This window comes from Spea bombifrons, chromosome 2 (assembly GCF_027358695.1).
Source record: "Spea bombifrons isolate aSpeBom1 chromosome 2, aSpeBom1.2.pri, whole genome shotgun sequence".
NCBI classification, from domain to species: Eukaryota; Metazoa; Chordata; class Amphibia; order Anura; family Pelobatidae; genus Spea; species Spea bombifrons.
Window position 1 is genome coordinate 63,281,587 of NC_071088.1, and position 144,179 is coordinate 63,425,765.

Genomic DNA, 144,179 nt, shown 5'->3' on the forward strand with positions numbered 1-144,179 from the left:
GCCCCCATGTCCCATATTTGGGACATCTTTGAACCCAGCCAATTAAATTACCCCATCCACTCATGCATTTTTTAATACGAGACACTGTATGGGCATTTGTAATGCCAATATTTTAACTCTTTCCATGCTGGAATTTTTGTAAAGATAGAGAATTTTAGGACTTGCTTATTAAAAACTTTTTTTTTTTGGTGACAGTGGGGCTTTTTACATGTTACCATATTTTTTTATTTTTTTTTTAAACATTTTTGAACAATATTTGTTTTTCTCTCTCATTAGTGAGCTGGGCTCCATTGACCTTGCATGGTTGGATGCAGTACCTGCATTCAACCTGAGACCTTGAGAGTTCTCAAGAGGGTCTGGATAGACCCTCTGTGAACTCATTTTCTATTGTTAATGCCATCCTGTGAATGACGGCAACGTCATTTACAGGATGGCACTTATGGTTGCTCAACAGAGCAATCACAAGGCGATCGGGGTAGTGTTACTGACGTGGCTCGATATCGAGGTATGTGAGCAACACAGTTTATGCTTAGGAAGCGATTCCGATCGCTTCCTAAGCTGTTTTAGCCGGGCGTCGGCGCGATCTTGGATGATCGGTGCGGCGGCGGCCATTTTCCCCCAGATCCACGGTCAGCCTCACTTGTGAGGCTTCCGTGGATGCTGCAAAGCCGCCGATCGCGGCGAAAACGTACATGTATGGGCATTGTCATTATCTCGTTGCACGGCAACCCCGTACATGTACGTGGATTGTCGTTAAGGGGTTAAAGAAAACATGAGTGAGCTGGCAAAACACATTTATTTTATTTCTTATGGAATTCATATTTAACTGTAGGTTATAACATAATGGCACAATCATAAAACAAAACATGGCAACAAAAAATGAAATGACCTCTGAAAGTCTGCATACCCTTAGTTCTCAATACTGTGTCTTGCCCTCTTTATCATCAGTGACAGCGTGCAGTCTTTTGTAATAGTTGTCTATGAGGTGCCTAATTCTTGCAGGTTGTATAGCTGCCCATTCGTCATGGCAAACTTCCTCCAGGTCATGCAAAGTCTTTGGTCGTCTTGCATGAACCAAATGTTCCCCAGAGTGGCTCGATGATATTAAATTCAGGAGATTGTGATGGCCACTCCAGAACCTTCACCTTTTTCTGCTGTAACCACTGGAGGGTCACCTTGGCCTTGCCATCAATTTTCACAAGATTCAATGTGCCATTAGAGCTCAATCCCAAAGCATCAGTGAGTCACCACCATGGTTCACAGTGGGGATGGTATTCTTTCCACTATAGGCCTTGTTGACACGTGTCCAAACATAGCGCTTATGGTTGTGACAAAAAATTACAGTGTGGCAGAAGCTGCGAGTAAAGGCTTCTTCCTGGCAACTCGACCATGCAGCTCATTTTTGTTCAAGTATTGTCATATTGTGCTCCTTGAAACAACCACACTGTCTTTTTTTCAGAGCAGCCTTTATTTCTCCTGAGGTTACTTGTGGGTTTTTCTTTGAATCCCAAATAATTCTTCTGGGAGTTGTGGCTAAAATCTTTCTTGGTCTACCTGACCTTGGCTTGGTATCAAGAGATCCCCAAATTATTCACTCCTTAATAAGTAATTGAACAGTACACACATTGGAAATGTTTTAAGACATTTTCAAGACATTGGATATGTTTTAAATCCTTTTTAATCTTTTTAAAGTTCCACTACCTTGTTACGCAGGTCTTTTGACAGTTCTTTTCTGCTGCCCATGTGCATTCACGTGAGAGCTAACAAACGTATTGACTATTATACACAGAGACTAATTGCAATTTAAAAATCCACAGGTGTGGGAATTAACATTTAATTGCCATTTTAACCTGTGTGTGTCACCTTGTGTGTCTGTAACAAGGCCAAACATTCTAGGGTATGTAAGATTTTGAGGTTTACTCAATTTGAGTGATATCTGTGTTCATTATGATTTAAAAAGGAGCCAAACAACTATGATCATATGATCACTAGGCTTAAATAAAAGATCTGTCATATTTTCAAAATCCATACCAACATTTCACAATTTCTGCCAGGGTATGCACACTTTTGAGCACAACTGTATAAATATAAGTCAGAAATATTATACTTCTTCATACGTATATTACATCGAATATAAGGAATTGATGTGAAAACTCTCCAACATAACTTGGAGGATCTTCTTTCAACAGTGGTCTCCAAAGTATAGCTTGTAAGCAACCTAAGGCTACCACTAGGTAGCTCTCCCATGACCAACACAATTAATGTCTATTAATGTACCATCAGAGAAAAAATACAATAAAAAAGACAACAAAATAAATCACTACAGCACGGAACATATATCCTAAATTGTTGTTTGATCAACATATTTTCATGGATTAATCATTGGAAGCTCTCACTAAAGCTAGCAACTCCTTCCTGCATATGGCTGCCATTAACAAACATTTTGGTCACTGGTTAACTGGACCCTAAGTGCGTAAAAGAGAATAATAGGAAGAGGTTTCCTTCATTAGAAGGAAAATCTCCCTTAATATCTTGGAACAATTTTCACTCTTGCAATTTAATTGAGTAAACTAAGTGGAGTTCTGTTACATTATACAAGTAAAATAAATCATTTGAAAGTGATTTCTCAATGCTTATCACAAATTCAAATGCCAATAGGACAGAAAGTTTTTTTTTCCCTTTTAATTTGGTATGCAAATTTGTGAAGAAGGATAAAGCACTTGAGCAAACATGCTTTTGTAAGGTTAGCTTGTCTCCCTAAGGTAAATGCAGATTACTTTTCGTGAATGCATATAAAGCAGGTACTAAACGTGCGCTATGAATTTCAATTTCTCCCGCTGTATTGTAAATGCTTTGTAGGCATAGTTATGGCCACCTGTAGGCAGATTAATATATATGTATGTATTTATATCTCAGTAGAAGCAAAATGTATTTTGTCTCTCTTAGGAAATAATATTTTGTTGGGTTTTTTTTTTTTGCCGCATGGAATTTGAATGTATATTGCATGCGTTATACGGATATAAGAGTTCTTTAATATCTTGTTATGCATATTAAGGTGGCAGTGGTTTGATCAAAAATCGTTTAGCGGGTTATGAATAGTTTATGATGTGTTTCTCCTATCAAATTTAATGAGAAGAGGAATATACTCACGAATGAATATGTTATGTTTAAAAGAGTACCAAACGTATCTAAAGTGAATTCAAATTCACAGCACACAAAAAAACGCTCTGTGTCGGACTAATGAGGTTATTGAGGTGATATCACTCGCTGAGAAACCCTCAGAGCGGTATTTTTTTCTGAAGGGTCTAATTTTTCATTCGTGGAGCTATCCATTAGAGTAGCATACCTGGGAAGTTTCCAGGACTGCTCCCCAGGGCTTTCTGTCCCCTACCCCTTATAGGAGGCAAAAATGTAGCCATGATGAGTGGATATGCATACGGGCACTGCTAGCCCCAAAGTTGAAATGGATAGTGAGTGAGAGTTCCCAGGCATTGGGCATAGGCACTTGAGAAGGACAGCTATTAATCCTCACCTCAAACACCCATATCTATTTTTTCTTTTTTAATGCTGCAGTGATAGCCACGTGAGGGACTTGTCTTTTTTGACCTGCCAACATTAGATGTGTGCCTTTGAGAACCTTCTACACATAAATCTGCATTCAAAACACTATTTTTTTTTCTTTCCCATAAAAAAAAATCTACCATACTAAATTCAGCCTCAAACACCATTTTTGGTCACAGTCCATTTATCCCTAATATAAGTTACAAGGAAATGATAATAAGGTTATATGCATACAAAGCCAATGTAAAATGAATTGTAGTTAATTAAGCTATCTATTAGGATAATGCAATGACAATAACTTCATTTTAAAAGTTCCATCACTTTTTCTAGTCTCCACAATTACATTAACCAAAAAAAATAATAATAAAAGAAATATAATTTACTTTTAATGTTAAGTTTAATAACCCAAAACACTCTATCATTTGACTTTTGCTGGCAGTGTAAAAGGTGCTGTTAAATATAATTAAACCCTAAATTAGATTTTCTTGCTAGAAAATCAGTTTCAATAAAACTGTTAAGGACAGGCTTCAATTACAATATTTTTGCTCTTCAAAAAGGTCTGTTCAGGAAGTTTAAATTTGCCCAGAATCGAAACTTGCAACAGAGTTTACATGAAATTGGAATTTCTGTGCGTGGTATATAAATTAAATCCCTTAAATTGATTCATCAACCCTTTTTTTCCTGAATAATTAATGTTTCATTATATGTTATCATAATGCATATCCAGAAAGTTGTCATATATAGGAACCCATGCATAATATTTGAGCCTTTGCAAGAGCGTGTTACAGCCTCTTTTAGCGATTTGTTTTAAAATCTACTATTCTATTACTACCTGCTTGAAGCTAATGATTCTTGGTCATCAGTTGTGGGGGGGCACTATAAGTATTGAACAGAAAAACAGCATTTTAATAGATGTGTAATGTCCATAACATATGTGTAAGAGATTTCTGTTAATTGTAATTTATAAAATACGGTATATTGATAGAACATTCACAGGTTTGTGTGAACATACGTAATATAATTTAATTTATAAAAAGTCAAAAAGTGGAGTGCACTCAGGTGTATTTTGCACTGATGGCAGGGACTTTTTTGGTGTTTTGAGTCTAACGAGCCAGGACTGCACACTGACTGGATTCTTTATATGAGATTTCTTCGCAGTCCCTTTCAGTGAACACCAAATGTGTTTAGAGTTGTTTTCTCATTTGGTAACTTAGTTGGATTTCCCATCCATGGGATGTTTTCCTGCAGGCATATAACGGAGTCCTCCTTTTCACTACATCCCTGGGGGGAATATAAACTCATTCCTACCTCTAAGAAATGTATCGTACAACCCTCGGTTGTCGGTTCTACTCTGATCCTAAAGTCTGGAAGCTAGGACATGACATTTACATGAGAACAAAAAGGTCAGACAAGCAATTTGTGATGTATATGTAGCATAACATGATCTGATGTAGTTGGTTTAAACATGTATTATAATGCATCACTCTGGAATAAGTTACTCCAGCACTGTTTATACCTGCAAACTTCCCACTGATCACTAGTTTCGCATACATAACTAATTATCTTTCACAACCACCAATGCAGGTATAAATAAAGGTTGTACAAGAGTTATTTGTTTTATTCTGCTTGTTTTTTCTTCCTTTCATCTACCAGCTACTAGAAAACTGTCAGATAAACCTTTGCAAAGTAAACGATTGCTCACATTGAACTTCAACTCCAAGACAAATTGTACCACTTCTGCTTCAGCACATTTGCCCCACGAGAGAAAGATGCCATCATTTAATGCCGCAGAGAAAAAAGTGCTTAGTAAGGTAAACGGAGAATAAAAGAAAAGGCCAGCACTTTCTGCACCAAACGTCACTTGAACACTTAATCTAGTATAAAAAGTCCCTTTTTTCTTTCTTTTTTTTTAAATTTACATTTTGAAAAAATAAAAGCTATTTATATGAGTCAGTACAACACATCTCCAGTTAGAAAAATATTTAAATACTTAAATAAGTAATAGAGTAGTTGGCACCAAAACATTACAATATGTACCCCATGTAAAAACAAGTGCACACTTTTTAGCTCACCCTGTATGCCTATGTACCATACAGACCCTTGGGCTTAATGAGAGACCACTAAAACTAGCCCTGTTTTCAAGTCTGCAGTTGTACGACATTGTGAATGCACCTATTTAATTTCCTCCTGATGAAAGGGTTAAATTAAATTCTTCTTTGTATTTTAGGCATTGTCCACCATTGACTATGGAGCTTAAACACCTGCATTTGGCAATATTGCAGTTGCTTACAGGAAGTCAAAAGAGACATGATCCTTGTTTTCTTAATCAACTCCTTTGTGGTGTTGCCTTTTCATGCCCAGATTCGGGGCACATACATAGCTCTCCCTTTTGATTTTCACAGAGTCACAGGGCCCTTATGTCCTTTCATATCACACCTGTACACCACGGCCATGCATCTGTATAACTTGTGCCCGTAACGTCTGGATACCACTAAGAATGGTCTTCTGGTGCTCCACGGAGGTGATCCCTAGGCTCATGACATCCCTATGAGACAAAAAATTGAGTTAAGCAAATACACAGGTTATCTAATTGTCCCTCAGTTATAGGGCATCTTGAGTGTATGTTGCTAGACGTAAAGTGATGCTTATACTCAGCTCTAGAGCAAGCATAAAATATATGCATATGAGTTTTATACAAAGGGACTAACCACATGCCAAAATAAGATATTTTACAGATGTCCTGACAAAAAATGGGGCCTTGCCATAGGACACAACTCATACTCTTCTGGATATTCTCTGTGTCATTTCACACAAGCATGGGGCCTTAACCTAGGTTAACTAAGTTGCCCCTTAAGATAATAAAATCATCCTCACTCAAGCAGCCCCTTCTCATTCCCTCTCAACCTCCTAATATTCAGCGTTGTGATTTCAATGTCCTCACTGCACTATTTATTATGAAGGTCCAAAACTCAAGATTTTTTCTAGGAAGAAGGACAGAGCTTCCCCTGCACAAGTATGAATAGCTAAAGATTTTGAAGGAATCTCATTGATTTAATTATGCATTATACAGGACCAGATCACTGTGGTTGATTCCTCACAATGGATAGTGAGGGTGAGGACCATAACTCTCAACTGATCAATGGCTGATGGTGAGGCATTGTTATCATATTGGATAATCTGAGAATTTGGGGCAAATCTGGGAAGGTAAATAGAAGCAAAAATAATCTGCTTTATTGAATCACTTTTTATTGGAACATATTAATCCTCCAAAATATCCTGGGGTGTGTAAACTTTTCTTAACTGTCTGTAATGCTTTGTCTGTATTGCTTCCACAGGAAGCCTCTTTCAAGTATCTCCCAGCCTTTCTGTAAAGTAGAATTATGCCCCATTAGCCCCCTCAAATTTGTCCACACTGCCTTCTGGTTCAGCCATCACAACTATTTCCCTCTTTGACTTTATTTAAATTCTCAACATACTTATTATGTCTCTCCTCACTTTTCTTCCTTTCAGAATGTATAAATATTACATAGAAATTTATAGTAACAGTGGCATAACGCACCTTATTGCATTACACAACAAGAACAGATACCCGCGGAATTCTTCAATAGAACTTCCCCCTACGTGTTAATTTGGAAAACCACATTCTTTCCTCTTTTCCTAGCCAAAGATAAAAATATTACCAAAGAGGCTGAGGTAACTTACTGCACTGTCATTCTGGCCACGGACTCTAAGTAACAGTATCCTGCTGCTGTGAAGTTATCTTTGTACCTTTCCATCTCAATTGCTTCTAGCCATTCTCCTACCGAGCTGAATGAGGGAAATGATGTAAACGTCCTTTCAATTAGTGGGATCGAGGTGGTCTGAGATCTAGGAAACCAAAAGAAACATGTATAATTGGCTGGTTATAGTACCGAAATATGAGGTTTTTGTGTGAAATGCAGAACATCTGAAATTTACCAACTGTATTATACTGTCATCTAATTTATCTTAATATTACTATACACATTTTTAAATCTATAATTGGACCAAAAAGGTCCATGGATATTTTACACTTACAAACTCTAAAGACCTGAGGTTTTCTAGCACCTTTGCATGTGTTTATTCAAGATAGATAGATAGATAGATTTCTTTTGAAGCAATACTTTTTCTATAACCCACAATTTAATATCAATTAAATATAACTACAGATGAAAAACACATAAGCACATTTCATATTCTGTATGCAAATGGAGCAGGCCCAAAATATATTCACTCACTCGCCTCGATTTAGAAAACATCCCAGCTGGATTGGATTTCCATCTGTTTTGGTGACTGCAGGGCAAAATGATAGTGTATGTCTAACATTTTTCAAGCTGTAAATTTATTAAACTAGGTATTCTTAGGATTTAGCTTTAATAGTGGTCACAGATTCTAAAATAATTTTCCAAAACTATATATTTCTAAAATGCAAACATCCTAGCCTACTCCTTTACAGGCGGTTTGACCATCTTATTGTAGCCATGGCCAGTCTGTTCTAAATATGCAGAACAAATGTGTTCTCACATTACAATTTTGATGTGATTTTTGTGCCCCCCCCAAATTAATTTGTGTTTAGCTATGTCACCTGAACACAATAATGGGATGTTACAGTGGAAAAAGCTACAACTTGTTTATATTTAAACTTGGAATTTTACACTAATTGTTTTCTTGGGTGCATTAACATAAGCGTATACCCACAAAATGTATTTTTATGTGAACTAATCGACTGTTTTATAACACAATTTGCTTTTTACAGAAACCAAATAAAAAACTTCACATGAGGTAAAAATATTTTCTGTAAAGCATTCAGAAATAATTCACTACCCCTTCCTTGGCATTTTTTCCTATTTTGCATTACAACCTGGAATTATCTGGATTTCATCTAATGGACATAGACAAAATAGTCCAAATTGGTGACGTGAAATGAAGATGGAAAAGTGGTGTGCCCATATGTATTCATCCCTATTTGCTATGAAGCCCCTAAATAAGATCTGGTGCAACCAATTACTTTCAGAAAGCACATAATTAGTTAAATGAAGTCCACCGGTGTGCAATCAAAATGTCACATGATCACAGTATATATATATATATATATATATATATATATATATATATATATATATATATATATATATATATATATATATATATATCACACTTATTTCGAAAGGCCACAGAGACTGCAACACCACTGAGCAAGCAGCACCATGAAGACCAAAGAACTCTCCAAACAGGTCATCGCTTTATTTTTCTTGTTCTCTTTATCTACCTACCATTTTCTTTATTTCCCCTCCTCTTCTTTGTTTTCTCTCTCTCTCTCTTCTATTGTCTCTCTATATATCTCTCCTTCTATTTTCTCTATCTCTGCCCTTCCTGATTATCTCTGATCTTCATTCCCTTTATCTATTTCTCCATACTTCTCCCTTTCTCTTTTTATCTCTCCTTTTCTCCACATATCCCCCTTTACTCATATATTCCCGCTCTCCTTTCCTTCTTGTTATCTCTCCACCTTTTCCCAATCTCTCATCTTTCCCCATTATCTCTTTAACTTTTCCTTTTCTCTCAACCCACCCGTTTCTTCATCTCATCTCTCCATCTTTTCTTTGATCCTCTCTTCTCATTATCTCTATTCTGTTTTTTTTTCTCTTTTTCTCCTCACCCTTTCTTTTTTGTCTCTCCTTCCCCTCCCTCTCTCTCGTTCTCTCTTCCTTTCCTCCCCTTTCTCTTGATCTTTTCTTCTATTCATCTTCAACCTGTCCCCCCTTTCTCATTACCCCCACCACTTTATCTCTACCTTTCTTCCTTTTCTTTATCACTCCCCTTTGTCCCCATATGTCCTTATTTATTAACTCCTTTTCTTATTATCTCTCCCCCTTTTTGGCTTTTTTCTACCTCTCTTCTTTCACATTAACTCCCACTTTTCACTATCTCTCCCCTTATCTACCTCTTTCCCCCTTCTCTCTCTCCTTTTCATTATCCTTGCTATATATCTTTCTCTTTATCTATTCTATACTTTGAGAGGGAGTCTTCTTCACAGGTCTTTACAGGCCTCTGTTCAGGGCTCTATTAAGGTGTGCGCGACTTTACTGCTAAGCGACAGGATATGATGTCATATTCCAGCACTCAGCATCAATCAGCAGCAGCATCACGAGGGAGTAGTTAAAACGTGAGGTCTGTTTATACATAGTTCGGTCTGGTTAGTGGTAGATCCATGATCTCACTAACCGGCCCTGCTCCTCCAGCGATGGGCAGTCCAGTCCTCCTCTTAGGAGGCTCACCCAGTCTGCACTCTAGATTGGTGCCTACCTTGCCTATAGGTCGGTATCTTTTGTACACTATCACCTTTAGTAAGGAGAGAAGGAGAAGGAGAGAAGATACAAAACCTGGTATATGAACTCCCAATGCATGTTTGGGAGACTCCTTCTTTAAGACCCTAATAGTTTCATTAACTAATATTCATAAGAACTCAGAATTGCCTTTTAGCTATTCATCTGCCTCACCCCTAAAACAAAATATCCCATCTTTGGACATATCGAATTTGCTTTACATTTGGTATTGACTGGTAACTTTTAAAGGGGAACTGTGCCTGTCAGTTTAAGCATAACAAAATTAATTTGCTAAAACAAGTAGTTTGCTTTTCTGGTTTTATCATTCAGTGAAAATACTCAGAAGATTATTTTAAAACAGCTAGCATTATGCAATGATTTTCATGTCTTATAGACATCTCCTTTTTGCTGCTTGAACCAATCAGCAACTTAGCAAAAGGAAAAAAATAACATAATACGGTGAATAATCATGCAAATCTTTAGAACAGTGTGTTAAGAAGGCTGTTCCCATGGTATACACATATGGTGGGTTTTTAATACATATTTGTTGCTTATTTTAACACAGAAATGTGTTTAGTGTATAAAAATGTAAATTGTAGAAATTTGGAAACCTAAAAGATCTGACTTTACAGGTCTGTGTATACAAAATTGTCTTCTACAATGGTAACTCATATCTGTCAAGTTACACATTCCAGTAAACTTCAGAATTTTATTTTGAAGGTATTACAACAGTAAAACAAATATCAATGAGAAGAAACTTGGCTTTCATTCATAAGATCTTCATACAGTAAAAAGGATACTATTAATCTACTAATCTAAAGAGTTTTATCTCAAGACTCCAATAAATATGCCATGCAAACCTAGCCTCAGAGTTATGGCCCGGGAAGCAGCTGCCTCTCCTTCAAGTTTATGTGCTTATATGTCTCAGAAAGTTCTAATATTTAAATTGCACCTGGAGGGGTCATACTAGGGATTTAAAGACACTAAGCAGCAAAGAATGTTGTAATGCAGTCCAATAGTTGCTAATGCTGTCATTTGATCTTGATCATTAACAATTTCTTACTCAATGCACAGAAGGTAAGAAAATGGTCTAATGCTGGGGAATCTGAAAAAAATAATTTAATGAAACATTTTAGCTCACATGCAAACCTGTGTATCTGTTTTATTGAAGGTGTTAACGCTGCACTGTCGCTGGCATGGAGCGATCAGGCAGCAAGGGAATGTTGTGGCAGGTCCCCACACAATCAACACACAACCCCAGCTGAAAATGTAATACCGCAGATACCAAAGATTGTATTCTACCCAAATGTGTCAGATCTTTAAACACTTCATTTATCCCTATTGTTCCCAAATCCCTTAATGTTAATTTTAGATATATTTAAATACACTATATTCATCTCCTTCTACACATACCTAGGAACTTCCAAGGTCAGGCTACCAGTAGCCCATTTTCTTTGGTGGTTTAGCAAGGGATGGGGCCAGCCACGTAAGGTGCCATCGTCAGAAAGCTTAGAACTGTACGGGAGTGGGGTTTCATCTAAATACCCACACCTGCCCTGGAGAAAAAACATGGTAACACAGAGACCTGGGGAAACCAGAGAGCTTCCAGGTATGCTCACATATCTACTAGATAGATCTGCTTCAGGTGAGGAAAAACATGCAAAGGCATATGGGCCCAAATAGGATATGTCCCTCCTAAAGAGGAACACTTGCGAAGGTATCAAGTGCTCAAACTCTAGAAACATTGAACCAGGAAAAGAAATTGGCTTGTATTCCTGCCATTAAAAGACTCTGTATCTGTATTTATATAAATCGATAACTTTGGTTTGGAAACAAAAAAACATGCAGCTTACATTTATGTAAAAAATGCAACATACACTTATTTTATTATGTTTTTGTTTAAACTAGTTTGCTATATTATATGTTGTTATATATAGACATATAGGAAGAGTTAGTCAAATCAACATAGACTTCTGCCTATGTATGCACTTACAGTATATATTGTGATATGATATGCAATGACAAGGTCTGTCAATATTTTATTACTATATTTCTCTTCAGTCTTTTGGGAAATGATTATGTATGTAATCTGCAAAAGGTGCATGAGACAAATATGCAGCCGGCACAGAATATTTTATGATTGTATATGAGATGCTCAATGTTAATAGTTTCACATCTTGCTATCACATGACATTTGAAACAAACAATGCAGTAGCGTTACTTGCATCTAAGTTGTCGTGGTGATAAATAAAAGAAGGAAAGTAGAAAAAGACATTGTACCGTTTTCTTTCTCTTCCATGAACAGGGAAGACATTTTATCTGCCACCTAGTTAGTGAGAACTGCTAGGGAAAAAAAAGTGTTCTCAACCTTTTGGGAATTATATCCAACTATGATCTGTAAATAAATGGAGAATTCAGTTTCCCCTTAATTATGCTGATTTGAAAGTGGTTTTTTTGTAACCATGTTAATGAATTGTCGACTGCGGAAAAAGTCCGTGTTCTGTTCTTCCCTTTTGCTTTGTGGATAAAAGGCCTTTTCCAATAGCCAATTGCGATGGCAATTATAAAGCTGTAATTATATTAAAAAGTGCCATTTTATTCCTCCATATAGGGAACACTTAAAGATAATTATATAGCAGCTTAAAGCACACAGACGCATTGTGCTGCAACCTATACAAGCCTCACCAATTGCACAGCAAGAAAAGGAGCATTGTGGGAGATGGTTGACAGTCAATTGAGGTATTGTAAAAATCATTGGCAATCAAAGTGAACAACACTTTGTGACTGGGAAATGACATGGAAAATTACCTGTTTTACTGTTAAAAGGTGTTGTCCCTAACAAAATAAATGCCTGAAAGAGATTTATTACAGAGGGAGCTATGAACTAATGTGTCAAAAGATGAAAAAAAGAAATCAGTTTGCCTTGAAGTTAAGTGCACCAAAATACAAGATATTTTAAAGAAATATGATTTTGTCAGTTTCTTATAGATCAGCAGGATAACCAGGCACATTTAGGGACCTTGGCTGCAGACAACCATACCATTCAATGTAAAGTTCCCTGGTGGTCTAGAAGGAGCAGGAACAGAAAAGGAGCTGTGTCCCCTTGATTTTACATACAAGACCACTAGGAGTTACAGAAGGTGAAGAGCTACAAGGAACTGTAGTGACACCCACTACAACTGTACCCGCTGGGATCCATGCGTATCTGCCCCTGTCACAGTTAATATGTCATCATACCTAGATATACTGACACTGACATGACTGAGGTCAACTACTGGTGACCTCTGCTCTCTTACAGGTGAAGAGCTTTATCACTGCCAATAACAAATAGATTTTTTTTATAGATTCTTAATGATGATAATAGTGAGAATGCTTGCAAGTAACCCACCTAGCCAGTAGCATGCATGGTTTACAAAATGGTTTGTAAACTATTTTGAGCCCTGTAATATAGATATAATAGATCATATTCCCAAGTATTATAAATAAAGTAAACCACTGTGGCTGTACAATAGGTAAACAGGTCATAACAAGTTATACATCACATAACAATTTGGAATAACATGATTAACCCTGCTTAAATGGGCTCACAATCGAACTGGATTACAGGTAAACAGAAAACCTATAAAGATCATGGAAATAAAACCTAAATCCTCACAACAGGAGCACATAAAACTTGGGGACTTCTGGCACAGTGTTTAACCAACTAGTCTTCAATGCATATATATATATTGATCTGTATATGCTAATTGGACAATTTGGCACACCTCCCAAAATAAGAAAGGGGATGCATTTAGGGTGTGATTAGAGGTTTGGCCAGGGTGGACAGCTTTAAACAACACATTTTATGTGAATTTGTGACCTATTGGTAACTTTTTAGATAAATGAGTAAGGTATGAAAAAGGAGAATGTATTACAGCTACAAAATTTTACTCGCAAGCACATTCTACTGTTCCTCTATTGTGACTTTTATGGCTGTAGAATGATATGATATACTCTCTGAGCTACTAAATAAGATGGAAGACAGGGGAAAAAAGAAAGAGAGGAAGGTTTGGGTCACAAAGATATAAAGAGGGTAGTACAGTGTGCCTAAATATTATCATTCATGAGGAACAGTGCTTGAAAATGCTTCTCTATACAATAACTCTGCATAACATCTTTAAAAGCAGAAATTTAATAATTTTTCCTCTTTCCTTGTTGATGGATCAATACAAGTTCTTGAAGGCAGAGATGTGTTCCTACTGACTCATCAGTGTACTATCAGCAAAGCTTTGGGAATAATCACTTCATTTCTTGCTTGTTCTGAACATCTTGGAGTTTCAACTTAACTTAATAATACTCCTGCTGGGAATAGGATTTGTGCATGGTAGAGACCTCTGGGCCTCTGCAGATGTACCGACATTGACGTTAAATAATAAAAAAAAAACAGGCTGGGTCTAAGTTACCAAAGAAACATAAAAAAAGAAAGAGAGCAGCTGAAGACATTGTGGCCATTAAATCAGTAGCTGTGCAGTAACGCAGATCTTTGTGTAATACAAACAGTATAATAATGTTAACACAGAAATCAGAATACTAGGCTGTACTAATGCATTTAACAAAAGTGTTACTAACAGGTTAGACTTCATATGGAAGAAGTCTGGGAGCTACTGGACTTTTTTGCTCATTTCAGTACTTTGTTTTCAAGTGAAAAACAAGCAGGTCTTTCCAAAGTTGGTAAGGGAAAGCTGCCCACTGGTAGAAGAGTTTGAAAGTAATTTCAACTCTTTGACTTCACTATACATTATAAAGAGCAAACCTCAGTGAGCGGGAAGTGAGGGGCTGGCCCTGTATAATAGATTGTTAAATCAGTGAGGTTTCTCCCAATAAATTATGCATTATACAGGGCTAGCTTAACCATCTTTGCTGGAAGAACCTTCCAGCATTGTCCTCAAAAAATAGTGAAGTTAGAGAGTTTAAATCACAACTTTCCTGCATACCTCTATTGAATAAACCCCCAAAACAGCTTCCCTTAGGTTGCTGAAAGGACCTTTGATAAGGTGGCAGGTCCCCTCCCATGTGTAGAAGGCAGACAAACAGGCAAGGAACACCGATAGAAATACCCACCTAGTCATTGTAGAAGGTGTGGATTTGGTTTTGTCTGGACTCTGCAGCTGTTTGTTCAGTATGTTTTGAATGTGAGTGAATTTTGGTCTCTCATTTCGGTCTTTCTGCCAGCAATCAAGCATTAACTGGTGCAAGGAAGGTGGGCAGTTCATTGGTGCTGGGAGACGAAAGCCATCTTCTATGGCTTTAATGACCTAGGGATGAACAACAATACTTATCTGGTTTGGAAATTCTGGGACCCCTTTAAAATTAATTAGATTTCAGGTGAATTTTGAGACAGAGAGAAGACAGGTTTGTAATACAAGGTTTGGGTCAGGCATTGCACACAAAATCAAGCTGTCTACTGCTTTCTCAACTCACTGGCCATCATGGTGGTGAATAGTATCATGGTCTACAGGTAAAGTACAGGTAAAAAATTCCAAAGTACCTTACAGCACTACAGCCTAGAAGGTTAACCCAGCAACTCTAATACACCATGCAGAGCTGCGCCTAGGTGGGTGGACGGGGTGCACCAAACCCGGGCGCCCAGGTCAGCAGGGGTGCATCATGCCATTTGCATAGCATGGGGGGTAAAGTATATTCTGGCTGAGTCTCCCAACCTTCTCAGCCAACTGCTTCTGGGTTCATGTCTCATTTCCCACAGCTCTGCTTCTTCTTTTGCCTCTACTTGTTTTTCTGTCTTCTTTTTTTTTTAGTTCGCTTCTCCAGGCCTCCCACACCCATCCCTTGTGGAGGGAACCTGAGTTGTGGGTGGAGGCTCCACCCTTATATGGAGGGTCTGTTCAATGGGAGAAGCAGATGAAGAAAGAAAAAGAAAAGGCAAGAGAAGAAGCAGAGATGTGGGAAAGGAGACAAGGAGACATTGATGTGGAAAGCGGTAGGTGGAGGAGGTAGATATTGAGAGAGTAAGAGCATGTCAGAGAGTAAAAGAGTTAGAGTGTAAGAAACATAAGTGAGAGTGTAAAAGAGCGTGAGTAAGAGTGGGAGAGAGTGGGAGTAAATGTGAGTGTGAAAAAGCAACCAAATGCAAACGAAAATAATGATGACAGGAGTTATGCTATACCACCGTCAATGTCTGGCTCCATATATATATTGATTGGAGTTATGATGTACCAATATCAGTGCCTGGCTCAGTATATAGTGATGGGAATTATGCTATACCACTGCCAAGTCTTACTCAATACATAGTGATGAGAGTTATGCGTTACCTCCCCTTGTATCTGGTTTGATGTATAATTATAGGAGTGATGTTGTACCACCGTCTGTGTCTGGATCACTATATAATGATGGGAGTTATAGTGTATCACTGTCAAATTCAGTATATATTGATGGGAGTTATACTGTACCACCCTCAGTGTATGGCTTAGTATTTAATGATAGAAGTTAGTATGTATCATTGTCAGTGTCCGGCTTGTTATATAATCATGGGAGCTATGCGGTACCGCTGTCATTGCCTGGCTCAATATATAAACATATGAGTAATACAGTATAGCCATCAATGTCAGTCTCAATATATAGTAATGGGATTTATGCTGTACCACATGTCAGGCTCACTATGTTCTTATACTCACTATGAGCTGCACTGTGTCTTATCTGATAAGGGATATGCTATAACATCTGCAAATGCATAATGGGGACACAACTTCCAGCGACAAAGGTTAATTTACTGTCCCATTGTTGTCCCTTATGTCTCATTAAGCTCATGCAAAGCACTCGCTCAGTGCCTAATGTATTTATCTACTTTCCTCAAAATACCCTCTGTAAAAATAGAGTGGGAGGTGCAAACTTTTCTGTTCATGCCTCAAGCACAAAAGCAGCTACCTTTGGCTCTGCCCCTTCTTTAAAGTCCAGATGTCACTGATACATTCAGTTTTTTTGTGGGGGCTAAAATGTCACTGACAACCTGCTTGGGCACTAAAATGGCACTAAGAATCTGTTTGTGCACAGAGAAGGCACTAACAAGCTACTTGGGGTAAAGATGACACAAGCTGAGCGGGCACACAATATGTCACTGGGAAGCTGTCCGGGAACAAAGATGGCACTGATAGGTTGTTTTGGGACAAAGATGGCACTGGTAAGTTGTCTGAAGCACAAAGATGGCACTGGTAAGTTGAGAAAAAGATGGCAGTGACAAGCTGGTTGGGGGCAAAGCTGTTACTGCAGGACATGGGTGACATGTTACTTAGTGATATCAGGGGACCCAAAGAGGTGAAGTGGTTTCCATAGAAAATGGGTATGGTTAGAAGAGTTATATATGTTATGGGGAGAAGTTATAGCCAAAAAAATTATTGTACCCCCACATCAATGGCCCATGCTACTCTGAGCATGAGAAGCCTAATGATTATTTACTCACATCCTGGTTGGACATATCCCAGTAAGGTCTTTCTCCATATGACATCACCTCCCACATAACTATTCCAAAGCTCCATACATCGCTCGCAGTGCTGTAACGATGGTACTGGATTGCCTCTGGTGCTGTCCACAACACTGTGCTCTTCCCACTCTGAAATAATAGGTAAACATAGGACAACATTACATAACTGGGAATTCACCTGGCAATGAGGATATGTGGTGCACATTCCCAATTAACAATAATCTTAACATTGTTAAGCCTGAGAACAACTTTACTGACCACTAATAAATTGATTTCATTTTTTATGTGTGTATATATATATATATATATATATATATATATATATATATATATATATATATATATATATATATATCATGCTAGTAGTTTGTTCTGCAGGTTACTGTGTCAGTTTTATGGATAGATACTGGCAGAGTTCAATCCTCAACCCAGATGCTAGAAAAGAAAGTCTTCCTTCTCTTTCAAATATTTTGCAGTACATACAGTATCAAGCATACAATAAATACTAGAAGCTCTATAGTGTAGCTATATACACCGGTGCAATAATGCATGAGTTTGCCATTCGGTTCTTACATTTGAACTCCGTACCATGGTGGTAAAGACTGTGTCAAGTTTATCTTCCTGGATATGTCGAAATCCAGATATTTTGCAGACCAAGTTAGAGTTAACCAGGACTCCGTGTGCAGCAAGGCATTTGTGAATATAGCTCATCTCGGTCAGATACTTCATTCCTGATGCAATACCACTTAACATTCCTATCAGTTGGGGGACTGTGAACTGACCCTCATGCTTCTGTTAAAATAGAAATAAAAGAAAGTGTGAAGACAATCAAGACTTATTAAGTGAAAATGAAAATGCTATATATTAGCTGGCACCAATCTAGATCATGCCCCTACTTGTGCTGCATGGATTAGACCTGAGATCCTCTTGGCGGGCACAGGTCATGATGATAGGGACACTCTGCCAATCTTTACAGTCCACATCCCCAGTCATAGTAAATGTAGAAACATATATTTTGTGTACCATTCTAGCTCTCAAAGGGCAAAATAGATACCCAAAAAGAAATTCAATTTCGTTATAATTAGTCATTTATGTAGTCATGAAAATGGCTTTTTATGAAACATTATTATTCAGTCTACAGGGCATATAGCAAGTATTAAAACAAACAGACAGTTTTCAAATACCCGAGATTTTGCCATAATCACATTGTTTTAATCGGTAGGCAAGCTTAGTAAGGCAATTTTACAGTAGTGCTTACTAAGTTGTACACATTTGCTCAGAACCGGCAGTTGTGTATTTAATGTATTTATCTTAACACAGTATTCAGTAGTTCAGCAATGCAGTTCTTATGCTCTCTTTCCATATATGCCTTTCTTGAGGTCAGCATGTTTTTTGACTAAATATTTGCGTGAACAGCCTTACGCAGGCTATAACAAACATATTGTTTGAGGTTTCACAACAAGGGAAGAATAAGCTGGCTAGACGTGTCTTTTTGATGGCAAATTTCCTCCTTCCTCTGCTCCTTTGGTACTCACCAGCTGGAGTATACCCAGAAGCAAACAAAGTAAGGCTTGTGACAGCATCTCTGATTCCAGCCAACAGATATATTGGTATATCTGAAGCAGAAAGAAGGAAATCGAAGATTCTTTATGGGGTTGTTAGTCTTCACATCAACTGGTTTCATCAGGGAGTGATGGACAGAGGAGTCATGTGGAACCTTTCATACAGCCAGACTGCAACAATCGCTACCTTGAATATTTTACTTGCAGAATATAAAGCTTTGGACAAAGTGTGACTAGAGTTGAAAGACACATAAATGTGTCCTTGAAGTTAATATATAAGAACTAAATTCTGTATATCATTAAGAGTCAAATATAGACACCAAACAAAACTAATAACATTTTGTAAGAAGACTCTGTGTCCATACAGTATGTATTAACTTAAGTCGTTCCTACACGATCATGCATAATTATACTTTATGCTAAGGTACTGTGTCTTGCAAGAACCCTTTGTCTTCTGGAATAATCAGCTGTCTGATGTTAAAATTTTATTTGCCTTTCTCTACGCCTTTTATGTTATCAGATACACAATTACACTATTGTGCTGTGTAATTTTCATGCTTTGTGAAACTCATGAAAAAGAGGGAATTTTAAATTTGTCAACACAAAAGCAATGCTATAATGACTTGAAATTATACACAGATACCAAGTTTGGAAGCAGTTAGGTTTTCAGTACACCAAGCAAGTGGCAACAGATGAAAGTAAAGACATCAGTTCTTAGTCCTTAATTATGCAAGATTAGAAAGGACTAATACCTGAAAGAACTATATGGAAAGGACATGATTGTCCATGCCGGAATACATAAAACGAAATAAGCTGTCACAAAACAAAAGTTGCCAGCCAAAGACAGTTAGTTTAGAAAAAAAATGAATTCGGTTTAATCTTCCTCATAAGAATCCAATTTTACAGGTTACCAATGTAACTTCAGAATGGAAGACAATTAACGTTTTGACTATAGTTCACTAGATATAATCCACACAATAAAATAATTTTATCATGTTATGAAGCAATCCACTGTGGCTACTGTTAGAAAAGGTGCAAATAATTAGCTTGAAAGCAATCTGTTGCCTATTTGTCATTTGCTGATTTCGGTGCAGTTTGTGAGCTGACACCAAACTGTCATGAGGTCAGGGTCCGCGTACCAGACCCCCAACGAAGGCACTCACCTGAATACCCGCTATCCACGTGTACTGGATCCAGCGTCGCACCTCCAGCTTCCTCCTCTGCATCCAGTTGCAACCAACTTTATGCGTCCCCGAATGGAGACGGCAGGGAACACGCTCAGATGGCATGGGGCGGGGGGTCCACCAAGCGGTAAGTTTAAAACCCAGGACTGAGATTTGCTCAGTGCCCAGTTATTGTGCCGAGTACTGCTGCTTCGTTTGCTATTTCTATCTTACTGGATTCCCCAGTCGAACCTGGCTATTACCTTGGACTCTGCTGACCTCCTGAAACCTGACCTAAGCAGCTCTCTTTGATCCCTGTGTACCGACCTCAGCTATTGACCCCGGACTCCCCTAAACGCCAGGAACCTGACCTTGGCTACTAAGTAGCTCTCTCTGTTTCCTGTGCACTGACTCCTGTGTCCTGCATCCCGGACTCTACGGTAACTTGCCTACATCACCCCTGACATATGAACACCATATTTTCTACAAAATGTTAACTTTTGCATATTGCTCTAGTCGAATATTCAGGAGATTACTGCTTCTGTTATTTTGAATATAGAAAGAAGTCTATTCCTCAAACTGCAATTGCATGCAAACTGGTAAAAAAGAAGTCCAATTGACAAAGTCAATAAAAACGACTCACATTCGTAAACTAGATAGAAACATAAATGCATAAATATGAAAATAAAAAAACAGGGATCCCCGGGAACCCCTACTAACCCCATCCCACGCTGCAAGATTAGAGGGAGGGATAGAAGCAAAGATTCTGTGCCAACTTTTTTTCTGAATCCCAGTTATTACATCTTATTGTAGCTTTATCTCTGATATGTACACAACTAGTAGGTAAACTTACCCTTAAGAAGGAATCCAGTACTCCATTTCCCATGTACTCCATTACAGTCATCATTGTATTACCTAGGAGCAAAGATGCCATTATTATTTGTTAGATGTGGAGATGACACAGAACAGAGAGGTAAGAAATATCAGACAATGCAACAATAAACAGAAGGAAAGTACATTTATCAGCGATAAAAGAATGAGCTGTTTAAGGCATTAAAATGACTTTTATAAAGTCTATGATACCAAGGGACATTTTAAAGAAAAACATTTTAAAGTTGCTCTGTAGGTTGACAGCTCTTAATTAACATTCTGGTAGGCTGAGCCCTGTATTTTTTGTAATAGAAATTTCAATATCTCTATTGACTGTTGTCATCAAAAATGGAATTCATTAGAAACAGTTTTGTTACGTGAAGCTAATCTATTATAATATTTTGGTATTATGTTACTATGGTATCCAGAATAATGGACCATACCTCTTGTGATGACACCTTCAAGGCGGATAATGTTGGGATGGTCAAACTGACCCATGATACTTGCTTCTGCCAAAAATGCTCTCTTCTGCTTGTCCGAGCAGCCTACCCTGAGGGTCTGGATTGCAACAGGAAGCTCTCGCTTGCTGGGAAGCTTTAAGCAACCTCGGCATATTTCACCATATTCACCTGAATGAGAACAATAATGCTTTCATCAAGCAGGATAGATATGTACTTATACATTAAAAGTGATCACTAAACATTAAATAACATATTAATTTTATGGCTTTGATAGATGGCTGTTACCTAAGGAAGGACAATGTTCTATTCTGCTTGGAAATGTTGACTTCATGACATATTAAAATGCAACATACATTATGCACAAAATTACCTTTATTTATAATATTGTAACATTTACTGTATTTTTTCTGTTTTCTTTTGTCAGAAAACGTTATATTGCTGAACATTCGTATATATGTTGATACACAGGATCAAATTAGTTACTTAAGTCTGAACCCTAAAAATACTGATGAAAAAAGAATACCTCCATGGCTCTAACTCTATTAAGTCAATAAACTAACTAAGAAACTAGGTCAAGAACGCATAGTACTAAATGTGCAACTGGGACTGTGAATGTATACATGTAATTGTATTAGTAAAAGCTATAATCCCAAATGCTCTAATATGATGTAGCGATGACATCTTTGCCTTCCATGGCCTAGATCTCCAGTACCTACTCCGTAGTATGTATGCTCAGTGATTTGAAGGTTCTCTTAATCACTGCTGTTGAGACTGTGAGTAGAGACAGAGCAATATGTGAAATACAAGTCACAGATTTTATTGCTCCCTTTGGGAAACCAAGTGTTAAACCAGAAACCTGGACAACAATTAGGCACTTGGGTCACCCTCAGCTGCTACTATTATGCCACCGATGTGGTAATACTGAGATGCCAAAACTGCTTTATGCTGCTGTAAACTGTACAGTCAGAACTTTATAAGGCTAACTGATCTGTGCAGCCCAACATAGTAATGATCTCATAAGCACCCATAGATCTTATGACTATTATATATACATATACATATTATGAGAACACCGTTGAAGATAAATTATCATCACAAACATGATTATACATAGCTAAGAACCATTGTGTCTATTGGACTCCTTACATACGCTCAGAATTGGCTAATGCCAGTTTAATTAATATAATAGAGGTATGATTAAAGTTACATAATGTGGAGAAGCGATAATAACAACTGATGATTAAAATTAAGACGGTGCATTTATTTGCTCAGATAATGAGTAAAGAGGAGCGTTATGAATGCAAATAAGAATCACAATTGATAATAGAGCACAGACAGAAATAAGAACATCTTAAAGGGCAACTACCAACAATTTTTATTTTTTGGTTATGGTCCTTGTCTATGTCATACAAGATCTTTTTATAGAAACATCGAAATTTGTATTATGTCTTAAAGTTAACTCTATCTCCAATATATTAATATATTTGAATAGGTTGGCCATGCTAATATGAAGGATCTCAGGCACTGTCATTGATTGTATCCCACTAAAGTATTTCTTCTTACAGCTCTACATAAGCTGTAAGAGAGCACTCGCACTGTAAAAGTTAAATTCTTCATATCTCTCTATATGTCATTATAAAATCCATAACCTCCCAATGAACTTATCATTGAAAAAAAAAAAAAAAAGAACGAAAAAATAAGCCCTGAAGAACTGAGCTTGAAGTTGAGGCGTGCACAAGTGATTAAAGCTTCAGGGTTGTAAGAATGGAATTAATTTGCTTTAACGTTTTCAGCGGCAAAGCGGATGAAAATCAATAAATCATTTAGTAACTTAGCATATTTCTAGACCGTGCTCTGCAAAGCCCTCTCCGAACAGATGTTAGCTTGTGATGCCTTACAGAGAGATCAGGAGCATCATTTACTGGCTGCAGGTAAATGAGAAAATAAACTAGGGAGAAAAAAATCGCAAATTGTGTAAACTATCAAAGATCAGGCATCTGTAGACCTGATTCCCCTACTTCAGGAGGGGTTATGCCCTCAGCCTGCAGGAGTAAATCTGGTGAATTGGCCAACTTACCATTAGAATGGTTTTTGCTACAGTTTTTGTGTCCAACTTTTGAGGCAAATGAAAATATCGTTTCCGTGTTACATTATCAAATAGATGTCTTATGACCGGCTGGCTTCCATTTGGATTCCTTTGGCCATTTTTTCATGGGACATGTCCTTTTTTATGATTATAATTCATAAGCATCATATTCATTCTCATATTCATACCTGGAAATACTCGGGGTTTGACCGAGAATCTCCAGGTGAAGCCATGCTTCACCACAGGCCACTTTCTCCTTTCTCTGGACAGGGGAGTGTTGTGTGGCCATGCTTATTGTCTGCCCATGTCACACTTACCCCCATTCACTTTCCAACTTCTCTCTGGCCACTAAAGGCTGTCAGGAGCTGATGGTGTCCATACATGTATCTAGCCCTGGCTCTACATGAAGCCACCGCCCAAAAAAGAGGGAAAGCTCCAGTAGTCTACTCTGGGAAATTCTCAGATATGTCCATCGTAAACTACTTATCATATACTGAATTGTCATGCAAACAGTCCACCAAGTTGGGAAAGAGGACATTTTTGTCTATGTACAGAAATAGTATGAACGCTACCAGTCATAACTTGAATAAGGGCTATTGAAATACATTTCCTCATTTAATGTCCCTATTTTCTTGTATCTTAGAATGCTTACTATGTAGCAATAACACAATAATCAATATAATAACCACAGAAAATGTGCTAATAAATTAAAAGATCAACAACCTACATTTTTTATTTCCTAAATGTTCATTAACATGAATAGCTATTCATAGGTGCCATGTTTAACAATGTACATGTAAATATTTCAATATCATTAGCTATTCACTTTTTAGTAAAAATCTAAAAAAAAAATAGAATAAACTTACGTTCATAAGTAAACTTGTTGTCTATAACATGATTCTGTAAACAGCACTACAGGTCTGTAATCTTTTTCACCCTTGCATTAACACTGTAGCTTAGACAATATGTTATCTCTATGTGAAAGCCACTTAAAGCAGCAAGAAGCTATGTTTCTCAGAGGAAAGGACCACTTCGTCACTAAAGATGGAGAGCTAGAGAGGAGATGAATATTTTGATATGCTTACTGGAGTGATAAGTTAATTTCTTATTATATCTTTAAAAGTTTCTTATGACGGATGGTTTCCAGGTTGTTGGAAGGCAGGGGGAAGTTCATACTTTCAGATTTTGTATGTAGGTTTATACCATAGAACATGCTAAATAACTACCTTCAAGTCCAGTTTGTTAGGAGCCCTCAGGGATTTGAGATTGATATTGCTGGCTAAGAATTACTGAACCTTAAAATAACACATCACTGTTATCAGAATTAAGTCTAAGATAAACCAATTAGAATCAGAACGCATTATTAGAAATATGGAGAAATTGAAACTAAATACTATCCAATAAAGTTTTTTATCTCAAAAGGATATAGGGGGTGAATTTATTTGGATTTATATAGTTTAAATTTTTTGTTTAAAAAATTTAAGAAGGAATTGGTGGACTATCTGCTACTTTAATGATATAGCTGTCCAATGTAGATGTAGCGAAGAGCTGTTGCAGGCTAACATCTCACCAATTTTGAAACAAAATCCCTACGGACTTTACTGGTTATTGCCATATATCATTGATAAACGTCAATATAAAATTTATATTCTGCAATTTTGGCAGAACGATTGAAAAAAACGTCCCATTTATATCATAAATCAGGACCAGATTGGTTTTGTTCCAGGGAGGGACTCCAGTAACAACTTGAGGAGAATAATCAATATTTTGGACTACTCTGCAAGGTGCAGGACCCTGTCCTTAGATGCTGAAAAGGTGTTTTACATGCAGCTTTTGGAGTTCTGCGCCATTATGGTTTTATATGCGAATCCTATGGCAAGAGTAGTATGAGAAGATTTATGCTATGACTGTTTGTTACTTGTAGTACATTTTGGGACAAAGGCTCTTTTTCATTGTTCAACATTTTTCAGTGTTTCTGTTTAGCTGTCGTTTTCTTCTTTCTCATTTTGTGCTCCCACACAAATTATATATAGTTTTTTCAGGACAAGCGGGGCTTTCTTTAGATAGCATTATTTTTTTTTATATCATCTAATTTACTAAAAAATTATAAAATATGGTGATCTTTTGTTAAAAAAATGTCTCTCACTTTTTTTTTTTTTTTTTTTAGAAATCTCATCTGCAAAAACTAATGAAAAAACCTGCTAAATAGATTCTACTATTTGCTGGTCATTCTGCCCCATGTGCCATTTTGGGTATCTTTGAAGCCGGCCAATGCAATTTACCCCATCAAATCATATATTTTTGAAAACTAGACACCCCAAGGTATTTCAAATGCTGGTATTTTTACCCTTTCAATGCACTAGTTCTACCATCAGCCTTTGTCAAACTTTATGGTAGTAAATCTTTTTTGTATTTTTTTCACACAAGTGAAAAAAATAATTATGCTTAGGAAGCGATTGTCGATTGCTTCGTAAACTGTTGTAGCCGGCTGCAGCGATCTTTGGTGATCAGTGCGGCGGCGGCCATTTTTTTGTGGGGAGGGCTTTGTCATTAAGGGATTAATGAATGTCACTCGACAGGGCCCCCTGTCACCCATACTATAGATTATTTCTAGCTAGCTTATATTAGATCTAATCAAGAATATTAAGGGCCTTACAATCAATACTTATAGCTTTAAAATTTCAATGTATGCAGATGACACCCTTATCACTATCACAGAACTATATCATTCAATAAAATATCTTCTAAAAGAGATAAACGAATATAGTAAAATTTCATATAAATTAAATCTTCATAAAACTATAGTTTAATATAACAATTTACTTAAGAATATGATAGATCAACTCCAGGAGAAATACCATTTAAACTTTCGAACCAAGAGTTAAATTATTTAGGAATACTCATTCCGGGGAAGATATCATGACATTTATGGAAATCAACTTTTTGAAAATGCTAAAATAAACTTTATTCCTATAAAACTAATTCCTGTAAACCAATGAATTTTAACCAATTTATGTAGAAAATAATACGTTTTCAGAATGTAGACAATTTATTGTCCCATAATATGATACAGATTTGGTTCAAAATTAAAAAAAGATTGAGCTTGGAGAATATGTTCTTAGATTCGCTAAAATTGATATATCTGACGTTGATTATGAAAGACATTTGTTTAAAATCTTGGATAGACAAGGGATTATTATGTGTTAACTTCTTGCTGATAATGAAATGAAATCTTTTGAGAATCTTAAAATCAAATGCAACCTCCATAGTTCTCAAAAACGTAATTATTTGAGAATAATAAACTGTACTGCTAACCATCTGTTTAGTAAAGATCTCAATCTTAGGGTCAAGTTGAATAAAGTTTTTGCTCCTGGTAGAATCAAAAAAGTAGTGGCAGCCTGTACTGATTGTATCAAGGGAAACAGCTTTATCAGTAATGAAGCTGTAATATTTAAATGAAAGAAAGAAAATAAATTACAAATAGACAGAGTAAACTGGCCAAAAGTCTAAAAAGCTTCAATTAAATGGGTTCATGACTTGTCTCTATTAGAGACACATTTTGAAGTTATTAACAGATGGTACTTCATACCCACTAGATGTTATTGTACTTCTGTCTTTTATTCTTGTCTAAATTAACAAAATAAAAAAATAAATCTAAAAAAAAGAATTTAGTATTTAAACATTTGGGACATCTAAACCTATACGGTAAATGTTCCACACATGTTCTCTGTTGGACCTACCTGTCCCAAGTATTCTTTCAATCTTAATGCTTGAATTGTCCAGTTCCTTTGCAAATAAGTGAACCGCTTGCATTGGATCTTCACAGGTGTCTGGGTCTATATAAGTTCTTCTTGTTGGTATTTTGACTGTAATCAAGAACAGGTTAACAATTAGCTGATTTATGCACCAGGATTAGAGTCATTTCAAAAGCATTATATTTAATAGAAGAAAACAGAAAAGTACCACCTAAACAGAAAAGGTTTACACATACACTTCCTGACCCTTCTGCTGAGAATATTATGCATTCTAACACGTAAATTGACACATCTATGGTCACCTAAAATCCTTTTAATTTGTTTAACAGATCTACACTATTCCTCCATGTATTTATTAAATGTAATTGAACAAACAACTGACAGGACTGATAAAATGTTCAAGCCTGCAATTAAATAGTTAAAACAAGTAGAATGGTGAGAGAATGTTAACAGGAGATCAATACCTGCCACTGATAACCATTATAAGGTATAATATTCTAACTTGTACTATATACTCATTATCATAATAAAGCATACAAGGTTAATTTCCAGATTATTAATGCTGAGCACCAATATCGGCTGGAACCAATTTGGTATCATTACATGAAGACATGTCATCATTACAAGGCTGGACATGTCTGTAATACTAATGTAAGGTTGCTTGGTATTATTATACATTCCTGTGCTTTCAACAGATGATAATAAAAATTGCTGAAACACAAAACATGTACATTCAATTGTTTTCTACAGTGATAACACCACTTTTAAGACTTTGCACCAGAATATTTATATACAGATCAGCCATACCATTATCACCACTGAGGGTGAAGTGACTAACACTGATAATCTTGTTATCATGACACCTGTCAGTGGGTGGGATATATTAAGCAGCAAGTGAACATTTCATCCTCAAAGTTGATGTGTTAGAAGCAGGAAAAATGTATCTGAGCGTCTTTGACAAGGGCAAAACTGTGATGGCTAGACCACTGGGTCAAAGCATCTCCAAAACTCCAGTTCTTGTGGGATGTTCCCGGTTTGCAGTGGTCCAAGTAAGTATAAGCTGTGAACCGGCGACAGATTCATGAGTGGCCAAGGCTCATTGATGCACATTGGGGGCGAAGGCTGGCCCGTGTGGTCAAATCCAACAGAGTAGCTACTGTAGCTCAAACTGCTGAAAAAGTTAATGCTGGTTCTGATAGAACGGTGTCAGAACACACAGTGCATTGCAGCTACTTGCACATGGGGCTGCGTAGCCGCAGACCAGTCAGGGTGCCCATGTTGACCCTTGTCCACTGCAGAATGGGCCTACAATGGCCATGAGCATAAGAATTGGACTACCGAGCAATGGAAGAAAGTGGACTGGTCTGATGAATCACGTTTTCTTTTACATCACATGGATGGCTGGGTGCATGTGCATTGCTGACTTGGAAAACACATAGCACCATGATGACCTATGGGAAAAAAGTAGGCCGGTGGAGGCAGAGTGATGCTTTGAGCAACCTTCTTCTGGGAAACCTTGGGTCCTGCCATGTGGATGTTACGTTAACGGGTATCACCTACCTAAGCATTGTTGAAGACCTTGTAAACCTTTCATGGTCACGGTATTCCCTGATGGCATTGGCTTCTTTCAGCAGGATAATGCTCCCTGCCACAAAGCAAAAATGGCTCAGAAATCGTTTGAGGAACACAACAAGTTGTTGATTCGGCCTCCAAGTTCGCCATATCGCTATCCAATCGAGCATCTGTGGGGTGTGCTGGAAAAACATGTCGGATAGACAGCGGCCCCACCTCAAAATTTACAAGACTTAAAGGATCTGCTGCTTAGGTCTTTGTGCCAGATCCCACAACACATCTTCAGAGGTCTAGTGGAGTCCATGCCTCAGTGTGTCAGGGCTGTATTGGTGACAAAACGGGGGCCTAGACAATATTAGGCAGGTGTTCTTTATGTTATGGTTGATTGGTGTATATGTTAAAGGTAAAACAATTGAATTCCCCCAACCTTTCACAATGTGTTGACGCATGTGGCAACAGGTGGGGATGCAGTGGGACTGAAGTCAGAAGCCAAACCTACAAGGGGGCATGGTCATTCCTGCAGCAGCTGCAGCAGCTGCACCTCCTGAATTGGTGAGCTTTCCACCAAGGCTATATGTGAGGGGTCTATTCACTAAAGGTCAGGACAGTCTGCAAGAGAGTTGTGTTTTAGTTCCTATATATCATGCAGGGCCACCCCAATAATAATGTATAGATGACTTCTTCAAAGTTTTCTCACACATTAAATTAAACATTATACATGGCTAGCTCAGCAAATCCAGCTGCGAGTGAGCAAGTTAAAACTACAACTCTCCTGCAAACTTTCCTGGCAACTCCTTTTAGTGAACAGATCCCAAAGTGATGCCTGAGTCACAAAGATCAAATTACCCTTGGTAAAGATTTTGCAACACACTCCTGCTAACACAATGGATGTGTGCTTACCTATCGAAAACTGCTCATTGCTAACAAAAATGTCTTGTGATAGCGAGGAGGCGAAGCATGATTTTCTCTGCTGTGAGAGGTGTCTAGTTCCTGTACATAATCTATCCTGTGTGATAGCAGAAATATCACCCTGATTATAGTTTGCTGTGCATGGCCAACTCCACACATTCAGGTGAAACTCATTTTCGAGCAGTTCATTCATCCGAAACCCACAATTAAGTGAAACAAATGCAAGTCCCTTGTCTGTCACCAAGCTATAGACATACACTAACAGCTAGTGATTAACAGAGCTGTGTAAGGTAGTGAATGTTAATTTTGTGTACTGTAATATTTCATATCTGATAGCATGGAGAAGACTGCAGTTAAAGATTTTCTCATTTCTACAATTGTTTATTTTTTTTTTCTACTTTGTGAACATGCCGTAAGGCCATCTTCAGCTGCTTGGAAAGAAAAATGACCACTTACAAGGAAGCAGCATTAAAAGATACACCTATGCTCCAGCATGTAAGAGCCACATTTCAAATTAAGGTCTCAGCTGTTTTCACCATCAGCGCTCTTCTTATTCTTTATCCCTAACCCTTGCCATGCACTGTAATAACCTACAAACTTTTTACAAAATATGTGATCATTTAGCCTGGTTAGTGTGTGTATATATATATATATATATATATATATATTAAAAATAGCCATTTTATAATTGTGGTTATTATTAAGAATGCACCCACAATTCAATGAGAAAACAATAGAATAAGCAAAATAATTTGATTTTGGCAAATTGGATTTACTGAACCACGTTAAAAGCAGCTATCTTCAGCTATCAAAATAATAGCAACCAATATTGATAGTTGTGCAACAAGAGCCACTTTTGTAGTCTTGAAGAGCACCTGCTGCATTAAAATGCTCAACGTCATACAGCTAAACTCAGAAGGGTAACTTAAGATTTTGGATTCAATTCAATTTGGTGCCAGTTTTCCCATCAAGTTTATTTTCAAATCTGGGTTCCATTAAGCACAATATCTCTCCAACTCTTCTTTTAGAATTTCCCAAGTTGAAGCTGTCATGCTCTGTCAGATAAAACTTACAAAAGTAGGGGCCTAGCTTGGTAGATATTTTGCTAGTTAGTGAACAGGCACTCAAATCCACTAATGTTTCCATTAATGGTTCCATTTGCTTTGCAATATCATACACAGATCCTGAAGCATATTGATGGTACTTCATTAACCAATGTTTGTGTTGAATTGCATGATCCTATGTAGTATCATCAACATACTTAGGAGCCTTCTAGAGCTAATCCTGAGACTCCTGAAACATATGGTCCATCGTGTTGTGCAGTAACTCAAACGTATTAACCAAATCACTCTAATACTTGCCCTCGATGGAAACATTGACTATGTAAAGATGCACTTAACTGAGGGTCTGACCCGGAGATTGCCGGTGGGCAGTCCTGGCCGTGTCCCGCAAGGGAAGGCTCCGGGTAGCCGGAGCCCAGAAGTTCCCAGGTATGCCCATGAAGCAGCAATCTGATCGGGTCTTGCAATGTGTAGCAATAACCCTCCCTTACTGGCACTACGTGCTGTTAGAAGTGATATCATTTCAGCAGGGACGTGGTTAATGTGTGGTAAGTGGTAAGTACTGTGTGTATGTGTGTGTACGTATATGTATTTATATATATATATATGTGTCTATGTATAGGTGTGTGTTTATGCATGTGTGCGTATATGTATGTGCATGTGTTTGTATATGTTTCTTTTGGGGGAGCAGAATAAAAGTTATAAAGTGGATGGGAATGTAAAAGGCAGGCGATCAAGAAAAAAGAAAAAAGGCAAAGAAGAGAAAAAAGTGAAGAAAATATGCCAGAAAGTGAAAGATAAGGTAAAAAAAAAGAAAAGAAGTAGAGAGGAGGAAATAATATAACAGAAGGAAAAAGATCGCAATAGACCGACATAGTAGAGAAAAAAGTGGAAAAGAGAGCTTGCTTAAAGGCAGGAAATCCAAATAAGAGTCCTTCATGTATAATTGCTGAAGGGCCAAAAGTTTGTCAATCCGGTTTTGTGTGTAGTTTGCCCCTTCACCATGGAATTAAAGCAAAACGCAGGTATGGCCATCAAGCCATTGGATCTATAAAAGGAAGGATACAATGTGTTCAGCCCTTAAACCAGATTTAAAGATGTTTATATACCATATATATATATATATATATATATATATATATATATATATATATATATATTTAAGTATCCTCCCAAAACCTGTATTCATCTAACCATACTGTATTTAAGTGAGGCATGTGAATTAACCTGTTACTTACCAGAGAGGGAAAGGAAAACATACCTCTAGCCTTGCAGTGGTTGCAAAGATTAAAAGTAGTAATCATTATTCACTCCCTGTCAGATTTGCAGTACTCAAAGTTAACCTCTTACCAGCCATCAATTCTTAACATCAAGTTGATACTTAAAGTCACATTACGCTGAATTAAAAAGGTGTTAAGCCACCTACATTTTAAGAATGTAAATATCCTGCTTTCTCCACGTGTGACAGCAAAGTCACACTCCATTGATCCCAGGGAAGGGTCTTCCCTGCTCTTAATTTATACACTTACTGCGTGAATGGTATCAACGGAGACCCATTTATCAAGGGTAATTTACAGTTCTTGCCACTAACACAGGAGCACTGGAGCATGAATTCACAAATTTAATTTATCAACTATTCATCTTTCAAAGAGTAGTGTTAATTGATACTTTAAGAAAATGTTATCACTGAAAAGAAAGTGCACTACTATGTTTTACTGTTTAAGGTGTTTACATAAGGCAAGGAATTCAGGCTCAAAGTGGGATAAGTGGGCAATCTAAATAGCAGAGTGTTCCTCTCATTTGTATTATGTACCATGTTGGGGCAGAACTGCTATCTACACGTAATCTCTATGTGTCTAACAATTTATTTTAGGTCAAACGGTTTTAATTCTATAAAACCTATTAATCTACATCCATCCATCAGGCTATAGGTCAGTCCAATTGAGATTTAGCAAACAGGTAAAGTCCCCAAAATTATTCAGATTCAATAACAGTAAAATATTGCTGGTTCTCCTTCAAGCCCTATTTTTCTCTACCTATTATAGACCCACCACAGACATGAGCCCCACAGAGGTAGAAGTTTCTGTTGCACAGAAACCCTCATGATACTGTACTCTGTGCTAACAGAGTGACAAAGGACATGGGGGCTTCTGATAGTCTAGCTTAATGATTTACTCCAGTTTAGAGACATTGCGAGTCACAATAGAGCCATGTAATAAAGTTTTGGACCATTGTGCCTACAAAGGGGCACGTAAAAAAGGTCATTACTGTGCATGTAAAATGGTATAAATAGGTAACTTCATGAGAACTTGTCACCTTGCCTAATTAAAATCACTATATTGGAACCATAATAACACCAAATCCTGTATACTTTTATATAGTTCAGTACCACAGTTCACTTCTGTACATTTTCACAGTCATGGGGATTTAGAAACATAGGCATTGCTATGAATGGCAGACTGGTTTCTATCATGAACCACTCAAGGACTACTTGCTGGTGAAATGCTTCAGGGAGCAGAGGATAGCAAACTGACATGACATATGCCAGAAATCAAATCAAGTTATCCCTTCTCACATCTGGACCATCCCTGACAAGTCCTGTCTGTGAAATCATTGTGTCTTGATAACCGAGAATGCCCAACAAAGACAAAGCCTCGTGTAGAGCGGAGAGAAATTCTGACAGTGTCTGTTCACCCTGACGAATGCTAAGAAACTCATGCTTTTCTAGGCATGCTGACTGACTGAGGTTACGTCATAGACAAGGGATGATGTCCAGATAGCTGTCGGTGAAGCTTATACTTCTGGCTTTAAACTATTGCTAAAATCCATGCCAGTTCCAGGCATGGAAAGATGGGTTTTTGGACCTGCAATACTCTAAGTGCTGTTTCTACCCAGCTATAAAATAAAACGTACATTAAACAGCATGGTCAAAAACACATTCCCTGAAATTCTGTTTTTGTTTGTAGTTTTTCTATGTTTTAGACAGATTCACGGTACTACAGTGGAAGTCACCACCGGATCTCTATATTCCTTAAGCAGTTCTAGTCATGCAGAACAGACATGGTATTTTATAAGTTGGCCCCTTTGGCACATATCTGATGCTGCGCGCATTGCATGCGGCAGTAGAAACAGCTTGTGTGCTATGTCTGGAAAGATATTGGCACACACGCAAATGAATCCACAGTCTGCTGCTGCTGCTGCAGCCAATGTGAAACAGTCTTATAGTAACTGATCTCAGCCCAAGATCAATGTAGTTTTAATGACATTTGTATGCTAAGTAAATGAGTTAAATCAGACTGACACTGAACACTGAAAGGAAAAAAATAGGATTTACAATAAATGGAAAACCATCTCCAGTACAGCAACATTATAAGGTAAAAAGGCATATTTTTTTAATATTCAAGACTATATATATATATATACTGTATATCCTTCACTGTTACTAAGGGCCATAGCCCAAGGCCTGAAAAACAGAACCAGACTGTTATTCCTTCTCCAGTTCTCTGCTATTCTGGTAGGTAGCGTTCTCCTTGCATCCTCCAAACCCAGATTTGTCTAACAGACTTCACTCCAGAAAACACATTTCCACTGCTCCAGAGTCAGCTTGCGTTATCTCACTCCAGCTGATGCTTACCATTGTACATAGTGATCTTTGGCTTGTGTGCAGCTGCTCGGCCATGGAAACCCAATTAATGAAACTCCTGAGGAACAGTGTTTGTGCTGATGTTGCTTCCAGAGCCAGTTTGGTGCTCTGTAGCGATTTTCACGTGCTACACGCGTCAGCACTCAAGAGCCCTTCTCAGTGAGTTCACGTACTCCACTGCTTCATGGCACTTACAGTGGTCAGGGGCCGATTTAGCAGGGCAGAAATTTCACAAACTGACTTGTGGCAAAGGTGACATCCTATGATCGAGCCACATTATAGGTTACTGAGCTCTTTAGTACATCCCATTCTATTGCCAACGTATATCTATAGAGATAGCTGCCCATGTGCTTCATTTTATACACCTGTTAGCAAAGGGTTTGGCTGAAACTCAATAATTAGGAGGGGTGTCCACATACTTTTGGTCATATAGTACATATGTGTGTGTATATTTAGTGAGGGAATTGAAACATGCATAGGATAGGTATAAAAGTAGTGATTAAAGTCTCAGTCTTTACACAAGGAAAGGTGCGGCAGACTAGATGAGCTACTGTGAAATTTTACGTTTTCAAATAATAATAAAAAAATCAAAAGAAGACTTGAATTTACTCACAATGGAAATACAGTTCTTCATCTCCATCTTGACTTGCCTTACTGTAACCACATTGCCTGCAAAAATAAGAAACAAATAATAACCCGAATATCGTAAACAGGAGGCTAATTAAAGGGACAGTCTAATGTCCCTGACATCCCTACAATAGAACTTCAAATTAAAGTTTCCGATCCCTTTAAAGTACATCACAGGCAAGATACAAATTAGTCGACAATCTGTGATATGACATAGATATAGATAGATATAGATAGATATAGATAGACATAGATATGACCCAGTTCACCAGCGCTTATGAAACACTGGTGTTCTGGCAGCTGATCTGAAACCAGTGCAGTAGGAGGGCTGCAGTAGAAACCCTCAGACATAGATTTTTTTCTTAAAGCATAATTTATCTATATGTATCATATAACTGTTTTTTTAAAAAAATAGATTGTGTATTTGTGATTTATTCCACAACACGTTTAAATGATTTCAGGGAAAAGCATCTTGGGTTATTTCTCAGAATTACTTTTAAGTATAAATCCAGACACCATGACCTTTATTTGTCAGCATGAGCAAATCTAATGGTACTCACAGTGTGCCAAAACATGTCTGTTATTAATTCAGTGCTTCTTTTTTGTCTCTAGTTACCATAATTCCGAGCGATTATACCTTGGAACATTCTTGTAGACATGGAGCCGTAAAATCTAGTTATGGTTCTTTATGGGTTGTTGTGGAGCCCAGTCCTGCCTTGAAAACCCCATTGGTAGTAGTGTATTGCAACATCATTGGTTGCCCTGCTCCGTTCTAACAGTCTGCGGTTTGCTTTTCTCAATGTGAAAAGGCTAGATAAATGCTGAATTAGATTTCTACCTACTACTGATATTTATGTTTCCAGCATTTTTAAGGTCCTTCAAAGTATTGGTGTTTTTATTGGATTTTTAGTATCTATTTACTGGGTATGCATTCATTCATTGCTTGTTTAAACATAGCCAGCAATTACAGGTTAAGTACTTTGATCCCTATGTGCTTTGTATTGCTGTGATCACAAATGACATCTATGACATATGGATTACACTTCAAATTACATCATTGATCAGAAATATGATGTCTGGCTGTTTTAAGTTATTTTTCAAATTTCCATAGTTGTTTCAAAATCTAGAAACTAAAAAAAAAGAAATCAGAAAAAAATACTACATACAATTGGAGGAGAAAAAGCATCACTGATTTAACCTGATAACCCTATACTAGGGATATTTTAAAGAAAGGAAATATTTAATCCTATAATTATCTCTACTAACTAGTGGTTTATATATATTATATATATTTATTAAGTATTCTAGTTACTACAATTTTCAATGCGACCTTCAGTTTTGTACATTACTAGCAGTACTAGAAACCAATTTTTTTGCAAAATACAGCAACAGGGGCACAAAAGTAACCCAAGTAATGCAAAATGCAAATTTACTTCTCATATACTCTTTAGCAATATAGCATAAGCACTTCCACAGGGCCAACATGCTTAGTTTAGGCACTGGGATATGACATCATTTTCCAGCGCTCAGATATAGACAACGTGTGAGGACCTTGAGGGAGCAGAAGTGCTGGAACCAGCATATGTCAGTGCACAGGGTTAAAATGTGTGTGTGTCAGTATACAGGGTCACAATAAGTGTGTTGGGGTGGCAGTGTACAAATGAAGCAGTGTCCAGTGTTAGACTGTATGTGTCAGTATATAGTGTGTGTAAGGGGAGTGTCAATGCACTGTGTTGCAATGGGTGTATTTGTGTTAGCGTACAATACTAGAGCATGTGGGGTGTTAGAATGAGTGTGTAGGGGGTGCCAGTGTACAATGTTAAACTGTGTGTGTGTCAGTGTACAGTTTTCAGGTGTGTCTTTTTAGGGAGTGTCAGTGTTAAACTGTGCTGGGTTTAGTGTATGGTGCTGGAGTGAGTGTGTGTTAGCGTACAGTGCAATGTGCAGTGTATGCTGTAAGAGTGAGTGTGTATAGGGGTGTCAGTGTATAGTGTTAGAATGAGCGTGTGGTGGAGTGTCACCAACCCAACCCAGGGCACCAGTGAAATGAAGGCCATTAAAACAAAGTTGAATCCAGGTGGAAACATTTGGGATTGACCAGATCATATAATGTTGAGTGCCCACACAATTGTAGCACTACTACACTGAAGAATAGGCTGAAGCAGGGTAAGTGAGTGGCATTAATCTGTTTGAATGTATGTCTGGGTATGATAGTGTGTGTCTCTGTATGTTATTGTGGACATGTGTTTTTCTGAATATGTTAGTGTGTATCTGGGTATGTGATTGTGTGTACATGTGTGCGTGTGTGGGTATATTAATGTTTGTGTGACTAATGTTAGTGTTTGTGTGATGATACGTTAGTGTAGACATGTGTTTGGATATAGTACATCAATTTCAACCCTTCTACCTAACCTTCCTACTCTTGATCCAAAAGAAGGCATTATTTTACATTGATTAATTACGGACTTCTTGTGGGTAATTTTAATTACCCTTCAGCATACCAAGACATTTAGAACAAGGCTATGTTTCCAACGTTGTGGCAACAATTTGGAGAAGGCCCTTTTCTACTACTTACTGTATGTGTATGTAAGTATGTTAGTGTGTGGAACTATTTTACCTCATGTGTGTAAGTATGTTACTGTGTGTAAATACATATGTTAGTGTGTGGGTAGGCATTAAGCCTGTACTGAACCCCAATAGTTTTTATGGCGGCCCTGACAGCAGCCTTCAGAAACTTGAATTACATAGATACCTATAGCTTGATGGAATAAATCTAATTTCTTTATTGCAGTGTATGTGAGAATCGCTATTTAACTATTTTTTATAGATTTATCCGTAGTATTGAATCCAGTCCCCAGTGTCATTTGATAATTCCCAAATATTATATATGTTCACTGTGCATTTTGATGGGTGGATTTCTAGCGGTTCTTTGGAAATTCACCCCATGTTTTACTGCTTTTTTATACTACACAAATGCCCTTGTTGTGTATGTATATATATATATATATATATATATATATGTGCTTTGATATCCTAATTTATACATAATATCTCGGATTAACCTCTAATTTTCCTTTTTTTTATTGTAACACCGCCCAGTGGCTCTTACCTCCTCCATATCATAAGCCCAATCACCATGGACAGCAGCACGATAAATCCAGCCACAGATACAACCACTATAATAATGAGAGGATTCTGCTCACTGGATGCCAGGGCCACTGCAAAAAAGGGTAAAAGTAAGAAGAATGGGAATAAAGCTTAAAGGATTAATTAGAAAAGTTCACACAGTATACATCTGGTAAGGAGGTACTCATACAGATAAATAATCTTTTATAAGGAAACCTGCATCCCAAAGGTAGATATTAATGTGTCCTTGCAATATATGGCCCCAAGCTATTATTTAACCACATCTCTTATGATCCTCCGAGGATCAGGAGAATTGTAGTTCAGTAGGAGCCAATGGTCTATATCTCATCAGACATACAATAACAAGTATTTAACCACATATATGATATACATCCATACTTCTAAAGTGTCAGTGCTAGTAGGGCATACACTAATACTAATTTATTTCTTCTTCCACACAGCCCATTTTCTGCATGTTGCAATCACATCATATTCCTGACCCCAATTTACTTGGTGAAAGTATATCTCAAACATGATGCCGCTGAAATATTAAAATGAAACCTTTTGGCTTTCTAGATTGCATATTCTCTGTATTCTATAAAATGACATTACGGAAATATTCCTGTTTATCACTGGGGCATATTAAAATGATGACATATGAATGGTGTTCCTACTCATTAATTTTCTCCCACCCAATGTTTGCATGCACACACTCCAGGCAGCTACACTTTTTTTTTTTCCATAACATTTTTATTGGATTCAATTCATTCTGAAAATGTCTCTTATGCAGTAAACGGATGCAATTTAAGGCCCCGTTAAGCACAATCTGTAAAAATTCATACTGAGCAAGCTATCATTCCAGGCTTTCATTTATAACAGTGGTGTCTGTTTAAATGGAAATCATCCACTTTTCAGAACACAGTATTTTTGTCATGCGTGCCACTGTCATGCTCCAGATTCTTGACAAACTGTGTGAGCTCTGTATCATGTCTTTATAGGCTTTGCAACCTTTAAATGAATTGAAATGAGAGGTCTCCAAAGGCATAGGATTTCACAGCAGATAAAACTATGCAGCCTATCCATTCTGTCCCACCAGAAAAAAAAAAAACTCTGACTTTTTGATAATTTAGCATTGATCGTTGATATTCAACAAAACATGCTTTGAAAAGCCCACCACATTCTTCATTTTGACCCTGGCTTTTGTGGCAGAATGTGGCAGGAACACAATACCACATTGCGTTAAGGTATAGAGATATCAGTTCACTAATTCCGTGGTGATGCTCACACTGTGCAATTGCAAAATCTGTTTCCCGCTGAAATCAGGACACTAAATGGATATTTAACCCCTTAAAAAGTTATCTACAAAACCAAAAGAAAATCTAATAATAAAAGACCTAAACCTGAGCACACTACCTTATGTTACACTTGCTCTCGCAAAGGCAATATTTTTCTATGAACGCCTGTTTTAAATATATGGCCAAGTGATCCCCTACGTGTTTAAAAAATATGTAAATTGGCAGTTTTGCTAATAAAACATACACTTACACTCTCCCAGCGTTTCCACCTCAATACTGGGGCTGTAGCTTCCAAAATCTTGAGAGGAAGATGTGCGGATTTGGAACACATACACCGTGCCAGGTTTTAGGTTATTCACAGTCACTGCTGTCAGTGGTGTTTTTAAAGTGGAGTAACTCTGATCCCTTTGATCCTGTGGGGGAACAAATGTGACAGGTTCAAAACTACTGAAATGATGTGAATTGACCTTAAATTCCATGTTGGCATCATCTGCTGTTCTGGTTGGTTGCATTGGTTCATGTATACTATACTAGTCAGCAAATATGCTGCGACTGGATACATAAACCAATGAACCAATGCCAAGATATATTGGCAACTATAAATACAATTATATATTGTATATATATATATATATGTATACATATATCAAACTAAAAATACAAACACATTCACTGAATAAATACATTTAAAGAGTGAACAAATTATTTATTCAATTTATATACACACATTTGTCCATTGACAAAATTATATACTCATACCTGCAAAACATTCAATAGAGTTCATTCTAGGAACTGAGGAGGTTGATCTTCAGACCAGTTACTTACCAATGTTTTTAATCTGTCTGTGAAATACATTTCACCAATTCCTTCTACCTACTCATCACAAGCTCCCTATATGTTCCTGAAACCCAGTTCTGTACCCTGTGCACCTACTTTTTCACCTCACATTTTGCAAATTATGTTTTTAAGATATAGCATCTGCCAAATCTATTTCCGTTAACAGTGAATCCTATGTCTCCATTGCCGTTACTATTCCTTCAGACTGGCATAAAGTTGTGCTGACCTTGTCTTTGACCTTGACCCATAGCGCTGTTCAAGAATAAGAAAACTCGTAGTTAAACTACCTTGCTTTTGTAAATAAAAATAATTTTAACATTTCGTGCTAACAGGAAAATGGTATTTTGATGGATTTTAATTTCCATTTGTCGGAGATAAGCAAAATAAAACATATAGATCTTTCATTATTCTTGTAGGTAAATTTAATCTTCCAGCTATTCCAGAACTGTCCTCTTTGTTCCGTTTCTGCAGGCACTGATACATGCGATATATTATGGAATGTACAATCCAGAATTGTGCACTGCCCAAGACTTCAGTTAGTCGGCCAGAGTGGCACTTCAGTTTTAGGAGGTGAGTTGTGACTAAGGGGACAAGCTATACTTTAATATAATATAATAATATATTATTTTAATAAGAGAAGGAAAGAAGGATTTAGGTGTCAAAAAGGGACTGCTTCTCCTAAAATGAAATACTTGGTAGATATGGAATTGTGGAAAAGTATGTTTACATCGTTCACAGTTCTGAGTATAGCAGGTATGTAACCTATATTTTTCAATAATTTTGCAGTGTGTCAGATGATAGCCTGTTAAGCACTGTAAATGGAGTCTTGGGAGTCATTTACTTTTTTTAATTCTGCATTTAAACTCCCTCCCTTCTCTTTTCCATTTCCTTGCTGATCTTTTGCCAGAGTCAGAGATTGCATAATTTTAATTAAATTATCTTGTGGTTAAAGAAATCGAATAATTAATATCACTTTTTTTTTTTTTGCGGCCTATGCTGGTTAAGATTACATTTAAACATTACATCTTATTTAAAAACACTTTATGATAGTCATCTTTGTTAAACACATGAAATATTTTTTCTAAACAATGAAAGCTACAGGTCCTTGTCTCCTGTCGTTTTTGTTAATGTAAAAATCCATGACATTTCACCCCAAGCTTAACACTGAGGATAGTCAAATCATTATTGATTCTTTCAACTACCATAGCAGCCTCTTGCAATTAATCACTACTGACAATACTAATATGTATTGGTAAAAGAAATGCACACTATATCAAGGAAAAGTACAGAATGATATATACATTTCATAGCTTTTTTTATTAGCGTACATTTTCCTAAATAACTTTAGATCTAGACTTTTGTGCAATATATGATATTTCTTTTTGTTGACTGCGTAGGAATGTTTCCTGAACACATTTGACAAATGGTGGCACTTTGGTCCTTCTAAGGATATAGTTCACTAAAATGTTAGTGTGTAGGCTAGTAGAAACATCCCAACTTACCTACCTAATGATCCAACCACAGTTTCTACTGCAAGAAAAGCTGAGGTAGACCTGCATAATGCATGGTTAGATCAATTAAACTCCACTGCTCTAACTATGTAACATGCAGGGGCCACTCATCTTTTATTGCAAGAAAAAAACACCCTTCAAAATGTATGAGAATTTTTAGCGTTTGACCCATGGAATAGTCAATACTGAGAGACATTTACAGCTGGTATGGTTGGCCACAAGTCTCAGGACTGCTTTTTTACAACTTTGCATATACTAATCTGCCAATTCATGGTTCTTTCCACAACACAGATTTCTGGTAGAAGGCAAGTGTTTTGAAGTACAGAAGAGGATCTTCTGTCCGGACCATGTCTTAAACTGGACCTCCATGCAAGTTGCGTCACATACTTCTAGTTGGGAAACCACCTTCGTAATAATGTTTCCTCTGTAGCATGTTAATACCATAATTTAAGTACAAATAGATATTAATGGTAAAAGTATTTACAAGAGATAGGATGATAATTAGGGGGAGGGGAAAAAAAAGCGGACCGGACAATCTTTATTCACCACCACCCCCAGCTACTATATGAATTTTATTTTATCTTTCTATAGCAAAGTATAGGGTATTGTTGTTTTACAAGTACAAGATGAGGGAGATGAGAAAATGAAATAATTACCATATCATTTTCTTTTTAATATAGCCAAGTATTTCCAGTCTTATGTCTAAGAGACTTACACAATACAAAAAAACAATGCCTGGGTATATGATATATGGTACATCAAGGACAGCAGCATTTCGTCCTGAATAATTTAAGAACACTGTAAGGTGAATTGTATAGTACAAATTTATTGTAACAAGCTACAGGAAGATGGGATATTTATAAAGATACAAAGCAAAAGAGATCTGTGGTTCTATTATACATTTATTTCCAACAAAGACTTTTCAGCTTTGCTTATCTCGACTGATTTGTAATCTGCTCAAAGCACCATCCATAATTAATAGCATCTCACGGCCAACAAGATGTGACATCTCTGTAGCTCCATTTGTAATTTATTTGGTGACCCTGGCAGAAGCGGGATGGGACCTCTCTCAAGTGAAAACTGATAAAACCAAAAGAGGTATAAGATTGCCTGTAATCTCGGCAACCATACTCCGCTTGTCTCATGCCCTATATCAAACCGGTGCAAATTACTCTGATTACTTCACCCAGTAAATCCGTCTACTCAGCAACTTTCAGTTGGAACCTTCAGACTGGATGAGTTCTTAGACACTTTTGCAAGTTATACATCCATAATGCATAATACAGGGCTGTGCTTTAACTACCATGGCTGAGCAAAGTGCATATTCCATAAATGTCAATGACAATCTGTCACCTAAAAAAGAAGAGGATTCTCTGAACATAAAGATAACTATGTTGTGTTAACATATCACACCTTTTTGTATACAAAGAGCTTTCAACCTACTTGTTGTAAGAGTTTTGGAACTTTAAGCACCCATCTAATTTCCCACTATTTCCTTTTTTTTCTCTATGAGCGAATCAAACTTTGATTAGATGCATTCTCAAACACATTGTTGTATTGCAATTCTTTCTATTTGCAATTACGTAAAATTGTTATATGGTTTACAAAAATGTAAACGTGACATAAAGGCAGTCTGATCATAATGTCACTGATTTTTTTACATTACATTTATTTATAAAGCGCCGGTAGATTCCGCAGCGCTTTAGTTGTCAGTGTCACGATAAAATCCATTAAAAAGACATATAGGTATTGTATAGTATATTGTCTTGTAGGAGCATAACCTTTAGGCATGTAGGAAAATCATGTATGTCTACACAGTAATGTCATGTACTCTGAGCTACTAGCTACTAAATGACTGATTGGTGAGCCTATGTGACAACAAAAACAGATGGACTAGATTGTGAGGTTGCCTTGAGTTATTAAACCATCTTAGAAGCTACTCTGACTGTAGACTTGTAATATTACATACAGTGGATATAAAAAATCTACACACCACTGTTAAAATGCCAGGTTCTTGTGATGTTAAAGAATGAGACAAAGATAAATCATGTCAGAACTTTTTCCACCTTTAATGTGACCTATAACGTGAACAATTCAATTGCTAAAAAACCTGAAATCTTTGAGGGGGGAAAACAAACTCACAATAACCTGGTTGTATAAGTGTGCACACCCTCTTATAACCAGGGCTGTGGCTGTGTTCAGAATTAACCAATCACATTTAAACTCATGTTAAATAGAAGTCATTAATCTGATTAATCACACATAAAGTTGAGCTGTTCTAAGCTTCCAAAGCATCAGAGGGATCTCATTGTTGAAAGATATCAGTCAGGAGGAGGGTACAAAAGAATTTCCAAAGCATTAGATATACCATGGAACACAGTGAAGACAGTCATCATCAAGTGGAAAATATGGCACAACAGAGACATTACCGAGAACTAGAAGTCCCTCCAAAACTGATGAAAAGACGAGAAGAGAACTGGTCAGGGAGGATTACAAGAGGCCTACTCCGACATTAAAGGAACTGCAGGAATTTCTGGCAAGTACTGGCTGTTTGCTACATGTGACAACAATCTCCCGTATTCTTCATATGAATGGGCTATGGGGTAGGGCGTCAGGAAGGAAGCCTTTTCTTACAAAGAAAAACATCCAAGCCCGGCTGAAGTTTGCAAAAACAAACATCAAGTCCCCCAAAAGCACATGGGAAAATGTGTTATGGTCTGATGAAACCAAGGTTGAACTTTTTGGTCATAATTCCAAAAGGTATGTTTGGCGCAAAAACAACACTGCACATCACACAAAGAACACCATACCCACAGTGAAGCATGGTGGTGGCAGCATCATGCTTTGGGGCTGTTTTTCTTCAGCTGGAACCGGGGCCTCAGTCAGGGTGGAGGGAATTATGAACAGCTCCAAATACCAGGCAATTTTGGCAAAAAAACTTCAGGCATCTGTTAGGAAGCTGAAGATGAAGTTGACCTTTCAGCACTACAACTACCCAAAGCACACATACAAATCCACAAAAGCATGGCTTCACCAGAAGAAGATTAACGTTTTGGAATTGCCCAGCCAGAGCCCAGACCTGAATCCAATTGAACATCCGTGGGGTGATCTGAAGAGGGCTGAGCACAGGAGATATCCTCGCAATCTGACAGACTTGGAGCGCTTTTGCAAATCAGCTTGTTTTGCAATTGAATTGATCACGTTATAGGTCACATTAAAGGTGGAAAAAGTTCTGACATGATTTATCTTTGTCTCATTTTTTAACATCACAAGAACCTGGCATTTTAACAGGGGTGTGTAGACTTTTATATCCACTTTATATACAGTATACTGTGTTTATACATAGTGACAAAGAATGTTATATACATCTAGCTATTAGTTCAAGGAATGTATCACTCGTTTGTTGAGTGATAGATCAATAGCAGTATTGCTTTAAAACGTGTAATATTGGTAGATATACATATCTAAACCCTAAGCTTGGCTTTGTGGTATGAATTATCTTGCTAACTTTCAGTACTGCAGTACTCCAGGTAAAACAAAAGGCACTACCCAGTTTTTGGGCATCACTTAGCGTCGCACAGGCTTAGATTACCTTTTGCGCACTACTGCACATTAAGGGCTGATGCATGCTGAGAAGTGCCATTGAACCTCTAGCTGGGCAGGCAGGTAAATAAACTGTTGTCTTTGAACTATAACTATTATCAGGTTTTTATTCCTCCCAAGACAAACCAAGGGGGATCAATCAACATCTGACGTTTCTTACTCCTAATACTTAAAGAGCCAGCACACTAAATAAATATGGATTAGAGGGGAAAAAAATAACAAAGACAACCTCTCCCTTTCCGTCTATCCCTATAGGTTCATGGTTATTAGAGAAAGGGGAGGCTTTAGAGGTGAAAATAAGAAAACAGTATAATGCATGATGGATGATAATAAGCTTTAAAGCATGTGTATAACATGTATGTGAATGTGCATATTTTATGTTAATCTAATGAAGAAACTCAGTGATTTAGACAGTGAGAAGTGAAACAATATTGTGAAAATGTGTATGCTATGATTTATTGAAATATGATTAATGGCTAGCATTTCACAGCAGGATGCATCATTTAGTGCTTATGCAGAAGATACGTAGAGTACGACAAAGCTAATTTACAAATGCGGGTTCTACTAGCAATGTTGTAATAAAGAGGACACCGGCATAAACAAGGAAGGATGGCATAGCTGCTGGCATGGATTTTCCTAGTAAAATGTCAAGAGTGAGATGACTGGTTAGGAATGTTTGCAAACAAGGTTCCTTACTTGTTTCCTTCATCCCCTTAACTATGGGATGGGGGACTATTAACAATTAAATTAACTTATCTCTACCCCCAACATCCCATAGCAAAATGAGTTATAAAGTAAATACCGTATTGGCTCGAATATAGGCCGCACTTTTTTCCCCCACTTTAAGACTTTAAAGTGGGGGTGCGGCCTATATTCGGGGTCTAGCGCCCGACGCCCGGGACATGCAGTCCCGGGCGCCGGGCAGGCAGCGGGGTTAGGATACAGATCCCCCGCAGCGGTGCAGGGGACCTGTATCCTACTCCCCGATACGCTCAGACAGCCTCCCCTGCCAGCACTTCCCACGGGGGGGGTGCCGGCACGGGAGGTTGTCTAAGCGCATCGTGCGGATGCGTTTTACCTCTGCACCCCCCACGGACTTACCGGAGCAGACTCCCGGGTGTCTTGCGGGGTCGGCGGGGGACGTCTACGCAATACAACTTCCGGTGCCGGATGTGCCGGCACCGGAAGTTGTATTGCATAGATGTCCCCCGCCGGCCCCGCAAGACACCCGGGAGTCTGCTCCGGTAAGTTGGGGAGGGGGGGCAGAGGAGGACAGTGGTAGCATATCTCGGGGAGGGAGGACAGTGGTAGCATATCTCGGGGAGGGAGGACAGTGGCAGCGTATCTCGGGGAGGGAGGACAGTGGCAGCGTATTTTCGGGAGGGAGGACAGTGGCAGCGTATCTCGGGGAGGGAGGACAGTGGTAGCATATCTCGGGGGGCGGGGGGGCGGGGTCCTCCGATCCTGCTCCCTTGCGATGCGCGCGGCAACTGATGCTGTGCGTCGGGATTTGCTGTCATATCCTGTCATATTATTTAAATATATGCCCAAGTGCTGATATAATGATTTGCATCAGTAGACTTTAAATTACCCCAGTTGATATCCAAGCGACCACTTATCAATTTCTTGGATACAACCACTGTCACAAGTCAAGGTACAGGTGGTTATTACTTACAGAATACTGTGGGATGGCTACTGCGTAGAAAATGGGAAGGCAATATTCTAGGGGATGTTTCAAGCCTGTAAGCGTCACTTAATCACAGGCAGAAAGTATCTGCACAGTAGGGATAATCACAGGTGTGTGAAAACTAGCCCCTTGACTACATATAGATAGCAACACACATACATTAGTCATTACTGTTTACCAACGTTATTTAGTGCTAGAGATTTGTTAGATAATAACCCATAAAACGTATAATTTTTAGTAGCGATTTTACAGCAGCCATTACAAAAGAGGAAAACGAACTGTCAGCGTTAAATAACCATTTATCAGATATAAACAAAATCCTGGCCACTCCGAGTCCTGCAGTGATAGTTTTCATCCAGCATGCAGCATAAAAGCTGGTTTTAGCAGGCCCATTCTCTGTGTATTTTACGGTTTGTCAAAGGCTTTGCTCTGGCTATCATATAATCCTATATTCAACTTGAACTCTGCCACCCTGCTAAGACTGAGTCTTGTGAGGTTACTGCGATATCATAAACTGCATTTAATTTCAAGTTTCAATCTGTCTTCCACACATTTCTGAACCATACAACCAGAGACGCTGAGCAGATGTGGTTCCCATAGAGCAGTAGAGTGTACATATAAGAAGCAGATCTCTGAAAACATAGGATCTGTTTTAACAGAATAAAAGACTTTCTTGAAAAGCATTTACAGTAGAAATAGCTGCTTTAAACACTGAATATTATTGCTGCCAGTAACAGCAAATCCAGCATAAAGATTTTAACTTTTAGAATCAGATCCTTAAAGAGAAGCTGTCAACAATACCTACTTTAGACTAAGTCAAATATTAATGTTATTTAAACATCCATTAATGTATTATTATTATATGGTTATCACCTTTAAAATGATGTGTATCGTAGGCAAGCAGTAAGGATGCAGACATGAAGACTACATCATAACCTAAATGAGCTCATTTGTAGAATTTCTTCAAATCAGGATGACTTTGATTACAAATGGGAGCTTCCCAGGGTAGCCTCCCTGGAGCCTTCCTTTTTCTGGGGACTGGTTTTGTGAAAGGGTGAGAGGGAGTTAAAGGGGAAGTGGGTTTTAACTCAGTGATGATTAACGCAGTGATGATTTTAACTCATATGCAATATCCTTTAAAGGTCATGATTGGCTTTAATTTGGGCGACCAGAAATTTGAATCGACAATAGTACTAAAACACAGACAAGGAAACCAATGGAATTTTCAATTCTTCATTAACTATGTTAATAAGTTGCTAAGATAAGACCAGATTTTACAATTGTGCATCACTTTTTATACACAATCACTGTTGTGTCTCATCTCCTCAAAACTCCTGTTTTACACAAAGACCTTACTTAACACTCAATATGGAATTCAATATATTAATTGATATAGCCTACATTTTGTGGATGAAACCACACATCATGATCCCTTGTGTCTCCATCCTTTCAATGAACCATCTATAAGCTCTTTCCAAGAGCAACTGGACTTTTTTTTTTCCAACGGATTTTAAATTGTGCATGTCACTAACAATATTTGTCATCTACATGCATGGTTCTCTGAAATGTTGGCAGCGCAATTTCTTCTTGCAAATTAAGGCCATCTCATTTTCTAAATGATCCACCATGATTAGACCTTTAGCTATGATATTTGATTTGTTCAACTCAAATTGGATATGCAGTTATGCCTTGGAAATACAATTATACATAATGTGAAAAGGTTCAGTATTGATTTAGCTACAGCTTGTCACAGCTAATTAGTTTATTGTTCTGCATAACTAAAGGACGTATTCATTTTGAGAGGGCCATGTTTCTGTCATAATGTAATCATGTTGTGTTGATATGACTCCAAATACTGCTGATGTACATGATATGACGGTTTACATCCCAGGAACTTCATGGATTATATTAGCCTATTCACAAAAACTAGGAGCAATGGCCCACTAGGATGTTGGTTGTGCATAATCCATTGAGAGATAAATGCTCTGATATTTGTCTACTATCCATGTGTAAACATGGCATTCATTTCTTGATATGGTCCTATCATTCTATATTCTTTATAGTTAGTCTTTTCCTAACGAGTAAATGACTCATCAAATTAAAATATGTGATGTTGGTAAGCTTGGTGGCTACAACTATACTGGTAAATCTGGACTTATTGTTTTTTCTGAGAAGTTGTGAAAAGAAGATCTCTCCTAAAAGCAAGGTTTAGACAAAACCTCAATGAGGTGGTGGATGTCTGTTAAATTTAAATTAAAGGAACAATCCTGAAAACCAAAACAGTGACAGGACTGTCCAGGACTGTAAAGAGTGTAAAGATTGAACAAGAACTAATAAAATAAATGCTGATTACTGTTATATATCAAAAGCTGAAAAAAGTTTCATAGCAAGAAATTATATATATGGATATCTATTTTTAAAACCACACTCAAGAGACAGAGCTTAGATGAATACAAAAATAAATATCTTAATAAATATATAAAAAGAAAAACATACACAACACAATAATAATACAAAGAAAAATAATAATTACAAGCAGATTTAAATCATATGTACAAATGCATGACAAGATACATATTCAATAAATAACCATGAGACACATATAATAATGACAATACTGCCTGGCCAGGCTAGCACCAAATACAGATTTGGTGCTGTATTTGGTGCTAGCCTGGCCAGGCAGTATTCTCTCAGTGGTGAGCACTTCATTTATTTATTAGGAGCCACTTTGAATAGAGATTTTTATTTGGATTACTTTGATTGTCATTATTATAAGTGTCTCATGGTTATTTATTGAATATGTATCTCGTTGTCAGGTCCATTCCTGGATTTCCTTGTGCTCTGCTGTTTACTTCTGATACTTTGTTTCAGTCCTGCTCTTAGCTTCAGCTTCTGTTTCCTTTATAATGTGTGCCCCACCCATGTGTTATGTTTGTCTCAGTCTGCAGTCTAAATATATGTCCTTCTCTGATCTGTGTATAGATTTAATGTTTAGTTTCAGCTTATTAGTAATTTAGTAGGCAGGGTTTAGCGCTAGGACCCATCGAATATTGGAGTACTTTGGCGTAGTGGTGGGCTAAGTATACTGTGGCCATAAGATGTGACTAAATCTCCAATTATCATATAGTCCTAGGCTAGTCCTGTATTCATGTGTGTCTGTCTTTTATGTACCTTTCCCCTCTTTTCCCTGAGTCATCTGAGGATTTCGGTTCCTCTCTCCTCTCCCCATGTCCCAGTTAAGATATCCTATCCTTGCTTAAAGGAGAAGCGTCTGAGGGTCTCGGCTCCTCACTCCATCCCCTGTGTTCCTTGCTCTGTCTCCCTGTTCCTCACTCTGTCCCCCTTGTTCACCCTTGCTTGCTATGTTTCTGGTGTTACTCTGCTTAGCTTCCCTACTCCCAGCCTGCACATTTCTCTGTTGAGCTATGTCTCATGCCTGCTCCAGGGTGCCTGCAGGATATCATTTTGTTTTGTTCTGGACAGTATGTGGCCGCACAACCCTAGGTGCAGTCGCCCTGAACCAGGCCCTGTCCAACTCCACTACTGTGCAATAACTCCTGAATTCCATCATTGGGCGCTCTGGGTCATTACAGTCATCTGTATAGACCCCGTTCGTGACACTTGTGACACATTTGTACATATGCTTTCAATCTATTTGTAATCATTATTTTTTCTTTGTATTATTGTGTTGTGTACGTGTTTTTTTTTATATATATATTTATTAAAATATTTATATTTATATTCTTCTAAGCGCTGTCTCTTCAGTGTGGTTTTGCTTTTATAGGTTCTCCTTATTTTCTAGGGTGTTTCTGATTTTCAGGACTAGCTGCTTTGTTTCATACTGGTTGTTGCCCATCCTTAAAGGTCTCTATTCCTGCTTTGTATATGGTTGGTAACTATGATTGAAAATATTTTTTTTCACATATACTAATAAACTTTTGGTGGGGTTTTTTTGTTCACAAATTAAGTGCTGTATTCTTATCACAAGAATTATATTTGTGATGACCTTTTGCTTTGGTGTAGGACTGTACCACACCATATAAATGATGTCACATGTAAATCTATTGTGCATATATTGCAATGTCTGGAATTTATTCATTCTGTTTACTTTTGCACAGCTTTTCGAGTGTGACCTTTTGTTCTTGCAGTAATTCAATGACTATAAAGTCTATTGAGAGCCATATTTTCTACAGTACAGATTCCTTTCACCTTTGCTACCCTTTTTCATTTCTGAATGTGTTCCACCATGACATTAGATCCAACGCCTTGAGACTCCAAATGTGAACTGCTACACCTGATTAAAAAGCATAGCTTTCATATGAATCAAACCTTGACAACAGCTGTAATTATATGTGTAGGAGGAAGTTGTGTTATTAATTGCATGACTGTATAATATCCAATTTCAATAACTATGGCTTATCCAGCAAAATAAAAGAATATTTATGGTCTCCATGACAACATCTTGGAAAGTAAACCTGATTTAGGAATACTGGGTGACTGCAATCCCTGCAATTACAGTACTTATTAAATTTTGCAGTCTGTAATGCAGTATCACAACATGAAAATGTATATATGCTTTCCATTAAGTTGTTTCCGCTAAAGCCTTTTCTACAAAATACCTCTACAACCCTCTGTGCCAGAGGTTTCTAAGCTAACAAGGCTTAAAATACCTTTTCATAGTACTTGATCTCGTATTCAGTGTTGTTGATGAATGGGTAAGATGGCTCCTGCCAGGACAATGTAATACTTTTCTGATCCACTTTATCCGCACGGACGTCAGTGATCAAAGAGAGCGCTGGAAAAAAGAGAAGAATATTAATAACATTTTACACTGTATGTGTATGTCAAATAAGCCAAAAAGGAGTACATGGTTAAGCATTTGGAAAAAGTTTGGGGAAGAATACTTTTCTTGCACTCTGTCTTACAACTATTTCCCAAGCATTTATTGAACAGTACCCAACAGGAAAAGGGCATTGCAAAAGGCAAATTGTTTCCCCCAGCCTTCTAAAAATAGTTAGAAGTCTAGTACACAGACTTAGCGTCCTCTAAAAATGTTCTGTGTTTTTCCAGCAATTAGACTATACCCCATAAAGAAATGTCTGATTTATGGAATATATAGTCAGGAAAAATATTTTACCTAGACAAAAAAAATGCTTTGTTCATCCTTTGGTCAACAATATGTGTTGGCTTACCATTAGGCTAATGGGCATTTGAAACTTAGGCTAGGTGCTGATAAGTTTGGTAACCACTGACCGCATTGATCAGAGAAGGACTGACTAATGGTTCAGTCCTTCTCAATCCATAGAGTATTATGAATCTATTATGAATTTTTGTCTGGAGACATCACACACTACAGAGCCATTCCAGTTTTTTCCTATACATAGGGTCACACACACCGAGAAGCACAAATCAGCTCGATGAACTCTTTTAGAAAAGCCAAAGAAAAACAAATAACACCATCATTTTAAAGCCAATGACTGTTTTAAAATGCTATCTTATGAGGATTAATGTCTGCATCTATTGTATTTTTTTCTAGTTTGGGCAAATCCAGTGTATACCCCAAAACACATTTATAGAAAAAAGCTATTTATGTTTCCATCATCCATCTTCCATGTAATTTGTCAGTGGGGTGTAGAAATTGACTTATATACCGGCAATTTTATTTCATAACATAGCTAAGGCACTGTGGTGTACATTTTAGCAAGTTTGAAGAAAATTGTCTTCCCCTAATAAATTTCTCACTAGTGCTCACGTCTCATGGTTTCATTAACATAAACCTACTTTACTTTCTGAATGGGATGTGTGGAAGCTCCATTTGTCAACAGATAGAAGGAAATAAGCTGTTGGTTCTACCACGGCATACAAGATTTCATATTAGAAAACCTTCATTTTATGTAATAAGATAATGGGATTTACTGAGCAAACATGTCAGCACATGACAGACTGCAAAAGGGATATTAAATATCCTCTATAATGGCATGATTTTCCTTTTGCATTTATGGAGGCTCAGCAAAAGATATTTATTTCACAGCAGCTATTGTTTTTCCTCTGCATTCGGTAATCATAACATTTAAAGAGGTATTGGCACCTTCACAGCATTAAGTATTACTAAATTCACCCATTGAGTCAATGTAATTGGGACTTTTCTAACGTAAAGTGACAGTCTAATGTCCCTGACACCCCTCTAAAGAATAATGCATATTAAAGTACTCTGTGTGTACTCCTTCACTGCAGCTTGCACTCTGCAGCTAGGCTTCTGCCCTACAATCAAAGGGCCACATAACATGTGGTATATAACGGATGCCTTGATGCCCAATCAAGCCCTTCCTCCAGGGGGTTGGCAAGCTGAAACTGAAAATCTCCTTTACATTGCTTGATTAGTAAACCATCTGTTATTCACATTGTGGCAGTATAGGTTCTTCCACACCACTCACCCATGTCTTCATGGACCTTGCTTTGTGCACTTTATTGTACCAAGACATTTTGGACAATTTTGGGAACAGTTTGGGCAAGGCCTTTTTCTATTCCAGCATAACTGTGCCCCAGCGCAAAAAACAGGACCATAAAGACATGGGTGGATGAAAGTTTGATATAAAAGAACCTGACTGGCCTCCACAGAGCCCTGACCTCAACCACATCGAACACCTTTGGGATGAATTGGAATGGAGATTGTGAGGCAGGCCTTCATATCCAACATTAGTGGCTGACCTCACAAATGCTCTACCAGACAAAAGGGCAAAAAATCCCACAGAAACACTCCAAAATTGTGTGGAAAGTCTTTCCACAAGAGTAAAATCTGTTATAGCTATAGGGGGCACCAACTGCATATTAATGTCTACGTGTTTAGAATGAAACGACATAAAAGTCCCTGTTTGTGTAATAGTCAGATGTACCAGCACTTTTGTCCATATAGCATACCTTATACTAGAAAGATTACATAAAAAATGTAATACCGTATTTGCTCGATTATAAGACGAGGTTTTTTCCAGAGCAAATGCTCTGAAAAATACCCCTCGTCTTATAATCGGGGTCGTCTTCTAATCAGACCCCAAAAAAATGGCTGGGGCCATGCTGCTTACCGGTCGCGAGCAGCGTCTCTTCCGTTAGAAGCAGGAGGACAGGAAGCTTGTAGCTTCCTCACAGAACTCTATCTCCCCCTCCCTCCTCTGGGGGCGGGGCCAGAGAAGTTGCTGGTACAGCCGGTCCCCTGCAGAAGTCTTCGAGTGAGAGATCTGCAGTTCAGGTAAGGGGGTGGGGGAGGGTTTTTGGGTAAGTATGTGTGATTAATGTGTGAAGTATGTGTGATTAATGGAATGAATGAGTATTTAAATGTTTGTGAATGTGTGTTTGTGTGTGATAGCATGGATGTGTAAGGGGGGTGGGGGTTGTAGCATGGCATAGGGAGGCTGTAATCCCACTACTATCATCCCCAGGTTCCAGCATGTACTGGCTGCCTTGGCTTGATAGGAGTGTGATTGCTGTTAGCAGCAATCACACTCCTATCAAGCCAAGGCAGCCAGTACATGCTGGGTTAAAAGGCATATCATGGGGCTGAGTGGCATATAGGGGGTTAAAATGCATTTCTGGACCTCCAGAAATGCATTTTAACCCCATATATGCCACTCAGCCCCATGATATGCATATATACCTCCAGAAATGCATTTTAACCCCCTATATGCCACTCAGCCCCATGATATGCCTTTTAACCCCCTATATGCCAGAGTGGCATATAGGGGTATAAGGCATATCATGGGGCAGAGTGGCAAATAGGGGGGGTATAAAGCATTTCAGGGGGCAGAGTGGCATAACTGGGGGGGGCAGGTTGGCAAATAAAAGGAAATTTAAAAAATATATTTACATGAATTAATATTTACTGGTAAAACTTTTTTTCCTATAGGGTCGTCTTATATTCAGGCTTTTTGTTTTTTTCCTAAATTAATATTTTGATTTTGGGGGGTCGTCTTATAATCGGGGTCGTCTTATAATCGAGCAAATACGGTAATTGTCCAAAATGTGCATCCTTATGTGCCAACTCATTTGATTGTGTATGGCAATGTCAGTTAGTCCAGACCTTCTGTTAACAAATACACAACATTACTTCCAACAATATAGCCTCCTTACCACAGAAGCAGCTCTATTTAAAATCCAACAAAAAATATATCACAGAAGGTGTCACATACAATCACAGAGGTGTCCCGCAAAAGTGTTGTACAATGCTGGATGTGCACTGATGCACCAACATTGTCCATTTTCAAGTCTAAACGGTGCCAACTGTTCAAGAAGAATTGAGCGGAAACTACATCCACGATAGAAAAAGCAAAAAATACTTTTTTAGTATATGGGGGAATTATTTAAAAAGACATTTCTTTACGGAACCTGAGAAAGATTGCTTTCCGAAGCACCTCATGGTAAAGTTTGCACCTTCTACAGGAAAAAAACACCTATTGTAACAACATAGGATCAGTGGAAAGGGGAATAAATAGGACAGAGGGGAAGCAGATTTTTATCATGAACCACTTAGTATTCGAGATCTGACCAGGGTGATAGGGGACTGACTTGACCAGTATAACATCATCACTTAAAGGAAAATTCTACCTTTAGCACTCATGTACCTAAAGGCAACTACACAATATGGGAGCACTTGCTGACCCAATTGTTAACTGGTTTATTTAGTTGGTTTGATTGTTGTCACCCAAGAATACTGCATGACCTATAGGAAACCTTGTCTTTATTCACACAATGGATGGATGGATGGATAATGACAATTTCTGAAATAATCCAATAGTGATGTGACCCATTCCTCCACTCATACTTCTCTTCAAGACAAGACGGTAACAATAACTGTCTCAGAATGATTGACGCCATAGGAATTAGATGTCAGAATGCAAGGCAGAAATGATGGACATCTGAATGTATATCCTGACACAAGATCAAGACATGTACATACACATAAGAATACTCTTCATTCACAATAACACTGACTCCAGATACATCATACCTATGCTATTTTATTGTTTTATAAAAAAAGAAAAAGGGGAAAAAGATTTCTACTTGTATTGTTTATGATGTCATACATGATAACTGTAATGTGAAAATAAAATAAAAATATTTTAAATTCAAAAGGATTCACCCACAGTTAATCTTGTGAATGGTTAGAAACTAGCTCAAGGCAAACACGTTTTATACTTCTCCTTCTAACATGACCCATATATTTCTCTGTGCTCATTCTGGACAGCTGCCAAGTTGCCAATTCTAGTTTCTGTGGCTAACGTATCAGTACCTGCTTTTGTGTGACGTGACAATTAGGTGTTCCCAGCAAAGATATTGAGTAAGACAAATTATAAATTATTAAATTGTAAATTATTACTGGGACAAGCTTGGGCAATTAATAGTAACAGGAATCATGTTTATATTGCTTCATTCAAGTTCAGCAGAGTAGGTGCAGTAGCATTTGTGCCTACTGCAGTGCGTGTATATAATATGAAGAGGCCTGAATATTATGTGAACCTGTGAAAAAAATAGACAAGAATTGTTTTTGTTGCTAAAGACTGCATAATAATTTAATTGATCATGTTAAATTTAGCTTTTAAATTTCAACACTTTAAGGTCTGAAACTGCCTTCAATATAAGGCACACGTTTTTTTTTTTTGGCATTTACGAAAGACTTCAACATTTTCGAAGGGCCATGTAATTCATATAAGAGCGCTGCACTTATTCCAGCAAAGAGTTAATTATATTTCAGCTGGCTGTATCAGCATCTGTGCCCGTCATTTTTTCCCTGTTAAAATGGCTTTTTATTTCTTGGGTGATTTAAACCTTACTGGCTAACGATCCACGTCAAATTTGAGACTTGATTAACAGGCAGGCAAGCAGAAAATGAAGCCGTGCACTTATTATAATGGGATATATCAAGTTCCATGTCTCAGTTTATCATTCCGCTGGCATTTTTCTCTGCGCCAGAAATTCTTCTGGATCACAGGTTGACAATTCACCTATGGCTAAGATGCCACTAGAACACGGAATGGAATCACTAACAGGCTTTTTACTATACACAAGGCCTCGGGTACATACCCACAAACACCAATCTCATTCTTGCATTTACAAATTGATCTGTATGGCTTGTAGCTTTTTGTGTATTTTATGAACTAGATTGCATTAGCTATAAATTCTCCAGCTATCAGGGTTTGCCCTGAAACACCAGCATCTGTACCAAAGTCAAGTAAAACCAGCCAACTAGAGTTCCGATAAATTAGCTTTGACAGGTAAAGGGGATGTTGGAGGGACTATGTAAAAGTCAACTGTCACTTGTGTAGAACAACCATCTATTTAAAAAAGTGCAGTAAAAGGCTGAATTGTATTTATTGTGTACATCAACTTTTAAATGCTGTTGTGGATAGGTCTCCCTCTCTGTGACTGAAATTAGACTGAAATCACAGCAAGTGTATAGTGTTACTTACTTAGGTGGAACATTACATCCAGAGAAAATGGATAGAGCGCATAGAATGGTACAGCACATTTAGAAGTCATTTTTTCTCATTCTGTTTTGCTAGGATTTCCAGAAATAGAACATATTTCCCTGCTTTGTGCAAAAACAGCATATTGATGAACCAGAGGAAAGCTCTGTGATAAAATACCATCAAAGCTAGTATTAGTGCCATTGAGTCAGGCGACTACCTGGGGTAGCTGAATCACGGGGGGTGCTAGCAGTTACCCCAAAAAACTTGATGAGTATAAGTCAGTCTTGTGCTGGGCAAGGACAGCTTGACATCTGCTGCTACTAAATATTTTAATTATCTATTAGCAGACAAAACTCATTTGGTACGTTGTTTACATTTTGCCATCACGGTATTGTACCTCAACACTGAAGACGTTAACTAGACACATGGAAGTTCTACACTACAGCACTGATAAGGTTAACTACAAACATATGCAGGTTTTGCACCCCAACTTTAAAGAGGTTAACGCCATGCACAGGACTGTACTGGCAAAGATGAGGTGGCCCTGGCACTTGAAGGACAGCAGACAGATGATGATGTAAGCGGAGATGGTGGCATTATATGCATGGTCAGATGACCAGCCCAAGCCTGTACACGCACCTTCAGCAACAGAAGTTAACTACACACAGGGGGCAACTCCAAAAGCATTATTTAGTAGTAGTACCTGTGCTGGGAGGGTTTTTTACAATGTACAGGGTACATTGTATACTGTCTGCTGGGAACGGGGCTCTTACATTGTGTCTGCTATAGACACTCTCGTCCTGCACAAACTGTCTTTCTACATCTCTGGTATCATACCAACAACCGGTTACACTGAACATGTGCAAGGTATTTGTTACCATATGCCTTACTTATATGCACAACTACAAAACTGGGTTTATTGGCTGTATAACATAACTAAACATAATTGAGTTCTGATTTCATACATTATGATAGATGTATGTTTATCAAACATACTGAACTCCTAAAGAATAGGGAGATTGTGTTAGAAAATAGGGACACGGTGGTTGGGATCAAAAGAAGCATTGTCCCACTTAGTAAGGAAAAGCTGGGAGGGATTGAGGCGACCTTCACATATTTTAGCATAACTAAATTTGTTAATAACAATTACCTGTAACTTGTATTTGTGTATGCCAATCAAAAACCACACTAGAGCTGAGATCCGAGCCAGTATGTGACAGAACTAGCATATCAATAATTTTTCTGTACTAATGTTACCTCGTCTGTTTTCCTTGTGTACTTAAAGATGGTGCCAGAACCAACTGCCAGTGAACAAGGACAGTTGACTAACAACCTAGTGGAACAAACTACCAAAGGAATGATCATGTAGATTCTTAAACACAAAGTTAAGATGACTGCTCCCACTGCAAACACATATTATCTAGGACACAGGTGTGAAAAATAAATTTGGGCAAAATTAAACTCACTTTAAATCAAAAATGTATGTATAATACCTTGAATTGCTCCATTAGATGGACGCTTGGAATAGCATCCAATTATTGGCAAAAATGAAAATAGTGCTTTGTGGGTTTCAATGCCTTAATAAATATGTGTATTGGCGTTCACATAAAAGACTGGAAGGCCATCACTTCTAATTTAAGGTATGTTCTTTAACCTCTATTATATGAAATGTCAAAGTATCTTCTCAATATCAAATGTTTCTTTGTAAACTGCTTCTATCTAAAGTTATTAACTTTTGGAAAAAAAAAAACTATTTTGAAGTACCCAATGATCCATCAGATGTATTTCAAGACTTTAAGAAACAGTGTCTTATATTTTGTTTAATAGCGTTTTTATATTAGTTTCACTTTTTCTCTACAGAAATAATTAATAGGAATTATGACTCACATTGTTTCTCGGTAATATTTAGTAATATTTCTCTTATCCAGTTTAGCTACCAAATGTTCTCCTTTATTTAACGTCTCAAACCGACCAACTCTCAATGCATTTAGAGCATTTTGGTGTGTAAATATTAAAAAAGTGAGAGCTTCCACTTTTTTCATATGAGAAACATACCAAGGCAAGTAAAGAAGCCCTGCCAGCCATTGAGAACAGGCTCTGGATACACAAATGAATCAATCTCTCTCCAGAGACAGGACAAGGCCCACATGTCACTTGATGCGTTTTACAAATTGAAAACCCCACATTATCCAATTAGTATTCAGAACAAGCAAAGCAATGGAAGGGTAAAATACATTCTGAACTGTGAGACTATGTACCGCTGTCCAATCAACAATGCATTGTCATTACCTTGCCTCCCATCTCTCTAACAGGATTTCACGTCTCTGCTTAATTGAAAGACCAGGAGGATGCGCTTTTTCATTACTGTGATGAGAATGCTTTACATTTGCTAGACAGATGCTTAGGACACCAGGTCATACTATGTTAAGTAGGCACATATCTGTATGACAAAGGCAAATGAATACCCAAAACATTTATTTGAATCTGTCAAAACTTGTGGTCTCATTTTCTGTTAGTATAAATACAGGTTTGTCTGTTTTTTTGTGCTACTACCATCATTTGCATAATGAATAAATAAAAAGTAATAAACTCAGAATAAAAAATAGATAGCATGTATCTGATTAAGGATTCTGCATTTGTAAGGGGGACAGCACAAATTTTGAATGGACCACACAGCTATCATATGCATTAAAGTGCATATTATGGCTGAAGTGTCCCTTTAATTATGCAGAAACCTACCTATTCCAAACATTGATTCATAAGGCAGCCTTTGCTGAACTCATGGGCGTAAGAACCCCTAAAAATCTGGGGGGGACAGCAGATCACCATCAGATCCCCACTTTCTCTCCATCTCTCACACCTCTCCCCCTTCTTACACTATCTACCCCCTCCCTACCCTCCCTTCTCACACTATCTACCCTCTCCCTATCGCCCCCTTCTCATTAGCTACCCTCTCCCTACCCTCCCTTCTCACTAGCTACCCTCTCCCTATCGCCCCCTTCTCACTAGTTACCCTCTCCCTACCGCCCCTTCACACTAGCTACACTCTCCCTACCCCCCTTCTCACCAGCTACCCTCTCCCTACCCCCCTTCTCACTAGCTACCCTCTCCCTACTCCCCTTCTCACTGTCTACCCCAGGGGTGTCCAAGTTTTTTCTGCAGTGGGCCACTTCATCAGAATTGTATACGTGTGCGGGCCGCACTCATTTTTCACTGTGAGAAAATATGGCCTTTAATAAAATATGCAGATTAAAATAAAGTAAATGACACAAAACGTTTACTTTTCCTCTCACTGATTTCTGGACCTAGAAAGTGTTGTGACTACAAATTCAGGACTCAGGATCATTAAAAATGAAATAGCTTTATTTATTCTAGGGATGCACCAAAATGAAAATTCTGGACCAAAACATTCACGGTTCACTGAGCCAAAACCAAAAATGACCCCCCACCTTTAAAAATAATAATAAAAACTCACATTTTTAATAAAAGTAGGTAACACACCACAATTGGACAAAAAACAATTAGCAATATGACTTGGCATGATATCATACCCAGGCATCTAGTACATGCTGGTACAGGGTGGCTGTAAGTGATGTGCAGACCCCATACTGCTGGCAGCATCAATACACAAGGGGGGCAGCTAGCTAGGTTTCAGCATGTACTGGCTGATTTGGCACGATAGGAGTGTGATTGCTAATCACAGTCCCATCATGCCTAGGTTCCAGCACTTACACATCCATGCTATCACACACACACTCATTCATTCATTCATATACTCATTCATTCACAGATTCATTCCCTCAATCACGCATCAAACACCCTCCCCACCAAAATGACAAAAGGTGAGAGTTGGTAACGTGTTAGCTGTAGAAAAACAAGAGACAAGTAGAGTCAAGTTGGTACCTTTATTGGCTGAGTAGATTTAGAATGCAAGCTTTCAAGACCTCTCAGGTCTATTCCTCAGGTATAATATGGCGAGCCAGCAGAATGGAACACTTCTTAACCAAGTATAATGACTAACATCAACGCTAAATAAATCTGTCCAAGATTTCAGTGTGTTAATGTTTTGTGTGCCTTTCTTGAGACCTCTAATTTAAAGATCTTGCAGAACATGCCCTAATTTGAAGCATGAAACTCTCACTACTCAAGGTGCTCATCGGGTTACTAAACGGCTAGAACCACATGTTCACATATTTCATGCATGCCACATTTGGGGTGATTAGTTAACACTGCTGCATCACTGGATAAACAGGTAAACTGCCTTTTTAAGGAGAATCTGATTACAGGAACGTTGTTCCCAGCCTCTTCCGAAATCGCTGTAATATATTCTTTGAGTGCATGCAATTAGTAGAAAGGTTATGTTTGGTGCTCTTTGAAACCGCTCTGTTTGATCTTGCTGACACACAGCTGGCTTCATTTCAGCTTCTTCTTTAAAAAAGAGAGAAGAGATGTTTGCTTAGAGACATTCATAATCAAGATTAATCCGGAGAGCAAACAAATGTAACCTCTCACATATCGAAAAATCTATATGCGCGGCCATTGTCAAGCAACAATAAGCGTGAATACAGGTGCACATCTGGTCAACGTTATTTAACCTCTTCAAGGCTAGAGCTATTCAGCTGTGTGGTCTAGTTTTTATCTGATTCTGGCTATTAATGGGTCATTTGCACATGTGGGAAAATAGTGCTTGCATTAAGCCTTGGCGACAGTTCCAGGAAATGTTACTGCCATTTGTCAAAACCAATTTTCTAATGGTAATCTTGTCATATTTTAAATGCAATTATGGGTTGTTATTTTTCAAAGTCTGACAACTACAAAACTGTGACATTTTTACAGAAAACAAGCAGGTTTAAAAAAAAAAGGGGGAAAAATGCAATCTCCTTTTAAGTATTAAAACAGTGGCTTCGTATTTCAGAGTTTATCTTAAAATTCAAGTTTAAGTTTATAAAAATTATTGTTCTGCCATTTTCTTGTACCTGGAGTAAGTAGTTAAACTACTAAAGAGGTTAAAGTAGTAAAGAAGTTAAGTAATTAACTCTTTGAGACACTGCAAAGACAAAAATGATTATTATTTTCATGTGTAATATTTTCCTGTTCTGATTTAAAAAATAAATAAAGGTACTTACTATGACATTTGATCTTTTAAACTAAAATTTTACTTTAAAGACTAGATAGTTTTGTAGAGTAAGATATTTCAACATGCATGCATGGACATTTAAATCAGGGACTAAAACGAACTAATATAGGACTAATCTAGTTAGAAAACAATCAGTTGTGGAAAACATTAATCCTTTGTATTTCTTCATGGTTTGTTAAAGCAACCATATGCTCTAAAAGCTTTCAGAATGACTTTCCCAAATCCGCTAAAAAAAATAAAAATAAAAAAATGAATCTGAAATGGAACAATGTTTCCTTGAAGAGCAATCAAATTGCAAAAGATATTACATAGATATACTATGGACAAAGGATGCATGGATGCATTGTGATTGAGCATAGCAGGTCTTGAAGGCCAAAGGCCTGGGCAAGCCTCTACTGGTGATCATGGCAAAAACAGTACCATCAAATGTGTATCAAAATGTGTATTTTATTTGTAAATTTCTTACAGGCATTTAAAAAAATATATTTTCAGAGATATTGGAGTTATTGTGTATTCATTTTTATACACAGAGCTATTTTATTGCCATAGACTGCTGGAGAAGTGATAATAAGACTACCTTCCATGAGGAACATATTTTATTTAGAACCCCCAACATGTCTGACCAGACATGCCGAAGTTAAAAATCTATTTAACAAAAAGAAAGAAAACATACAAATGGATTTTATACTAGTAAGTAAAATGAGGTTACTAAAAAAAAAAAATAAGAAAGTATTATAGTTGTTAGCATAGTTTAGTACAGAATGTACATTACAGAGGTCATTAATCTCGTCGACCCTCTTTTTATTTCCCTAGTATGGTTAGGGGATGATGAATATAGTGGCACAATCTAATTGCAAAGCTCAAGCAAAGTGATACTTGGAAGGATGGCTGCTTTAAGGGATTAACAGCAAAACAATGAAATGTTGAATAAAGTACATGCTTTAGCTTTCCCTGTGGTTCACATTCCATATCTAAATGTGAGAGCAATTAATTATAGCAACCTGAAAGTACTGCTATTATAGCAAGTCACATTCACTCTAATAGAGGAGAGATTTGCACGCTCTCTGGGAGGGAAACATTGAATAAATATGTTAAGTGAATGTAATTGTTCAGAACTCATAAATCCCTTTCTTAATTCCTTTAAGGTCTGCATAGTCATACAGAGTCTTTCATCTCTTTGATGAAATCAAAATCTTTTCAAAATTCAAACACTACGTTCTAAAATGGAACTCTTCAAACTGCCACAAGAGGTAATTAAATCATACTCCTATTAATATAGACATGCAATATATACTATATATATATATATATATATATATATATATATATATATATATATATATATATACCCCGTATTTGCTCAGTTATAAGACGACCCTGATTATAAGACGACCCAAATCTGAATATTAATTTAGGAAAAAAAGAAAAAGCCTGAATATAAGACGACCCTATAGGAAAAAAGTTTTACCAGTAAATGTTAATTCATGTAAACTATTTCTTTTTTAAATAAAAGCTATGATTGAGAAAAATATTTTGGTTTTATTGCCTTCTATTTTCCAACCTGCCTCCCCAGTTATAAAATTCAAAACAGTCCAACTGATTCAGCTACTAGGTAAGCAATACAGCCATGAAAAAATGTTATAGGACTCACCAAACTTGGGGTACTTTGACGTAGTGGCAGGCTATATAGTATTACATAATCCCCAATATTTATGCTTTTTGAATGGTATTCACTGGGTATGCACTGAATTCTTGCTTTGTTTTATGTGCTGTATAACTGTTTCTAAAATAGTCTTACTTGGTTGTGCAGTATGATGATGGTAGTAAAGGTATTTATTATACAGGTATCTCTTATGGTGGCCAAAGAGGGATGTTAGCGGTGTGGCCAGGGTGCAGGGCTTTACTGAGACTTTTATGTTAATTGTTATATGTTGATGCTTATTTATGCAACTTAATTTCCTATATGAACATTGTGCTACACAAATACCTAGCAAGCATTCTGATCACCTAGAATATAGGCACATCAGGGGAGGAAATAGAGAAAGAGGGGTTTGGGTCCCAAAGAAGGAGTCATGCACAAATGCCCTAAAAGCAAAAAAACCCCAAAAAAACAAAAGGGGAACGGGCACAGGTAGGAAAATGTGACCTAAATAAACAGATTACTGTTACAACTTAGTTAAGCTACAATAACTGGAAGGTTAAAGAGAAATGTGATCATATTGTAAAAAAACTCATTGTAATCTCATATAAATTGCACGATGTTATGTTTGTAATTAAATCCCACTTACAGTATATGACAATTGTTCATAATTAAACTGAGAGACGGTGGTTATAAAGAGAAATATTTACCAGTGTATGCTTAGTTATATTCCCAAATGATCACTTTTTTCCTTGATATTTTCTCAAGAGTCCCAAAAAAACAAAGCGTAATTCTTATCTGCTTTTTAACTCTCCGTTCCCACTTTGCTTATATTACTTTATCGTACCTCTGAAGATATAAAAATCCAACAAATATATTCCGTAGTTCATTAAATAATCTGCATTCTGCTTGCTTTTAGCATGTTTAGCTTATTGCTGGAATTGCAATAAATGAATCTGTCAAATTTCTAGCTCAGAATGCATCCATCGTTACTTTCCAAATTTAAACCTTATTAGAGCAGTGAACAAAGTCTTGGTTTAAACAGATACATCGCGATGTGACCTGGACACAGTGTCTATTTCAGGGACGTCCAACCTGCGGCCCTCCAGCTGCTGCAGGACTACATCTCCCATAATGCTCTTTCAGCTAAGGGGCTGGCTGAGGAGGGTGGGAGATGTAGTCCTGCAGCAGCTGGAGGGCCGCAGGTTGGACGCCTCTGGTCTATTTCATTTCTTTTTGATGATCATTTATTATTTAAGTCTTGTTATAGTCTGCAGTGTGATACAACAGGGATATAGGCAAGTCACTGAGAATTAAATTCGGAGGTAATGAGGTTGATGACGCAGACTTTGCCTTAACCTAAAATAAATCTTATCCTTTTTTAACCAATCTAAAAAAACAAACAGTGCTACAAACACCATACTGGATAGTCACATGGTGAATTACAAATGTGGAAGAAGAGGTCTTTCCAATCTGCTTGTTATTGAGTAAGAATACTCAAACTGACTTGGACCTAAGTTAAAATGAAGTCCCATAAATGAGCCAGGCCACTGGCCCACACACTATCATCACTGACCTATTTAGAGTCACAGCCTGCGCATGTATGCATGTGTAGCCACCAGAGCAGACCTAATGCCTAATTGGTGGTCACCTGCACATGGCTGTGGACACACTAGCAGTCAATAGAACATGTTTGTGGCCGTACTAGTGGTCATCCAGACAAGGCAATGGCCACATTAGAGGTCAGAGAAAAAGCATCCTTGTTCTATACTATTCTACTATGTTTAGAAACCACAACGTGACTAAGTGATCCAGAAAGCTTCTAACGTATAACATACAGATGATTAGATTTTGCAAGCACTCATCATTTTAACATTGTAATAAAATATTTTAGCAACATGTATTATTTAAAAGCACAATATTTTTTTTTACCTACAGATAAAAACATTTAAATGGTTGGTGAATGACAGCTCCCGAAAGAATACTGTAGCATGCGCTTTGATTATTTAATCCATCTGAAAGGTAAATATTTGCGATGTATCACAGTATATGTGAGACTCTGAACTGTATTTAATTTATTATTAACAAATTGACTGGGAAGATCGGGAGATCAAAGTTCAGATGTTGATAAATGCTGCCCCACACTGCCAAGGTGACCTACGGACAAACACGTTGTATGAAGACATAAATCAATGTATGCAAACCCCTATGGGGGGAAAAAGGAACCTTTATCACACAGCAATTTTTAAAAAGGTGCTATTAATGCATTGAAACACTGGTGAATAAAATGTACTGAAAAATCCACATAAATATTGCCTGCTTACATTAAACATCACAGTGTGTATTCATATGTGTATATATATATATATATATATATATATATATATATATAATACAACCCCGGAGATTTATTTTGAAATCCCTTATCTTTAGCTAAATGAATTCTCAATTGTATCTCTGCATTAAAGACCTCTGGGGTTATATACATAGTATTTCCCTAAAGAGCTAAACAGTGTGTATATCTCTCTCATCTCCTAAATAAACTGTATTTTACGAAACAAAAACTGGAACACGAAGCATATTAGCTTTTATAATGGCCTACTTCTGCTATCTATATTCACAAAGATAGCCGTTCCTAACGTGAGAACACAGCTTTTCAAAGTTACAATAAGTCCCCAGGAAGTCAATTTAAGGGGCTGTGAAATTCCGTGTTTATTACTACTATACTCATTAATCTCCAGTAGGAAAAAATAAAAACTCATGAATAATTCAAGACTCAATCTCTTTTTTACAAACAATCCCTGTGGCCTATATTCAAACAGTTGGGGAAGCTATGGGTAGTATCCAAAATAGGTATATGGTTGCGAATGTATGTCGGGTTCAATGTTTTGATGCTTTGGGCCTCTGCTGCATAAAGAAGCGTCGTGACTATAGTACAGTTTTCAGCATATAATGAATTCACAGCTTTGGTGACAGAAAAGCTTATAGATTGTTGCAGGAGGATAGTTCGAAGTCAATACATTAGAAGTGCTAACTACACGATAGGCTTTTGTTCTTCGATTGATCCAAGTATAATGCAGTATACAAGTGAATGCCAAATACAGATATCGGTTCCATTAATAGTTTTATTACCACAGAGGCATATTACCTGACCTCATGTTAATCACATCAGTCCCTAGAGGCTTCTGATTTAATTGGCTGAGGTAATCGACTACAAGAAATTGTGGAAGGGCAATGTACTGTCAAGGGTTTTTATTAAAGAGGTAGATTGGTGTCAAAATGTCACAAATGCCCATTTTCACATGGATAGGAGTGTTCTTATAATTATCCAGATAATTTGGCATATATGACAGAATTTGAAATAATTACATTTCCACCTTCCAAACAAAATCTGGCCAGGCATCACATTAAGTTCCAGAAAGGGTAATTTCACCTTCAGGGCACCATCAGGAATGACTAAGGCATCTCAATATGTATAGCTTGGTTTGAAGAAGAGAGATATGTCATAGAAACAAGGGTTTTAACAAAGTACATCTCAAAGGAGAACAGGCGGTCATAATCTAAAACGAGAGAGTCACATGCTTAGATGTAATGTAACTTTTACTTTACTGAGGGCATAGTAGTAATGTGTCTCCAGCAGAAGTGGAAACGGTTTGTACGGTGAGGGAATTTGAAGATGCATCATGGAAAATGGGCAGACTAGATAGGCAAAATGGCTCTTATCTGCCATTAAATGTTATATTTCTATTTACCCATATGTCTTTACATGATAAGACCTGGGACACCATGGTTCTTCGCCTAGGGACATCTCACACATAATCCACATTATAATTAATATAACATATTGTAAACACTATTGAAACACAAAAGATAAGTGGAATATCTTCAAACTAACATTAATGAAATGCACCTAAAACATGTCCCCTGGATAACAAATACAGAAGATGCACATTTAAACCAATGTGGCTTAATAGAGCAGTCAGTCAGGAAATAAGAAAATGAGAATGCTATTCAAAGCATACACACCAAATGGATCACTTAAATTACAAAAGGTTAATTAGAATGACTGATGTAGATAAGAAGAAAGAGAAGTCAGTGATAGCAAGACAAACCGTATTTAAGAAAAAAATATATATTAATGACAAAAAACTCAAGAAGACCTGTTGGCCCATTGAAGCCTGGAATTGGTAATTTGGTTAGTAAATATCAGGAGAAGGCAGAAGTTTGAACTCAGTTTTTGCCGTTGTGTATACCAATAAAAAAACCGATGCCTGCAGGTTTGCAAAGTACTGCTAAAAAAATCTTGCCGCAATTGTGTGATTGGCTGACACAGGACAAAATGATAAAAGTGATAACGTTAAAAAGGTAAAGCCCCAGGGCCAGATGGTATTCATCCCTAAGAATTAGGGAAATAGCCAAGAAATAGCCATACCATTGTTTTTGATCTTCAAGGAGTCCCTCGTCTGGTATGGTGCCAGAAGACTGGCGTAAAGCAGAAGTGGTGCCAATGTTCAAAAAGGGCTTAAATGGTCTGATATTTTTGGTGGGGAATTCTTTTTGAAAGCTTCATAATTGACAATATTCAGGAACATATTTTGTCAAATAACATTATAACATCAAGCGTCAACATGGTTTTATGAAGGGCAGATCATGTCAGACTTAATTGGATTATATGTATACATGTATAAAAAGCTGCATTGATTCAATGTCAATAGTAAGACCCCACCTGGAATATGCAGTGTAAGTTTGGGCACTTGCTCTTAAAAAGGACATTACTGAGCTTGAACAGAGTGCAGAGGGGTATACGAAGTTAATAAGAGGAATAGAATTGGTTACATTAGAAATAATGGGCCCTAGCTGGGATATGATATTATTAAAAACATACTGAGACAGTACCAGCCGCTCTCTCATCACCTGTCCGTTAGTAGGTAATGCGTTCAGGCTTAAAAAAAGGGATTTTCACTTAAAGCAGCGAAAAGGGTTCTTTACAGAACAATAAAGACGTTGAATTCAGTACCTACAGACACTGTGCGATCAATGTCTCTAAGTATGTGCTTGATGACTTATTAGCAAAAAAGAATTTACAGAGATTTAATTGGCTATAAGGACAGGATTAGCAATAGTTTGTTGATCCAGTGAGATATCAGATTGCCACTTGGAGTCAAGAGGGAATTTTTCCGCTTTTTGAGTAGCAATTAAAAATTGTGTCATTGAGGGATTTTTTTTTCCTCTTCCGGATCAACGGCAAGTTTTTTTTCCAACCTAAATTACTATGTTAAGAAATGACTATGTCTAAAAGTGTGTATATGAAACATAGGAATAATACATAAAGATTATGTGTGTGTATATATTTATATATATATATATATATAATTAGACTTATGCATTTGGATTAGTACGAATTGCAAATTTAATCAATTTGGCAATTCGTTCGAAGTTAAGAAAACTAGGCTAGACCCCCACTAATCGTAAGAAAACTATTCACTCACTCACAACCCTGGGAGAGCACGTCACCAGAAGCACTGTGATTTTGGCAGAAGTTATGAACAGATAGGAGATGAAGAAGATATAGACGAGGAAGTGGTCGGCAGAAACGGAAGTGGTCGGCAGAGAAGGTAAGGAAACCTGAGAGAGCGTGAAGGAGTGTACAAGAATGAGTAAGAGTGAATGTGGGCACCAAATTTAGTTCCCAAATTAAAAAAGGCCCTTAAACTATGCTTTAAAGTAGTAAACAACCTGGCAATTGTTCTTTCTTATTAAATTGAAATCTATTATTCATTGTTGTTTCTTTGTTTCATTTATTTACACAGACTAAGAAGCCACAGGCTAAATTCTTTGATGACAAGCATTACCATTTCATTTGTCTGTGAAAGAACATCATTGTAATGCTAGGTTTTAAAAGTATACTTTCTGAACAAAAACTGCATTGAAGTTTCAATACTATACCATATTAAAACTTGATCCAACATTTTCATTGTAAATCACATTTCGGCTTTGAGCATGCTCAGTTGGTAGCATTCACGAAAAATGAATGAAATGACAGATAGCATTGGATTCTAAAATGGCCATTGGTTGCTAGTTTAGGAATAAGGCAATATATAGTCATTTTTTATCATTTCAGTAAAAAAATAATAATTTCTGTACATCTTCTTTTCTGTATGACCATGTAAAGGGTACATCTTCTTAAAACCAATGTGGAAAATGTCAAGAAAAACATTGGTGTCTTTACCCTGCCACCCAGCTAGAGACTTGTGTGTGCCCTCATCATGTACCAACCCTTAGCACACATGAGACATGTGAGCAGGTAGGAACCTAATATTAAGGAACACTAAGTGATAAAAATTGGTTATCACTGAGTGGAAGTATGACACACCACGTGTCAAGCCATTTTTGATCTTTTGAGGTCATAACTTTTTCTCCAGACACAAGAACTGAAACATCACAGAGCATGTGCTTTTTAAGGCTGCCGGGAACAGAAGATTAAACCTTTGTAAATGCAATAAATCTGGCATAAAATGAGTAACTGGGTTTCCGATTTTACATAGTAAATGAATTCTGCAGTGTAGCAGAACAAACAGTACTCTTATTATTGTGTTAATGTAAGTGTCTAGGGCAGATCTTCCACAGACACAGCCACAATCTGTCTTAAGCAAACAGTTCTATTTAACCCCATGCTGTTTAGCCATAACGGAGGTGGAAAAAACCTACCAAATTAATTTATACCACCTGCTGTCTTGATGGTGAGTTCTTTTTTTTGCGAAACACTGCCATGGAAAAACTAATTAAATCTCCTGTGTATACTCAAGATGCAGTGAGGATAAAACCAACAGCCGTTTCTAAGGAATGTTTGGCAAAGCTTTTTTTTTTATTTTAAATTCCATGTAAAAATAAAGCAATTATCTTTTTATTCAGCTATAGATAATGCCAATGTCAAGGTTTGAAAGATATTTTTAGTTTTTCATTTGCTGGGCTGTGATTACTTTTTGTCATTTATGTGCCTTCCAGATGAGGCAGAACTGAGGCAAATGAACAAGAAAGTAGGCCTTGAATTCGTCCTTACACGTGTTTGCTTTGTGGAGACTTTGCTTTTAGAAATCAATGTATTTTGTGCCTACATTTCTTTCTAAAATGCCATTACTACACTGCAAACTTGTCTGTGACATCACACGCAATGTTTCATCATAGTCAGGGAACTGAGGACTATCCCATGCTAAGGGATGGCCAGGGGCGTAACTAGAAACCTCAGGGCCCCAGTGCGAGAATCTGTTAAGGGCCCCCCCACCCCCAACCCATCTATCCCTTTCTCACTATCTCCCCTCTCCCTCCCTACCCCCCTTCTCACGATCTCCCCTCTCCCTCCCTACCCCCCTTCTCACAATCTACCCTCTTGTTTGCTTTTTTTACCTTTAAAATGATCTGTTTTCCACTTGTTTGTTTCTCAACAATTGGATTTGTAAATTAAAATTGGTGGGGTGTGGGCAAATATAAGCAGAACACCAGCAAGGGTAAGAGCTTATGTCAATCTATTTTTACAATGGGCAAAATTGAACACTGACCAAATTAGCAATGTCAGAGTTCAGTGGCTGTAAAAGTGGACATAATACATAATAATATCTTGCCACGCTAAAAAAAAAAATGTTTATGTCACTATTAAATCTGCTGCAGGCTTTGACCTTTTTAGGTGCCAGCGTGTAGGTACGCACTTTGCCACCATCCAAGGTACACAGCCCAAAGTACATCACGGAAAAAACAAAACAACAAATAATAAAAAAAAATGTCATGAATGTTGGCATGTTTCTCAGTGGGATAATGAAGCTCCCCTGTGTGCTGCTCTTCAATAGGCTGGTTGGGGAGGTAGATCTCGCTTGTAACTGACCCGTTCACACATAAGTGGCACAGTGTCTGGAGCATCTCTGCCCCTGTCCTTTTGAGGTGAAACAGTGGAATATGCCATCATGTCCCTGCGCTCAGAACAGAGGACCCACAGCATCATCAAAAGGAGGTTCTGGGGAGGCTAGACCTAAGGCAAAGACCCCCATAAATACATAGAAAGACAGTTAGTTATTTATATATATATATATATATATATATATATATATACAGCCATACAGGTATGCAACCACATGCATACACACATACATACATTCACCTACTGATCTGTACTAGAGTGGGGCAGTTACAGTGTCATTTAAATGTTACTTGCATCCCAAGAGCGTGTCTGTTGATAAAAAGCTATAATTGTAGCACGCCTTGTGCCTGCTGCCTCCATCTCTGGAAATCTAACAGCTGTGAACGGAAACAGACTACAGTCATGTAAAAAGAGTTACGAACAGATCCACCGATAAATAGACAGACAGAAAGACAGATATGCATACAGACAGACTGATATAGAGACGTGTACGTTGTTCCAGGGTATATGCATCTACACACCAGTGACATTTAATTTACAACAGGCGGGGCTCTTTAGTACAGTCATAGGCACATCATTTAATCCGGGTCAGCGCACCGTGTTCGCTGCTAGGGATTTACACTCTCAGGAAATAATTGAAAGTGACAGTTCATTAAGTATGCTTCACTCCAAGTGCATTATGGTTTGAACTCACCATTATTAAACCGCAGGCTGCAAATGGCCTGGCTTGTACATGAGGCATACAGCAAATAAGGCAACAACAGGTAGATATTAAAATAGATAAAATGCTGCTTTCTGATACCGTCTTTTTTCTTTTCTTTATGATATGGTCTAACCAAGGCCAGATTAAGGAGCTTGGGGCCCTCGATCAATTATACAAAAAAAATCTATTTTTCCACATCAACACAAACAAAACATACTTACCATAAAACAAAAACGAAACAAAAAAAACAGTTTACTGCAGATTCCTCTGCATTCATTCATAGTGTCACACGGTTCATATTAAGTGTTGGCATCACATTATGTTCGACTGCACACATACAAACCATATAGACACTATGCACGTGCAGTCAATTAAGCACCAATCTGTTGTGACATTGGCAAGTGGTACATAACTCTAGATCCAGTCTGTCCCACTCATAGAAGAACAGTTGGTAAAAATCTATTATATATTGGAGCACAACATATATCACATAACACAGGGTGGAAAAACGAGGCACTTAAGTTACTCGGCCATTGAACTTCGTTGTTTTTTTGCGGAGCTGAAGTCCTCTCATCATTTCCAGCCCAGCATGAGACTGAGTACACTAGTATAATATGGATGGAAAGGAAAAGGAGGGCATTGAAGAAAGGGAAGAAAAATGAGGTGGAGCAGCCATATTCCTGGCTGCAGATGGACTGGGAGAGGGGAACTGGCTCTGCATTGGAATAATCAGGTAATACACATACCTGTTGTAGAGCCCACTTCTCTCTGCTAGTGTCCCTCACAGAGGTTAGAGGCAGCACAGTTTATGACAGCAATGGAGGAGCTCAGGCTACTCCAAGTCTTCTACAGGATGGGGATGCAAGAGTTCCATGTGTCTCTTGGTTAATCTAGCCCTTGATCTAATGGTTCAATGGGTGAACATCTCCAGTCCTTGAGGACTGTAAACAGGTCACAATTTTTGGATACCTTAGCTTCAGCACAGGTATTTTAATTAAACCTTCCTTAAGTGATTTATCTTTAAGGTAGGATCCATAGAATGTTTGGTACATTTTCAGCCCTCAATGGCTAAATTGTGCAGCCCTGATCTAACCAAAGCAGACACAAGTCTTATTAATGCATTTAGTGAGCAGTCATTAATCACATTATTTTACAGTAAATATACAGCAATTACAGCAATAAAAGCATCTATTTGCTAGATTAAAAGAATGATGATTTTGTGCTCAAGAGACTTTGGAACAGTGCTCTATTGATCAGGGGACTCTGGTAATGCTCACGTACTAGACATTTCAAGGCAAATATATTAACTAGAGCTCCAATGCTAGAAATAAAAAAAAATATTTTTGTGGATGGGGCACAGGGAGGATAGAGAGTGGCCAAACATGGGTGGTAAAGGTTGAACAGTGGCCAGAAAAGGTGGCTCTATGCAAAGTAACATTTAAATCAAATTCACTTGCCCCCATCGTCCCTAACATTGCTAAAAACCAGCCTTTTCAAAAGCTACCTGCTCTTGCATTGTACAAACTTGCGAAACAAACTTTTGTATATTCACTAATACACAAATTGTTTGCAAGTTAGTGCAACTCATGCATCTTCAATAGAGTCTGATCAATCAAGTTAATACTTACCTTGAATGATCACTCATTAGCTCCGCTTGGTTAAGATAAGGTCCAGGAGAACCCTGTTTTCTATTATTTTCTAAACATTTAATTTAATTGTATGCAACTGTTTGGTAGGTTTAACATGGAGGAACTCCCATTTACCAGGCAGCCCAGAGATTAATTAAATTAATTCATTTCTGAGTCGCTGTTTCATTCTACTGCCGCCAAGTTGATGCGAGTTTAAATACTAGTTGACAGTAGAAAACAGGCAATTTAGACATATGCTGTGAACTCACATTTTAGTGAATAGACCCACATATGTGAATAGGGCAAACAGACTCACGTACCACTCAATAGTCTTGTAAAATGTGACCAGGGTTCCCTGAGGACAAAGAGGAAATCCATTGAAATGCCTTGTTGTTGCTTTGTATATAATCTGCCAAAGACAAGATTGTGGAAAGAAGACCAAGCAGCCGGGCTGGTTGTGATTGATTATAACCATTTATATGTCATATTCAGCGGGATGTATTTCATTCCTTCTGGGAAATATATTTGTTAAGAACTTTGTGGTGCCACACTGATTGATTAATAGCACACCATTGCTTCTGCCTTTACTTAAAATATGATTTTGAATAATGCCTTGTCACAATTCAACTATGGCAATTGACAGTTTTGTTCAGTCACTTTAGTTTGTTTTTTTGGGGGTATTTTAAACCTTTCTTCCAAACCTCTTTAGTTTACAGATGTTTGGGATCATCTAGCCAGGTTTTCCTAGGAGTTAGGCAGCCATGGCTGCTACGTTTTTGCTCTTGGCCCCTACATTTTTATGGCATTTTAAATTGAAATGGTTGTAATTGGAAATATGTAACAAAAATAACGTACGGGTTTGTAAACATGGAACAAACCGAAGCCTGCCAATTAGTGGCAAAAGAGTAATTGGAATCATAATTAACCAAAACAATGGTGTTGCATATTGGTTAGCATTAGGGTAAAAAGCATGTGGCTTCTAGCTCAAGTCGGATGTCTGGCTCAGCTCAATTCTAGGGGGAGAAGTGAGTGCTAAACTCAAATCAAACCAGAAACTCATGGTCTAACAAACAGTTTTAGCACATTTCTCTGTCTGCCAAGGCATACTCAGCTCTGCACGTTCAGGCTGACCACCTATAATTGCCCATCTCTGTTTAGGAGTCCTGCCTGTTAGGAAATTCATCCCGGTCTGTGTCTACATATTGAGAAATCTGGCACAAAAGGTGCTTTTTAGTCTCACTTGAGAACTGCAACTGTTGCAAGTTTATGTTAAGAGTTGCATTAAGGGGATTGTGGATCTTTTGCTCTGTGACTAGTATAGATACTGCATTAAACTCCCTTTCCCAAAGTCGCTGCCTTATATTACAGAACGATAAAATACAGCTCAGGGGGTTAATACATCTGTGTTGTATTACAATGGCCCTACAGAAAGACATCGTTTCTCTGTCTATTGAGTATTTATCTTCTTCAAAGATTGCATTGAGGTGTTTGAGTATGGAGGGCTTCTGTGATGAATGTGTTTGCAGCAGGAGATCTGAAAGAAGAGATTGAGGAGATAGCGTTATATCCTAACTAATTGCTTTATAACGGACGAAAAAGCCAAGTGACCTGTGGTATTTGATCAAACGGCGGAAAAATGATTTTGAACAGGATCAAAGTTTAATCTCCTAAAATTAAATTGCTCGCGAATTCCTTTAGAAGAGTGCATGGAAATCGTTTGTCTCCATTAACCTAGACTACTTGAATGGACTTTTTATGCAAATTAATGAAAACATAATATTGTATTGAGAGATAAGAATTGCAGTAAGAAAAAGCTACAAGTCTGTTTTCAAATAACTGAACACAAATACTGTCCATTGATACAAACCTTTTGCCGGTTTCTTTCAAAAATCCAATTACTACGGTCAGAAAATACACAGTTATTAGAGTATCAATTCAACTATTTCTTGTATCCTGTCTTTTTTTTTATTTTTAGCTTTGCTGGTTAATTAAAGTGCCATCTGTAACTGAGGTCATGATTCTCATGGATCTAAGAGACCTCAGTGTTCTCTAATTTTTAGTCTGAACTTTCTATACACACATGGGAAAAAAAAATCTAAGATACCCTCTTGCGTATCTCACTGGCAGCTGCCATGTTGCGTTCTGATGACATGGCGACTTTCTTTCCCACTGCATAAATGTGATTAATGAAGAGTCATTTTATAATCTTATAACCATAGAGAAAATGCATATAAAAATGCAAATACCAAGAGACTGATAGAGTGGAACTTTTATGATATATTTTAATTGAGGTAATGGGGGTTACTTTCTATAGTAGGCTATACTGTATGTAGGACATTTATACCATAGAGTATTCCTTTGTTTTATTTAAATCCCTTAAGTATGATGAAAAACAAAAGTAAAGACATATTTATATATATCTTAAGAGGAACAGTAGGTCGTAAGTGCTAAATTTGATGCAATCAGCAAAACATTTAGTTGCTCTGCACAGTGATAAGTCTTTATTTATCACTTTGCCCCAGAAATGTTCTACGACCAGTACATATGGAACTACAACCAGTACTCCTTGTTTAAAAATAAATAAATAACTAACTAAATAATGAATCTCACATCTTCCATAAGTGGAGCACAACTTGTCACATTAACACAAAGATTTGTTAGCTGCTTTTGTTTTAAATGGATGAAACATAATTTTATGACAGAAACATTTGCCCATCTAGTATGCCCATTCCTTCTGTAAAACTCAAATTTTAATCGTCCCTTGTCTTGTCTAAGCTTCAGGGGGCCATATGCCATGTTACGTGCATCTTTAAATCCCCTCACTATATGAACCTTCTGCTGGGAAGTACTTATTGTATTCTACAGCTTTTTACTCAATCTGGTCCAATCTGTCTTCAACATGACAGGGGGATAGTCTGGAGCTAATGTTTAATGGTGCTGCTAAATTTGCTTGGAGATAACTGTGTTATATAATAGCTTGACAAAGGTCATCCATAACTGATCATAAAAATGGTCAGAGAAAGTACATTTTCAAACTCTTTTAAATGCGAGTAAATGCCCGTCGTGATGACCCATCATAAATGTTAAATGCATGTATAGCTCAAACTATCTATGGCAAAACATACTACCTTACATAGCATCACCACTAGTGATCTGGATCTCAAAAGAATGCTTCCTAATATGCTTTAATGTCCACTTTACCCAGTATTGACATTGATTTGGGTTATCTCAAAGTTAAATTATATGCATAGTTCATAGAAGAATATGTAAAATATTTTAATGGAAATCTCACTCACATAGTATACAAAGTGGTTGTGCTTTTTAGCCACATGGCCCACTCATTCATTAGGGAGAGTAAACCGTACTAGATGTCCATTCCTCGAAAAATACATCATATTGGGTAAGCAGTACACCAGCATAGAAAAGAGGCAGCTACAGGAGACAGGAATCCAAAAGGTGTAGACAATTAAAGATCTATCAGTTTATAATTAAGCACTACTAGGTGTGAAATGTGTTAGTTGTACTTGTTTTTGTTCCCAGTGGCTGCTCATTTTCTATGCCACTGTTCATAGTAAAACTATAAATGAAACAACATAATCCTTCAAATGCAAAAAAAGGACAAAACATATTTTGTTCACTATTATTTACCAGTATACGCCACACCAGACAATCAAAGATATGCAAAACTAAATGAAGGGTAATATTTTTAAAAAGTCTTATTGTAGCATTGCTGGTCTCACAACAGGACAGAACCATCAGAACAGGCAAGTGCTCAAGGTAGCTGGCAAAGGTCAATCAAAGTAGGATCAAACAGTGCAGATCAAGAGGTACACAAAGAAAGCCTCTACAAACACCCAGGACTAGATCCATTCACAGACATGTGCTAGGCCCAGAAAACAGCTTTAAATAGGGGAGGGGGTTCCAAGCAGAGACTCCATCTCTGCCTGGGTTCCATGACGGAGGCAGAAACATTCAGCTTCAGCAGTTATTTTGAATGAGGCAACAAATTATGAACAGTATGACTGCTTGCCTAAGTGGGAACAGCATGGGTTTTTATTTATAAGAGGTTTTGACATGTACGGGGCACTCCACAGATAAATCTCTTCTATTCAGAGAATTAAGTATTAGCTCTTTCCAATATCTGCGGTGGGAGCGGGAGGCGTCCGTCTTCACAGCAATCACATTCCTATCATGCCCAGGCATATCCAGATTCCAGGATGTACTCGCAGACTTGGCATGATAGGAGTATGATTGCCCTATCTACCCCTTCTCACTCCCTTCTGCCCTATCTACCCCTTCTCCCTCCCTTCTCCCCTATCTACCCCTTCTCACTCCCTTCTCCCTATCTACCCCCTTTCCCCTGTCTCACCCCCTTCTCCCTATCTACCCCCTCCTAACTATCTACCCTCTCCCTCTTTGAAGTTCACTTACCTTTCAGGAGTCCTGCGGTGGGGGTGCAAGGCCTCTGCCTCCCAGATCTGCCACTGTATGGAACAGTATAGAGTGATGGGAGTTATGATGTACTTTTAGAGCATAATTAGATCATGAAAAAGACATTGGAAATGGTACAGCATAACACCCATCACTCTCACAAACTTACCAATCCACACATATACCAATCCACACACATACTCATCCACACACATACACCAAACCACACATATATACTAATCCACACACATACACCAAACCACACATATATACTAATCCACACATATACACCAATCCACACATATATACTAATCCACACATATATACCAATCCACACATATATACCAATCCACACATATAGACCAAACCACACATATATACCAAACCACACATATATACCAATCCACACATATATACTAATCCACACATATACACCAATCCACACATATACACCAATCCACACATATATACTAATCCACACATATACACCAATCCACACATATACACCAATCCACACATATACACCAATCCACACATATACACCAATCCACACATATATACTAATCCACACATATACACCAATCCACACATATACACCAATCCACACACATACCAATCCACACATATATACTAATCCACACATATACACCAAACCACACATATACACCATACCACACATATACACCAATCCACACATATACACCAATCCACACATATACACCAATCCACACATATATACTAATCCACACATATACCAATCCACGCATATATACTAATCCACACATATACCCATCCACACATATATACTAATCCACACACATACCAATCCACTCTCACTTAATGCTTTCCTACCTTTCCTTTCTTCTTTCAGCTTCTTTTCCTCCTCTTCGCTCTTCTTCTTTAGTTCTTCTGTCTTCTCTGTCTTCTTCCGGGTCAGAGGGCGGGGCTTCAGTGCTGTGCGCCGGGATCTGACAACAAACTCCGGTGCACAGCAGCTGTTGCCGCGCGGATCACAAGGGAGCGGTATCGGAGGTCTTCAACAGACCTCCGGCTCCCTTGAGTGATTTTAAGCCGGCTTAAAATCACTCAAGGGAGCCGGAGATCTGTTAAAGACCTTCGATACCGCTCCCTTGCGAGCCTGCTCCTCCAGCGGCGGACATTACTGTCTGTCTCTGGAGGGGTGCTGGTGCCGCAAGTTGGCACCCCCCTGATGAGCGGCGGCGTCGGACCCCGCGGCGGCGCCCCCTGGAGTGTGGTGCCCTGTGCACACCCCAAAGGCCGGCCCTGCGCGGGAGCCGAAGCCGTGTCTACAGTGTATGACTGTAGTCACGGCGTGCCCACAGAGACGGGTCGGCGTGCCAACAGCGGCACGCGAACCACGCGTTCGCCATCACTGCTCTAGCCTGTCCCAGCATCCATAGTCCCAACTGAGCCATTGAATGCATAGTCTACAATGCAATTAGATGGGGGGGCGGGGAAACAACATTCTGATAAATCTCTTTATGCATGTGGAGGATATCAGAATGCATTGAATTAAAAAAATATAATCAATCTCAAAAAAATGTAAAATATACCATTTTTAATGCTTACCTCATCTCCTACTTTTTGCTCTGAGTAATAAGTCCTGGTCTGTTTAAAAGAATACAGCAACCTCCACAGGCGTATTCTATCAGCAGGGAACGTCTCTGAAATCAGTCATTATCTCAAATCATTACAGCATTTTATTTGATTTAAACACATTGCACTACATATTTGTTTTTGCTCTTTTTTACATGTGTATGGATCCTGCGTTCTGAGAATGAAGGTGCCATGTTTTAATCTTGTTTGCACATTGGTTTAATAAGCGCACAATCTCCTTGTTTATGTTTATTACAAATATAGTAAGACCTTGTGCAAATGTGATTCAGTCGGAGGGCTGTTTGGGGCCTAAAGATGGTACTGACAAGCTATTTGGGGCTCATGCTATTGGTTCTAATGCTATTTAAACACTGATATTTTGCTATAGTACATGTGAACGGCTGGTGCTTCATTGACTTCAGTGGGGGTGCTACTGAGTATGTGTACTAAGAAAGTACCACAGAGTGGTAGACACCTCGAATTGTGTTCTACTTGAAACATATTATCTTTATTGTCACTGGTGGGAATAAACAAAGGAGTGATACCTTCTATAAAAAGTCTGCTTTCTTTCTAACCCATTTCTGTCTGTCTGCTAGTTAAAATTCTTGGTTGATATTAGCAATAATAAATGGTGTAATATGATTTAATTTTCAGTAACGTCATAGTTACATTTGCTCTGTTCTGTAAAAAAAAGCAAGTGTTTTTATTTATCCCCATAGGACACTACATTAGAAGGTGCCTCTGCGCAAGAATCGACAAGCCTAATAAACCAGTCTATTCTTCAAATTAGCTGATCTGAACTTTTCAAAATTGTCTTGAAAAGATTCTTCTGCATCTGCACCATCAGATGTTATTCTGTTTTCCAAGTGACTTCCATCTGTTGCAATCAAATACAGAACAAACGAGCCATTCTCCTCTCTGATTGCTTTGCAGTGCATTTTACTACATCAGGGACTGTTTTCCAAGGAACGTGTCAGAAAGCGGTGTTCACATGCTCTTAGATTTAACATGCACAGCTGATATCCATCTTGTTAACTGTGTTTAAATGACACTTAATTAAGTTTTTAATTTATTCATATTTCCGTTATTTTAACACTATGTGTCATCAGAATTACAAATTCATGGTGCAGCATGCCCAGCTGGCACTGACCTTCGACGTTGCTGTTCCTACTGAGCACTGGGATGGACTTGCAAAGGGACTTTCTGTGGTTGCTAAGTCCAGCTTTGCACTGTGAGTACCCACTATTATTTAACAGTGCACAGCTTAGCAGAATGCGTGTTGGTAAAACAGTGTTTTTTTGTTTACTCGTGGACTCTGTAAGTAAGAGGAATGGTTAGTTTGCCTGGGGCAACCTAGATCGAATGTTGAACAAAGTTGGCAAAGTTGTAGTTGGCACTATGGTAAGAGCCATACTTGAATAGTGTGTACGGCCAGTGGTATTCTGCGTGACATTGATATAGGTGGTTTTGAACAGGGACCTGGGCTCTTATAGTTTGGAACGTGAGCAATTTTCTAATTAATGATTACGGTAAATGAAGTTTAAAAGAATAGTTGAAAAGTGTTGCATTCTCTCTTTAAGATTAAGCATGTTGCATTGTTTAATAAAATACTGCAGCCTTTTGAACACAGTTGGAGTCAGTCTATTTACGTCTGGTCTATTCCCAGTAAGCAATGCAGGGGTCATGTATGGAATGCATCTGGACAAAAAAAAGTTATAGTGACCCAACCTATTAATGATTATTAAAAAAGAAACAAGGATTGGAATAGATCGATTTGAATATTTAATTACATCTTTACCACTGGGCAAAAAGAGTAGCTGCTTGCAGGCATATCTTAGGGCCAATGCATACCAGGGAAATCTCTGGTAGATGAACTGCTGGTTCTCTGGCTCATACTATGCAATATCTGGGTTACTGGAGCAGTGTTTATGCAAACCCACTGCCTGTTATATTCTCTCCTACCCCTATACAAATGTAAGGTGTTTCAGGGGAGCCCGACCTTCATATGTGGCTAGCCCCCATTAAAAAATGCATTGAATTTGTTTTCACAAACTAATATTAACTACTTAATTACCATATTGTGGTAATATATGCCCTACTGATTTTTTTCCCATGTAAAAAAATTGGGCAATTCAACAGGGGCATACCTAGAGTATTTGGCACCTGGGGCGGATCCTGTATGTGGCACCCCCCAAACACACACACACTTTAAAACTGCATAGCTTCTATCGCTATACAAACATTGACAGCATAACTGTTATCATTATATACTGAGGCAGACATTGACAATAATGCAGCATGACCCCTATCACTATATACTAAGCCAAACATTGATTTGGTGTAGGCCTACCACTTCAGTGTCTGGCTGGATGCACCAAAATGAAAATTCACTTGGCCGAAAATGAGCCCCCTACCTTAAATAAACGAACAAAATACTTTTAATAAAAGTAAGTAACACACCAAAATTAGACAAACAAATCAATATACATATATATATATATATATATCTATATATATACATATATATATATATATATATGTATATATATAGATATATATATATATATATATATATATATAATTGTTAACAGCAATCACAGTCCTATCATGCCCAGGTATATCCAGATTCCAGCATGTAGTGGCTGACTTAGTATGATAGGGGCAATCACACTCCTATCATGCCCAGGTTCTAGCATGTACTGGTTGCCTGGGCATGATAGGAGTGTGGTTGCTGTAAGCAATCATATATATATATATATATATATATATAAAAATATATATATATATATATAAATATTGTTATTGAATGTTTCTGTTCAGTTTTGGTGTGTTACTTACTTTTAATAAATATATATAATTGCCAACAGCAATCACACTCCCATCATGTCCAGGTTCCAGCATGTACTGGCTGCCTAGATTTAATTACAGCCTCCCTATGCCATGCTACCCCCCTACACTTACACATCTATGCTATCACCTTATTTCTGTCACCTTTCCTCCTCCCCTTCGTTCTTCCTCTTGGCTCTTCTTCTGTGTCTCGTCCTTCCGGTACCGTGAGCGCGGAAGGAGGTGGGCGTGGCTTCAGTGTTGTGCACTGAGATCTGACATCAAGGCAGCAGTTGCCGCGCGCATCACAAGGGAGCAGGATCAGAGGTCTGCATTAACAGACCTCCCGCTTCCTCGATTGACTTTAAGCCGGTCTCCCCAAACGAGCATGTACCTCTAGCGGTGGACATTACTGCCCGTCTCTAGAGGGGTGCCGGCGTGGTGGCACCCCCTGAGGAGCGGGACCAGGGGCGGACCCCCCCGCCCCCTGCTAGGTAAGGTACTGAAAGTCAATAAGAACCTCAAAAAAGTAAAATCATTCAAATATTTTGTTATGTAGTTTAAAAGGAATAAATCTGAATTATTTCTGTACATTGGTTAATAAATGAATACAGGCTTTGTTACTTAAAGAGCTGCCAGAGCAGAGGAGTGGAGTCTTTTTTGTTTTTAGGACAGTTGCAACCAAACCATAATTCATAGAGAGTCTCTTTAGCATAATGTGCAGAACACTCTAATAGTGGCTATTCCAAGGACTTAATTACATTAAATGTTATGACAATAATAATAGTAATCAAGAAAGATTAAGCAGATGGAGACTATTGACCAAGGTAATGAAGAAGGCATTAATCTACTACTTTTAATGGGCTTATCTAAACCGATTGTGACTATAAACATTAATTAGAAAATCAATCAAGGAAAGGCATTCAATCAAAGCTCTTCTTCAGACAAGTGCTCAGCTCACTCTGCTATGTTTTCGCAGAATGCTCTGATGCTTATGGTTTCTAAAACAGTGCCATAATGTTATTGCAACACTTAGACCACCAGGAGTATATTATTATTATTATTATTATTAAAACTCAATTTCACTCTTGGGCCTATCCTATACAGCCTACCTATACTCAACCATTAATCCCATGATTTAGGGGGTGGGGAAGGCACAGAAAATAAGTAACTCCATCCTGTGCCTCCCATTCCATGCCTTCAGGGTTAAAATTTAATTTAAAAAAACCCTTGGTAAGTAGAGCTTACCAATGCCCCTCACCCACTTTCCCAGTAGTTAACCCTTTCAGTGCCAAACAGTTTGGCATTCATAGTTGGTAACATGGATCCAGTATACCAACTATGTATTTCGTGTGTGGTGTCATATCAGGACCCATCCTTCTGAGCTGATCAATAACCATTATCCCGTCCGAAGCAAAAGTCTTCTGCATCTAACTGTATGCCCAACATTTCCATTACAGGAAAAAGTGTCACATTTAAAGTCAAAAGATGAGGCATCCTCTGAAAGAGAAGTGAATGTTCAAGGTGGGTCACAGACGTTTCAGCAGTTTATCCAAAATTGTTATGGCACATATAGTGGAGCATTTTTTTGTATTTTTGGTTTATGTTATTTGATTGGATGCATGGTCTATCTTGAACTAGACCATGTTTAACATTATTTCCTGTAAAAGTATTGTCTTATGAGTCACATTACATACTCATGCTTTGTGGAAAATTCAATGCAAGTTACCATACATCCATCTGAAAATCTAAGCATAACATTATCTGGACGTAGCCCATGAGAAGTGCAGGTATAAGACCCAACTTCTAATAAATAGAACAAAAATCCTACTGTATCTAAATATGTCAAGGATTATGAGCATACCTGGAAACTTCCCAGGGTAGGCTACCCGGAGCTCATCTTCTTTCAGGAAAGGGCAATGCCTGCAGAGGTGTGTGTAGGGTAACTCTATGGACAGGGCTAGTCTCATGTGAGGTAGAGCTAGCCTAGGATAGGGGCAGGCTATCATTCAACAACCTAAAGTAGGTGGGCAGTAGGAGGCCAGTGAGTGTAATGGAAAAGGAGCAAAGTGGAGACCCAAGAAAGCAGTGCTTTACCAAGAGACTCTACATCAAACCCGTTCCCAGTTATGATGATGACACACAGATTGCAGCTAATGCATCCTGAAACTGGCCATCACCAGTAATATGATCAATGACAAACCAAAGCTCCATCTCTTGTCCTTCCTGCTTAGTCATTCCTGTTTATTTTTACTTCCACAATTAATTATAGCTGCTGGTTACCACACTCAAAACCAGCATATGCCATATGTCAGCTAAAGGGGAAGATCTAAAATGTAATTGATTGCCTTAGGCCTTCATCACAATTCATTTTCTCTTTGTTATTATCTTAAGTATGTTTTATTTATGTAGGAACAACACATTCAACAGCAGTGTACAATGAAGAGTTAAACATAATACACAAAAGGTGTGAAGAGTTCTGATTATTGGAGCTTTTTTTCTTTTGCTTACAATTTAAAGCATTACAACAACATGCAACCTTAACACACGCAGCCCTTGTGGCACAGGGGAGCCTTAATGTTCCCAAGAGGGTCCGTGCTGTTGTCACTTCCACTCTACAAACACAGAAACATAAATCTGACAGCAGTACCATGTTGTATACTCTTTTTTTTCTTTTCACTAGGCAACAAATGAGGGTAACGTTTCAAATCAATATCATTTGACACCTCAGCATTTTTGTTTACACTTATCTTTTGAAAAATTCCTTGTTGCTACAGATTAACAATTAAGCTGTACAACTAAGTATAATTTAAGTATTTTAAATTGTGTTTTCAAAGTTCAGACAATATGAAAACTCAGCTGATTTTTTTTTTTGAAACAAAATATTTTTTTTTATCTGTATAATATATTTTGTGGAATGAAAAAAATGAAAGTCTCTATAATAAAGGAAACCCCATTGTAAAGAAATGTTCCATTTTAAAATAAATAAATTGCATGGTGGGGATTTTTACAATGCTGTTGACTACGGTAAATACCTTTAATGACATTTGACAATGCAACAAAAAGTTGCTTTTGAAATATAATTTGCCCTTCACCTTAAAAGTGTAAAAGTCCAGAGATGAATAAAACTAGGCACAGCAAACATATTCAAACACTTACATCAACACATTTGTAGACATTGGTTAAAATAAAAGGTGCATTTAAACCTAGTGCTTTAAAAGCCATTTCAACAAGATCCTGTATTTTCAGGTTTCACAAAACCATCTTTAGTCTTCAGCGAGAAAATGAATGCAGTTGGGTAATTTGTGAAGAGTGACATTATACACTCTGGTACAAATCAAACTGTAAAGGATCAAAAAGGTAGTGCAAGTGTTGAGATGCTGTGAAATAGACTGTAGATTGTGAATTACGCACTATTACCTTGTCTGGCGTCCTATGCTGTATGGACACAGAATGCCTTAAATGAACCTATTTTGATTTAACAGTTTCTACCCTAGATATTCATGACCTGTAACTGTAAGATTTGTATTATAATTAATTTTACACCCCTTCTTATGAATATAAATTAAAAAGATCAGAGAAACTACTACATCTTCAGTTCTGGCTTGTATGTTTATAGTTATTTTGTATGCTTGCATTGAATAGTATGTTGTTTTAATTCATGATGTTCAGAGTTTTCTGCTACTTTACCGGTATCTATAGTTTGCCTTTTTTTGTTAAACAGTGATCTTTCTCATCATTTAGCTACAATTCTAGTTTTCACATAATGTTTTTAGACAGCTGTATTTCAATCTACAAGCCAGATGCATTGGGCTTGATTCAATATTTGATTAAAATTACAGTACCTGCATTGCTGGTTGAGATGTTAATTTCTGCAAACTGCTTAGAAAATAGGCTGAAATCAGACACTCCGTTCACAGACTCCACTCGGATGGAATAATTAATGTGGGGCAACAAATTCACCAAGGTAACAGTTCGATCGGCCAATCCATTCTGCTGCGGTACAAAGCCAACACTGCTGCCACAAGCCTCACACTGCTGGAACGCCACAGAGCATCTGTCGCAGAAGACATTGTAAGTGAGGTCCCCCCTACCACCAGTGTCCAGTGGTTCGTTCCATTCCAAAATCACTGTTGTCTGCTTAATGCTGTAAACCAGGTCTCTTGGAGCAGATGGCGGACCTAGAGTAGGGAACAGAATTAAAAAAAATATTTAGGCTGTTCTTGATAAGGCATAAAGGTAGTTTTGTCACCTAAGTACTGTTATTTATATAGAGATAAACTTGAAAGTCCCATTGTTTCATTAATTGTTGCCCCATGGAAATAAGATCCCACTGTCTGGTTATGCAAGGTCATATAAGGTCATGTAATTAAGACTGTAGAAATAATTGAGAAGGGTGGTGGCCAACGAGGCCTATAAAAAACAAATAAATATCAGGATTGGGTTTGGAGCGTAAGAGCAGAGGATAGTCAGGAACAGTTCAATAGGTCAGGGGCCGGCAGCAATCAGAGAAAACGGTAGACCAAGCTAGGGTCAGGAAACAGATAAGCGGGGTAGTCCAATAGGGGAGCCAAAGGTCAACTACCAGAGAATCCAAAAAAAGAGTCCAAGGACATACAGGAACCAAAGTTCTGGAATACTGGAGTAAAGTGGTCACAGTCTGAGGGTTTTTTTATAGTGCTGCAGGTATCTACTCCCCCCCTGTGTTGAACAAGCTCCTCACTGGATAAGTTGTCAGAGAGGATTGATTCCACAGCACCTGGTTCACTGTTTATGTGTGTGAACATTATTAGTGGATATTTGATGGTAGAGGCAGGCTTCACCTCCCATTCACAGGTGTGCAACATTATTCTGATGTCTGGGCAACACCTGGAAGTCCTCCCTGGGGTTTGCTGGAACTTTAGGCTGCGGTTTTTGCCTACCGCACTACCTTGATCGCGGGTAGACGCTGGTACTACAGACCGTGGCTTTAGCCTACTCCGCGGAGCTTTTGGACGGCCTGCAGTGACAGCTGGGGAGAGCAGGTAAGGGTGAGAGTGGCATGACAACCACATTAGCCACTGATTTAGTTTATTTGACCCTATCTAAACATTAACTGACGTTAACAGTGGTGGAAAATGCCTAAACATGCTAGTTTGCGGCTACTAAAAAAGCTAAAAATAGAAATAAAAAAAAATCTAAGGGATCCAATAGCGTATTAGTGAATCTAAAATGGATACATGCTAAAGTAAATTCTAGACCATAAAATACATGTAACCTCAACAGTAAACTGTACCCACATGTATGAAATGCATTATTATTAAAATAGTTAAAGTATACAGTATAATAAAATATGGACAATCTATTTTTTACAGTGGTTTGCAGATAACTATATAGCGGGTGCAGGTGGTTTACTGAGTTATTGCCTTTTGGGGTTTCTGAGGTGCCTTCCCGGAATCATAAGATTAGATGCTTTATTACAACTAGGTTAAGGAAGGGAAGCGTTAAGGTTTATAGTGATAGGTCCAATACACTGCTGTATTTTGACCGGGTATTCCAATTACACATAACTAATTTCTTCTATGGTTGTAGTGATTGATTGTACATATTTTTTAAACTTGCAAATCATTTTAATTGTCTTATTTAAAGTTAAGTTTTGTTTTTCCATATATAATGAACACAGTTTACTGTTGACGTTTGCCCAGTGGTGTCTCCTATTAACTACTGTGACCTGTCGTTTGGTGTACCATTAAATACATGGTTAAGAAATCTCACGTCTAAACAAATTAAAATCAAAGAAATTCGAAACATTGACACAGAACATACGCAAAGAGGTTGAAACATGGCATGAAAATCACATTTTAGTTTTTTTAAAAAGTAGCACACTACTCCTGTACTACCCAAACATTACCATTACTGTAATTTTACTGAGGACCTAAATATGACTAATTTAACGTTACGTAATAACTCAATGGTAGAATGGAAATGGTACACTTTGGGCAACTTGTCTTCTTGTATACCATAGTGGTACTATGAGCAAGTACCATATTTGCTTGATTATAAGACGACCCCCAAATAGGGAGGTATAAGGCATTTCAGGAGGCAGAGTGGCATATAGAGGGTTAAAATGCATTTCTAGAGGCAGAGTGGTATTAAGGAGGTTAAAAGGCATTTCATAGAGCCCCCCATTTAACACCCCCCCCAAAAAAAACTACTTACCGGTGATTCTGACTCCCAGTGTAGCATGTAGACGTCTACGTGATTCACGTAGACAACGTGAGGGGAACTCTGATCTCTGACAGCCGGGGAAGGTCTGCGCAATGGACGCAGACAACCCCCGCCGCTAACTGCACCTCCTTCCGGCTGCAGCGTAAGATGTCTACGTCTACACACTGCCCCGGCTACACACCGGGGACTCAGAAGCACCGGTAAGTTGGGGGGGCAGTTTCATAGTCAGACCTATTTGAGGTCTGATTATAAGACGACCCCCGATTATAAGACGAGGGGTATTTTTCAGAGCATTTCTACGGTAATAGAAATGAAGGAGCATTCTGCATATGTTTGTAGTATATTTAAAATGCTGTTCTACCTAACAATTTTGAAACTAAATGCAGTGTTAGAAAAATTATTTATAGTACTGGTGAATGTCCAGAACCTTCTCAGAGATAATCAGGTAATGTTTTGCACGGAACATTATCATGCGACACTGATATGTTGCCTTAGAAAATGAAAATAGAGGCCTCTTTAAAGGTTCTGTGTATTTTGTATATATTTTAACTTGTGGAAAGAATAAAGTGACAGATATACTAAGATTTACATAGCAATTAATCATCCTACCATACCTGTGTACATCCACGCTGATTAAAAACTTCTTATAGTTGACCTTTATTATTTACTAGACCTGTGCTTTTGTATTCGGGCAAACATGAAAACGAACACGAAGGGTTCGTTTTCGTTGTTCAGCCCAAATACCGAACATACAAACATGGCGGCGTCAAAACGTATACGAAGACAAAGACACAAAACACGAAGAATCTTCGTCTTCGTTTACTAATCTCCCTGGTCCCTTCCCCATCTAGCCTACCTTATCTACGCAGCATCACAGGGGTTATTGAGAGCGGGAATCCGTAGGTTCGCCGTCAGGGTCGCGGGAGTGAGGTCTTTACACGTGTCGCTCCCCGCCCATTTTTCCTTTAAATCGGGGGGTTTCCCGCTACCGTCAGTGGGAACGCTTTTGGAGTCAGTGGGAACTCCCACTGTCGTCAACGGAAACTCCCACCGACGTCACAGGACCGCCCACTGACTTCAGTGGGCAGCCCTGGCCGCATCCCGCAAGAGAAGGTTCCCAGGTATGCTGATAAGTCTGATTGGTAACAATCTGTGAAGGTCAGTAGGTAAAGGTGTTGACAGATTCCCATTAGGTTGAAAACAGAAGAAAGTAAATGGTTGTAAGCAGTACGCCCTTGTACCTCTTTTTTGTGTGTTAGCATGAAGACATTTTTAGCAACTTACGAGTGCATGCTGTGGCCGGAGAATCCAGTGGAGATCGATAGAAGTTCTTCTCGCAGGTGCACACGGTGGATGACTCTTGATTAGTGTAGCTGAACTGTGGACAAGGAACACAGTGCTGGAGTCGGCTGGACATTTTAAAAAACCCAGGGGGGCAAGCTGTGGCAAGAGATCAGTAAAGCAAATTTAGTGTATGGTGCATCATATTAAGTTGACATATACAAAACATAAATGCATACACCATGGTTCTACAACAGGTAGCTTGCTGGGTACTGGCATCTCTCTAGCTCTCGAGCCAGTGGAGCATTAACTGTGTGGAGGAAGAGGTGGCTTCTGAATCTATTCTAGCAAAACTAACCTTCAGAAAGAAATAGAATAAAAACTATAAAATACAAGAATACAGATCTTCCAAACATATCCTTACCCCAAAAATTGCATTATTAATTAAAAGAAAGAATATATGGAAACATTGCAGACCCAACGTATATACCTCCAGGCAAACACACATAGGCAAGCAATAACTGTTTACAAGGTATAGCCTATAAAACACTCAACCTTAAAAGCTGTCCTCAATGTTAATAACCAGTCATTTTATCAATATGCACCCTCAGTAATGATGTGTGACTCAAATCTAGCTAACTGCACAATGGTTTTTGTCAGCACATTATTACAATGTCCTTTTTATGGGTAAACATACAGGGATGCAGCATATTTGTTTTCACTCGTATCAACCAATATAAAATATTAACAAAAGCATAATGTGCAGATGGCCAATTATTATTTGCCAAGACAGACCTTACGGGCTTTAAGATACATTTAGACACAAACTCGTATTTCCATTTATTTTTTGTCATGATAACACCAAATGTGGAGATGAATAAAAGGTTTTTGAGTTTGTGTTCCATACTGATCTATATTAATAGTATGCAAGCTCTTATGTCTAGAAGTGCCTTCCCAGCCACAATGTCTACAAAGCTCATGACTTCATTTGTACTGACTTCATCGTATGTTAAAATGTATCTACCTTGTTTTAGGCAAGTGTGAAAAAATGCTGACATGTTAATAGTTTACTTTTATCATTTAACAAAACACAAAGTTGGTGTACAGAAGAAAATTCTACTTCAAGTCAATCCTTGCTGTGACCAACTTTTGCCTTCAAAACAGCATTAGGTCTACTAAGTAGAAAATATTGAGGATTCCAACACAATATATGGCCATATATTGCTTAGTCTAAATTCGCTAACTTGGGATACATTATTATATGTAGTGGCGGGCTAAGTAATATGTGACCATATAGTGTGACAGAATCCCCAATATTTATGGCTTATTTTTCATAAAAATTTGCTCGGTATGTGGTGAATTCTTGCTTTGTTTTGTATACAGTACATATAATCACTACATGTGAACTATACAGGGCCTATAAGAGCACTCTCTGGATCCATTACACATCTCCCACTAAACAATATACACCAATAAACAATAAAATGCCTCATTCCACAGCAACAAGCAAAAAGTCATTTATCATATGGACAGCACTTGGTCACCCTATGGTTCATTGGCAGTTTACATGGAGGGAGTGACTGTATAATGGCAACAATAGTTTAAAGGGAAATGTCTTACATACTGGAGTTTACTCACTAGAATAGTTTTGTTACATTTTTATTGGCTGTTGAGTCAATATTCTTGATTTCTATATATGATATCAGTAATCAAACCCACAAATGAAAAAGTGGAAAATATTACCAATAATAAATGCACCTCTGTTCATTATCAGACATACAGAAATGTTTTAGTGTTAAATATGGGTCAGACTGGATTGGATTTGACTGGTACTGATGTTTTTGCCTATATAATAATATAATAATATTCTTATAGATTTTGTATGCTGTTTTTGTAAATCAAATTGTTATGTTTTGTACCCATGACATAGAATATAATTTTAATTTTTTGTATTTCATATTGACTAAATACTCTTGGTGAAACAGCTCCGATCTTGCTCTGATAAACTTAAAATGCAGTAGACACAAAATATGTCACGGATTGGTCGTCAACACTCAGCTTGATCCAGTAATTATTCATTCTAGCTTAATTGGGAAGAAAAAAAGAGGTGTTGCAATTTTGATAAATAGAAATATTAAGTTTGAACAGATATATTTAGAAACGGACCATGAAGCTAGATATAGTATCCTCCTTTGTAAATTAAATGATGTGACATATACGCTAGCTAATATATATGCACCAAATGTCTCTACAGTAAAATTTTTGGATAAAACTTTTGAAAAAGTTCTTGCCATCTCAAAAGGCTTCTTAGTAATTGGAGGGGATATGAACTGCATACCAGATGCTGATCTGGATAAGAGCTTTACACATGGTACATACCCAAATCCAAAGCTGAAATCTTTAGCTAAATCATTTTCTCTGTGTCTTGCTCGCAATAACTTGTTCGATATCTGGAGAGTACATAATCCATCTGTGAAGGAGTTTACATACTATTCTGCTACTCACCATTCTTATTCCAGAATTGATATGTTTGTCGCGGATAACAAATCTTTAGAAACTTATGAGTCTCCTACCATAGGAAATTTGACCTGGTCCGATCACGCACCAATTTTTATAAAAATCAAAAACAATGCAGAATTTAAAATAAAATCTAATTGGAGGCTAAACGAATCTCTTTTGCTTTCACATGATTTTAAGGAACAATTTCGGAATCTGGCCAAAAACTTTATTGAGACTAACGACAATGGTATGGTCTCGGATGCCACCCTTTGGTGCGCCTTTAAATGTACTATGCGCGGTTACCTTATAAAACAAGGCGCCTATATAAAGAAAATGAAAGGCGCGACTCTTACAGAGTTACACATTAAGCTGGCACAATTAGAGGCTAGTAATAAATTAAATCCTTCAAATTTGTTACTTACAGACATAAAAGAAACTCAACGTAAGATTAAGGAAAGATTAATCGAGAATATCAATAAAAATCTCTTATTTCTGAAACAGGAATGGTACTACAGCAGTAACAGAGCTAGCAAGAACCTAACTAAGAAAATTAAAGATAGATCAGCTAAAAATAGAATCAACAAAATTGTATTTAATGGTAAAATTTATTTAACTCCAAAATTAATTGGAGAAGCCTTTAGAGAATACTACAGCACTCTATATAATTTACCCAGAATCAATAAAGATAAAATACAGATAAGCTCTTTTCTTAAGAACTTAAACTTACCCAAATTATCCAGTGCAAAGCTGGAAAGTTTAAATTCGCCCATTCAACTTTCTGAGATAAATACCATTATAAGGAACTTACCAAAGTCTAAAGCTCCTGGCCCAGACGGATTCTCAGCTCCTTTTTATCAAATATTGGACCCCGTAGTATCTCCACTACTATTGAAAGTATTTAGCGGAATTCCTTCGGGGAAAGAATTCCCATCAGAAATGTTACAGACTACAATAACTCCTATTTTAAAGAGTGGGAAAGATCCGAGTAAAGTTTCAAATTACCGTCCTATTTCTCTTATAAACCTGGACATTAAAATATTTTCAAAAATTCTGGCCAATAGATTGGGCTCTGTTATGCAGGACCTAATTCACTCAGACCAAACAGGTTTTATATTGGGTAGGAGCGGCGAAGACAATATCCGTAGGATATTAAACCTTATTTATGAAATACACTCTAATAATATACCGGCGGTCTTCTTAGCTTTAGACGCTGAGAAGGCTTTCGACCGGGTAAGCTGGCCCTTCCTAGGAGAAACTTTAAAAATGTTTGGCCTACATGGACAAATTTTGGACAACATTATGTCACTTTACAAAAATCTGCAAGCAAAGATCTCAGGCTCAAACTTAAATTCCACTATTTTTCCTATTAATAACGGGACGAGGCAAGGGTGCCCTCTAGCTCCACTACTGTACGCCCTTTCCATCGAACCTCTTGCGACGTTAATACGCCATTCGGAAAAAATTTCTGGAATAATAACAGGCCCTTACGAACACAAAATTTCGTTATATGCAGACGATATTCTACTCACCTTATCCCTACCTGAAACATCACTCTTAGAGATCTTGGGAAGTATTAAGGAATACGCAATTTATTCTAATTATAAATTGAACTTAGATAAGTCTCAGATTATCGATTTCAATATAGATTGCCCTCGATTTGAAGAAATTAAAAATAAATTTACATTTTTATGGGGGCAAAACTATATCGATTATTTGGGTATTAAGCTATACCAGAAACTTAGAGACATCGTAACTAATAACTACACAATTCTTTTAGACACTTTCAAAAATCAATTTATACAATGGAAAGGCTTAGAAATATCATGGCTAGGCAGACTAAATACACTAAAGTCGTATGTTCTTCCAAAATTAATTTACTTATTTAGAGCTATTCCCTTATCAGTTCCACTAAGAATTTTAAACCAATTTGAAAAGTTATTTTACACATTTGTATGGTTGGATAAAAAACCGAGGATCTCACGATTAATACTAACTAAAAGTCTCTCACAGACTGGACTTAATTTTCCAAATTTACGTTCTCTCCATCAAATTTGTCTTGTTGTCCACTTTCTAGCTTGGAACGTAAAACGAGAACTGGATCTTCCATGGTACAAATACGAGAGGTGGAAGTGCCATAATTTAGATCCATTTCATTTGTATTGGTTTAATACACAGGCAATAACTGAGTTAGAGATTGTAAATCCTATTATTTTGGATATCCTGACTAATATGCTTAGCTTTAAGAAAAAATTTGGTATAACTGAGTCTATTTCGGAACTTACTCCTTTAACAGTTTTGCAAAACTTGTTAAAAGATATTGATTTAAGACCTTGGCTTTCTCAAGGAGTTGCTACAATAGCGGACATCCGGTCTACTACGGATTTAGTTTCATTTGAAGAACTACAATTTAAATATCCCCACTTGAGTAGGGATTTTTTCTCATATCTAAGGATCAGAAATTTTATTAAATGTAACCCGGTGAGACCCTTAACAAATTTGGACAGATTTAGGAATACACATCATAAAAGAAACTTAATTACGCGAATAGCCAAATTGTTAGAACACGAATCCACTCCAGTTAAACCCCATACAATCCGTAAATGGGAATTGGACTTAGGAATTTCATACGCACCGGATATTTGGGCTGAAGCCTGGTCTAATACAAGAAAGGCGATCCACTGTATAAATCTGCACGAACAATTTTTTAAACTCCTTCACAGATGGTATTATGTACCAACCTCTATGTATCAAATGTATGGTTCCATTTCTAACAAATGTTGGAGATGTAAATTAGACCTAGGATCCATGTTACATATCTGGTGGGAATGTGACAAACTTTCTAGTACGAAATATAAACTTATTAATTTACTTAAGAGTCTATTTGGCCTCGACTTTATATTGCACCCTCAAGTTTTTCTATTTCATATCGATATACCCTTACAAAATAAATCAAATCGATATTTGATTATTAACATTCTAGCTGCTTTCAAGATTTGCATCGCAAGAAATTGGAAAATGGAGCAAGCTCCGTCATGGTCTCAAGTACTTACACAAATAGATTATCAATATAAAATGGAAAAACAATTCTACAGGACACATAATAACATTCATAACTATGAGGCAATTTGGCTCCCATGGCAAAAAACGATTTTAGAGACCGACTTAGCATAATAGAGAACTCCTCTATTCCTTTTTCTCTGATTTATAACCTTGGCAATTATTATTATTTATATTATTATTAGTTACTTCATTATTTTTCCTCTTCCTCCCCCTCGTAGTACCGGTTACATCATCAGATTACGTCTACTTCTGCTTTACCGTCATCGCTATGTATGTATGCTAAATATTTTACTTGGCAAATTTTACCATTGAGATATAAGAATGGAAGATTTTGTTCTGTTACATGTTTGTAATTTTTATACGTAATAAAATCTAAAAAAAAAAAAAAAACAAACAAACAAAAAAAAAAAAACACTCAGCTTGATGTTAATTTTGTTTCTGCATGTCCATGAAGCACAATATAATTTACTTCAGTGTTATTTATTGACTAAGACTTAACATGCATGGACTAATTACAAAATCGCTTTTAAACCAAGTGGCTGTCAGGAATCCAGATGCTTCAACCTGTTACTATGTACTGTGCGATCTACCTAGATTACAAAATTTGGATTTCACCTCCCTTAAGAACTGCCAAGAACAACATGTAATAATGTAATAACACACGCTCTCTAATTTACCAATATCTCACATATCCCGTTATGCTGGATTCCTAAAGCTCACAAATTAGTCTTTTTGCTGTCTGAGAGTAGATTCATCCTGTAGAATTATCAGTGCTGTAAATATACAAAATTTTTATTCTCGCCCTTCAATCCAAAAAAAAGTTCCCAAATTTATAGTGCTATCATGTAAAACCAACAAACATTCAGCAAATCTTTTCACTGAACATTTATTCAGTGATAGCAAAACAAACGGTTATGCTTTACAGCAGAGGAAGTAAAAACAAATCATGAATTACTAAGCACTGCAACAGGTGTTCAGTATGTATCCATATTTTTCAGGTTGAAAGCAATCTTCATTCTATTGCTTGTAAAAAGCACTTTCTTTTGGCACTTTTTAAAGGTCTAGACAACAACACCAATAACCACATTTACTATCCACTGGAAACAGACTTGCCAGCTAAGCAAAACCTCTACTGTACATAAGAAAGTGATATTTGTACAATACCAATGTTTGCTTTCATGGACAAAAAAAATACATCATAAAGCTTTGAATCAGAGAGTTTAACCATTGTCTGAGTAAACTGAATCCAAAGGTTCTGGGTAATACAATGACAAAAATAATGCATAGAATATTTGTCCTTTCGGTTTCTTTGAAGGTGGGAATATACTTATTATTCAGTCATACAATCACAGAACCACTGACCAAGCTACAAAGACTTCATATGGTCCCTGAGCAGTGATTCTCATTTTACATTTTTCAAACAACTCATTCATCATTGAAAAAGCTGAACCAGACAGACATTTTCAGTTTACTGCCGAGAACATGGAATACAAACTGAGAAATCAATGACAATATGTTAAAAAAAATCCTTCAAAAAACTATTTATCTTAGAAACATGTGGAACATTTCATTTTTGAAATTATACTGCCCTGCTTTTACAATATCTTAACATATTTGTATACCATGGTCTTGTATACTCAATAAACGTAATAAGATATATTTTTTCAATAAAACTAAACTGTGTAGTCTGTGGATGAAAGAGCAGGGGATGGGAACAAATAAATGATACTACTTTAGTCCTCACGTGGCTTTGACTTTATAAGCATATTGGGGCTGGTCTTCCGGATTGCATAAAATAAATTTGTCTGTGTGAGTATATAATCAAAGATACAGTCATGTGAAAAAGAAAGTGCACCCTATTTGAATTCTATGGTTTTTACTTATCAGGACATAATAACAACCCTCTGTTCCTTAGCAGGTCTCAATATTAGGTAAATACAACCTCAGATAAACAACAACACATGACATATTACACTGTGTCATGATTTATTCAACAAACATAAAGCCAAAATGGAGAAGCCATGTGTGAAACACTAACTACACCTTATAATTCAATAGATCGTGGAATCACATTTAGCACCAATAACTCGACATAATTGTTTTCTGTATGACGTTATCAGTCTCCCACATCATTGTAGAGGAATTTGGCCCACTCTTCTTTACGTTGCCTAAGTTCATTGAGGTTTGCAGGGATTTTAATTCATATGGAAGCAGTAAGGATGCACTTAGGTTTTCACACATGGCTTCTCCATTCTGGCTTTATTGTTTTTGTAATATGTCATGTGTTGCTGTTAATCTGAGGTTAGATTTACTTAATTTTTAAACCTGCTAATAAACGGTTGTTATTATGTCCTCATATGTAAAACCATAAAATTAAAAGAGGGTGTACTTTTTCTGTACTGTTTCATTTTACATGACTGTACATTAGGTTCATGTACAGTATTTCACTATTATAAAATTATATCTAAAACTAAAATTAGAGGGTCAGATGCTTAGATGTTAATACTCTTTAAAGCAGGAAAACAATGGACTGTCTAGATGGGCTGTATGGTTCTTATCTGCCATCAAATTCTATTTTTCTAACATTTTATTTATAGTGTGCCAAATAAGGTAGGGCTATCACATTGGGGGAATACAAGAGTAATAATAACATTAAAATAGACAATATGAAAATTAATAATGAATACAATTAGAGAAGAAAAGGGGGCCTAGTGGGCCTGTGGATAATAGGGCCGGATCCGTAATCATACTCAACTACTTAGTCATCCCCAGTCAGGCCCTGTACATATAATATATATATATATATAGATAGATAGATAGATAGATAGATAGATAGATAGATAGATAGATAGATAAAGCAAACAACTGCATTACAATTAATACATTTGGATAAACGCATGGCAATAGAATACATAATCCATTGTTTATCAGTGCAATACAATCTGAAATGCAATAATACAATTTTGTGTCCTGCATACAATTTTGTGTCTGACATTGTTCAGCTACATTAATGTAAAAGAGAAGTAAATACCCACCGGGAACAAGTATATAAGAGAGAGCTATATCTCAGTAAACCATTGTGTACATGCTTGACCAGCTACTCTTGAAATGAAAATGAATTGTTGAAATGTTCTGTAATGTCACATTTACAGTAAAGAAACAAAAATGTTTTATAGCGTGCTTTAAAGCCACAGGCATTAAAATACAAGATTGGCACAACTCCTAATCTGCTCTGCTTCTTGTAGCATTTGCAGAAGAATTGTGTCTCATAGTCTCTTAGGGCTACCTCCTCCATATAAGTGACCTAGGAAGGCGGTGAGCTGATGGGGTGCCAGGTGACCACATGTCCCGGATTGCCTGGGACAGTCCCGCAATGGGACTTTAAGTCCCAGGCAGCCTCAATCCGGGACAATGCATTGTCCTGGAATTGAAACGCTGTCTTTTTTTTCAGCAACCCGTTCGGCGCCCCTCAGCCTCCCCCGCAGGACTTCTGGAAGGTAAGTAAACTACAAAGGGGGGGGGAGAAGGTAAATAATGAGAAGGGAGGGTGAGGGGGTAGATAGTGAGAAGGGAGGGAGAGGGGGTAGATAGTGAGAAGGGAAGGAGAGGGGGTAGATAGTGAGAAGGGAAGGAGAGGGAGTAGATAGTGAGAAGAGAGAGGGGGTAAACAGTGAGAAAAGGGGGAGAGGGGTAGATAGTGAGAAAGAGGGTAGTAAGAATAATAAATAATTTTAAAGAGTAAGAATGAGTGAGAGAATGAATTAATTAAACTCTGATCTCTGACAGTCGGGGAAGGTCTGCGCGATGGACGCAGACAACCCCCGCTGCTAGCCACGCCTCCTTCCGGCTGCAGCGTAAGTGCGTGGGATCTACACGCTGCCCCGGCTACATGACAGGGAAGTCAGAAGCACCGGTAAGTTTGGGGGGGGGGCAGGGAGTGTTAAATGGGGGGCATAAGGCATTTCTGGAGGCAGAGTGCTCTGTGAAATGCCTTTTAACCCCCTTAATGCCACTCTGCCTCCAGAAATGCCTTTTTAACCCTCTATATGCCACTCTGCCTCCTTAATGCCTTAAACCTCCCTATATGCCACTCTTCCCCATAATATGCCTTTTAACCCTCTAAATGCCAGAGTGGCATATAGGGGTATAAGGCATTTCTGGAGGCAGAGTGGCACATAGGGGGTCAAAAGGCATATCATGGGGCACAGTGGCATATAGGGTTAAAAGGCATATCATGGGGCATAGTGGCATATAGGGGGTATAAGGCATTTCTGGGGCAGATGTGCATAACTGGGGGTCAGGTTGGAAAATAGAAGGAAATAAAACCAAAATATTTTTCTCAATCATAGCTTTTATTAAAAAAATAGTTTAGATGAATTAACATTTACTGGTAAAACTTTTTTCCTATAGGGTCATCTTATATTCAGGCTTTTTCTTTTTTTCCTAAATTAATATTCAGATTTGGGGGGGTCGTCTTATAATCAGGGTTGTCTTTTAATCGAGCAAATACGGTATATAAGCAGAGAAGAAAAGTCATTTCTTAATGAATTATATACACTCCCATTGAGTTTGAACATACCACGATTTTAGATTCCCAAAGTTTGTCACCTTTGTTGGTGGCATGGTTTTAGGCAGTGTGGGAGCATGGATAGAGGAGGGTCTAGGAGCAGAACCATCACCCTTCATTACATGTCCAGCCACATAATGATGTACTGCAGCAGAACACTAGTATATGATATCATATTACATCACAAGATACATGCGGAAGCACCTTATCTGGTGAGTGTGTGGCTCTGTTGGCCAGCGGTCCACGGGGCAAAAAAAAAGGCTTGGTAAAGTCTTAGCCTGTAGTCACACCTCTAACCATACCCTTAAAACAAGCCTGTACCTCTTTAACCATTTGAATGTTGGTAGGTATGGTGTATTTACTATCTCTCTTTATATGGGAAACTATAGAGCCCATGGATGCATAGCACAAAACTATATAAAACATTTGAATTTCTACACACTACAGCCACTGAGTCTTTATCAACTGCTTATTGCTATGGTGATAAGTCTACAGCTAATAGCTGCTTCAGCAGAAATAGTCCTAAAACAAAGATCATTTACACCTTTGATAATCACTCATCAGTCAATGGTCCATGTCTGTCAGAATCCATGACAATGCATCTGTATGAAGACATGCGGGATATGATGGTGAATATTATGTGGCACATATAACCTAAAAGGGGTTACCCCGCTATCCAAAAGTGCTCCTATTAAGCTAAAATGTCCATACCTAGGAACTCTCCAGGTTTGACCTGGAGATCTCCGGGTGAAAAAACGTTTTTCTGGTTCTCTGGGTCACCACCTGAAGCCTCCGGGTCGCGGGAGCGGGGTCTTGAGATGCTCCGCTCCCCCGCCCAGTTTCCATTTAAATGGGGGTGTTTCCCGCCGACGTCAGTGAGAACGCCTGCTGATGTCAGTGGGCAGTCCTGGCCACGTCCCGCAAGGGAAGGCTCCGGGTTGCCGGATTGAAGAAGTTCCCAGGTATGAAAATGGCATAAAACAAATATGCAATGAAAGCTATTTTCGCTTCACAAGTTTTTTCGTAAAAGGGGATATACTTTTTGTATTTCTTTGGGTTACCGAAAACAGGTGCTATTGTAGGTCTTTTGTAAAAGTAAAGTGGCGTAAAGCGAACTTTTGAAAAGCGGGGGACACCAAGATAAAAAAAAATATATATATATCTTGTTGCCTTTGTTCTAAAAAGGACCTTTACACTTATTCAGTAATAGGCAGATGATAGGTGGTCCATATTAATCAAACAGGATTAGCTTAAAATAAATGGATGTAGTTATTTCTCAATTAGAAATGCAAAGCTTTGTTCACAAAACATTGCTAATTAATTACATTGTAATTGGAGTATTCACTGTAAAATATTTTGAGGCATAAAATCCCCATTTATGACTTCCGTGGAGATGTATAAAACGCCATGTAAATTCAAAGCATGTATAAATGATATGGTGAACTGAAAAAACTTCACCTGGTTTAAACAATACAAAAGTACACTGTTTTTTTTAATATACCTGTAAATAGGATAAGAATGACGTGCTTACATGGGAAACCTGAGTCTTAAAAAAAAAAAATGGCTTGTGGGGCACTACAGTTGTTATGACATTCTATTGTACTCGTGTGTGTTATATGTACTTCTAGGTTTCAAATAAAAAGTGTTTATACATCCCCTGAAATATTGTTTTCTACCTTGTTGAATTATTTGTAATTTATTAGTATTTGCTTCTAGTTTCTATTATTCTCTGCAAGCCCTTCTCTTAATTTTTATCTTATTATAAAATGGTGGTAGATGGGCATTATTTTTGGTTGAGTAGGCTTCATTAAGATGGTAATGTGTAGAAAAGGGGCAGAAAAGGGCCATTTTAGCTTAAGAATGTTCTCAAAAGTAGCATGTATCTTCTTTGGTGGATATAAGATGTCCATGATTCTCAAGAAGAATTAGCTTTGGCTAAGAATCATCTAATGTAATTTATTCAATAAACTGATACTACTTACGTAAACATCATGACATATTTCAGCTCTAAGCAGCAACTACCATAATACACATCGACTGTATCAAAGGTTATTTGTACGGCATGATCATATAAGTGTAACATTTGCCTTTAGGACTAACCGCCCCCCTCCCCCCCACACACTAACGCTTGCTTGGTATAACACATTCTGCTGGCAACAGATGTTTACATTTTACGCTGTTTGGTCAAAAACATTTGCATGTATTCATTTTTGTAGAATGATACGCTCTGACAAGGAAAATAAATCTCTTGTCCAAAACATAATATTATTTATTGTTCTCCACTGTCTGCAAACTCTAAAATATGTTAGAGCACATTGATGCTTTGCAGCACACTAGGGTAACCCATTTTATAGCACAAGGATTTGAAAAAGCAAGAAAAGAAAAAATATATACATTTCAAAAAAAATCAGCATGAAATAACACCATATTTAATCATCACATTAAATATATTAAACATTTCTCACTTATATAAGTTGTGGATGTTACAAAACCAAGTTTATTTAGTGTCACGTTTCAGTTTACCTTTCAAAATAGGTATTGATCATCTAAAATCTGAAACTAAATCTGTCACAACAAATGTTACCATAGCCACTCCCTGCCTACTTCCCCTCCATATTCACTATAGACTGTCTGGAGCTAGCCTTAACTCGATGTCTGGCTAGCCCCACTCCTTCACAAAGCCAGTAACCCAAAAAAGAGGGAGAGCTCCGGGTAACCCAGGTATGATTACGTGCCCTGAAAAATATGCCATCACAATAGGTCAGCAATCGTTCATAAGCCTTCTCTATGGCCAGCACAGGCTGGAACACCACCACCATTCCGACACTACAAAATCAGTCCCCACTCTTTCACGATAATCTACTTCAAATAGAGTGCAGAAACATGCCTCAGCTCAAGTTATATATACAGAAAGAAAACCAATGCACTGTATTTCACTTGTGGCTTTTTTTAATTAGACAACATTATGACCAGATTCATCTTTATTTAACCTTGATTTCTGAAACATAGCTTTTTAAAGTCCCCAAAAGCTGGTTTGTTATGATAGAATAAAAAAAGTAATGCTAGTTCTATAAGCTATAGAGTATACTGAGGATTTATCTTTTAACAAGAGATCTAAAGCACATATTGCTGTACTATAGTGTTCTAGATACTCAGATACTGAATCTGGACAGGCTTAACCAAGGAGGTTTTGGAAAAATTCCCCGAGATTGCTCAGTAATTCATCGCTACTACAAATAGACAGCACTATATCATAATACTTGAACTTAAGATGCTTATTAGACAAGTGAAACAATGTTACAAGCAGCATAATGATTATTAAATTAGTTATAATGGGCACCATTGGTCTGCTGGGATGTCCATGGCGGTCATTTGCATCTTTCTCAGGCTCTAAGCTGGCTACAGATGGATTCCCACTATGGTCCTTAGAGTGCTACTCCAAATGAATCACCAAAGAGACGACACAACAGCATCAGATACAAAAACGACTTATGTTTATTGGGGGAAAACACAGGGTTTTTAAGGCCAAAAGACAAAGAGATCATGGGTAAATAGACAGACACAAATCGGTTCAGTATCTACAATCAATGGGACATCAAAAGTGACAAGCGTTTGTCCCATTAAAATGGCCAATAGATTTAAACCAGTACACGTGGAACATGAGGGACCAATCTGGAAGGTTTTGTATGAGGAGACGTTAAGTTCGGCACCAAGGTGCTCATGATGTCCAACTGTCTTCGGGTGTGAGGCATAACTACTTAACTACAATCAACTATAAGAATACACGGTAATTATACCCAAAAATATATCAATAAATATAACAGCAATAATCACATATTAACATGACCCTGGTGACATAAACTTTCATGCTTTCTGGACTACATAGCCCACTCTGCACACAATATATACAAATAACTTTAAAAGTTTATAATATATGCAGTTAGCCATATTTATAAAATTACCTTAAGGTTTCATTTTGAAAAACTGTGACTGGTTAACCCCGTTTTGACAGGTGGCATTGATTTCACAACCATTCACAATAAACTATAACTACCCCTGACAGAATGATGACACATGGGACATCTTTCATTATCTCTTCAATATGGCAGATCTCAGGCAGACCTGAGTTCCAAACCAGCGTGCAAATATGACTGCGCTTGAAATAAATTACTGTGGAAAAGAAATAATTGATTCCTGCACTCCTAGCCATCCAAAATTCAAAAAGCATCATCTTCCCACCTGTGACTGCTTAAGAACACAGCAATTGTAAATTATTAAACCCTTGTAAAAAGCTTTGGCATACTAATGTTCATCTCTTTTTTACCTCCAATCTTTATTTAGAGTACAGGGCCTGAATCAGAAATTTCAGTAAATGCATTAATTAAACTCAAGTAAAAAAAACCACTGACTAGTTCATACAGCTGCTGCAGTAAAGGGCAGACTTTGCGGGGGGCTGATTGAAATATTTCTCTTACTGTTTGCTCGGTGAATTTTCTAGACCAATTTTCCTGCAGTGATATAAATCTAAATCCTACTTTCACTGGCTTTTTATTTTTAGAAATACCCAACATAAGTAAATCAGCTGGTCCAGAACATGTGGCTAGCTAAGAATCGTGAGGGTTGTGGTCCTGTAGTGCCAGAAGTTGCATTCTCCATAAAGGAGTATTGTATTGGTACGTCCCTCATGAGGATAGACAGGCCCACTTTAAGAGACAAATGCATTTGTCATAACAGTCTCAACAATAGGGTCTATTCTAATGTCTAAGAAGAAAAAATCACACACAGCTTGCATACAGTTTGTTGGATGGAAAAAGCAACAACTTGCTGATTAATTAACCCAAGAGTCGCTTGTGTAAAAGCAAATGTGAATGCAAACCTGGATATTTCACCTCACATCCCCGAGTGCATGGATCCCACAGGCCAGGGATGGAGAGAGGAGAAGACAAACACAATAGGGCCCTTGCCTCTTCAAAGGGTATTTATTGCATTTTAACTCCCATTAAAAACACCATTTCAAATGAAAATGCAAAATGTTACCTTATTCATAATTTTTACCTGTCACGTGAGGAAAAAGCAAACCCTTAACTGGCTGTTGCTGCAGGGAGTGAAAGTCTCCTAAAAGTGTGTTGATTTTATGTGAGTAAACATTAAGAGGAATGAATGAAACGGGAGATCTTCTAAGGTTTATTAGTGGAACGTGCCAGAGGGTGCAATTAGTTTTTTTTGTCCGAGCAGAACAACAACCTTTATGACAGGCAGTCGCCCATGTCATCTACCTATGGGAATACTATACTTTAAAACTCTGTGTAACCCTTTTAGGAGAAGTCGTCACAAATGAAACTGAGCCTCTTGTTAGTGTGCCTACTGGTTCTGTTTTCTGCATCATATGCGACACCATGTATAAAAGCCATTCACTGGAGAGAATACCTTATAAACCCTTTGACAATCTGAGCTGTGTTGGCTTTATTTAATGAAGGATTAAATAGCCTGTCATTCCTTCCCCTGGCACACTTGTCATCCTATAGCCAGCTTTGTGAGTTGGCATTCATCTACAATTGCATGCAGTTCATCAACCCTTAATGATATTTCTATTACTGGAATCTCACTGCAGAGTTGGCCGCTGCGAGACCTATTTTTTTTAGGCAACGATATGAGTTGTCAAATATACATTAACTTTTCCATCCTAGCATTGCAGTACATCACAAGAAATATAACATTAAGGAAATGCATCTTGTATATAGTGTTGTCAAGAGCACTTGGCATGTAAAAATAATGTGCAAGAAGCTTAAATCCACAGCAGTAAAACAGACACTGGGTTGTAAAGTAACTGAATTTGCAGCAAAGACAGGCCATTACCTGTTATCACACTTTCGCTCTAGAATGGCTCTTTCGTCCTCCCAGTATTCCGTATATCCTAGGAATACTGAAGTCATAACAATATACAAACGATTTTGTCTTAATATATTAAAAATGCAGCTATGCTGAATTCAGCATTTACAAAGTAGATGTTGTAGAAAACATGGTCACAACAAGAACGTTCATTTTACCTAATTTATAGCGAAACCCAGTGGAAATCCTAAACATAGAGATTGACAGCAGATAAGAATTATTTTGCCCACCTAGTTCTAAGCACATTTTCTGTAGTAGTTGATCCTTTCTAGCAGAATGGGCAACTAAGCCACTTACCACCTCGTGTATAAAGTATACCTATTCACATAAAGCCATAACAATGATTAAGTAGCAAAACGGAAAAAAAGATACCAGAAACTGAAGACAAGGGAACTGTTCCAAGTAAATATTTTTTTGTAGTAAATTTGAAGATCTGAAAATGACTTTTGAAGTTAATTTTTAGACTAGATAAAGCCATGCTTAATTATAATATGTATACTACCAATGTATTTATATCAATATTGTGATCATTAGCTCTCAACATTTTTTTATATCTGTTTGTTTGTCCATTTTACAAGCTGTTTTAATTGTTCATGTTTTCATTAGCTTAATTATTTCAAAGGTATTGTTTCCCTGAGACAAGACATAAATTGAACTCTGTAGTATGTTAAGCAAATAACCTTTAGCAGAGCTTCAATTTCATTCTTTCCTCTAACGATTTAATCACATAGAAACACAAACACATCTAAGAAGCATTTACAATTTTTTTGTTATATGTCAACTAAGTTTACCAGCCAAAATACTAAAAGAGATCTAATATTACATGATTACATTATTATTTCTAGGGAGCTTTTGTGCAAATAGTACTTTATGTATGATGCTTGTAATGCTATGATTGGTTAAAAAGGTTACATTCGCCAGAGTAGGTGGGATAGCACCTTGAATACAAAATTATTTTAATGTTAATGGCTATAAAGAGCATTCAATTGGCTTGAGTTTATGGAGAACCTTTTGTTGGACAAGTTATTTTGAAGTTATTAAGGTATATTATTTAGATTCAGTTGGTATTTTCTATGAAAATAAAAACTACCAGACCATCTGAATATAAGCCTGTGTTGATGTGTGTTATTCAACAGGGTATACATACCTCGAACATAAGAGGTTTAGACAATGCATTCATGAAAAAGTAGCTGAATCCTTTAAATGCTAATTTAGCTTCCTATGCTAATCTATGTCTAGATGGGTTTGGGGCATTAATTCGGCATGAGCCGTCTAGAAATCATCTCTCTCTTTAGACTATCATAACAATATTGTTAGGGTATGGAAGCAAAGAGTACAAGGGTATCCGTCAGTATCAGTATCCATCAGCAGTTGACCTTCCTCACTGCAGTATGACTGCTGAAAGAAAACTACAAGCTCATCTCTTACTAGGAGTCAAGTTTTTGTTATATACAATCTACACGGCAGTTCAGAGAAAAGATGGCAGGATCAAAGAAACAACACTTGCCTTCAGTAAGTCATCCTAAGTTTGTTTTGAGGGCTACAATCTCAGCGGGCAAGTCATTTTCTCTGTGGTTTGCACAGGTAACTACCAAACGCTGAACGGTACATCATTTATACGAATTGCTGAGCTTTGAAGGAGGGCTTATTAGTGCGGCAGACCTTTTTGTCACTGTTTAATGACATATTGATTGTTCACTGTCGGCAGGTGCTCGATACTGAACTTCACCTGTTTACAAATGTGCTTGGTTAAAAGGAAATTGAAGAAATTCTTTAAAATTAAAAAAACGTTGGTGTAGGATGGCTTAAAGTGGAGTTTCATAGTCTGGAAACTGTCAATAAAAAGCTTTAAATGTGCCATTGCCACAGCTGTAGTTACAACACAAGATCACAAGAAATTAGCTTTATCGCTATTCTAATTCAACATGAAGTTACATACTTTTATAGGAGTACATAAAGTGTGTTTAAGATTTTGTCGCAAGTGTGGTGTTTAAACCAAATAGAAAAATATATCTCTCACAAAGGTTCGTCTACTTTAACAGACAAAAACACAGTAACAGACAATAAATGAGTGACAGCCCAACATACAATGCAACACTTTCCAAGACTAACCTGCAACCTAAAGGTCCAACATAACCCAGCACACCACCGATTACCCCAACCATGCAGGATGGTGGGCAGAGAGAAACTGAATTTAAGATTTTGCATTCAACAGGCATATTGAATAACTGTAGGTGTGCCCTCGTTAACATATCAAAAGACACGTGATCAGGGCCGGCCGAAGACTTAACGCCGCCTGGGGCGAAGTTTAAAACGCCGCCCCCCCGGTACTTACCTTTAAACAGTCCTGCGGCGAGTCTTCCTGCTCTGCCACGGTGCCGGCTTGTAATGCTGAGCGCCGGAAATTGACGTCACTTCCGGCGCTCGGCATTACAAGCCGGCACCGGGACCGAACAGGGAGACTCGCCGCAGAGGAGAGAGAGAGAGGGGCGCCGAGCGGGTAAGTGAAAACCACTCGGTGCCCCTCTCTCCTCCGCTTCAAAAAAACCCCCAAAAAAGCGCTTGGGGCGGCAAAGTGCCGCCCCTTCTAAAGTGCCGCCTGGGGCAATTGCCCCAGTCTGCCCCATTATAGGGCCGGCCCTGCACGTGATACAGGAAGAGTTCAACTGGCAAAAACATTGACAACAATACTTATGTCACCACAGCAAGTAGCCACCTGTGAACCTGAGAACATGTTGAGCCCTACTGAAATGTAATAAGTTATTTTGTGCAACATCATGGTTTTAATCCTTCAATATTTTTCTTTGTATGTTGCATATTTATACTGTCAAGTTACCTAGCAATGTGTGCTAAGTAGATTTTTGATAACTGAAGCAGAAGAGCATGTACATGGTGTTTTGTATGGCTGTCCCTTGGTCAATGATTTTGCTAGTGTGATTAACATGCAGTTCGCTACCGCTGAGCGACCTGTTTGCTACCACTGAGTGTCGCCTTTTTCAGCTTGACTTCTGAAACTAAGATTCAGTAACAAGCCTGAGCCAATGCCAAAGACGTGAAGCATGAGTATTGCCGCCAATTTCCTAGACAATATGTGGCTTTAGCCAAGGATGTTTGTCACCATCTGGGGTATCCATATACATAATTATGTTGCAAGCTGCATCATATGAACGGAATTGGTGCTGTGTTATGATCTTCAAGTGGCTTTGAAAGAACTAGCTTCTCTTATCTTAAAAGCATAGTACAGATTCATGACAAGTTGTATAAAATTGAGTGGATAAAATTCTCTACGATGTACAGTACCAGAGGTTAAGCTAAGTGAAAAGGAGGAATAAAAGAACGAGTGGACATAACAAAACAGTTAGAGATGTGTTTTACATATATGACAGCCATACATTTTTGAGAATTATGCTTTAAATGCATTTAATAGTTGATTAAATTAAGGTGGTGTCCCATGTGCATTTGGCCCTTCCCGTGCCCACCAGCTATTTTCCATGCTGAAGATAGTTTCAGTCAGTTCCAGTTTCCTGTACATTATTGGTACAGGAATAGAACCTGTCATTATGAATCCTTTGTTTTTCTGTTGTTTTCTGTTCATGCAGTTATTGACTGCACAAGCCTCTGACAACAAGACACTTTAAGCATCATCATTTCTTTTATATATATGCCCCAATGTACATGGACTTGCTTTTCTCTGTAAAGTACTTGTGTGGATGTGTTAAACAAGGCTGGAGGTCTTAAACTCCTATTTGGACACAATCTGTAGAAACATCAAACACACAGAGGGCTTGTTGGGGGTCAGAGTACAATCATCAGTTACTGATTTTCAAGACTCACAGCAGAAGTGAAGTCTTCAAACCAAGCTGGATATTGCCTTCACATCTTAGTTTTTGGCAGGGTCTTTCCACTATTTGAAGTATTGTTAAATTTATAGTGAGGTTGAGCTTTGTGGCAGTTAACAGATTCCGACAAGATTGAAAACATCTTTTTTTTCAGTTGCTTGGTTTGTCGGGCTGAAGGTACGGTGGCAACTGAACAAATATACATGGTTGTTCTGCATGGACAAGGTTCCCTAAGCAGTGCTCCTTTTTTTTAAAAAAAATAATAATAATTATGCTCTATGCCCAACAAATTTCATAGGTTTTATCATATAGTTAAGTGTGTAAACAGAGATAGAATAATTCATATAATCATGCAGAAAATAGAATACTAAAAGAACATTATTAGTTTAGATTATTTTACATCTTTTTTTTTAATTTACATTATTTTGTAGTGACACTTGAATAATCATAAAAGCCAAAGAGGTAAGGCTTTTCTGAATTAAGTTACATTGATTTTAGTAGGGATTTAAGCTTTAATAAACCAATGTGAAAATCACCACTTGGGAAGCTCAGATAAACATACATTACAGTAGATTATGAAAGAGTCAACACTAGAGACTAGACTGAGTGACCCTGAGAGTTTACGAGTTCACTCTGATCCAAGGGAGTGGAAAAAACCAAGACAAAAGGTATAGCGGTGGAGGAGAAACAAGATTTATTTCTTAGTGCAGATTTCTGCCCAGTAATGTCATTCTATGCCAAGAGGATATATCTACACCAGCAGTCTGAGACTCATTTAAACTCTTACATATTAATAAGATTTTCGGCATGTGCGGATTCTAAATACTGCGATTTAATGAAGTTAACTGGTCATAGGAGACAACACTTATATCCCTAGTCTTGGTAAGCCTGTAAGGACCATCTGGATAAAATGTATACTGTGATGTACTGTTTCTGCCCTGGTACTAAAGGGGAGAAATCAGAAACAAGTATTTCTAGTTGGAAATGGAGATGGAGTAGTGTCATATCACAACTTTTGTTGTTCTGCCAACTTTGAGTGAATTTTGTGTTTGCAAAGATTATTCTTTCTAAAGGTGCTGTCCTAAAGCCAGATTTAGACAGCCCAAGAAATTAGGGCAGATGCCACATACATTAGATTAATTAAATCAACTGTGAACTGTCCAGGCCTACCTGTTCGGGCAACTTTGGGGTTTAACCTGGAGTGTGTAAGTAAAGCCCAAGTCAGTTTCTTACTTCCCTCTCCTTACTCACTTTAGGCTAGCTCTGCCCTTACACGTGTCAAGCCCTGCCCCTTCACAAAGCCACTACGCTGCAAAGATCCCAGGTATGTGTTCAGGTTTCCTTTTGTCAAAAAAGGTTTAGAAGAAAGGATTATTAACAGCACTCTTATAATAGCAAATAAAGGCTAAGTAGCAATGTGCTGCATTAAAGACCCCATATGCACCATGGACTGCCTGATGACAGCTGCTTAATTGGTGGTAAGGGACTAAAAAAAAGGATTCCACAAGTTGTACATAAAAGAGCTCATACCTTTAACAATCAGGCATAGAGGGGTGTTAAAAAAGTCGAATAGTCTTCAAGTAGAAGTGGTAGAGGTTATTACAGCGAGGGAAAGTAAACATGCATTGAATAGGAATAAGACCAAGGACCAATAAGGTTTAAGTCTTTACAGGAAATATAGGCAGCCTAGGCAATCTGAATTGTTCGTATCTGGTGTCAAATATTACATTTATATCTCTAGCCTAGTCAGGAGATCAAGGTTATTTCCCATTCGTCTGGTCCTGGGCTGGATCTGTGCAAGACATTTTGTATTTATGTACATCTATGTTTAAACAAATATAACATAATGTGTGTAATGAATTTCAAAGCACATATTTCTTTTGTAATGTCTATATTTCTAAAGGACTGATATATATCAACGGCAATGAAAGCCGCTCCAATTACGTAGTAATACGTAATAGCAATAATACAAATAAACTCCAAGGGATCTTTATTACCAAGGTAGAAACAATATAATACTCCTTTAAACTATACATATTATTGGCACTGCTGTGGTGATAAAGACTATTTGTAATATCCTGTAGATGATATATATGTTTTTCTAACATTGATTTAGCAAGAGACATCACTTTTCATATTCAATAAATCAGATACCACTTGCGGACATCTATTTAGTGCCAAATATCCATCAAATGCCACATTTAATAAACAAATAGGAGATTTTACTTAATGATATAAAATGATAAAGAAATGTATTAACATGGATAGAATCCTAACATCTAAATAATTACTAACGTACCTTTCGAATGGCATAATGTAAAAGGTAAAAAGCCAGCCAAGTAGCTCGAAAATATAGTTGACAGAAATGCAAAATTGCTAGCCAACTTGCTTAATATGAACGATGCAATCCTGACATGTGTTTCCAAAAAAGGGAAAACAACATTATATTGTTAAGAAATATTTATCCAATTCATTCATATTAATCAACTCATAAACAATGACAGAAAGACATGTGGTAATCATAATCAAGTTTGAAGTCTTTGACTGATTTACACAATCTTGAGGTAACCAGTAGACCACTTGGTATTGCCCGGAGAAAGCAGTCTGTTTGATTGCTAGACACTGGTTAGGGAGGTTTGTCTGCAGACTGTTCAACAAACATAATAATTGCTTACTAATAGGATGGAGGGCCTTAAAGCGACTTAATTGGTACTGCTTCTGAGTAGTCTGACTAACAACTGTAACTCATTTGGATGTAATGACCCTGGTTGCAGTAAATGTATAGATCTAATTAGCTGCGCTAAGAGATTCCAGGGGAAAATACAGTTGTTTGTGATTGCTATTTCCACCTCTATCATTATCAAACGTACATTATGTTAATTATTCTCAGCCAAGGGAAACTGTAAAAATAGACATGGATTCTGGACCTTTCCTGTAAAGTATAATGTAAATTCCCTACACCCAGTGAATAAGTGAGTAAATAAGTGAGTGAATGTTTATGCAGCTAAGGGCAGAGTTGGCACAAGCAGAATACTTAAGGTGCAAGGGTGGCACAGCCAGACTACATAAGGAGCAGGGTTGGCACAGACAGACTACATAAGGAGCAGGGTGGCACATGGCGACTACATAAGGGGCAGAGGTGGCATAAGCAGACTATTTAAGGGGTAGTGGTGGCACAGGCAGGCTACTTAAGGGGTAGAGGTGGCAAAGACATACTGCTTAAGTAGGTTTCTAAAGGGGCAGAAATGGCACAGACAGACTGTTTTGGGGCAGAGGAGGCACAAGCAGGCTGTTTCGGGGCAAAGGTGTCACAGACAGGGTGTTTGGGGCAAATGTCTATTTCTGTCTTGGTATATAGTGATGGGGGTATCCTGTACCACCATCAATGTCTGACTCAGTATATAGTGATTGGAGTTATGCTGTACCATATCTGCTCAGTAAATGTTATTTATTTATTTAAACATATTTAATGTTTTCATAAGTTAATTTATTTTCCATCCAAACAAAGGTGTCTGTGGTTATTTTGAGTAATTGGGGATTGGCTTCTGTTGGGGTGGTGAGCACCATATTTATCGGCGTATAACATGCACTGGTGTATAACACGCACCCTCATTTTAACAAGGAAATTTGAGTAAAAAAGTTTAAATAGTACTCACACACACACACACTCTCAGACACACACACACACTAAGACACACACACAAACACACTCAGACACAGACATACACTAAGACACTCACACACTCAGACACAAACTCACACACACTCAGAGACACACACACTCAGAGATACACACACACACATTAATTTTATATTTTGCCAATATTGCCAGTATTTGAGAGGCGCATCCAGACTACCTACCTTTTTGGAGATCGGGTATGGGTCCTCTTTATCTTCCAGCATTTTACTTTTGTACGTTTTACTTTTTGTGCTGATGCTGGGGCGGGAGTGACGTCATCCCCCGGCTCCCGGCATCACACAGAGCTCTGCAGGGGAAGATTGTACAGCTCTAGGATTTATCGGCGTATAACACGCAGGTAGGGTTCAGCTTCATATTTTAGTTAAAAAAGTTTGTGCTATAAACCGCTGACAAATACGGTACTTATCGCACAGACGTCCACTGGCAGAGGAGGATCCAGGTCCCCTGCAGCTCTGCAGGGATCTGGATCTTAATCTTGTAGTCAGACCTCTTTTTGAGATCTGATTATAAAAAAAACCTTGTCTTATAATCGAGCAAATACGGTAACTTGTTCGCTTGATTGTGCCTCACTTATAATATGCAAAATAGCAACTCAGTAATTTACATACTTGGTACAATGGTTCTCAGTTCTTTACATTTGCTTACAGTCACACTTTGGACATTTCTTTGTTTTTTCAATTAACTTTTCTAGATCACTGATCACCAATATTTAGATGTACTTAAAATCTAAACTGTCAGCATTTAAGTACACACATCACACAACCTTGGTTTAGTAGACAAATGTGAAGTAGAAAACTTTGCTAAGACATATAAGCACACAATCTTCCAGTGACGATATTTGCTAAAATAATGTCCCGCTCTCCTGCCAAGATAACTGCTGCTTCAAAATTTTCACTGTCTGCTTCTCACAGAGAAGGGGATATACTTATTTAGATTTGCATTTGCTCAGGGGTATGGTAAACGCCACAGGAATAACATAAAATGTAAGAAATCATAGGAGCTGACAGAAAATGTGTGACTTGCAGCTGACTGACAAGAGTAGTTCTGTCCTTTAAGCACACACAGACCAATCTGCTGTCTCTGTGTGCAGTCATGTCACATTAACTGGGACCCGCTGGGGCCTGCGTACGGACCATTACATTTTACCTCAAGATGGCAGAGCTGACATCTGAAGCTTAAAAAAACAGCTAAAAAGGCATAAGAAAGACTGTCTTTATATCTGAAAAGGGAAACTGAACATCTCTATTTGGTACATAATCTGAAAAGAAAAGAAAAAAAATGCAGGGATTTTACTTCAAAGATAAAAATGGAAGTTTGACAAATAAGGCCTGCTCCTCTATCAGAACCTGTCAAGCTCCAGCCTGCTGTATCACATATCACATATAATAATAATGCATATGAGTGAATCTATCCAGAACATGATAGATCTTTCTGTAAAACCACAGAAGATTGTTCTATAGAACTATATAATATGTGTTTCCATGAAAAAGTATTTTATTTAATTTCCTCTTTGCTGAGCAGTTTCTGTCTAGTGAAAAATCTTATTATTATGGTGGTTACTGTCACGCATCTGTGTTCAACAGATCATCCTATCTTAAACGCTGGGTGTTCTTCCTTGGCACTGATTTACATAATTTGCATAAGTTGTTTCTCTTTACCACCAGAAAAAAATCTAAAACAAGATTGGGTTTTATTAACTATTTAATTTGGTTTTTTTTTACTTATTGTCAGTCAGCTACCAATTGATCAGAAATTCACATTCACCACTCATTCTGACACCCATTTACCCATAACCCTAAAAAATCCTCCAGCCACTGTCACTGTGGCACTGCCATAGAATGCAAAGTAAGTTAGTGATATTATTGTATGGTGAAAGCTTCTATGAACAACAGCTCAGCCACAAACCGGTAGAATGCACACTCACAGAGTGGGGCCATCGTGTGCTGAAACATGTAGCGAGTCAAAATTTTCTGTCCTTTGTAGCATCGCTCACTACAGAGTTCCAAACTGCCTCTGGAAGCAACATCAACACAAGCACTGTGGATCAGGAGCTTCATAAAATTGGTTTTACATGGCCAAGCAACTGCTCACAAGTTGAAAATCATTATGCTCAATGCAGAATGGGCTGGAGTGGTGTAAATGTCTTCACTGTGAAGACAGTGACTCACACTACACGATCTGAAGTCTGATGGAGAAATCTAGGTTTGGCGGATGCCTGGAGAACACTATCTACTGGAATGCATACTGCCTACTGTACAGTTTGGTGGAGGAGGGTGTGGGGGTTGGGAAATACCTTTTTTCTGTTCCAGCATGACGGTACCCCTGTGCACAAAGCAAGGTCCAAAAGAACATGGTTTTTATTAGTTTGTTGTGGCGGAACTCGAGTGGCGGGCACAGAGCCTTATCAACAGCAAATACTTATGGGATGAATTGGAAGCCATGACTTTTTTTGCTGAATGGGCACAAATTCCTGCAGACACACTCCAAAATATTGTGGAAAGCCTTCCCAGAAGAGTGGAGGCTGTTATAACTATAAATGTGTGGGGGAAGACTCCATATTAATGCCCTTGGTTTTGGAATGGGATGTCCAACACGCTCATATAGGTGTAATAGTAAGGTATCCACATATTATTGGTCATGTAGTTTATATTTGCTGACTCTGACTTTATGTAGAGAGTTTATCCTGATTTAGATTACACTCACACAGATTCTTTGACTTTGCTAAGAGCAAATTGGTCAGGATGCTGCATTAATAATGTAACGCTTTGTTTAAATACAGTGTCCTTCGCTTACCCCTAATTAATTTTTCCAAAGACATATGAAAGTGCAGCCAACCGGAGCAGTTTTATGACACCAATAAAAGAGGTACGGCGTGCTTTGGTTTTTGTGACTCTTTAAAAACATTCCCCAATTTAATGTCCTAAATCTATTTATTGATTCAGTAGATAAACAAACAATGCATCTTTTGCTAAGGACACTAGGAGACGATGACATTTTATTGGCATGATCTCAAACAGGTTGTGACAAGAAGCAGGAAGTGAGGGAGGATGAGACATGACTTCTTTATTGCATGAAAACAAGGAGAATATTTAGTCCGATCCAGGCTGTCATTCAGTAATGTGTTGTAGAAGGATCACAGAGAATAAAGCTAAATTATTTGCCAATGGGACGTGATCTTTTAAAGATGTACCTTAATCAGTGTTTTATTAACCGGTTGTAGTAAAGAAATTACAGTTTCCTTTACTTTACTACATAAAAGGTAACCTAAGGACTGGGGAGGTTCCTCTCTCAATTTGAATCTGGCCAGCACCCATTTTTGATACTGACATTGATTGGGAGAGCTGGCTAATGTTACAAATAGTCAGTAATAAGAAAACATTGGATATTTATAATGTGTCACTATGCATTTACTCAATTAGTAACCTCATTGCATTTTATTTTATCTAGTGCTACTCACTAATAAGATTGAACGGCCAACAAAGACCTTCTTGCAGATGTAAATCATCAGTGCTCCCACCGGCATAATTGAGAGTTTCAATACCCAACACAACTTTATATTCTACCCCCATCTACTCAATGGGCGTTAAGGTGGGTCTTCCTTGGACTAAAATCAGAAATGATACAAAACACAACAGCTTAATACATGTAGGACAGGAGGCATCTTAGCATCTGATAAATATGAAATTATCTTGAGGCTTAAAACACCATCAGAAACGATGATGTGTTTTTACTGTTAAGCACTAGATAGAATTTGACCTAAACCTTGTTACCTTCATTGTTTGGTCTGTGTGATTTACCAGTGGTTGGTTGTGTAAAACACCCATTGATATCGGTTTCATTGCAGTCTCTTTACATGACCATAATCAAAACTGACACTTTGAATTGTGATCACGCCCTCTCTCGTTCTCTGAGTGATAAAAATGTTGTTCGCCTTCCAATACTACGGTTTTGTTTTGCAATAGATTTTTGTAGGTCAATGTCATTTTGTCCTTGAGGAAATTATGAAAGATATAAAGCAGACCATCACCCTACAGATTCCATTACCCAGAATGCCTAGGAGGATGATTACAAAGGTGTTCCATTTTACTGCTCATATTTACTGAGCCTAATAAACTTGGGACAGATTAGTTGTGCTCATTCGCCTATTCTACAACCAAAAGCAATGGTCTAAACAGGTCCTGTTATATAAAATATATCTTGCATGTCTGAGATCACTCATACAAAACTATTTAAAGCATCTAATACAGATGTCTACACAGAGACAAACAAGCATTTTACCCCTTTTGTTCCCTCTGTCAAACCGGCCCTTGACATTGTTAACCAAAAACATGCATAAAGAACCTGTGGCTATCTTGGATATAGCAAATTCCCGCCTAGCCGTACTAAAATTCTATATATATATATATATATTTCGTATTGCGCTAATTAATTGTTACAATTATCACCACACAGCCAATTACACATTATATAATGCATTTAATGAGCTGTTAAGTGGGAATATAATAGATGTGTTTTACTTTGTATAATGCCTTAATGGCTCTAAGACATTGTGTGAAGGATTTATCTTCATACATCTAATTCAGGAAAAAGCGGAAGTACATGTTCTGCTTTAAAAAAAATGCATTATAAAATAGTAAATTAAGCTTTTTTTGATTATTTTAGAACAAAAGCATATTACTTTTCATCAAGCAAACTGGGAGGAACGAACTACTTTATATCTGGAAGTTAGAATGTACAGAGGCCTGAAATGGCCATCTGACAAAGAGTGGAAGACTTTTGCTTCAAGCACCAGATCTGCTGCGTTAATTGCGCACCCACCCGTTGGATACATGCAGCCACTTCTATCCAGTTGTTGGCCACATGTATCTAATAAGTTAGCTGCCAGTGGCTTAAAGGTACCAGGGAAAATTGATGATTATATAAAGTTGCATAATTCAAACAATTTGCTTGGTAAGATAACAACCAAAATCAAGAATAGCACCAAAATACACCTAATAGAAGAAGAGAAAAAAAAGTGGAACTAATTCTTATAGAATCCATAACTACAAGAAAATACAGGATTTAAAGCTTTAAGGCTTCCACCTTTGTTTGTATAAAAACAATCTATCTATCCAGCCAAGAAAGAAAGAAAAAATATAAGGAGCACTGTAAGGGGGTGATGCCTTCAAGTCAAAATTGAAAATGTCGGAGGAGTGAACGATGACGTAGCACGCGGGAGTGAGCGTGGATGTCGGAGCTCGGGCGTTTAGATCTCTAGGTCTTCCGGTCTCCAGCGTCTGTCAAACCGGCACCTGATACCAATCCCGGCCGCCCAGCGGGCGTCGCGGCCGGGGAAGTGACCTACCGAGGGAGCCTGTGGCTTCGGGAGGATGCCCCCTGATGTACGCCGGAGCGCCTGCAGTCTACCTGCCCTCGCCCGCGAGCGGAACGCTCGCATAGTTTACCCGCGAACGGGGACGCGTGGCGGACATCATCAGAGTGCCGGGAGGAATGGAAGATTTTACCGGTGAAGCGGTGGAGGGGTAGAAGTAATGCCCAAACATTAATTCAAGACGTACGGCAGGATCTCCAGATAAGTCTATATAACTTACTACTTGTGGGTTAAAGTGGTGTTTTGTATGTTCATGTTTAAGAATTTATCCCACGGAAAGACTATCCAAACGATAATTTAAAAGAAAAGGAAAGAGAAGAAGGAAAGAAAGGGGGTAGGGGAGGATAGGAAGGAAAGAGGAGGAAGAGGAAGGAAAAGAAAAAAAAAAAAAAAAAAAAAAAAAAAAAAAAATAATAATAATAAAAAAAAAAAAGATAATTAAAAAAAAAAAAAAAAAAAAAAAATAAAATAAAAAAAAAAAAAAATAACGCATGGTCTAAAGCTAAACGAAGATCTATATTAATATCAATACTTTTGAGAGAACTGAGTTAATTGGTCTAAGGAGACCCTAAGATATGCTTATTTCCTTCTTAACATTTAAGTGGAATTTCTGAATACATAAGATTACGGTATTAAGTACACTTATTATAAATATAACCTTTAAAGACTATGGCATCAAAAAAATCTCAAGACAAAATGCCCAGGAAAGAGCGGAAAGATCAAAAAGCTGAGAAAAGACTCTCCTTCTTTACCCCTCCACCTAAGCAAGACCGAAAAGATCTGGATTCAGAGGATAATCCCAATATAAGTAATCAAACAGAAGGTGATATGCAATTAAGCCCAGCTACTCTAGATATGAGACATCTGATACATAACCAGCTAACTGAAGCGCTAGCAGCTCAACTTGAACAGATCAAACAAATTATAGAGATCAACATACAAGATTTAAAAACTGACTTAACAGCTATAACAAAAAGAGTAAATCATAATGAGGAAAAAATGGAGTCATTGGAATTACAGACAGTACTTTTACGGGACATTATACAACAAAATTCAATTAAAACTGAGTTGCTTGAGCAGAAATTAGCTGAGCAAGAAGATCGTTTGAGACAGAATAACCTTAGGTTCAGAGGGATTCAAGAAACAATTACTAATGATAAATTGGAAGATTTTATGAAAAATTTTCTGGATGCACTGGGCATTAATTTTGAAACCAATACTCAATTATGGGACAGATGCCATAGAACAGCTAAACCCTCTAGTATTTCTTCAGAGACTCCAAGAGACGTTCTAATTCACTTCATTTCTACAAGGATAAAAGATAATATCTTAAAAAAAGCAAGAAATGCAACACCACCAAAACCATACGAAAATATCAAAATTTTACAAGACATATCCTACTACACTAGGACTAAGAGACGACAATATGCAGAGTTTACGGAGATTCTGAGACAGAAAGACATTCGATATAGATGGGCCGTACCGATGAAAATTGTTTTAACGTATGACTATAAATTGTGGACTTTCGATTCACCGGATAAATTGAAAAAATGGATGTTACTGAATAAGATCTATAGTAATACCCAGGACGCTTAATCTATTATAAATAAAGACACGAGGGTTTTTTTTTTTTTTTTTTTTTTTTTTTTTTTTTTTTTTCCCTCTCACACTTTTAATGAAGGCCAACACTATAAGGCCAAGATATCACATTTTATTATCACCTTTGAATTTTTGCCATTTAGAATATTAATATACACATATATTTGAATTGCACACGCTTCACTTTAAGCCCTTTAGACTTGGTTTATCCAAGTTGACACAAATATATTAGGTATAGTTAGGAATATTTACCAGATTAGACATTTTTACATCTCACATTTTTTTTTTTTTTTTTTTTTTTTTTTTTTTTCTTCTCTTATTTAGAATATCAATATACACATATATTTGAATTGCACATGCCTCACTATAAGCCCTCAAGACTTGGTCTATCCAAGTTGACACAGTATATTAGTTAGAGTCATATTCTCAGGAATATATATCAGATCAGATATTTTCATATTTCACTTTTTTTTTTTTTTTTTTTTTTTTTTTTTTTTATTTAGAACATCAATATACACATATATTTGAATTGCACATGCTTCACTATAAGCTCTTTAGACTTGGTTTATCCAAGCTCACACATTATACTAGTTAGAGTTATATTATCTGGAATATTCACCAGATTAGATATTTTTATATTTTTTTTTTTTTTTTCTTATTTAGAATATCAACATACACATATATTTGAATTGCACATGCTTCACTATAAGTCTTTAAGACTTGGTTTATCCAAGTTGATATAGTATATTAGGTAGAGTCATATTCTCTGGAATATTTACCAGATTAGACATTTTTATATTCTCTTTTTTTTTTTTATTTTTTTTTTTTTTTTTTTTTTTTTTTCTCTTGCCCCGCTGAATTATATGAGACCAATATTAAGAAATATATATATTATTGCCCTTTGGAGACTTCGACGGCCATCACTAGATGGCAATATCCACTCATGTATCTTTGAGTTACATAGGTGGAAGTATGCAATCACCCAATAGAAGGTGTTGCTTACAAATGTATGTTTCATGTTGTGGTATGTGGAATTTGAATGTTAACCTGTGTGAAGGTAGATTTCCCGCTGTAAACGTCCAAAGGAATGATTTTACCAAGAAACTATTTATATTTAATTTGATATAACTATGTTCAGATTTGCTACAATTAATGTTCAGGGGCTTAACTCTCCACAAAAACGTTCAATATTGCTAAACCGCTTATGGTCAGAAAATATTAAAATCTGTTTCTTACAAGAAACTCATTGGAGGACATTAGATAAGATCAAAAGGGAAACTCAGAGATTCCCTATGATATTCTCGGCATCTCTAAAGGAAAAAAAAAAGAGAGGAGTGGCAATTGTGTTTGCTAAGGGGATTGATATAAATGTGAAATTTGTGGATTTAGATCCCGACGCCAGATTCATTATAATGATTGTAGAAATAAATAAGAAATTGATGACGTTGGTAAATGTCTACGCTCCTAACCAATCTGTGCTCCCTTTTTTGTCATCATTAACGCAGAAAATAATGGATATTAAGCAGGGCTCATTAATATGGATGGGAGATTTCAATTGTGTCTTGGACCCCCATCTAGATAAGATGTCTTTAAAGGGAAATATAAAAGATAAAAATATAATTTCGCGAGCAAAAAAATTCCAAGCTCTTTTACGACAACACTCATTATATGATATCTGGCGTACTGTACACCCTATAGATAAGGATTATACGTGTTTTTCTAAATCACATACTGCCTATTCAAGGATAGATCTGGCAATTGCTGATACCACCATGATGTCCTGGGTTGTAAAATCTAAAATTCATGAAATCACATGGTCAGATCATAACCTCTTAACGGTGGACATTAAAGATACAACCAATAAGATTCAACCAGAATGGAGAATTAATGATAAATTAATGATGAGAGATTTGGATATTAAGTACATAAAGGAAACAACACAATTATTTTTTCAGGAAAATGACACAAAAGATATAACAGCTAGCACTTTATGGTGCGCATACAAAGCCGTTATTAGGGGACACTTTATTAAGTTAGGAGCTCGGGCAAAGAAGATGGCAGGAGCCCCCCTCTCAGAATTATATATTATGTTATATCAAATGAATGCTGAGAATAAAGTAGCCCCGAATATTCAACTGACAAAAAAAATTGAACAACTTAAAGAAAAGATAAATCAGGTACTTATAGAGAAAGCTAACAAATCTCTTAATTCATTAAGAATAAAAAGATACTATCAAGGTAACAGAGCCAGTAAAATGTTATCTAATTTATTAAAGAATAAAAGGACTAAAAATAATATAACTAGGATAGTCCTGAAAGATAAAACTTTGATGTCCCCTAGACAAATAGGAGAGGCCTTTAGAGATTTTTATTTCTCATTATATAATATTCCTCAGAAAGCGTCAGATGCCGAGATAATTGATTATTTTACTCAAAAAACATTCCCTAAAGTAACAAAAGAAAGCCTAAAGGACTTGAACAGAAGTATAACTTCAGAAGAAGTAATAGATAGTATTAAAAAATTGAAACTCAATAAATCACCAGGCCCAGATGGATATAACGCCAAATTTTATAAATTATTTATAAACGAAATAGCCCCACGATTGACTATAGCCTTCAATGAATTCATGGACATAGGAATTGTCCCAGCAGAGCTATTAAGGGGTAATATTATACCCATTTTAAAGACAGGGAAAAATCCGGAGGAAATTGCCAACTATAGACCCATTACATTATTAAATTTAGATATGAAGATATACACTGGAATCCTAGCACATAGGTTGAAAATGGTTCTTCCTAAATTGATTCATAGAAACCAGGTAGGATTCCTAACAGGTAGATCTCCGGTTAATCACATAAGAACCCTGGCCGATATTCTGGTTGAGGCAGAGACAATGGCAGTACCCCAGATGACCCTGTCACTAGACGCCGAAAAGGCTTTTGACAGGGTCAGCTGGAAATATATGTCAGAAGTCTTAATAGCGTTCGGTTTCACTGGAAGAATACATCAAGCAATTATGGCGGTATATACCACCCCCATGGGAAGAGTAGTGTCCCAGGGAATAGAACCTATATGGTTTTCAATGGCTAATGGGACCAGGCAAGGATGCCCTCTTTCCCCCCTTTTATATGTTCTTTCTTTAGAACCTCTGGCTAGGGAGATTAGATTAAGCAGAGGTATTTCAGGCTGTGGGACAAAGGGCACTCATAAAATCCAACTTTATGCTGATGATATCCTATTGACACTACGGAACCCTGTAGAATCGTTGAGAAATCTTATGAAGCTGATTGATCAATACAGCCTTTTATCTAACTATAAGTTGAATGTCTCAAAGACAGAGATACTGCCTCTGTTTTTGGAACATTCACAAAAAGTACAAATTGAAAAATTTGGCTTTGTGTGGACAAAAAGTACATTAAACTATTTAGGTTTAAAAATCTCAGCAAACCCATTGGAATGGATGGAAATCAATATGTTGCCAATAATTAAAGAAATGAATCAAGCATTTAAAAAATGGCGAACACTATATATTTCCTGGATGGGGAGACTGAATACAGTTAAGATGTATATAATACCAAAATTTACCTATATTTTTAGGATGATCCCATTTGCAATATCCACAGCCTGGGCAGACCTAATACAAAATGCACTGTCGAGATTCATATGGGCTTCGAAAAGACCAAGATTAAATTTTCATTTATTAGCAAAAAATAGACAAAATGGTGGTCTAGGTATGCCTATAATTAAAGATTATGTGTATGCTGCACAACTATTTCACATTCTACTTACTTTAAATGAAAAAGCAAATTATGAAACATGGTATGATATGGAAAGTAAAAATATTCCAGTTAAAGATCTCCAATCTCTTTTTTGGATGCCAAGAAAGAAATCTAAAGAATGTATTAAAACTACAAAAAATCCAGTGCTGGCACAATTACTGAAGAGTTGGGGATATATAAAAAATAAGATTAGGCTTGGGGATAAAATTATCCCATTTTTACCCCTGAAGATAATCCAAAACCTAAATGAAGATTTAAATTTAGCTGATTGGGAGAAAGCTGGCATAAATACAATAGCAGATTTATATGATAATGTAAATATAAAGAGCTTTGCCACACTTCAAACACAATTTTTTTTGCCCTCAGCTAATTGCTTTAAATATCTAAGAGTAAAAGGTTATCTATCTAAATCATTATATATAGAGGATAATAATAGATCTATAGGACTTCTGATAAGAATATTAAAAGCTGAAGACTATAGGAGAATTATTACAAAATCTTTGATGCTGATTAAATCATACAAAAAAGATTTAAGTCCCCCAGCACTTAAAAAATGGGAAAAAGATCTAAATAGGAAAATTGAGACATCAGACTGGGATTTAGCCTTGAATCTTACTAATAAATCTATTCATAATCTTAATTTATTTGAATTACAATTTAAATTAATGAATAGGTGGTACAGAGTACCAACAATTTTAGCAAAAATGTATAAAAATAATATTCCAAATTGCTGGAGGTGTGGAGCAGCAAGAGGGGATGAGCTCCATATATGGTGGAGCTGCCCCTCTATACAAAGTTTTTGGAAAAGGATCTCCTTCTGGGTAGAAGAGAAGTTGGGCCCCAAATGGAGGCTGACTCCAGATTTGGCTTTACTACACTTAAATCCTCCTAATATAAACAAAAAAGATGTCCGATTCCTGTTACATTTATTATTATCTATTAAAATAGTGATTGCAAGAAATTGGAAAACCTCTGAAGGAATTAGCTGGAATAAAGTTAAAAGTCAATTGATTTATCAAATCCAGATGGAAAAAGGAATTTTATGCCAATCAATTGATATTCAAAATAAATATGACTTCTGGAACGCCTGGATAGATCAAATTCAACAAAGTAGGTTAGACTGACAGAATACTTCAAACCTAGATAGAAGCCAAATCTGTGAAATGAATAATACTAAATAGAAATCTTGGTAATAGTATTTAATTTTAATCAAGGTTATGGACGTAGCAGGGGAATTTTAATGTGTCGTGTACGTTTGTTCTCTGTACTTGTTTTGCTCTTGTCTGTTGATTTTTTTCTGATAACAACTTATAAGAGATGTATTTTGTACTTTGTTATAAATAAAAAAAAAAAAAAAAAAAAAAAAAAAATTGAAAATGTCACCCATTTATGATTATTATTAAATTCCTAATATAGGTATTTGTGGCATGCTATGGAAGACTTTTTTCTTGGTGCCCGTTACACTGCCAATTCTGTTCTTAAATACTTCGATCTTTAAATGACCCCCATTATGATTTTTTTTTACAGTAAATGGCAATTAAATCCCTCATGCTCTTCCTACCTCCGTAAGCACTATGTTGTGGTTTTATGACCCATTTCTAAATGATCGGGAAGTAACAGACCATTATTACCTTATTTAATAGCAGGCTGCAGTCCTTGAGGATAATTTCTTTGTTGTAAGGTCAATGGTTAAGGTCATCAGATTCATATTAGATTTTGGTTGACAAACCTCACCGTGTAACGGCAAGGTTTAAAATAAAGGCGCACTAGTGGGCACAGTAAAAAATCATCTTCCCTTAATAAGTCGCCCATAATTTCCTTCTGTCATTACATTACAGAAAAAATGGACACATTTTAATATACCAATATAAAGTCTCACATTAAAGCTTCTATCACGGACCAATAATTGCGCCACATTCCCTATCAGGTGTATTGTATTTCTCAGGTCACTTGGTGTTGTAGTTAATAATTTCTAACTTAGCAGCAAATGTAGATAAAAAAAATCTATTTACAGGTTGGATCAAATGGTTTCCTGCGCAGCCATCAAGAGTTAGTATTGATTCAAAATTTCTAGGTATGATATTGCAAAGATTATGTTGAGAAATGCTGGTGGCCTAAAAGACTTAACTAGATAGAAAGATGTCTCTCCTCCAAATGCCCTGAGTTTTTTTTATAGTAAAATAATCAGTTGGGAGTCCCTTTGTCAGAATACAGGGCACGGGTTGATAGCCTATAATCTAAAATGATATGGATTGCATGTCGGTAAAAACGTAGGTGCGATAGCTTTATACCACTGCTTTGTATGAAAGTAACAACAACAAAAATAAAATAAGTAAATTCCTCTAAATGTCTCGAGCCAATGTTCTGTGACCCATTCTTGTGGCAATTTAAGAAAGATCCAGCCTTTTGTTCTGCTTGTCCCATCTGTGTCTTGAGTCGTTTTACTTAAATTTGAGCGATGGTTATACCAGTCAATAAATTTCATTTAGGTTACTGACGAAATATTGTTTATCGGAGATATTAAATCACAACTGGAACAGCACAGAAAATAAATTCTGCAGTGCCTCTTTTGCAAAGAAAGGAACATTGTTTGCTGTTGGACTTCAATGACCCAATTAAGTTTCAATTTATGTCTTTGCAGCTCATAGCTAGAATTATATTGAGGCATGAAGGCAGATCACTGACTGCAGTACTTAAGTCAGAACTAAAATCCTTCTGGTTCATGTATCACTACCCCGTAGAGAATATTGTGACATTGCTAATACTTATGTGTCTCCTAACGTCCATGCGAGAAGGCATTTGGCATCGATTTTCTTATGGTTGTATGAGTGATCACTAGGAGGGGGATTAGTTCTAGAAAGCAATAGGATTATTTGATGGGTATATGATAATGGGATTTGTCAATTTCTCAGAATATTGTTGGTAGTAGGCTTTTTAATAAGCTAGAGGTAAATCTCAATTTCTCAAATCTTTTGAAAACATACCTAGCAGCTGTTCATGTGCACATTGCTATTTGTGCATCAATCAAACCGGCAGAATTTCAATAATTTAGACAACATTTGTGGCATATGTCTTTTGGCCTGTATGTTTGTCTATCTATCGATCTAGCTATACAAGCAAATTTATTATTTGATGGCTATCAAGCATAGCCATACCTATTAATATTATATATATATATATATATATATATATATATATATATATATATATATATATATAATATATATATATATATATATATAATATATATATATATATATCTGAAATAGATATTTTGAAGAGAGTTAAAAAGGCTGTCCTGCTTCATGTGTAGACAAATGGTCTGTGTACTGTGTTGTACTGCACATATACTTGGTTCTTTAACACACAAGACTAGACTAGGTTCTACCCCATAAAATCGTTTGACAATACCTCTTTCGGAGACTATGTTTATTCATTGAGCACACAGTGGACACACTTGTTGGTAAGATGTTTAACAACGTGCCAAAAGGGCAACATGTGCCAAAAAGTTTCTTGTATTTAATTAAGCTTGAGTTTTTACTGAGTTGGCTTAAATTGAAGGTATCTAGTCATTTGCCAAGGATAGGCATAGTACCAAATAACCAGTACATTAGTGTCTGTGACAAATCACTGGTGCCTATGGCATAGGGATAGAGTCCTACACGTTTTGGGGTTTTTCATTTCAGGCTATAGACTGAAAATACATGTTAACAAATCATGCAAATAAGAAGCTTGCAATGATCTCAACAGCTGCGCTCTCGCATTCTTTTCATATGTACAACAAATGTAAACCTGTCATTCTCTGAAATAAAACTTGACCTGCAATATGCTGTAGCAGCTGTTGGATTTTTAGGAATTAATTCATCATAAATATTATTTTATTTCAGCAAACCTAAGTGACAGAATCTAAGTGAAAATAAAATATGATATTGAAAGGCAAAGAGAAGGAAGCTGCTACCGTCTTTTATGTTTCCACCCAAAGGTGTAATAAGAAAGCCTCTTCTGTTCGCCAACAATAAAAGCCACTAAGTAAGTGGAATATATCCCTTAAATAAAAACAAAAGAAAAGCTCCTGTTGCCTAATCTTTAGAAGGTATTTATTTTTAAATACCCCAAGGGCTCAGGCACTTATTCAGATAATGTTCTAGCAGAAGAAGTGAGAAAATGGAAAGGAAATATGGTCTTCTGGTTTTAATGCTGGCAGACTCTAGAGGATATTTAACACACAGCAGGTACAAAAAAAACCCAAAATGCGATTCTAGATCTTTAATGCCAAATGACCCTTGATGAACCTCCTTTGGTATCCTGCCCCTTCTCTTGTTATATATATGTTAACTATGTTGAGGAAAAGCAGATTGCAGTCACTTTGCAAAAAACAGTTAAGCTGCACTTAGGAGAGGGGTGCAGAGTCACCGCTAGAGACAAGGTATTACTGGAAGAGCTACATTGCATTGATGTGCTTTAGAGGGTCTAGAGGTGGCCACATAGGAGCTGCAATGGAGGTCTCACCTCCCTGGGCCGGTCAGGAAGGAATGTGGGCTGTTATAGGATCAGCAGTGTGACAAGAAGTTTAATCTCGGGATATTCACTAACATGCTCCAAATGCAAGTTCTCCCAGATGTTTAGCCAAGGATTCTGTACCCATCCAAACTAATGGTGATGGAAATTGTTGCAAGTCACAGAGTCCAGGAGCCCTATCCCATATTCACTAAAGCTGGTGTTTGCAAAAGATGCAGTTTAGCTCTTGAAGAGCCAACAGGAAGGCATGAGGTGGCCATAAAGAATGCATAGTTCAATTTTTTTTAGGGGACTATTTATTTTACTATGCATTATACAAGCCAGACTAAGATTATTATTTTCATAAACTGTTTTTTTTTTATGCATGTGGAAGGTAAACTGTATTTCCTCTTATATCTGCACATCCATAAAAATAAGGGAACAGTTAGTGTTGTAATATTTTGTTTTGCTTTAGCAGTGCAGATAATTTATCATAGAGAAAGGAAATACTTTTTATCATTTATCATTATTACAGTAATATGAGGCTGGAGAGGCATCTCTTTTTAATCCGCTATGACTGAGTACTTTTTAACACACATAGTTTGTAAAGGCTAGATTTCTTTTTTGCTCTGGATGGTGACATACCCAGAGAACAGAGAACATTAATCATTAGTAGAAATGTTACTTGAATTATTGCACTTTTTTAACCTAGTGGGAGAAGAAAAGTATTTCTCTGTGATGTGCTGTCATATACATTTTTGATTCTGATTTATCTTTATAAAACATATAAATAAATAATTATTATTTAACTTATACCCTGTTCAAAAAAAACACATGCATATACGATGGTTGGATATGTACTATGAAACTATTATTAAATTGTTATTTGTCTTGAATGTCCCTTCAAATAAAGGATTCATACTGGGGTATGATGACATATCCCATCCTCTGTAGTGTAAGAATGTAGAAAGATTACCAATGACATCACATCCTGCTCTACATTCTACTGTTTATGGGATGCTTCCCAATTCCAAGCATTGGGAAGCATCCCATAAACATACTATCACTAGGTACATGATAATTGATAATTGTATATTTGGGTATATGAGGATTACATGGCCTGTCTCCTAACAGTAATCCAGTAATTCCCATGTTTAGATAAAGATGTACAATATACACCGATGTGTCCTTTACTTAATGTTGCACATTGCTGCATGTTGTATAGTGAATGTAAAAGGCTGCCAACTGGTGTGCCAATCTGTCGAATGTACTACAGACTGCAGAAAGAGAAGATAATTTTCATACATCTCGTTTAACACTTGAGATGACAATGTAGTTGCTTAAGAATAAAATAGCCCAGACAAATGTTCTAATTTTATGATCTTGGAAGGCCGTGCCCTATAATTTAAATAAAGTTTAGTAAAGCAGCAAAATAAAATGCAAGTGCAACAAAATAGGAATCTAGATGTCTAAAAGGACCTTATACAGTGAATCTGTCATGTGTAATACAGTGAATCTGTTATGTGAAATATAACTAGTTCTTTGTGTTGGACTCTGTAAAAAGATACAAAACATGAAGTTAGGGGACATATACATGCAGCCTTCAGACCTACAGCTTCCAGGAAAGAGTAATTTTAAGGGGTCATTTTGAGGTCATTCCCCTGACCTAATATCTGATACCTCATTTTCCTAAAGTGACCATGCATCCATAATAAAACTAATGTGGCTTAATAGTGCTGGAAATACGAAAGGAAGGAAAATTGCATTGAAAACATGTATAAAAAAACACCCCTCCCTGTCCAGCTGTCAATCCTGGCCCTGTAGTGTCATGAGCAGATGAAAATATACCGTAACTTGGTCTAGAAATGGGGAACGCTCTTTAACCACATTTCTTTGGCGCAGTGCTTCTATCTGTATTGTGAAATAAAGCTACATTGAGCATAGCTGTGTTAGTTCAGTACTATAAATTCAAAAAATGAGCACTATAGTATATAATTGTTTTTATGATTGTTTACATCCCGAAGGTAAAGTTACAGGGAAATGAACCGCAAGGGAAAGTATTCTTCCACATATGGGGCTTCCAATGTGTGGGATTCAATATGAATCGCATTACAAAGTTGTGCAAGTTCTGGTGTAAGGATTGTAATTTGGTACCTTACATAAATCAAGCAAATTCTGACCTGGGGGAAGGCAGGTAAAGCCAAGCCCCCCAACTCACTAAAATACTCACACGCAGTCACTTACCTTGCATGAATCCTGAACCTAGCTAACCATGCTTCTGCCACAGTGTCACATAACATTGTGTTAACGTGACCCAGTTGAGTTCCATCTCTGTACAATTAGGAAACATGTTGGTGTTACAACCTATTATGACCAGGGAACTTTGAATAATTACATAAATCTTTTACATTGTATCCTTTCTTCTCCAAACTTGATAATTTTTAAAGACAGTTCAGGTCCCTAGTGGCGCAACTTGCTAATCTTTTTTTTCACAGTGATTCCTACTATCCTCCAATGTGCCCCAGTTTACCATATGATTATCAATTGCACATAAAGACACTGTGAAACTTTGAGTTAATAGGAAAATGTGAGCATGAAATGAAGCTCGCTGTTCCCATCTGCTGCTATGTGAGTCTGTGTGTGGGTTATAAAGTTGCAGTGACCTGCAGGAGTGCAGCCCAGTAATTTACGAGCTGTATTTTAATCCATTAGAATAGAATTCATGCAGTACAGAACCTTCTTAGAACATAGCTTGTGAACCCTGCTTAAAATAGATCTCCTCTTGCTTTTCATTATCCCTCTGTGAAATAATAAAGGAACATTCTACGCTTCAAATTAAATTACCGAATCACTGAGCTAGTTTTACAATTTCAATAGTTCCCTTACTTTTGTTAAAATCAACTTGCCATCCAAAAGCATGGATGACAAGGTCCACTGCAGGTAATCATGAGCCATTATAAATACATTGCTGCTATTATATACTACTGTATACTGTACAGCATTCCAGTATGTCTGTCTGGGTGCTACATATGCATGTACGCTTACCCAGATTTCCATCCGTTCTCTCCCTATCGCCTGCGCGCAGACCTTTCTGCAGCAAAGTGGCAATAATTGTGGGTCCACCCAGCAGTAATATTTTGTAGCTTTGATCTCTATGTTGACACTAATTTCTTTAAAGACAAGTATACTTTAACAAGTTATCTACTAATAGCTTTCCATCTTCTTAAAAGAAACATAGTGTAATTTGTTTCTATGATTGCAAAAATCTAAACTACAAAAAATGTCATTGTCACCCTAACAGAAAAATGTGGCCAACCCCCCCCGGCACCCAAAGGGTTAACAACATCATTATAGCTTGTGTTTGTATTGGTCAATCTGTGGATTCGTTTTAGACATGTGGCAGAACTAGAATTATCTAATTAGTTTCCTCCACCCACCCCCATTAACAAAGGCCGCATTCATTAATTAACAATAATAAACAACTTAACAAAGGATGAAAGTTAACTCGATTTGGAGGAATCCTAAGAAAATGACAGCTTCCGTGGTATACATATAAGGTGAGTTTTGTATAATGCTTATTTTAATCTATATAGTGTACAAATTGTAGTTTTTGGTAAAAGTGACAGACCTATTATAAAGTTGTCATTCACTAAAACTAAACAAAAAAATGCACCTTTCGTGACTTCGTCTGTTGAAGAATTTGTTTTCTTAGGCCTACCATCTTTTTCTTAAGCCTGCTTGACCTATGTCTTGCAATGTCCCATATTTGCATTTCCATGCGTCACTTCTGCTGCTCCACTGTTTATATGAGGGTTGTACACATCAGGACTGGACTGGCGATGGTGTGATGACCTTGGAACTTTAAAGTCCCGAGCACCTGATGACATCAGCGCAGCCGACAGCTGGTTATGCTGGTGCTACATTTTTACATTCACGTAGCCTTAGCCTGGGCATATCTGGCCACTTGCCGCACACTGCATCACCCATCACCGCAGTTGGAACTGCAGTTCAAGTGAGTGGGTGGCAATCTCGGCCAGCAGCCCACCAGGGATTTTCCAGTGTGCCAGATGGCCACATTTGTTCACAGAACCATCACATTAATCCCTCACATACCAGATCCCCCACTTTGAGGAGTGTATGTTTTGGCATGTAAGAGATTGGAAGTATAGCCAATCACAAAAACTGATCCCGTTTCCACTCTATCACTGGATTTTAAGTAATGTTCTGCACAGTAAAAACCTATTCCGTTTGCACTAATGCTACTAATCAATAAACAGCATTCTTCATCGTATTTTAGCTTTAAAATCAATGACTTGATATGCTGCTTTCAGTAACTATAAAAAAAAATCCTTTATGGATTCGGTCATAAAGTTTCATTCTCCATCATGTTATCTAGAGGTAACATTTTACAGAGCAAGAAAGAGCACTTCAGCAAATTGAAATAGTACTAAAAATACATATTAAACTTTATCAGGAAATATTACACTAGAAAACACATTTTCCAACAAGCAGCTTCATTGGAAATTATTGTTTCAAAATGAGATTTACATCTTCTCGCTGGCTCTGCATAGTTTAGAAGTTAATAGCATTGTTATAAATAAGGCATTATCTTAAATGAGTAAGAAGGCACCTTTTCGCTTAGTGTTATGACTTTGAGAATATAGGTAAATGAGGAGGGCAGATCATTAAGAAGTCGTTAAGGCTCCATCTGATATCATAACAGCAGGTGGAGAGGTAATCTTGAGAAGACAGTATGAGGAGGGATGAGTTGGGGGAGATGGGAGCTCATAACTCAGGACCTCTCTATCATCTTGCCACCTGCTCAATTAGATGAGAGAAGATCACACTTGAAGTGTCAAATGACCATCCCAAATAACAACCTTTATCTGTATTAGATGTAACACAAATCAGGAGCAACTACAGAATAATCTATTCATGTCTGTGGATAAAATGTGAATGTGTTTATTCTGCCCATACTACTAGCACTCTTGCTGAAAAAATATAACAGAAATGTTATTGCTCGTATCTTAATAACATCAAGTCTGATCTCTACTGACAGCTCAATAAAATACTAGCAATACTACACATCACAGCACGTGTGTCACAGCTTTGGCATTTGCAAGCGCATTCCCTCAAATGCAAATTTTGTGATTTCTCTTTAAAGCAAACACTTTCAGTGAAATGTATGCCTTCTAAGTGATTCTACCTTTAGATGCACCCTACAGCCTAACAAAATGTATTTAAAAATTCTGTATTGTTACCTTGGCAAGGTACTTAGGTGCCCATGCCTAGTACACCTGATTTTAGAGAATAAAATACATTGATGACCTAGGGAATGTTATAAAGCTTATTTTTACCAGAAGATGACTAGTTTACACTATGAATGCATGTGCCAAGCTGACACAGCCTATACAGTATGTTGTGCCCAGCAAGGTGGATATGACATGATGTCACGGTGCCTGTAGTAAGTATGGTGATCATGGCGGTAGGTCCTGGGCGGGAGATTGAAGGATCTGCCCTGGGTCAGGACCAGAGCAACGCCTAACACGCCATTGCTTATTCCGCAATCTTAAAGGCTCCTGCAGTTTTATAAATAACCCACTAGCTCCCTCGCAGTTGATTTTAAACAGAAAAAAGATAAAAACAAAGATCAAGTTTTCTTCACTTACTGAAAACTGGCCAACATTTCAAGGTGGCATTTACCTAATTAAGAGACCAGCTGGCAACAGATTTGCAGTTAATTAAAGAAATTCTTGAGAACTTGGCCTGAAAGTGACCCTTCAGGATTTAACCTGTACATTACCAGTAAGTTCACAAATTCAGCGCAGACTTAAGAGGTACAGCTCAATTCATCTACTTGTATTGGCAAAATACTAATTGGTTGCTTTCAAAGTCCTTTGCAAAAACACAAACTGCCTTCATTTCTATTTTGTTTATGGAGCTCAAACAGATTCTGTGGAGCTAACTGTATATTTTCCAGTCTCCCCAGGGGTTGATTCAACAATGCATAATTTGATATTGACTAAACACTAAATCAACCATAATAAACCTAAGCCATGTTGGTTCTGTTGTTGCAACAAACAAGTTTCAAACACATGAAACTTGTTTAAAACTCACACTTTGTTTTTATTTTTTCTGAATGTTACATATTTATATTGTCAGTGGGATTTTGGCAAGTTGTGCTAAGTAAGTAGATTTTTGTTATTGAAGCAGAAGAGCAGGAAAACTTACATGGGTGACCCTTAGTTTCTGGTTTTGTGAGTGCCATTTAAATGCAGTACATCCAGTGTTTGCTATAATAGATTTTTATTTTTTCTTCTGTTCACTCTATTTGCATTTTGTTAAATGGTAAAAATAAACTATTAACATGTCTTACCTTTCAGGATCTTTTTCATACCTTGCCTAAAACTTTTGCATAATACTGTATATATTTACATGATAACATCCCATCAGTAGCATATATATACGAAGGCGAGCATTGAGGCAAAAACAAAGCGAGGAGTGCGGTCTTGAGGGCCGCAGCAAGGCGGGTGCAAGAGGTGGACTGCATCCAGAAACCATGAGCACTTGTCTGGGTAGTAGGCACAACATTAAGGGAGTGCGAGGTCTGTCAATTTTGACCTTGCTTCTGTGCTCCCTAATTACTATGTGCTATCGATTGATGCCATTTGCCAGGGTACTAAATCATCTGCAATAATAATAATCAGCAGCTATATTGCTGCCTGAATTTCCTGAGGATTGTAGTTATAGACTGGAGTTTTGGTGGCTTGAACTAGACATTAACTGGAGATTCCCATAATATACAGTTAGCCATTACTGTCTGAACACCATAGTAATTGTAAACTTGGGTAGTTGTGGCTAGTTACCACTCCAGTTATTGGTAACTACATTTCTCATGTTGTGCAGGTTCATGATGGTCTGTAAGCTACTCCTACCATGGTCATATTTTTTCCTATTAACCTATTAATGGGTAACTAACATTTGACTCCCACCAACAAACCCTCTCCTCAGCCAACAAAGGTAGGCAATGGGGGATGAGGTAAGGAGGTATTGGGGTGGGAGAGGGGAAAGGTAGGGGGATATCATTCCTCCTCCCCTGGAAAAAATCCTGCAGACACCCATGAATGGAGCATGCAGCTATCATATGCATTAAAGTGCATATGATGATTAGAGTGTTCCGTTTAAGACCATGTTTTCTGATGGAAACAATCCTGGTGACTTTCTGTTTTTTACTGGTCACATTGGGCTGATTACATTGGCACCAGGTGAGGGGGTAAAAACATTTTGCATCTTTGACCACTATTAATATTTAAGATTTCTTTGCATTTCCCCTTCGTGTGTTTCAGTTTTTTGTGCTATAGATGCTCACCTGGCACTACATTATTAGAAATCTGCAAGGTGCAGATACAACACCAGAACATTATCTTGTTGGACAATATCAAAATTGCAAGAAGATTGTGTGGTTGCGCTCTCAAAAAATGACACAATGAAAATAGAATAATATATATAAGAAACCAGGATCACCTCAAAGGTTAACATTTAATAGTTCATTATTGTTTATCCTTAACCACTTTGGCTGGAAGACCCTTCTCTTGGCAGATGCTTCTATTTCTAATTTTTTCCTAAAAATCTGATTCTGTATGGTACTTTGCCATGTTTGTAAACATTGCTATTAAGCATAATGGAAGCCATCCAACATGACACAAGAGAAGTTCCATCTATGTAGCATATAAATGAGGATCTACTGCCGAATTTAATACTCACTGGATTTGCCTTTATTATATTGTGAAGATATGTTCATTGTCTCCAGAAAGATTTAAGTTCACTCGCTTAAAGTGCAATTTAATCTTCTGGTAATGCGCTATTAAAAGAGCTCCAAGAGTTAAAACAGTGTCTTTGTAACGAACTGCGTTTTAACGAGATTTCTCTGATTAAACTGTATTTCGTTTAAAAATTGACAAAGCATCCAATTTAGTTTTTGCTCATATATCATTTGGTTGGGGATGTGGTCAGTCCTGGAACATTGGCCCTTTAAATCCATTAACACTTTTACAGAATAATCCATGCTATGAAAGCATTAGTGCTATAACATAAATCACCAGTATGGACTAAGTCATTATGAAATACTTTGTTTGCATCAACAATATTGCTGAAGCCAATTTAAATCTTTAATTTTGCTTCTGTGAATACAAATGGCATTTTCTAACATGAGAGGGCCAATACTAACATGTGGGCTTTGGGTCTGGTTGGTACCTCATTAAGGTATGCCATAGTGCCAATGATATGGAAGCAATCCAGTGACAGATATCCACACTTTGTATTAACTATGTCTGCATAAGGTTACCATATCCCCTTGCATATTTAATATAGGGCATATAATAAACTTGCAACATGTCTCCCATACAACAATATATTCTTGGATATTGTATATCTTTTTAACAAAGAACAAGAGGTGTGTCAATCTTTACATAATTACAATAATCATTTTGTTATATTGAGTATTGATACATGAAGTGCATGAATATTTTTTTACTCTGGTGTCACCCACTAAGCCGCTCAAGATGATGATGATTTACAGTTTTATTAGGCCGATGGTGGAATGGAGTGGGCAGGTGGCTGGTGTAGCATTTTGTAATGAGTTCCCTACTATTGACTTGGACTTAGTGCTCCGACCTTATGTTCAAAATTCGAATACCCTGGTTTCTCAAGATTACAGCGAAATGTTTTTAAAAATATTACGTAAGGCCTATGTTACCCCCAAGCTCTGTTTCTTGATGGGCCTCGCTGAGCATTCACTGTGTCCAAAATGTCAGTCCCCAGATGCTAACCTTTTTCATGGTCTATGGTCGTGCAGCTCGATCACTCCTTTCTGGATACCTTTTCAAATCACTGTGTATTGGGCGATCTTTGGCCTGATATCACAGGTTACATGACCTGGAGTGATAGGAGCTAAGTATCTTCTCCTTGTTTTATCTGCTGTGAGCAAGAATGCCATATTATCTCAGTGGATCTACTAACAACCACCTTCACTAGCAATGGCCCTCTTTCGTTTGCAATTCATATTCCTTATGGATTGGCTTGAGTCCGTCCTTCATAAAGAAAGTAAAGCCAAGCAGTTTCTTGGCCACTGGTCGCCCTATATAGGCACTCGCCAATCAGTTTTTAACACATTTAACACCACTTAATGGTATTGCCTGCAAGTTCTAAGAGGTCTTTGTCCCATTGTAGGGTTTTAGTGCTGAGCTTTTGTGTACGGGTCCTTGATTGGGTCTGGGTGGGTCTTGGCTGGGTATACGGGTATCTATATATGGTATCATCATGTCATTATACCTTCCATGTGTGTTTTGATTGATGTCATAATGCACGCTGATTCCAACTTTGTTTGGTTGTACTTCTCTGACCAATAAAGAAATTATAAAAAAAAGAAATACCCAATGTTTTTTTATAGTTATAGGGCAATAAGTACAAGTAGCGTATTGCTATTTCAAAACCTTTTTTTGTTTTCAAATCAGTTCATCCTGCGCCAATGGGACATTTGGGACATCTTTGAAGCCAGGTAATTCAATTTACCCCCATCAAATCTTATTGTCAGGATTCAGCCCCAGCCCTGCAGCCTAGACCACTCACACCTGACCTAATGAACAGGCTTTATATCCCTGCCTCCCAGTAACAGAGTGGTGAGTTCATTAAGTTTGTCTGAGCCACAGTTCATGCCAGACTCTGGATCTGTCTTTTGGATTTACCTTTTTGCCAGCCTGTTGCCTGTTTGACCTGGACTGCCTATTGGATTACCCCTTTTTGCTTGCAACCTGTCCCAGACACTTTTGGATACTTACCTTGACTTTTCTACCTACATACTCCCCAGCAGTCTGTATACATGATATGCCTCCTAGTCTGCTGCTTATGGTGAGATATCTGCTTTGCTTTGTTTAATATACCTAAAACCAAACATTCCGCTTGTCTCATTTATGAAGTGTGTTTCTATCACTGTATGCGCTCTGGACTCCAGCATCCACTTAAGGGCTGAGATACTGACACTGATTCCGCAGAGGGAGCCTGAGTAACGGCTACCACATCCAAGGAAGGCAGCAGGCGCGCAAATTACCCACTCCCGACTCGGGGAGGTAGTGACGAAAAATAACAATACAGGACTCTTTCGATGCCCTGTAATTGGAATGAGTACACTTTAAATCCTTTAACAAGGATCTACTGGAGGGCAAGTCTGGTGCCAGCAGCCGTGGTAATTCCTGCTCCAATAGCGTATATTAAAGTTGCTGCAGTTAAAAAGCTCGTAGTTGGATCTTGGGATCGAGCTGGCGGTCCGCCGCGAGGCGAGCTACCGCCTGTCCTATGCTCTTGACTGAGTGTCCCGGGGGTCCGAAGCGTTTACTTTGAAAAGCAGGCCGGTCGCCTGAATACTTCAGCTAGGAATAATGGAATAGGACTCCAGTTCTATTTTGTTGGGTTTCGGAACTGGGGCCATGATTAAGATTGGGTTCCGGGGGGAGTATGGTTGCAAAGCTGAAACTTAAAGGAATTGACGGAAGGACACCACCAGGAGTGGAGCCTGCGGCTTAATTTGACTCAACTCGGGAAACCCCACCTGGCCTGGACACGGAAAGGATTGACAGATTGATAGCTCTTTCTCGATTCTGTGGGTGGTGGTGCATGGCCGTTCTTAGTTGGTGGAGCGAGAAAACAAGAAACCCAGAGTATTTCAAATGCTAGTATTAAAAGACTTCCCATACACTAATTCTACCACCAACCTTTGGCAAAATTTGTGGTAGAAATTTTTGTGGTTATTTTTCCACACAGATTGTACTTCAGGTATGAATTTACAGCTACTGTTATATGTCACTCCCAAACACACAAATATGTGTTCAGCACATGTGTTCAGTCTCTGAGTACCCAGACACCACCTATGTATAGGTTTGTTGGGTTGTTTAGGGAGTAAAAGGCCACATTTTGGAGATGCACATTTCAGTTTTCATCTTGAAATTATGACATATGGCCATCATGTGCCCATGTCCTAATTAGGACATCAAGAAAGCCAGCCAATTCAAGTGATCCAATCAAACCATGTCTTTTGAAAAGTAGACACCCCAGAGTATTTCAGCTGCTGGTATTTTAATGCTTTCCATGCCAGGATTTTTGGGAAGATACAGCTCAAATTTTAAGATTTACTCATAAGAAAAACATTGTACCGTATTTGCTCGATTATAAGACGAGGTTTTTTTCAGAGCAAATGCTCTGAAAAATACCCCTCGTCTTGTAATCGAGGTCGTCTTCTAATTAGACCTCAAGTACCGGTGCTTTGGTCCCGAGCAGCGTCTCTTCTATTAGCAGCAGGAGGCTAGCAAAGTGTCACATAATTCTGCCTCCCCCTCCTTCCTCTGGGGGCAGGGCCAGAGAAGTTGCTCGCACAGCCGGGTCCCTGCAGAAGTCTGCGAGTGAGAGATCTGCAGTTCAGGTAAAGGGGGTGGGGGAGGGTTTTTGTGATTAATGTGTGAGGTATGTGTGATTAATGGAATGAATGAGTATTTAAATGTTTGTGAATGAGTGTGTGTGTGATAGCATGGATGTGTAAGGGGGGGGGTAGCATGGCATAGGGAGGCTGTAATCCACTACTATCATCGCCAGGTTCCAGCATGTACTGGCTGCCTTGGCTTGATAGGAGTTTGATTGCTGTTAGCAGTTATATATATATATATATATATATATATATATATATATATATATACCTCCAGAATTGCCTTTTAACCCCCTATATGCCACTCTGGCATATAGGGGGTTAAAAGGCATATCATGGGGCAGAGTGGCATATAGGAGGATATAAGGCATTTCTGGGGGCAGAGTGGCAACCTTGGGGCAGATGTGCATAACTGAATTAATATTGACTAGTAAAACTTTTTTTCCTATAGGGTAGTCTTATATTCAGGCTTTTTGTTTTTTTCCTAAATTAATATTTAGATTTTGGGGGGTCGTCTTATAATCAGGGTCGTCTTATAATCGAGCAAATACGGTATTTTCTTGGCACTGGATGGTTCACCTTATGGTCTCACAGTGACATCACTGGGGTCTTTTTATTTTTACATTTCATTCCATTTTTATCTTTTAAACATTTATTTTATTTACTGATCACATAGTGATTATAAGCTGGGCTCCATTGAACCGCATGGTTGGCTGCAGTTTCTCTGGACATGCTCTCTTGGTACTCTTTGTACTGGGCGCCACCATCTTGTGAGAGGTAGCATAGTTTTAGACTATAACTTTTTACTCTAACATTTCTCCACTTTTCAAATAAGCTTGCCTCCTGTACTTTGTTAAATCTATTTAAGTATTTCAATCTCCCCTCTCTTTTTTCCCATGATTACTACTCCATCCATCTCTTCTATTGAACAGAGAAAAGTGTCTCTCAATGTTATATTCTGTAGTGGAATTTTTTTGTCCCACTATATTATATTACATTTCTCAACATTAAGATGCAGCTGACACACTCTTGACCATTCTTCTAATGTATTTAAATAATTTGACATGTGATGTACAGTGGGGCAAAAAAGTATTTAGTCAGCCACCAATTGTGCAAGTTCTCCCACTTACAAAGATGAGAGAGGCCTGTAATTTTCACCATAGGTACACTTCAACTATGAGAGACAGGATGAGACAACAAAGTCCATAAATCACATTGTCTGATTTTTAAAGAATTTATTTGCAAATTATGGTGGAAAATAAGTATTTGGTCAATAACAAAATTTCATATCAATACTTTGTTATATACCCTTTGTTGGCAATGACAGAGGTCAAACGTTTTCTGTAAGTCCTCACACAGTTTTCACACACTGTTGCTGGTATTTTGGACCATTCCTCCGTGCAGATCTCCTCTAGAGCAGTGATGTTTTGGGGCTGTCGCTGGGCAACACGGACTTTCAACTCCCTCCAAAGGTTTACTATGGGGTTGAGATCTGGAGACTGGCTAGGCCACTCCAGGACCTTGAAATGCTTCTTACGAAGCCACTCCTTCGTTGCCCGGGCGGTGTGTTTGTGATCATTGTCATGCTGAAAGACCCAGCCACGTTTCATCTTCAATGCCCTTGCTGATGGAAGGAGGTTTTCACTCAAAATCTCACGATACATGGCCCCATTCATTCTTTCCTTTACACGGATCAGTCATCCTGGTCCCTTTGCAGAAAAACAGCCCCAAAGCATGATGTTTCCACCCCCATGCTTCACCGTAGGTATGGTGTTTTTTGGATGCAACTCAGCATTCTTTCTCCTCCAAACACGACGAGTTGAGTTTCTATCAAAAAGTTCTACCTTGGTTTCATCTGACCATATGACATTCGCCCAATCCTCTTCTGGATCATCCAAATGCTCTTTAGCAAACTTCAGACGGGCCCGGACATGTACTGGCTTAAGCAGGGGGACACGTCTGGCACTGCATGATTTGAGTCCCTGGCGGCGTAGTGTGTTACTGATGGTAGCCTTTGTTACTTTGGTCCCAGCTCTCTGCAGGTCATTCACTAGGCCCCCCCGTGTGGTTCTGGGATTTTTGCTCATCGTTCTTGTAATCATTTTGACACCACGAGGTGAGATCTTGCGTGGAGCCCCAGATCGAGGGAGATTATCAGTGGTCCTGTATGTCTTCCATTTTCGAATAATTGCTCCCACATTGCCTATTGCAGATTCAGTCTTCCCAGCCTGGTGCAGGTCTACAATTTTGTTTCTGGTGTCCTTCGACAGCTCTTTGGTCTTGGCCATAGTGGGGTTTGGAGTGTGACTGTTTGAGGTTGTGGACAGGTGTCTTTTATACTGATAACACGTTCAAACAGGTGCCATTAATACAGGTAACGAGTGGAGGACAGAGGAGACTCTTAAAGAAGATGTTACATGTCTGTGAGAGCCAGATATCTTGCTTGTTTGTAGGTGACCAAATACTTATTTTACCAAGGAATTTACCAATGAATTCATTAGAAATCCTACAATGTGATTTCCTGTATTTCTTGTCTCTCATCGTTGAAGTGTACCTATGGTGAAAATTACAGGCCTCTCTCAACTTTTTAAGTGGGAGAACTTGCACAATTGGTGGCTGACTAAATACTTTTTTGCCCCACTGTATCTTATCATTAAGACCTTCTGTAACATCACTAATAAAAATTTTACAGGTCCTAGTTCTCATCCCCGAGATACCATACTGTTAACGCGTTCCTCTGAATATACACTTGATGTCACTCCAAAACAATTGTTTTCCAAGGACAATTGTGCCAAATGTATTACAGGACAAGTGATCATATTACAAAATGTCAAAGCTCTGGAGCTTGAAGATCTGATTATCTCAGTAATTTACAGAAGACTATTATATTTATCCTTCACCTCAGGCACTGAGAAATTAGTTTATT

The 144,179-nt window shown here is 37.6% G+C and overlaps 1 protein-coding gene across 1 annotated transcript; it reads right to left on the reverse strand.

The window, feature by feature from the left end:
- Positions 1-4,959: 4,959 nt before the first annotated feature.
- LOC128473688 (ephrin type-A receptor 7-like) lies at positions 4,960-95,588 on the reverse strand. The gene is made up of 16 exons (XM_053455939.1): positions 95,517-95,588; positions 94,895-94,946; positions 90,986-91,141; positions 87,340-87,675; positions 51,818-51,942; positions 39,754-39,922; positions 38,198-38,306; positions 35,075-35,130; positions 27,262-27,387; positions 21,418-21,603; positions 20,958-21,019; positions 17,968-18,171; positions 17,359-17,508; positions 15,006-15,199; positions 7,264-7,428; positions 4,960-6,106 (listed from the first exon to the last, which is right to left on the reverse strand). Exons 1-16 carry the CDS (start codon positions 95,586-95,588, stop codon positions 5,992-5,994), a joined length of 2,277 nt encoding a protein of 758 aa, XP_053311914.1. The 3' UTR covers positions 4,960-5,991.
- Positions 95,589-144,179: the final 48,591 nt, after the last annotated feature.

Coding starts and splice junctions, on each gene's coding strand:
- LOC128473688 (XM_053455939.1), bottom strand. CDS start 95,588: ATGGAAGATCCAGTTCTCGTTTTACGTTCCAAGCTAGAAAGTGGACAA. Junction 35,131..38,197: donor GGGCTTATGATATGGAGGAG/GTAAGAGCCACT, acceptor TTATTTTTGCAG/GCAATGTGGTTACAGTAAGG. Junction 7,429..15,005: donor ACACCTTCTACAATGACTAG/GTGGGTATTTCT, acceptor TTGGTTTCCTAG/ATCTCAGACCACCTCGATCC.